This window comes from Sciurus carolinensis, chromosome 9, assembly GCF_902686445.1.
Source record: "Sciurus carolinensis chromosome 9, mSciCar1.2, whole genome shotgun sequence".
NCBI lineage: Eukaryota > Metazoa > Chordata > Mammalia > Rodentia > Sciuridae > Sciurus > Sciurus carolinensis.
Genome location: NC_062221.1, coordinates 139886362 through 140010942, shown reverse-complemented (window position 1 = coordinate 140010942; position 124581 = coordinate 139886362). Strand labels below are relative to the sequence as shown.

The following is a 124581-nucleotide window of genomic DNA, read 5'->3' as shown; positions in this document are numbered from 1 at the left end:
TGCTGCTCCACCCAACCCTGTCCAAAGGAGAGCTGCCCCCACCGTGGGTGTGGAGCCTCTGCCCTGCGGGGACTGGGGCCTCCCGTGGCAGGTTCAGTTCAGCCGTGCCCGTGAAGCATGCCAGCAGCACTGACCGCAGCCCCGGGCTGCCGCTTGCTGGGTTCCTTTGAAGGTGTGTGTGCGTGCGTGCTTTCGTGTGTGTGCCTTTAGCTCTCTGGCAGAGGACCTGACGTTGGAACCCATTCAGGTGGAAACGGGAGACGTGCAGGGCCGTCCTTTGCTGATGGGTCTCTGGAATCCTGGATAATGCACCAGGGAGTTGGAACCACATGAAACAGCTGCAGCCTGTGGGCAGAGCAGAATTGGGTGCTCACGGGTTTCCCTCCTGGACGGCTTCCTGCCCTTGGAGCAGCCAGGCAGGGTGGAGGCTGCAGCACATCCCACGTGCCTGACGTGGGCCCTTCCCGTCATGGCCCTCTGCATCGCACGTCACCGAGCACGTGAGGAGCGATTTCGGCATGTCCCGGGGACGTACTTAGCCTGCTCATCTGTGCACTTGCTGTCTCCACCTCATCTCCACATCTCTCCCCTCGCACACCTGGGCTTCTGGTGGGCTGTCTGCCTGCCCGTCCTGATGGCCGTGGAGGCGGAGTATCCAGTGTGACAGGAGCTGCAGCTACAAGGCCTATGAGGGCCTTGGCCTACAAGTATGGATGGTAGAGGCCTGGCCAGAGCAGAACTGGCAGGTGCCCCGGCAGGTGGCCCCAGTGTGGGACACGTCGCCATCTCTCGAGGGGGCTGCTGAGGTGGCTGTGGTAAGAACCGACCCCTGCAGCCAGACACGCAGCCTTGGCTGGCAGCGTGCGGTGGGCTGGGCGCCTGGCTGGGATAAAGGCCAGCGGGCAGTAGAGGCTGCTGCCAGCTCCCGCCCTTGGCCATCCTGCCTCCAGCTTGCAGCAACAGGTTGGGGGTGTCCTCACTCACAGGGTGTGAGCCACTTCCTGTGGAGATACTCTGCCTCTGCAGGCATGGCCGTCTCTGGTGGCCACAGGGAATGGGCCCCAGGACTGCCTGCAGAGCTCGTGTCCCTGACATACAGAGGTGCGTCCCCTGGACTTGGAATCACCTCCAGATGACTGACCACTGCACTAACAGCATAGATGCTGTGCAGGGGGACATTCTGTGTGGGTCAGGGTAATGGCAAGGAAGCAAGGCAGATGCAGATTTCTCGACCTTCTTGGTCCAGGGCGCGCCGGCTCCCAGAGGTGGGCCCACGCAGGGGAGGGCCAGCACACACGCACCCGCCGCTGCTGGCAGTCTGGAGGCGGCCCGTGACGCCCCCGGGAGGAACGCCTGTGGGAAGCCACCTCCGTCAGGGAGGGCCCTGGGGACCCGAGCACCATGCCCCCGGGTCTCCTGGGCCAGTCTCTTGGGGTCTGCTGCAGGGGTGGTGTCTGCAGAGTCCGCATGTCACTGGGTGGGCGCTTCCCCTCCCACTCCCCGTGCCAAGCGCCTCCCACACTCTGCGTGGAGGTCTGGCCGCTCTGGCCGTGAGTCCCACTTGCTTGATCCGGCCGCCAGCTCAAGGGCTGCTGCTTTGCCCTTAAACGTAGTCGTCTTTCAAGGAAATGAGAAACCCCACGGGTCGGGTCTGCCAGCCCCATGCCATTTCTGGCCCTTGTTGCTTCTTGCTGGTCCGGGTGTCCAGTGCTGCCATTATGGAAGGGACCCAGCAGTCCTGGAGAGCAGGAGGGCTCTCGGCACCCTGGCCTGGAAGTGCTGTTTCTTTGACCTGACCCCTCTGGGAGGTGGTGTCCCTTCAGCCCCTTGAAGACGTCCTGCACTGTCTTTGGCCTTCATTTCTGTGTTGGCCTCTATGGGCAGTGTCCCTGTTTCCTGCGGGGCAGGGTCGTTTTTTTGTTCTGAGGACTGACTTTCTTCACTTTCCCGTGGTGTGACTCCGTCCGGCCTCCCTGTGGCTTACCTTGTTTGCTTGGGGCTTGCCGAGCTTTTCGGATGTGAAATCTTTGGGTTTTCTTTCCGGTCTGGGGGATCTTCATGCGTCCTTCTCCAACTCTTCTGCTCGGTCTCATGCTCCTCTTCCGTGAGGACATCGGTCACTGTGGGTGGGCACAGCGACACTGCCCGTGTCTGTGTCCTGTCTCCCCTTCCTTCGGATGAGCCCATTTCCATGAGTTCGTTTTCAAGGTAGACCGTCCAGCAAGTCAGCTGTCCCGGACGTTCCTCGGCTGGGAAGCGGGGTCCGTGCTCCGTGGCCCGCACTTCTCTGATGGCTTGTCTGTGCTCACCTGGCTCCTCGCCCTCCTCTCGCCTGCCCACGCCTGCTGTGGGACCTAGCCTCTGCACGGGAGGCGGACGTGCTCCCTGTGCCGCTCGCTCTTCACCTGTCTGCTGGTTTCCTTGTGCCTGAACTTCGCTGCTGAGGAGCTGATCTTCCATCTGGTTGGCTCTGCAGAGTTGAGTCCTCCTGAATTGGCACACTTGGTTTCAAGCTGTGTCAGCTGCGTCTGAGAAATGCCATGGCACTTCCCCAGTGGGCCTCGCCGACAGCCACGTGGCTGTGGTCAGACCTGGCTCAGGCCTGCTAGGTACATCCATGTGAACTTCACCGCATGTCCCCCTCACCACTCTGAGGCCGTTCTGGATCCTTGGCCACTGCCTGCAGAGCCTGAGGAGCTGCAGACTGTCCATGCTGGTTCGGCCAGGTCTCGGGTGTCCCCAGCACTCTCCACCACTGGCGCCTGTCCCCAGGGAACCAGAGCAGCTTGTCTGTCAATCACTGTGTAGCGACATCAGGCAGAGACAGCTCCGGCTAAGGACGTGGCTCCACCTCCATCAGCTCCCTCTGCAGCGCCCCCCTGCACATCCAGAAACAGGGTGCCTGGCTCTAGCTCCCCGGCCCCGTGGCCCTGCCCTGCCTGCAGGCCAGCTGGGTGATCTCTCCTGCAAGGGAGCTGCCTCCCGAGCATCTCCCCGGAGGCTGCAGTCCTACCCTGGCCCCTGTAGATGGGTGCGTGTGTGTGTCCAGTCTCGAGTGTCCAGCACTAGCTACCTGTCATAGCAGCAGAGGTAGCGCCTGCCTTTGCTTTGTCACAAGCCCCTTGTGAGAGCCAACGTGATACTTTTATGATCCGGAAGGTAAAACAAAGATGAGAACGCTGGTCAGAGCTGTCCCTGCCTTCACAGGCACAAAGCCGACCTTGTTGGGGGTGTTGAGCCAGGGCCTTCACTCATCATGCTGGGCTCGGCGTGAGGCCTCACCCTGCCCAGGCCTGTGGTGACCGAGGGTCTCTAGGGAAGTGTAAATCCAGTTTTAAAGCCACTTCTGGGGCTCATTTCACAGCAGCTTGTCCTGCCACGGGCTTGGCTCAGGGCGTCCACGCAGACCTTGGTGTTCAGTCTCTCTGCAGAAGCAGGCAGGACCAGAGCCCTGTGCTGGGTGCCCAGGACTGGCCAGTGAGCTCTGCAAGTGCCTGGCAGTGGCAGGCCCTGGAGGACAGGGTGGTGATGGTGCTGGCTCCACGGCGCACCAGGGGCGAGGGATCCCTGCAAGCAGGGCTTCCGAGGAGGGCTGTGTGGCCAGCGTGCCCGGCTGGTGTGCCAGCTGTTCACAGCTGGGAGCCCTGGGGGAGACCCTCACTCCCGTGGCCCTCTGGAGCTGAACAGAGCCTCCTCCTCTGTCCGCCAACGTCATAACTGTGAGCTGGGCGGCTGGCATAGCAGGGAGGGGCTCTGGAGGGAGCGGTGGGTTCCCAGCAGGAGAGCAGCAGCTTCTTGAATCGGGGAGGCAGGGTCCTGGGAGCCCAGCCGTGGGGCAGAGGGCTGGGCCCCGCAGGCCAGGGTCCAGATCTGCCTCTGAGAGGTTCACGGGTGTCGTTGGGGGAGGGACGGCGGGTGGGAGATCCAGGAGGAAGAGGAGGGTTTCCCCAGGCCCAGGTCCACTTACCAAGGTGCCGCAAAGACACGTCACCGGGGTGGGCAGGGACGCGGGGCGGGTGGCGCACACGTGCGCATTACAGCTTACAGACCCGGAGAGCCGAGTCCGAGGCCCCTTGCAGCCAGGCCCCCGGCTGCTCACTGAAGACCCCTGTGGGCAGAGGCCTCCGGCCCCGGCCTCCCCGCTTGCCGCGCCTGCCTGGCTGGCATGTGGTCTATCAGATAGCGTTGTGCTTACCCAGCAGTGCGCCACATTTGCGGGCCAGCTTCAAGTATTTTCATGTACCCTCGAGACAATGATTAAAAAGTAATTAACCTAAATTTAGCATGAGTGTCATAAATAAATGAGCCACATGAATCACCTGTGATCTGCCAGCCTACACATGCTTGTCACCACAGGGGGGAGCGGGTCCCTGCAGCTCCCACCGAGAGGCCGGGGACAATGCCCACACAGGCCTGCTGCGGTCACGTCGAGGCGGAGGTGGGGTCTTGTGCCAGCTGCACCCTGGTGGCCCAGTGGCCGAGACTCCTTGTGCCCCCCGGCTGCTGCACACTGCCCGGGGGCAGAGCTGGCTGGGGGCCCCAGTGCCCAGCTGGGTGTATGGGTGAGCCCCACTGCAGGCTGCAGGACTGTGTTGGCCTCAGGAACGACTGGTGGGCTGCTGCTGGACGCACGTGCTGTGGTCAGTCTGCTGATCACAGGCGGCATTGTGGGGACCCAGGGGAGGCGGCCTCTGCTGTGTGAGCGGGGGTGGTCCACTTCCCTTCCAGGACTGCCCCAGCCTGACTCCCGGGCTCCGGGTCTCCTGAGCCCTGCCCTTGCTGGTCCTCGCCTGCCCACTGGGAGCCCTGCCGAGCTGCCTCCTCTGGTTCTGCCTGGGCGTCTCCTCAGCATCTTCTCCAGGGTGCTTCTTTCCCTGTCCCAGCCTCCTGGTTCTGGTTCTGCCTGGGCGTCTCCTCAGCATCTTCTCCAGGGTGCTTCTGTTCCCTGTCCCAGCCTCCTGGTTCTGGTTCTGCCTGGGCGTCTCTGCCATGCTTTCTCCTCAGCATCTTCTCCAGGGTGCTTCTTTCCCTGTCCCAGCCTCCTGGTTCTGGTTCTGCCTGGGCGTCTCTGCCATGCTTTCTCCTCAGCATCTTCTCCAGGGTGCTTCTTTCCCTGTCCCAGCCTCCTGGTGTTGGCCCAGCTGGTCCTGTCGCCTCATGCCGCACCCCAGGTGCTGCCCTCTGGGGGTTCCTGTCAGCCCTACGGCCCTCTCACTGCCCACCTTCCTGCCTGCTCTCCCACCTGCATCATGACAGGGGCCCCCGCTGGCAACAGACGACCCCTACTGAGCACTCTGCGGTCCCTGTGGAAGATTTAGGTAAGACGAGCCAGGAGCAGGCCTGGAGCAGACCTGTGGGGTCAGCGTGAGCCCTGGTCTCTGCCTGCGTTGGGGCTGGTGCGTGGCACAGTGCTCCCTGCCACTGCCCCGGGCACACATGGATGCCTGTGACCAGCCGTAGAGGGCCCCTGGCTGAGAGCTCCAGGTCCCCAGCCCGGGTGGGAGGGCTGCTCAGCATCTGCGCTGGACCACCACTCGTCTTGGTTCCCACTGGGAACAGGACTCTGTTCCCACAAGCACCGTGGCCACCACCCTCCTGTCGTGTACTTGTTGCTTCCACAGCTGGCTGGACGGCCATCAGGGGAGCAGGAGGCAGAGGCCCATCTAAGGCCAACTGGACAAGCCTCCTGAGGTGTGTCGGCTGGCGTGAGGCTGCCCAGTCTCCGCGGGGTCTGGGGCCCTGTAGGGCAGTCCTGGGTGCGCTGCCTCACTGGCCCTGGGCCCTGCCTCGTCCTGCAGGGCGACTCGGCACTGCAGGCTTTGGTTTCCCAGAACCTTCCAGAGTCTGTAGCAGTGCCCTCTCCTTTCTTCCTTGTCACTCTAATCCTGCCTGGTTTTCAACGAATTTTAAAATTCAAATTGCAGAGTGATTTGAAGTTTGGGGAGTCTCAAGGAAATGACAAAGACGGTATTCTGTTTGTTCCTTTCTTGCAGTGCAGGGGACTGGAACCCAGAGACTCCCACTGAGCTGTACCATTTTTATTTTTTATTTTAAGACAGGGTCTCACTAAGTTATCGGGGCTGGCCTTGAACTTGTGATCCTCCCTCAGCCACCTTAGTAGCTGGGGTGACAGGTGTGTGCCACTGTGCCTGGCATGGTGGTCTTCTTTTTTTTTTGCGGTCCTGGGGATAGAACCCAGGGCCTTGTGCACGCAAGGCAAGCACTCTACCAACTGCGCTATTTCCCCAGCCCGCTGGTCTTCTTAATGCATAAGAAAATCCTATAGAAGTGTCCCCCTGAGGGCTGCAGGATCTTGCTCAGGAGCCTTCACGCCCCAGGTTGTGCACTGGCTGCTCCCTTGCTGGCCGGCTCTCACCTGGTCCAGTGTCCCTCAAGGGTCAGCAGGTCTTCCCCAACTTCCACTTCTTTTCTTTTCCTTCAATGTTGAGCATGGAGTCCTTGGCCTCACATGCTGGGTGGGGGCTCCACACCGCCCCAGCCCGACACCCACTTCTACAGCGGCCCCTCCTCTGCTGGCCTCTCCCGTCTCCCTCCGCGGCACAGACAGTGTTGGCCTGGCACAGAGCAGAGGTCCCGTGAACTCTTGTGCGAGGGGCGGAGTGGGCAGAGTTCCCATCTGCCAGCAGCGGCTGAGTGAAGGGTGGCTGTGGACGGGCAGGGCCCCACTGTTGCCAGGCCTCCCACGGCTGCCCTGGGAAGCGCTGCCTTTCCTCTGTGACATCTGCTCCGTGCAGTCTCTAGCATGACTCTTGATTTGTCCAGCATGGTTTTTGCTGGACTTGAATCTGCAGATCAGTGCATTTGATCAGTTTTGGTAAATTCCCAGCTCAGAGTTTGTTTTCTCTGTTTTCTTTCCTTTTCTTTCTTTCTGGGACTCTGAGTAAAAGTCTGTCAGACCTTCCTACAGTGTCCTCTGTGGTCCTCACTCTTTCCTCCATGTTTTTTATTCTTTTATCTTTCCTTGCATCTTCCTGGGTATCCTTAGTTCTTGTTTCATTTTATTCTCTTTTGTGCTGTGACATATCTGTTCAATACTTGATCATGGTTACTGTGGTAAGCAGAATAATGGATGCCAAAGATGTCCACATCCTCAATTAGACATCTGTGTATACGTTACCTGATGTGCCAAAAGGGACTTTGCAGGTGTAGTTAAGAATCTAGAGAAGGGAAGATTTTCCTGTCATCCAGGTGAGCCCACCTGGATTGAGCGATCAGAAGAAGGGTCAGCGATGCAGCCAGGGAGAAGGAGTGGCAGCCTGTAGAAGCTGGAAAGGCAGGGCAACAGGCTTTCCTTGGAGACCCAGAAGGAAGCAGCCCAGAGGGCACCTCGACGTCAGTGCAGCTGGGCTCTCACCTCAGAGCTGTGATGGCGTGAACTGCATTGCTCTAAGCCTCTGTGTGTGTGGAACTCTGTCACAGCACAGCAGTAAACTGAGATCATGATACTTTCAGTTGGATAGTTTCTTTGTGGTGTTTGGAAACATGAGAATTTCACTTTTTTCCCTAATTTCCAACTTATAGGATCATCAAACTTTTCTAGACTTTTACGCCTGTATGTGGTCGTTCCACATCTGAAGTCTTTGGAGATCTGTTTTCTGGTATTTGGACTGGTTTTTGTTCATGTGGTTGTTTGCTTGTGCCTGGCTACTTTGTATCCTGCGTGCTTTGGTAGAAAATGCATTCCTGAAAAATAACCTGAGGCTGAAGATGTGTTTTCTCCCGGATGAGGTTTTATAAAAATTGCTTCTGCTAGGTGCCTGCAGCCCCTGGGATTTGGAGATTGCCTTGAAGTAGCTTCTGGGCTTGACGTTTTGGGGCCCTGAGCACCTGTTGGCCACGCTGCGGGCCATGTGGGGCTGGCCGGCCTCGCCACCCCTCTGCTGGAGCGCTGCCTCGCTGGGCGGCTGCCGCCTCCTGTTCTCTGGTCTGGGGAGATCAGCCTTTTCCCGGCCTCCTGCCATTGGTAGGTGCCCCCAGAGCAGCAGTCGCCCCAGCTCCTGTGGGTTTCTGTCCCCCTGGCTTGCACCGTTGGGTAGCACCCACGGGACTTCGAAGGTCTCCCAACTCTGTCAGAGGTCCCCTCCTGCGACAGCTGGACTTCTTCACACCACCTCCTGGTTTTCGTTCTAATTTCAGAGGCGATTCTCCCATCAGAGCCGGGTGTATACCCGGGGGAGTCCCCAAGAAGCCGGCCTGCTGGTTGTAAACAGACTTGGCTGCGAAGCTGTAGTGATCTAAAGTGGACTGAATCTGCCTCTGCATACTCTGGGCCTCTGAGCGCTTGAGCGTTGCGGGCAGATGGACTGGGTCTGACCTGCGTCTGGATCTGGGCTTTGTGACAGGGCAGCCGCGTGGCCTCAGCCTGGCCCAGTGCCATGCTGGTAGGCACGCCCATCCTCCTCGTGCGGTGCTGGGAATCCAACCCTCTGCTCTGCCACTGAGCTGCACCCAGCGCTTTTTGTTTGGGGAGAGGGTCTGGCTTAGTTGCTAGGCTGGCCTGAAACTTGCCGTGCCTTGCCTCTGCCTCCTGAGTGGCCTGGGTTAGAGGCGAGGATCACATGCCCAGCCTGCCCTCATTCCTACCAGCACGGCTACCAGCACCATTGTTACTTAAGACAGCGGGCAGAGCAGGCCCCTGGGAGTCCCTGCGGGGTGTTCCTTGGCCAGGGTCTGTTGAAGTCCCCTCCCAAGGTGACAATCCCCGCCACAGATGCCCAGGGCCTGGAGGGGACCGGGGCTGCTGGGAGCCACCGAGAGTGAGAGTGCGGCATCCTCTCAGGGGAGCCTTTCATCTTTTATGGTGTAGCACAGGTCGAGGCCCGTCGAGGGCTGCCTCATTAATGTGCTCCGCTGACGCTGCTCCGGGTCTCACTCGAAACCCCCGCAGTCACACTCGGAACCTGTCCAGCTTCCTCCCCTTCAGCCACCTGCAGATGCAATCAGTGGCCGATCTGGCTCCTATCTGGACCCATCTGCTCTGTTCAAAGCATGGGCTCCCCAGGTAATTACCTGTGGCGGAGGTGACTCAGCCTCAGGCTCTAACGAGGCTGCTGCGCTTGCTGGTTAAACAGCACACGCATGCCACACACACTCAGACACACACTTACACACTTGCACCTACACACACGCAGACACGCACACTCCCACCACACATGTAGACACATCCATACATGTGTACCTGCATAGAAGCACAGACACGCACACCCCTGCCACACACATGCAGCGCTCACACTGCACATGGTGCGCCTAGACATGCCAGGCATCCGCACACATGCCTACACACAAGCACACACACACACAGAACATACACATTGCACATTGCACCTACACATGTGCACACATGCCCTATACACACATGCATGGGTGTGCACACGCTGACATGCACACCACGCACACACAGCAGATGGCCACGTGGGAAGCAGGCCCATTGTGGGGACAGTGCCGCTGGGATGCCGCCTCCTCTGCCTGTCCTGAGCCATCAGCCGCAGGCTTAAACATGCCCCCATCATGCGTCCATTCATTTCCTTCTGTCCACTCAACACTCCCCAGGTGCCTGGGGACGAGGGTGGTGAGCAGCTGTGGCCACCGCCAGGTCCCTGGAGGGTCAGGAGACAGTGAACAAGGAGAAGGGGCGAGGGGGCGTCCGAGAAGCAGCCCCAGGGTGAGCAGGGGCCCTTGGATGGAGGGGGCCAAGCTGAGCAGGAGGGTGCAGGTCAGAGGTTGCTGAGCCGAGGACCCCCAGGAACAGCTGGAGTTGGGGCTGCAGGCAGCCTCTGGGGCGTGGGGCTGCTCTTGGCATCAGGACACCCTCAGAAGTTTGAAAGAAGCCACATGTTTGGACTCGCACTCTGTAAGTGTCCCTCTTACCGGTGAGTGGATTGGGGTGGCATGGGGGCCAGCAGCTGGAGGCTGGGGGCTGGCAGTGGGCCCTGGGGTTGTGGTGGAGGTGGCCACAGCAGGAGCCCTGGAGGTGGATTTCAGAGTGGAAGTGGCAGTGGAGGGGTCGCGGGGCACTGGTCTGTGGCTGGAGTGGCCGTGGGCTGGCTGGGGGCAAAGGAACACAGGGCTGGGACAGCTGGAGGGCCAGGAGTCTGCTCTGGACACAGGCCTGTGGAAGCCGTAGTGCTGGGCCTTCTTGCCTGGCCCCGACTCTGGTCCCCCAGCTTCCTTGAGGAATTGTCCTCTCCATGGTGTGCCTGTCATTGGAGAGGACATGGACTCAGCCACTGGGGCTCTTCCTGCTGGGAACTGAGCCCCAGGCTGAGGACCCCAGGGGCAGAGACACCCAGAAGTGCATTCTCCTGCCAGAGGGCCCGGGTGGGGTGAAAACAGGAGCCCTGGCAGTGTTGTCTTGGGGACCGAGGTGGGGGTCCTGAGGGCTCTCTGGCCTGGAGTCTTCCGAGTCCACTTCAAAATCAAGGGTAGATTTTACCCTCCGCAGTCTGAGAAGCTCGGCACTGGTGCCTCTGAACGGCCACCCCAAAAGTGCAGGGCACACATCCAGAGCCCAAAGGGCAGCTGTGCCACGGGGTGCAAGTCCCAGTGAGCAGAGCCACGTGAGACAGGTCGGGCAGCCGCCAGGGAGGCCTGGGCATAAACGGGGCATTCCTGGTTTTGATGCTCACCTGTAATTGGCACCTTAGGTTTCCGGTGAATTCCAAGGGAGGCTTCCTGCCAGGTTCTGCTCCCTTGGGGTGTGTTCTCCACAGCGTCTGGTGTGAGCCAGGAGGAACAGCCCAGCACGGGTTGGTGTGACTCCAGCAATTCGGTCATCCCCGCCGGCTGACAGTTGTCACGCTGCCCCCTCGCCCCACCTGCGCGCGGTGAGCTCAGCTCTCCTGTCCGCACACACCTGGCATTTAGGGCTCCCGTTTACAAAGCTCCACCCAGCTGCAGATCAGTGGCTTAGGTCGGCTGTCAGGGAGACACTGTGGTGTTGGGACAGGAAGCCAGAGAGAGCTGTGTGCCTCGCAGCCGCGGTGTCTGAGTACAGGGCAAGGGCAGAGCCCTGAAAGGGCCCTCGGCTGCAGCCCACTCTCGCTCTGGGGACACGTGGGAACGCTGGAGCCAGCGGTGAGAGCAGCAGGTGCTCAGCTAGGCTGTGTCCCAGGAGAGCCGCGGGATTGTACCGTCAGGAGTCTTGATTGCCTCCAGTCGCTCTGCCTGAGACCAGAGAGAAGAACTAGGTCGAAAGGAGGCACAGAAGGAGGACCGAACACAAAGGATCTTAACTCAAAGTTCCACATACTTTCCAGGCCTGTCGCCCCTAAGCCCATCTCTCTCCCAGGCCTGTTACTCTCGAACTCTTGAGAAATCTACCTGTGTAAATCTACCCGGGCTCTGTTAATTAACCCCAATAATTAGATTAAGCATAGAGAGATATCGTGAGGAACCTGTAATTTAGGGGACTTTCCGGCACTGTCTATTGATCAGATAATGAAGACCACATCCACCTGAGGATCCGGAGATTGACCAAGACCCCCAGACCTGTTTTGAGGTCAGCAGACGACACCATCCTCCACGCCTTCCATGCCCAGCCTGTCCAGGTTCCTGTGAAAGAAGAGCCGGGAGCCCCAACGTGTTTCTCTTGACTCGGCTGGCACGGTCCCTGATGCGTGGTCCTTGCTTTACCCCAAGATGTCCCAAGGGCCCGCATTCTGCCTTCAACATGTGTCTGCTTCCAAATAATCCCCGTCCAGCTCTGACTGGCGCCTGCTGGAATTCTTTTCTGTCACACATGCCAAGGACCCTGCTGGCCCTGTGTCGACGCTGCTTCTCCCTGGGAATCCCTGAAACCTCACTTCCTGGGACATGTCCACACAGAACCCATGTAGCTGGGCCCGTGTCCCAGACCCCAGCCAGGCTCCAGGGGGTGAAAGGACACGGCAAAGCAGCTGTGAGGCCTCCCAGGGCCTGGCAGCCCCTGCGGGCATCAGAGCCCTCAGCAGGGCCAGGGCTGGCATCTGCTCATTTGGCACAGGCCTGTGTTCCACTCGGCCAGGTGGGGCAGAGGGAGCAGCCCTGAGACAAGACAGATGCTTTGGGGATGATGTGGCCCAAGGCCTCTGGCCTCCTGGCCAGGCTGGGCTGTCTGCCTTGTCCCTGGATGCAGCCTCCAAGGGTCAGCTGCCAGCCCAAGGACGCCTCTGTCCCTGGGAAATGGGCTCATGGGGTGGGGTCTGAGAGCACGTGCTGTCAGGCAGTGAGGCTGGCAGGAGGGGTGGCAGCCACAGGCCGGGCCAGCACAGTGTGGCCAGAGCCCTTCTTATGCCTGGGAGTTTCCTGAGATCAGCCTGGGAAGAGGCGTGGGTCAGTGTCCAGTGCCTTTGTCTGGAGACCCTGGTGAGGGATCCCGGTCACCTTGGCCTTCCTCCCCAACTTCCTTGTCCCAAACCTGGGACAAGGCTGAGCCAGGCGAGGGCACAGGCATAGGGTGGTCTGGGAAGGAGCCTGGATGCCTCCAGGTCCAGGGCCCGGGCCTTCCCAAGCAGCCACAGGGCTCACAGTGAAGCCCCTCCAGGTCTGCGTCCACCCAGCTGCACGCAGCGGGGCAAGCCTCCGGCAAGCCTCCCAGTCCCTCCTTCCCACTGGTGGCCGTGGAGAGGACTCGGTGGGGGCTGCGTGGGAATGGCCATCCTGGAGCCTTTGTGAGAGTCGCACTCGGCCGTGTCTGCAGCAGTGGCTGGGCTTTCGCAGACCACGCTCGCGCCTCCTGCGGCCACGCCTACGAGTCGCCGGTGGTCCTAGAAGTAGCCGGGAGAGCTGACCGCAGGCCACTGCAGCCTGCTCAGCCTAGGACAGGTCCCTGTGCCGTGTTCCCTTTTCTTTCCCAGCCCCAGGCTGCACTCGAGGCCTCACTCTGGCCAGTGGCCTGGTGAAGGAAGAGCTCTGTGGACACAGAGTCCAGGGCTGTTGCCCAAAGCCACACTCCACCCCTGTAGCCACCAGCTGGTGGGAGCACCCAGCAGAGACTCCACAACCCGAGGCACTTCCCCCAGAGCTGGCAGCAGCCCTGGCAAGTGAGCCGTGGACAGTCCTGACCCCAGACCTTACAGCAGCCCGAGCAGAGGAGCTGGACGCCTGCCTCGCAAGCCCCAGGCCGGGTCTGCTGGTCGGAGTGCACAGCACGCCCACCCGTGGCAAGGGCGCTGAAGGCTCTCCAGGAGAGGCCTGCTTGGTGCCCTCGTGCAGGGCCGGTGCCTGTCTGTGCACGGGTCCGTCCATCCAGCTCACACACAGCTCTGCCCTATGCTGGGCACCGTGCTGAGAGTCACAGTGTTCTCCTCCAGGTTGCGTGGGAGCCTGGGAGGAGGCGCTGCCTTTGGCCCACTGACCACTCCTGAGCAAAACCTTCAGGGGTCATCCCAGCTCGGACCGGCTCCGTGTGCAGGGCCAGGCTCATGGCTCCGTGGAGCTTTCTTGCTGAGAGTGGACGGTGACCAGCTCTTCGGTGGTGTCCATTGTGAAGGACCTTACATGGCTCCTGAGTTAACTAACCGTGAGGTGCGGCACAGTGCCACCATTTTCTTAAACTGAGAACTCGCCCTGTGGAGGCTGGGGTTCCGTGGTAGTGAGCAGGTCGCGCTGTTGTGCCGCTTTACCTGTCTGTCCAGACTCTTTCCATTGCCCCAGAAGGAAGCCCTGCACCCCCGCCCTCTCCCTGCCCGGGGGCCACTCGTTCCTTTCTGCCTGGCTTTACCTGTCCTGGATGCACCTCATCTCGGGTGGCACCTGTGGCCTTTTGTGTCTGGCTTCTTGCACTTGAAGCAGACTGGATTTGGGGGCCGCTCTGAGGTTGACGGTGACTCTCATGCTGAGGGTGGAAGCTGGGGTGCCCACAGCCTGACCGAGGCAGGGCGAGAAGGGAGATGCCCGGCAGCCGGGCCGTCCTCCGCCTGAGTGCACGTGAGCTGCACACGCGTGCTCTGTGGGCCTGGCAGAGGAGCGTCCGGCTGCGCACCCCCCCGTCCCCGTTGGACCAAACCTCATGAAGCTCTGGTTCCATTTTCCATCTTTGTCTAGTTCTTATGTGGGTGGCGGCTGCATCCGCCGGCTGGGATCCGGGTGGGTCCTGGGCAGGCTGCAGCCCACACACTGAGCAGTGGTGCTGGCCCTTCACACAGCAGTCCCTTCAGTGCAGTGGCCACAGGGTCACGGACCGCTGGCCTCAGGTGGGGCTTCGGGAACCTTGACCTGGGAAGGGACTCTGCTCTGCCCTGTTCCTGGCCTTTTCCTCCTGTGCCCTGGCCCGGAAGACACTTCTGAGTGCTGGATATCCCACGCAGGTGGCCGTGCCTGCTGGTCCTCACCTGCCTGTGTCTGGGGTGGTGGTCACACTCAAGGCAGTGTGTGGACAGTGGGACTCGCGGCCTTTTTGCCACATTTCCTTGAGTCTCGCCCCAGCCCATCCTCCGCCATCGTCTGCCTCCCAGGACTCGGCACCCTGGACAGCAGACTGAGCTCCCTGTGACCCTAATGCTTCTGCCCATGTGGCACCAGAGGCTGGTTAGCGTGGCGTGGGGCTGGGCCTCCCTTCCTCTGCATCCCTAGAGGCTGGTTACTGTGGGGCTGGGCCTCCCTGCCTCTGCGTCCCAGGCAGGTGGGGCTGCAGCATCTGTGTCTCTAGTGAGTCCCAGGCAATGCCCTTGGGGCTGGTCCCTGGAGGCAGTTGGACCCCCAGGGCCCAGGGGAGAGGCTGCTCTGGCCAGCCTGGCTCAGTTGTGGCCAAGGAGAGCAGGACAGGAGACCCAGGGCCAGCATGTGGCAGAGACCTGGATCCGCTCCCTTGGAGCCTTGCCGGGTCAGACAGCTTCGTTCCACGGGATCTGGCGCCACACACCGCCCTGGGCCAGACGTGTGAGTTAGCAGGAGGGCCTAAAGCAGTCTGCCAACAGGCTTGTGCTGGGTGATTTCTTTCAGATTATTTTCTGGATTTTTCTTAATTGATATTAAGGTAAAATGTGTAAAACTGCACCGACATCATGGTTATGATACTATTTGGAAGTGCTTTGAAACACAGCAGGTAGTTTCTTGGAGAGTGCGCCCTTGGCCTCTTCTAGTAGCCATGTGCCACTCGTCGACAGACCCAGCGGCTCTGGGAAGGAAAAGCAAGACCACAGTCGCACGTCAGCCACTGTAGCTCTGCTCTGGGAGGGACAGTGATCTGCGTCAGCCAGGGCGCTGAGCACTGAGTGGGCCCCTGGATGCAAGGCAGCCCAGCAGCGAGGAGGCTGTGTCCAGGGGAAAGTGCCTCGATGCCCTTCTGCTGTGGCAACGTGGCCAGCCTACCTGCTAAAGACAGCCAGGGCCGTTTCCCAGCGGCCTGGGAGACCCTTAGCTGGATGCTCTGGCACAGGACCCTGGTGCTTGCTGGTGGATGCTGGCCTGGACCCGCCTCTGAGACTCGGCGGGCAGAGGTCACTCCCAGCAGTTTTCCTTCGGGAGCCAGTGGTCGGTTGGTACTTCCACGTGGCCTCTGCAGCAGGAGCCTCCGCAGAACTCTTTCACATGCAGCAGGCGCTGGAAGGCAGGTAAGCAGAGTCCTCATGGTGTCCTCCCCTCAGAGGCCCATTGCTGACCCTCCAGAAGGAAGTGTGACTCCCACCTGCCCCTGGCACATGGAGGCCGAAGAGGCTGAACGAGAGCTGGGTCTCATCTCATGGCCAAGAACAGAGGATGCAGAGGCGCATCCTCTGTGCCACCTGAGGACCCCGTGTTGCCGTGGAGACAGATGCACAGGTGGACTGATGTGCAGGGGTGCGTGCAGGAGTGGACAGAGCTGGCCCCCAGGTCTGAGTGGCCGCAGGGTCCCGCCCCACCTTTGCCTTCTTCCTGAAGGCATCTTCACAGCGGCACCCTGGCCTCTGAGGCTGGAGAAGGAGCAGAGGGTGGGACCTGGCCCTGCTCGCACCCCGCACCTCCCAGTAGCGCTCTTGGCAGCACGGCTCAGGGAAGGAGCTGTCTTCCGACCGAGGCTGTGCCTAGGACTGCCTCCCTGGGGTGGCACAGGTCCCTGGGGCCTTTGCTTTAGGGTCTCTGCTGCCATGCTCCCGTGGTCCCCTGGTCTGGCAAGGGGACTCTCGCTGTCTGGCCAGGACGGTCCCCACCTCCCTGGTGTGCTGCGTGGAGTGGGACGGGCCGGGTAGCGGGCCGCGCGGTCCCGAGGAGCCCACTCGGTGGGAGCCGGGCCAGGCCCTGCTTTCTGTGTGGCAGAGTGTAGCGCTGCACAGAGCTGGCTGGGCTCCTCCTGCCTCCCTGCCAGCTGCCAGGCTCCTGCGTCCCTGGTGTGCACCTTGGCCCAGCTCGCGAGGATCTCTGTGCAGTCCTCCCGGGTGCCGGGGCAGATCCACGCGCACTGCCTTTCTTCCCTGTGCTGAGAGCCGGACCCAGCTCAGCAGACAGGCGCCGTCCCCTGCCTGGTCCCCTGCCATGGTCTCCCTCCTCACAGGCCTCTGCGCACACGAGGAAGAGGGTCTGCACTGAGAGCCCTGGACGGGGTCCCCAGTCAGAGGGGCTGCCATTTCCAATCCTGAGGGACGGCCCCAAAACGGGGTGCAAAGGCCGGACTCCCTGAGCTTAGCACGAGCCACACGCTCGCCGAGTGACTCCTGGGTTCTGGCCTGCCCTCCCGTGGCTCACGGCGCGTTCCCCCCTTCCCGGGTCCTGGCCTGCCTTCCCGTGGCTCACGGCGCGTTCCCCCCTTCCCGGGTCCTGGCCTGCCTTCCCGTGGCTCACGGCGCGTTCCCCCCTTCCCGGGTCCTGGCCTGCCTTCCCGTGGCTCTCGGCTCGTTCCCCCCTTCCTGGCGAGTGGCAGCTCTCTCCACCCAGCACGCCCTGCTCCTGGCGCGTTCTTCTCTGCCTGGAGCTCTGTCCCTCCCTGGCTCCCGTCCTAGCCAGGGCACCCAGCACGGTGGGCCTTCTGCCTCTGCTCTTTGCTATCCTTTGACAGCAGCTGGCCAGGTGAGGCTTCCTGAAGCACCACACGGTCGCCCAGCTGCGGGCGGCCCTGGGCCTTTTCCTCCCTTGTCTCCCGTTCTTCTTTCCCCGCCTCGCCTCTGTTTCCTCTCGCATTCCTTCGTGTCCCTCTGCCACCAGGCTCTAGCGTCTTGCTCCATGCCCTGTTTTGGTGGCCATGGGCAGGTTGGGTGTGATGTCCAGCCTGACCTGCTTGATTGGAGAAGTCTCGCCACGCTGAAGTCTGTTTACTGCAAGTCTGGGTTTGTGGCTATTGCGAAGGACTGAGTATCTGTGCCCCAATTCACACCCTACCCTCAAGCGGTAGTACCAGGGGGCCTCTGAGAGGCGTGGTGGTCTGGGTCTGGGTCGTCTCCAAGGGCTGGGTCAAAGGCTGGCCCCAGAGTAGCAGAGTGCAGGGGGCGCGGGGGAGGTGCGGTCTCCAGGCTCCGGCCTCATCCGTGGACTGATCCCTGGGAGGGCTCATCATCTGGTGGCATCGTGGGGAGGCAGTGGAGATCTTGGGAGGTGGAGGCTCATGGGGGAGGTAGGTCCCTGGGGGTGCGTGGGAAGAGTGTCCCTTGTCCCCAGCCATCATCTTCCCGACCCCTGCTTTCTGGATGCCATGCACTGAGTGACTTCCTTCTGCTGCCCTTTCCACCATGATGTTCTGCCTTTCTTCGGGGCAAAAGCAACGGACCTGGCTGACCATCCACTGAAAATCTTTGAAACCTCAAACAAAAATAAATCTTTCCTCCTCTAAGTTGATTTTCTCAGGTATTCGCCATCAGAAAATGTGTCCCAGGGGTGGGGTCATTGCTGTGACTACCTGCTGTGAGGTTTAGATTTTGAAACTGGTTTTTGGGAGAAGTTTGGCAAGGTTTGCAAATGTAGCTAGAAAAACCCCAGAATGTCATCAGTGGAGCCTGGTGGGCAGTTCTGGTGGGAGCAGAAGAGCAGATGCCGTGGGGACATGGACAGTGAGTACTGTGCTCATGAGGCTCCAGGTGCAAGTGTGACTCTCCTGCAGAATGCCGTGGGGACATGGACAGTAAGTACTGTGCTCACGAGGCTTCAGGTGCAAGTGGTGACTCTCCTGCAGAATGCCGTGGGGATATGGACAGTGAGTACTGTGCTCGTGAGGCTTCAGGTGCAAGTGGTGACTCTCCTGGGAAAGGGAATGGAGGCCGTTTGTATCATTTTCTGGCAAAGAACTTGCCTGTATTTTGCCTGCACCCTGAGACTTTCTGTGAGACTGAGTTTAAAAGGGACGCACTGGTTAGTCTGGTGGAGGAGATCTCAAGGTAGCTCAGCATTCAGGCAGTGGTATAGAGATCACTGATGGCTTTTGGCCAGATTCACGGTAATAACTGGATGCAAGAAGAGCAGAACAATTTGAAAAAAAAGTGAATGCATGTAAAATTGGGGCCAAAAAAGATAGTTGTTGAAGAGATTAACACTATTAAAAAGAAACAAAGTAATTTGCACCAAGACCATAGGAAAGATGCCTCAAGGGCATCTCAGGAATCAGTAGGTGGGGTACTCATTTAAAGACTTGGCTTTGGGAAGAGAGTGCTAGGGCCACCTAGGAACCTCAGCAGCTGTTCCCCCTGTTCATGTCACCACGCCCAGCTGTCCAGGCACTCAGAGACCGTTGCAGCCATAGTCCAAGTGGCCAGGTACCGTTCCAGCTGGTGGCAGGCCTTGGTGTCTTCCACATGGCCTGGTATTGTAGGCATGCAGACTTGGAGGTGTCCACCCAGATTTCAGAGGAGGAACTGGACGGTCAGATGTTTCAGGCACTAAGAGGTGACCGCGGGAGGGCAGCTGAAGCTGCAGTGGGGGCTCTGGAAAGCTTGTGAGGCCAGGAAGGTGGAATGTCTGCTGAGAGAACTTGCAGGCAAGGGCAGAGCCGGCCCAAGAGTGGACATGTGGACTGGGAACAGCAAGCATGGGCAGGACTGCCCAAGCCCTCGGAGCCCACGTCCCACCATCATGTGCCCAGACGCTGGACATGGAGCTGTAGGATTTGCTGTTTGCCATGCTGGGCCTCGGTCTCGCTTTGGTCTGATCTTTGCTCAGCACGCTGTTCCTCCCTTTTGGGATGGTAAGGTTTACCTTGTGCCTGTCCCAACATTGTATGTTGGAAGTAACTTGCTTTTGATATTTACAGGGACTCACAGCTAAGAATGTGCCTGAGTCACAGAGGAGACGTAGGACTTGGGCTCCTGGGCTTTCTGGAACTGTTGAGCGTTGGGGGACTCTTGGAGATGGATTAAATACATTTGCATTATGAGAAGACATGAGCCTTGGACCCCAGGTAGAATGTTATGGCTTGGATCTGGGACGTTCCCCAAAGGTCCGCGTGCTGAAGGTTTGGTCCCTAGTGCAGCAAAGTTCAGAGGTGGGGCTTTAGGAAATGACTGAATCATGGGGGTCTGCACTTATCTGTGGGCTAATTCAATTAATCCTGTGATGGAGGTCAGTGGACTGGGCAGGGGCCAACAGGGCTGCAGGGACATGAGGGACTCGGGTTATGGACAGTGCCCTGTGGACATGCTGCCTGACTCCCTGGAATGCAGGAGACACCGGCACTCTGCTCCTCTGATCCCTGGGGTCAGGCCTCGTGACGCTGCCTCTTGCTGTGTCCAGCAAGCTCTGCCCTCCTGCTCACTGCCTCCGTGGGGGCCTCTGCTCCGGCCTGTGCAGCTGGGTCGGTCACATCTGCCTTCGAAGGGCGTGCTGAGGCATGACGTGGCTGCTCGAGCTGCGGCTGGGCTCAGGTGGTGGCGGGAGCGGGAGAGAGTCACCACCACCCCCTTCCCGGCCCCAGTCTGGGCTGGGTGCGTGGCCTCTCTCTGGCCTGTTGTCCCAGTGATCTGTGTGCTTTCTGAGGTGGGGAGGGAGGAAACCCTGGACTCCGCCCTCAGTGGGGAGCCGTCCTGGCGAGCTCACTCACACCGCTGAGCCACGTGGAGCGGGGTGGAGGGTGGAGCTGGGCATCCAGACTGGCTCCTGCCCTCCCCGTCTCTGTAGGAAAGGGGTGTGACAGGAGGTCCAGTCAAGAGCCATCTGCAGAGACGAGGTGCTCTCCGCTCACACCAGCTGTGTTGGCGGTTATCGGAAGAGCACGGGGAGGAAGAGATGACCGTGTTCTGGGCACAGACCGCATGTGCATTCGATGTGGTGTATATGCGCATGTGCAGACCCTGCCGCACGTAGAGACGCCGCCAAGCGTTTGTCTCTGACGGTGGGATCATGGTTGATTTTCATTTCCTTCTTTTTCTCGTCAGTTTGAGGTGAGGTTTCAACAATGAGCCTATTATTACTTGTGTAATAAGAAAAATAAAGTTGTTTTAGAAAGCAAGTGTGTGTCTGAGTGATGTGCTGTGCTTGCTGGGTACAGCAGAGGGGCTGCCACGGACTGCGCCGTCCTCCGTCTGTCGGCAGGGAGCAAGCTGCCAGCTCCCAGTGCGCTTCCTGTCCTTGTTGTTCTAACAGATCGCACAAGCACGACAGGGCACCTTCTCGTCCGCGTGTGGACGTGGCCCCTCGTGGCAGGGGACAACCCAGGCTCCAGTGCACTCTGATTTCAGAATGCCACCCGCCCGGGAAAACGCCGCTCTTGGGGCGGCAGTGCCACCGACGTGTCTGACTTGAGTCCCCTTCGTCAACGGGCACGGCCGTGTTTAAGGCCTGCAGTCCTCTGCCCTCCTCACCGTGCCACCTCCCCACCAGTCACCGGGGAGGTCACATGGTTCTTTTCTACGTTGCCAGTGCTTCCTGGTGCAGGGCTCTGGTTGGAGCTGGACTGTCCCCAAAGGTCCCTGTGTGGCGAGGCTGGTGGGCTCTTGGGCCAGGATGGTCACGTGGGCTCTGACCTCAGCGCTGTTAATCCAGGTAATGGATTAACCCATTGGTGGCTGGACTATGGGGGGTTGGGACCTAGTTGGAGGAAGTAGGTCACTGGGGGTGTCCTTAAAAGGGTTTGTCTTCTCGCTGGCCGCACCCACCCCCCCTCCACCGTGATGTTCTGCCATGATGTTTCTGCTTTGGAGTCAGCCAACCTTGGACTGAAATTCCTGAAACCATGAGCCAAAGCAAATCTTTCCTCCTTCAAGTTGTTTATGTTGGGTATTTTGGTCAGAGTGATGCAAATCTGACAAACACATTGAGAATTGGACAAATAGCAAAATATGCTGTAATATGAATATATTTACCCTGCGAACAGTGATAAAGTCACTTCTGTGATGATGGGTTTTTTTGAGGGGAGGGAGGTGCTGGGCCCTGAACTCAGGGGCACTTGACCCTGAGCCACACCCCCACCCCATTTTGATTTTATTTAGAGATAGGGTCTCACCAAGTTGCTTAGTGCCTCGCTTTTGCTGAGGCTGGCTTTGAACTCATGATCCTCCTGCCTCAGCCTCCCGGGTTGCTGGGATTACCAGGCATGTGCCACTGTGCCTGGCTGTGATAATGGTTTTTATGGGCTGAGTTATGTCCCCTAAATCCATATCTTAAGGTCCTGGCCCCAGTTCCTCAGAATATGACCATGTTGGGAGACGGGAGCTTTAGAGAGGTGACTGGTTGAGCTCTGATCCAACAATGCGGTGCATTTATAAGGAGAGATCCAGACATAGACCCAGGGCCAACGCTGTGAGATCGTGGGGAGGTGCGGTCCACAGCCAGGCGGAGGCCTCAGAAGGGACAAGCCCTGAGGCACCTCAGCCCAGGACCTCCAGTCCCCAGGACCAGGAAGTGAGTTTCCGCGCGGAAGCCGCTCACCCGGGCCCTTTGCCCTGCCCGGCCGGGCAAGCGAGCACACAGTGTAAATGGCTCAGGGTCGCAGCCTCTGCCCGGCGCCTGTGCCCAGCCAGGGGCCTGCTCTTGCTGTCCAGGCCGTCCCTGGGAGGTCCTGAGGGGGCTGGTGCCGTGGTTGACTCTCTGGATGGTGCCCTGGGGTGTGTTCCCTTCCCACTGTGTCTGGGGAGGTCCTCGGTCCCGCCTCCCCCAGCCTGTGTCCCCATGGCGTCCGGCCCTCCCCCGTTGCTCCCACGTCTCTGGATGCTGCTCTGCTCCTGCGTCTTTCTGGCCACCTTCTGGCCACTGCCGGCTCTCCCGGCCCCTCTGCAGCCCACGCCCCCTGCGCCCCTCTTTGCTCAGCCTGCCCCCAGCTGGAGCGAGTCCCCTGACTGCTGTCGGCCCCCTCCTCCTGAGCCTGATGGCCGTGCACCCCCATGGCCTCCCAGGGCCTCTCCCTGCCCCTCAGGCTCGCTAAGACCTTGCATTCTCCCTGGCTGAGGTTGGATGCTGTGCCCCACTGTCTGCAGGCACATGGGGGCTCCCGCCACCCCGGCCTGAGCACCAAAGGCCCCTCAGAGAAGCTGCCTGACTCGGCCGGGGCGCCCCACCTGGCCAGGTGTCCCCTCCCCAGTGCTGTTCCCTGAGACTGGAGGGCCTCTCTTGCCACCCATAGCCTTGGCTCCCCTCCTGGTGGTACAGCGGGGGCTCCATGGGGCCGTGAGGGAAGCTCAGCATGGTCTTTGTTGTCAGCTCTGAGGGAAGACACAGGAACTGTGGCCACCTGGAGCCCACCAGGGAGGTGACCGGTCTTCTCCAGAGGCCCCAAGGAGTCTCCTGGCAGGAAGGGCTCAGGCATCTGCACACTGCAAGCCATGAGTTGGAGTTCGACCCTTCCAGGGAGGGTCCAAGCATGGCCTCCCAGACCCTGGGCAGCTCCCTGAGGTCTGTAGTGAGAAGGACACAGCTCAGGATTGACTCAAGGGCATCAAGGAACCGCAGGTGGGAGGAGGCAGGGACGGTGAGAGGGAGAGTGGCCAGGCTGGCTCTGTAGATGGGGCGGGAGGAGGGCAGGTCCCGGTGGGCACAGGGCAGGAGGGCCCCCCTCCAGGAGCCAGAGGGGTCTCTTCTGGGTGGAGGGCGGAGCTGGGGTGCTTCTGAAGTAGTGGGCACTTCAGGTCCATGCTGAACCCTCCTCCAGGGGTTCCTGTGCACTGGACTTTGAAAACAACTGTCCTACAGTGGTCCTTTAGCAGACTGCCTTACAGGGAAGAGGTAGCAGCTGAGCAGGGAGTGGGCCCTCAGGAAGGGGGACTTTGGAAGGAGGGGCGTGCAGCCCAGATGGTTGTGGTGGCTTTGGTGGAAGGGACGTGCCTTCCGTGTAGCAACAAGCGGGAGGTGAGATGGGCAGGCACAGTAGGTGCTGGTCCTCCTGTGGAAGGGTCCACCCAGCAAGGGCCCAGGCACCTGCCACCACTGGGGTCCACGGTCTGTGGTCCTGAGCTGCAGTCCTAGCCTGCTGAGGGCCTGAGGGTGCAGGTGAGCCCAGGGGGTGGCGCACAATGGGAATGGGGTGGTGGTAGCAGCAGGGAGACCCGGTCACGAGCTGTGGGCTCTTGGCTGGGCGGAGACCCACATCCACCTGGCACTGAGCCCCCCACCCCAGAGGCTGTCCATTGGACCACTCACCACCTCAGGGACGCTGCCCCTGAGCCCACAAGGCAAGAAGATGGCCAAAGGAGAGCTTGATTCAGGACCAAGAAAACCCCCAGCGGCCCGAACTCTGTCGCTGCTGCAGCTGGAAATTCACGCACGAACTAAACGGCCTCACCGTTGCTGCCGCCACCAGGCAACCGAAGAGACCCGAGGGAGCCTCGGCGACGTTTGCAGAACCAGCCTCCTTTTTCTGAACTCTGCTCTGTGCTCAGTGGTGGGGTCGCTTGTCCCCTCCCTCGTCTCTACAGTGGCAGGAGGAACAGTAAGCAGAGCTGCCCAGGGACCCCTCTTCCAAATGGCCAGTCTCTGCATCTCACCTGGTGCCCTCAGACCACTGGGATGGCCTCTGAAAGCAAGGCATTGTTTGAGCTTTTTTTTTTTTTTTTATTAGCCTTTATTAGATTCAAAAAATACATTAGAAACCCACAAGGAAAACAATATCCCATAAACCCAAATAACCCCTTTGGTCTTTCTAGAAGGAAAGCCCTGTCGATGGAAGGCTGGCCTCTGGTACAGGGCAGGGCTTCAGAAGCGCTTCTCCAGCCCTCTGCCCCCAGGGCCCTGGCTTGGGATGTTCTAGGACATTCTGCAGCCAGCTCCCAGGCACACGGCCACACACCCCAGCCAAGCCGCAGCCTCACCCGCTCCCAGGGGTTCACAGCGCTGTCCTTGGAAAGTGTGTTTAAAAACATATTCAGATATCAGGCTGGGACACCAACACACAGAGGCCAGAGATTCTGCTTTGGTCATTTGGGGTCCCCTGTCCTCTGGTGGGGTCACCTTGAATCCTGTTCTCGGGTGGGGCCTTCTGGAAGCTTCCCCTAGCCAACAGCCTACCCAGGCTGGTTGCTTCCGCGGGCACGAGGGTAGGTCTCCCACTGGGCTCTTCCCGTGCACAGGTCCAGGGGCCCTGCACAGCCTGCTCTGTGCCTGGGACCAGCTGTGGGCAGCCCAGGCCCTGCCAGCCCCTGACAGGCCTCCTGCAGCCAGTGATGGGCAGTGCGGGCAGGGAGGGCAGCGGCTGGGCTGCGGCCCCGAGGGGTGCACTCCCTCTCTGTTCGGGTGATTCCAGCAGACAGCGGGCCCCTTTGTTTCCCTGTGCTCTGCTGCTGGGCGCTGGGGAGCACGCCCGTGGTCGCCCGGTGCCGCTAATTACAGCCTCCTCCCCGCGCCCGCGCCTTTGAAGTGGGTGCTGCTGCCCCGCTGGGCCTTGCACCCCGTAATTGCCGCTCCCCGCAGGGCCCGGGCAGGCTGCTGGCTGCTGAGCTTCCCTTGGTCTTTTCAGCAGGTTGTTGGGGGAAATTACAGTGCGGCTCGGAGCAGGAGGCAAAGCCGGGCTTTTGTTGGGCTAGATGCGTGCGGGTTCATCTGTGAGGAATTTTAAGAGCATGCTGTGTGTGGCGGAGGTGGGCTCTGCCTGGAGAGGAGCTGGTGCCTCTGCCACGCTGGGCCAAGCAGGGCAGGCCGCTGCCCAAGGCCTTGGGCAGTGACCCAGCAGGGTCATTTGTCCCTGTGCAGCCCACCTGCAGGAGGCCTGTGCTCTGTTCTCCCAGCAGGAAGCAGAGGGCCCTGCTCCGGCCTTTGGTAACCAGCAGGTAAAGCTGACTGGTGAGGACAAATGCAGATGCTGGTATAAACCAGTGACAGCCAGTCCCGGGGAGGGGGAGGCCCCCACCAGGGCCCCAGCGGCTGCCCCCATTCCAGAGGTGGAGCCCTGGGAGGGGAAGGCAGAAGGTCCAGGTGAGCAGGGCTACTGACGTGAGCTTCAGCAGGAGGGGCTTGAGCAGGACCCTGGAGCAGGGCTGGGTCAACGTCCCCACTTCAAGAGCCAGAGCCTCACGGCGGCCCGCCAAGCACCTCTGTGCGGCCATGTCTGCGTGTGGAAGTGGAGAGGAGGGACGTGTGTGTCCGACACCGTGAGGGTCAGCAGCAGGGGCCCAGCGGAGCTTTGGACCCAGGGGAAGCCGCACACCGACCACAGAGGGGCAGGGGAGCGGTGTGTACGGTCACACGATCGACACAGGTACGCGGGGAGGGCTGACTCAGAATAAGAAAAAACAGAAACGCAGGGGCTGGGATGTGGCTCAGTCCCCAGCGCGCAGAGGGAGAGGGAGCAGACTTCGGTGCGTGTTTAGGAGAAACTTAGATACCCCAAAACACCAGCCAACCCACAAACAGTGAATCAACGAGCTTTGGCAAACCTCAAGGGGGAAGGACAGAAGGCAGCCGCAGCCGCCCCGCGAGGGACCTGATGGGGCCAGGGGGCTTCGTCCAAGAAATCGCGTGGATTCTGTGATAGTGAATCTGCAAGAAGTGTGATTCCCAGAGGAAAGAGCCGTGGTGCAGGAGATGGAGGACCCAGGAGAAGTGGGAAGGCCGCCGGCCGCGCCGGGCTGATCTGGGCTGTGGCAGTTCTCCAGACCTGCCCATCGTGGGTGGAGAACCGAGTGACCTTATTTTTTGGAAGCACTGAAGAAATGTCTAAGGGTGAAGGTCCCCAGCAGTTTATGCCCAGGGACTGAACAAGGACAGACGGCACACCTGGCACAGCGAGCTGGGCCGGCCTTTCTCCTGGGTGGGCCACATCTGGGCCAGGCCTGAGAGGCTCCAAAGATGCCCCAAGGGGAAGCAAGGCTCAGATCTCGTCACAGGTGGGTCAGGCCATCTTCAGAGGAGAGAGTCTTAGGATGTCCAAGTGCTGCCCACCAGGAGAGCCCGGCCAGCACACCCACGGCCCCGAGGCAGCCACGTCCTGGGTGCTGCCCAGGCAGAGATAATGAGCTTGTAACTCTTAATCGCTTGATTGTCACAGGCCGGGCCCCAAGAGGCGTGGTCTGGCACCTGGGAGCTTCCAGTTTGGGGACAAGGAGGATGATGGTCACCTGAGCAAGGGATCAGAACCCATGAGGGAGAGGGAGGCTCCTACAGAGGCTAAGGAAGAGACCAAGTTAAGAACCAGGAAGGAGGATGCGGGCAGAGGACCGGGCTCAGGACAGCCTGGTGGGAGGAAGCTGTCCTGAGAGGGGTGGGGCAGGAGCAGGAGAGGCCAAAAGACCCTGGGGCTGTGTGGGCCACGTCCCCAAGGGGTCCTGAGCTGCCATGACCGGTGACGGTCTGGGGAGTGTGCCATGGTGCGCAGGTGACTCCTGGGACTTCCTGGGTGCCTGCAGCCCTGGAGGAGGGCCTCTGACCCCAGAGGGTGGTGAGCAAGGTGAGCGGCCTCCCCAGCTCGCGTGCACACCAAGCCTGGCAGAGCCTGTGATTCTGCCAGGACCTAAGGAGAGTTCAGCATGAGGAAGGAGACTTGCCACTAATTCTGTTGATAAATTAAGCTTGAAAACATGTCAGATCACATCCACTGATGTGCAGAAGCATTTGAGAGAATTCAGCAGCCTTTCCTACGCTGAGAGAAAAAGGAAGACTCCTCAACACGGCGAGGACTCCACCCCATGCCCACCTCACCACGGCTGCAAGGAAGAGGGCTGCTACTGTCTGCCTTCCAATTGTTTCCAAGGCCCCAAGTTCCTACTGTAAAACCAGAAAAAAGATAAACGGGTACTCACATTAAAACAGGAGTCCAACGTATTTTTATTTGCAGGTCATGTTTGTCTAGAAAAATAAGATTCTACACTAACTTTAAGGTTGCTAGATACAAGATAACTATATAAAATAAGTCAGTTTTCTTTGCAATAACCAGTTACAAATGAAAATGGGGATTTTCTTCCCAATAATGATAAAATTATAATTTATGGGATATTCACAGGGCCTACTTTATAGAAGAACCATTTTAAAAACTATAAAAAATTTATAGCCAAGACTATAAAAAAACTTTATTTTGGTGAACCCAATTCAAGACTTGAATAAGCAAAGAGAAATGCCGTGATCCCGAGTGGGGGCCCTTCCTACCGTGAGGGCACCGTTCCGGTCTGTGAATCCGTCGCCACTCCAACCGGTATTCCTGAATGGTTCTGCTTGCTTGTTTGAGTTTGCTTTGGGAGGTGGAGATGGCAGCCACAGACAGCAGCCCACACCTCTTGTCCAAGTGCGGGAAGCCTGCGTTCCTGGACGCCAGGCCCGCTGGCCTGATGCCAGTGAGCCCACCACTGCTCCTGAGCGGGGAGCTCCCACCAGGGCCTGGCTGACCACACTCCAGGCTTGCCAGGTACTCCTGGGCTGCTCTCCACTGGATCTGAGTGTCAGGTGTCCCTCTGCCTCAGTGGCCACCAGAAGAGGGCCCTTGTTGTCAGTTTTGTGTGTTGGCTTTTCATCGTTGTGACCAAAATACCCGACAAGGACAGCTGACAGGAGGGAGGGCTTGTCCTGGCTCACGTTTCCAGGAGCAGTCCGTGTGGTCAGCTGCACGGCTCTGGGCCTGAGAGGAGTTGGAGCGTCAGGGTGGGAGTGAGAGGGAGGAAGGCGGTCAGCGGGCGGCAGGGCAGCGGAGGCAGGGAGGAGCCAGGAGCCAGGAACAGCCCCCAGACCCCACAGGCAGCCCCACACCCCTGCCCTCCGTCACAGCCAGTGCCCACCAAGTAGATTGACCACCGACCGGGTCACAGCTCATCACCTGACCATGAGCTTCCAGGACACCTCAAACCCAGACCATGACATGGGGTTCAGTTGTCCTCGACCCTTGCAAATGTGAATATTTATCTTGATTCAAGAGAGCGAGCTCGTTCACGTGACTTTTCTTTCAGTATGTTGCTGAGCCAGGCCTGGATCTCTCACGGTGCCTAGCTTTGCAGAGCAAACGCATCATAGGTGCGAGTAGACAGGAAAGGCCATTCTGTGGTTTCAGGCGTCTGCTGGTCTTGGGACGCACCCCACATGACGGCAGTGTCCGACCGCGGTCTGCGCAGGGGCGTTTGGGTTTAAATCCCTGACGCCACAGGCCGTGGCCCACTGAGAGATGTGTTAGCTGGTGGCTAACTGGATATGGGGTCCTCTCCACGACCAGAATCACCACTTCCAAACGCTCGGAGAAGGTGCCGTTCCCTGCCTGGGATGAGGTGCTCGTCCTGGAGAAGAGTGACCTTGGAGCCCCCTCGGGGATCGCTCCCCAGTGTGCCTGTTCCCAGCTCCTGTCCTGTCGGACGGAGACCCTCCCTCCTTCGCTGGCCCACCGGAGTTCAGCAGGACGGTTGGGGAGTTCTCCGGAGGTTCTGTTTTCCGTTTGGAGGTGGAGCCAGCAGGCCTGGGACGGGCTGGGGTCCCTCCTGCGAGACCCCTGTTGACGCGGAGCTCAGCAGTCTGGACAGCTCTGGTGCAGGTCCCGCTCTTGGGACACCTCCGCAGCCTTTGGCGCGCACCGTGTGGGAAGCGACTTCGCCGCACACTGAGGGGGAGGAGGTGGGACCAAGAAGCGTGGTGAGCGGAGCCTGGGCGTCCCTCCCGCTGGGCGTTCAGAGCTGGCGCCCTGGGACCTGCTTGAAGAAGCAGCTGTGTGCCCGTGCCCCCGTCGCCTGCCCCACTCAGCGACTTCACGCAGGTCCCCGGAGGCACGGTGGCCGGTGAGGATGGTGCGAGGACGGCCGTGACGCATTCTGCAGCTCCGCGCGAGCCCTGCTCCCACCCTGGGCTCCTGACAGTCGCTGAGAGCGTTGCTGGAGTCACCGGATCAAATGTGATATGAGGGAAAATTTCCCTGAGGCAACATCGCTTGATTCTTCCAATCAGATCATTAAAAACGGACACGAGGGGCGGAGGAGTAGCTCAGTCGGTAGAGCGCTTGCCTTGTAAGCACAAGGCCCTGGGTTCGATCCCCAGCACACACACACACACACACACACAAACGGACACGATTTTACTTTATCAAGGGTTTGGGGTCACAGAGGTCAGGGGTGGCCAGGGGAGCTGGCAGAGCCATGCAAGGTAGCCTGGATCTGTGGTCAGCAGAGGTGCCACCCGCTGGTCCTGTGGGAGGGGTCACCGCCCCACCTCATGTGGGCGAGGTCCAGAGGCCTAGGAGGGCCCTGGCCCAGGACAGAGAGCTCACCAACCGCAGAGGAAGAGAAGCGAGGCTCACGTGCGCCTGTCCACCACGGGCAAATTCGGCCAGAGCAAGGCGTCTGCCTGCAGTCACTCCAGCTCAGGGGTCCCGGGGCGGGAGAGGCCACTCCAAGGCTCACCTGCCCAGGGCGTGGGAGCCCTGTGTGGTCGCAGCCTCTTCTGGCCTTTGTCCGAGTTACTGAAACCCTGTGGCCCTTAGAGCCAGGCGTGTCCTACCAATGGGTGTCTATGGAGCAGGGGAGAAAGCAGAGGCACAGAAGGTGACCGACTCCAGGCCCAGGGCTGCCCTGTGTCCTGGGCAGGGAGCCTCAGGGTCCCCCTACCCCTCAGTCGCCCTCTCTCTCCCCTCCGACTCTGGCTCTGACTCTCTGCCTCTCCTCTCCTCCTCCCTAAGCCCTGCTCACAGGGTCTTGCTCTTTGCAAACACCTGCAGATGCAGACTCAAAGCCTCTGGCCCGGGGCTTTCCTTCTGACACCCTGCGCCACCGACAGTGTGGTTTTAGGGACTTTGCGAGGGTCCTGCTGAGCCAGGGGAGCTGCCACCGTCCACCATGGACTGACTTGGGGCCTCTGCGGGAGCCAGTGGTGGGGTTCAGAGATGTGTTTTCTCGGTCGCACCGTGTGGACAGGGCAGGGCGGCAGGGCATTTTCTTTGGAAGAATGTCCTATTTAATAGCTGCCCCGCCTGGAGCAGCACTTCAGTCAGTTGCGGCTCCAAGAGGTCAGACTGGCTTTTGAGGTAATAATCAATGACCGCACTGTGTCTGCCCCGAGGCCTCTTGCCCCCTTTTCTCAGGAGCAGTTCCCTTTAAGGACCGACCTCCCTCCACAGGGAAATTCCTGAAACCGACAGTTGACAAACCCACACACCCTCCTGAGGGCTGGGCACCAGATAAAAGCCCTCCGCGGGAGCCGGCCCCTCCTGGGGACGCGGACCCAGTGGAGCGTCAGGGCCAGCGGCAGCATCTGGGACCCCAGCGGAGCACGGGGACCTGTCTGGGACCCCCAGCGGAGCACGGGGACCTGTCTGCATTGCTGGCAGCGTTTGGGACCTCCACGGCTGGACTCCTGCAGAGCCGGAGCCTGCGGGTCTCCCGCCGGGTCCTCCGGGCAGCCAGCAGGAGCTGCACCCGAGGAGAACTGGTTTTCTGTTTTTCTGGTTTGTGCTCAGCTCTCTGCGGAACGACCTGTTTCTGTCTTTCCTTTGGGAAAATGCGATTTGCCAATGACTAATCGCAAGCCTGCCGAGATGCTATCAGCTGTCACCTGCGGGGCTCGACCCAAACCCGTCAGGGACATGAAGCGATAGACCTGGGCTGCGTCCGACCTGCAGGGCCGCCTGCCTGCTGCCGCAGAGCGACTGCAAGCTTCCCGCTGCTGCCAGGGTGCCCGTGCTCCCTCTGGCCTGCTGGCATGTGGCCATCGCAGTGACCACCCCAAGGGGCCCAAGGCTGCCCAGAGCTGCTTCCCTGTCGGCTGGCCGGAGCCCCTGGATGGCGCGTGGGACCTGAGCCCTCATGTCTGCCCCGCGGATGCTGCGTGTGCTGCTCCTGCTCCTGGCGACCCCTGGGTGCTGCGCCCAGCGTTGGGAGCCTTGCTCAGGTAAGACCAAAGCATGGACGTGGGGGGCGCCTCTGTGGAGCTGGAGGGTGTCCAGTCGCCCATGCCACCTTCTAGCCCGAGACAGGTCTCCGGACGTCCAGGACGCTGACACCCGGGGAGCCGGGCTGGCGGGAGGGGCCCAGGGAAGATGAAAGGGAGCGGAGGCGCTTCTGCCGCTGCAGGGCGGGGCGGGTCTCGGAGCAGCGCCACGGGCCTCCCGCGTGTGCTTACCTGCTGGGCTCCGGGAAGGCTGTACACCTGCCTCAGGAATGAAGCGGCAGCAGCCCTGGCAGGCCGGGGAGAGACCACAGGCCGCACTCGGCAGAGCCCGGGCCGCCCCTGGGCTGCTTCTGTCCCCACCTGAACAGAAACGTGGGACGCGGGCAGAGTCCCAGACGCCCCGCCTGCGCCAAGAGCTCCCTCCTGGGGCTCAGCCTCCCGAGCGCCAAGCCAGCAGCGGCCCCTCGAGGCCTCCAGGACGCTGTCCCCTCCCTGTGGAAAAGCTGTCTGGGCTCCGATGACCACGGCATCCGCAGGCCATGGTCAGGCCCAGAGGTGAGGAACAAAGGCAGAATGCTGGGGCTGGTCGCGGGAACCCCGAGCCCCCTTAGGGGCCAGCATGTTGGCCACGTGGGCGCCAGGCTGTGGAGGAGCTGAGGGAGGCCAGGGGCTGGCCCGTGGAGGCTTCCCCTGTGGGCAGCTCGCCCTTAGTGGCCCCGAGAGTCTGGCTCCTCCTCACGCCAGGTGGGCCTCTGCTCCAGAGGGCACTTGCATCCCTGTGGCAGGACCTGCGACCCAAGCCTGGAGCGCCGGCCTGCGTGGGTGGTGGGCACAGGCCCAGCTCCGGGAACGGCTGGATGCCACCCGCTGCTGCCAGGTCCTGCGCTGGGCTGAGGCCCACGGGCACCAACAGAGCTGACCTGTGGGTGGCAGGGCCGGACGGAAGCCCATTCCAGGGCTCCAAGCTTCTGACTGCCCACGGCGGGTGCCTCCGAGGGACACTTCTGCCAACAGCACGCCGACCAGTCAGCGTTCCGTCTCGCCCCGTCCCCGGGCCGCGAGCCCTGGAAGACTGAGTGCCGGCCTCCCCCGCTCCCTCTTGCAGGGCCCGGGTGAGCCTCAGAAGGACCCTGTGCGGTGCCCAGCCTGGCCACAGTGCGGCCGTCCTCCCTGGTGGGGATGAGTCACAAACGTGCGTCTTCCTGTTCCTTCTGTGAGGAGCAGAACCAACCTGCACAATAATGACAAAGGGCATTTATAAGGCCCGCCCCTCCCCGGAGGTGTGTAAGACAGGAGCCGAGCCGCGACCCGCCAGCTCGCAGAGCTTCCGAGGGCCCGCGTCACGGCCGCTGGGGGTCACGAGATTCTCAGGCCCACTTGGTTATGCTGCATTTGGGAAGCAGAGCTTACCTGGGCTCCGGGCAGGCCGGGGTCTGTGACCGGCACGTGAAGCTGTCGCCACGCCCTGCCCTGGAGGCTGGGGAAGGGGCTGCGCAGTCCCCACTCCCTGTGCTCTTGGGGGCCTGCGGGCTGGGGACGCCTGCGTGTTGGGGTGAAGAGAGGGAGCGCCAGCTGTCCAGGAGGCCTGGCCCCGAGGACGCCTTGCCAGACGCGGGTGGGGTCCCTGGGAAGGAGCGCGGGCAGTCTCGGGACGAGCTCTGACTGCGATCTTGCAGGCACGCTGACTTAAGCTGCCCGCCATGGACTTGCCTGTCGATGTCCCGCGAGCTCAGGACTCCAGGGTCCCTGGGCAGTGGGGGCTTGGCCAGTGTGCCGGGGGGAGGTTGAGGTTGAGTGTCTGTCCGATGCTGGTGCCTGACTCGGCCTGAGGGGAGCCCGGGGTCCCTCTGCACAGGAGGCAGGGCTGATGGAGAGCCCCTGACGGCAGAGCTGAACACCCCTGCAGACTGTGACTCGGCCTCCTGTCCACGTGGAGTGAGGGGTTCTGAGGCCCTCGGGGGCCTGGACGGAGCTCCAGAGGCACAGCCCTCTCTCCTCGGCCAGCAGGTGACAGGTTGCAGAAGGTCTCTTTCCGCTGCATCTCCCTGGGGTCCTGCCGTGAATGTGTTACCTCAGGGACAGCCAGAGGCGTCCTGCCAGGACGCGGGCGCCAGCTCCTACCTCTGTGGCTTCCCTTCCTTTGTGACCCTTCCCTCTCATTCGCTCAGGGTCCACTCAAGGGAGGCGCTGGCCTGCCTGCAGGGGTCACATCACGGTGAAGCTGCAGCTCTGCCCGAGTGAGGGCCTGAGACCCCCTGCCCCGCAGCGGGGGGCTCCTGGAGGGCCTGAGGAGCCAAGGAGCAGGGAGGGGCAGGCAGGTCAAGGGCTGCTGTGGGGCCTCCGGTGGGCTGAGTGCAGGGGAGGCAGGTGGTGAGGCCAGACCTCCCCCCCGGGCAGGTGGTGCCCTGCGTTCAAAGAGCTGGAGCGAGTACCCAGGAAGCGCCACAGGACGCCTGGGCCTGGGGGCAGCTGGAGGAGCCGGGTGGCTCCAGCTCCTCTGCAGGTGGCAAGCGGGCCGCAGGCGCTCCCAGCACTTCCTGCACTGACCTGTCCTGCGACTGCCCTGCAGGAAGGAGGGTGCGTGAGGGAGAGAGTCCTGAGTCCAGTCCCTGGGGAGGCCCAGGCAAGGTCCCAGGCGGACGCTGAGCCAGGAGCAGCCTCTCTTGGCCATGCAGGTCAAAGGCTTTGTGGTTGAGCAGTCGGTCACTTGTCAGCCAGTCCCCTGTCCACACAGCAGGCTTGTGCAGGGACCCACAGCTCCCTCCACACTGGGGGCCGCAGCTTGGGCGTGCACACTCAGGACCACTCTCGCTGCCCCGAGGGAGAGTGTGGACAGTGCAGGAGGATCTGGTGCCCTCCAGCTGCGGAGGGCACAGAGGACTGAGGCTGGGGGCTGCTCCTCACATGATGGTCCCTCAGCGCTCTGGGACTCATGATTGGAGACAGGTGTCCAATCTACCCCTGCTTTTAAAATGTCCATCACTTTTGCAATTCTTAAATAAATGACCCCCACCCCACCCCTCGGAGGCTCAGAGACTCAGCCCCTGAGTCTGAGGAGACCGGGCTCGCCCTTCACCGGCACTCAGAAAATCCGCGCACCACCGCGCCCCTCCCAGGAGGCGCAGGCTCGGGTTCTGAGGACCCTCCCGCGGCGGTGCGCTGCGCTCTCTTCTCTCCGAATCCTGCTGAGTCTTAGGAACGACTGTGAACGTGGCCTTCCGCTGTGACCCTCCAGCCGGGGCCTCGCCCGGGAGTGGGGACTCCGGCCTGGCCCGCGGCCGGGGTCCCAGCCCGGTATCCCACGTGTCTTCTTCCCGCTCCACGGGAGAGTCAAGCGTCTGGTCCTTGAGGGGACTAGACGCACTGGCTGGTCTTTTGTCCCGCCCCTGGCTTTGGCCCCAGGCGGGCCTTAGTCGGGGCTCTGGCGAATCCGGCCTCAGGGCATCTCAGCTGTGTCTGGGGTTCCGCCACCGGAGGCGGACTAGGAGGAGGAGAAGCGTCAACCCCGCCTTCGCGACGGTTGTCAGTCCCAAGGCCTCCGCTCCCACCGGCACCCGGCGGGGGCCGCCCTGACCGCTGGCTCCTTCTCTGCCAAGTGGGTGGAGTCCGCGGGCTGCCCCAGGGTCGCTACGAAGCGCGGGGCGCGCCGGGTGCGTGCGCGGCGGGCTCGGCGGTCGGTGCCCGCCCGCGCGTGATGCGTGCGGACAGGCTGGTGCGCACGCCGGGCAGCCCGGCGCCGCCGCGGGGCAGCCGCTGCCTCGGGCTCTGCGCAGACCCGGCTTCTTTCCGAGCGGTGTGCGCCGCGGGCGTTGCGGGCAGCCGCGGACCGCCGACGCCTGGCTCCGCGCCTGCAGCCCAACCGCGGAAGCTCCCAGAACCTGGAGAACGGCGCGGCTGCGGGCTGCGTGCGGGTCCACTCGGGGCCCCGCAGGCTCGGCCCGGCGGAGATGGCCTTGGGGGGCCCGATCTCGGATGGGGACCACTGCACGTCTGTGGTCCTGACCTCTGTCCCCAAGGCCTCCGGAGACCTGACGTCAGCCTGGGCCCCTCCCTCCGCCACTCCGCGTACTTAATGGGTTAATGGAGACGCGACTGGCCGCACTCGTTTTCACAAGTATTTGGAAACTGTTTCTGCGCACTGCGACCTGCTTGTCCCCTTCTGTGCATTCGAACACCTGTTTCCTAGAGGGGGCGCGGGTTTCCTGGACTCCAGGCCAGCCGGGCCTGAATGGAGGCGCTGTGGCCTGAGGAGGAACATTCCAGACACGCAGGTGGGCGGAGTCCCACCCCCTCTTTGATAGGTGGGGTGCTGCAGGCGACTGGTAGGAGGGGCAACAAGGTTCATAGCCCACCTTTTCTTTGGCCCGGAACGTGGGAGGAGGGCCCTGGTTTGTCTGCACAGAGGCTGGTTTCGGGGGTCCTCCCTTTCGGGGCAGGCTTCCTGGGGACCCAGTTTTTGGGCCAGGCCGCTGGAAAGCTGCCCTCCCCCAGCTCCTCCAAGTCAGGCTGTTGCAGGTCGTGATCTCCTAACCTCCCACAAGATTTGGGGAACGTCTGCAGGGATGTCTTGACCTCCTGCCCTCTGGCACCCCTGGGCTGGACCTGGGCCATGCAGGGTGGATGCCCTTGCTCTCCATGGGCACAAACAGGTCAGGACACTCAGAGGCCTCAGAGGCTGTGTGGCAGGGGGAGGGGGAGGGGCCGAGGGCAGCACCGTGCGGCTTTGGCTGGACCCCAGAAGAGCTGCCGGCCTCCCTTGCCTTGAAGGGTCCTTGAAGTGACCATGTCTGTCTGGACCTGAGGTGGCACTAGCTCAAGGGCACCGGAGGAACGGCCGCACACCCTCGAGGGAGCTTCGGACCTCGGGGCCTGCATCCTGGCTCTGCAGGTGCTCCAGGCGGGGCTCCCAGGTGGCCGCCAGGGTCGGGTTTCGGGAGTGGACTGTCTCAAAGACGTGGAGAGGGACAGGGAGCTACCAAGGCCAAACCCCACAGGTGAGGGGCGGGGCAGGGCAGGGGAGGGCTGCCGCTGGGAGCGGCTTCACACTCCTCTGGGCCTCACAGGTGCGACTGGGTCAGCTGGCTGGGGTGGAGTCATGGGGCTCACGCTGAGCTGTGCACAAGACCTTGTGTGGGGTTGAGGCTTGAAGGAAGAGGACAGGCGGGGACATGGCTGGTCAGCCCAGGACTTCTGGCCCAAGGAGACACCACCGCAGGCCAGGCAGAGGCAGACAGGGCGGCAGAGCAGGGACACAATAATAGCCTGGGGCAGGCCTGCCAGAGTGCTGGGTCCCCAGCCCGCACTGCTTCCTGGCCTCCTGCCCAGACGGTCAGCCATCAACTAGAAATGACGGGAAGGAGGAGACAAAGCACAGGCGGCTCCCAGGAAGTAGAGTTTATTAGGTTTCCAAGGAGGTCCTGGCCCGAGGGTGCTCGACGGCCGAGAGGAACCCACTGAGGCCAGGATGGTGGGGGGCAGCCCTCACCCCCAGACCTGGCCTCAGGAGGCAGAGCCCCTCAGGCAGGGAAAAGGGGGAGGCTGGGTCTCCACCTCAAGGTGCGAATAGAGGTAGCAGAGAGGCCAACAGTGGAGAGGTGAACCCACTGGCCTGGGGACACAGCCGGTCAGCAGCAGGACTTCTGTCCCAAGGAGACACGGCAGCAGGCCGGGCGGGAGCAGGCGGGGCGGCAGAGCAGGGACACGCAGGAGGCCGCGCGGCAGCAGCTGGGCTGGCAGCAGGAGGCAGAGCAGGAGCTGGGCACGCAGCAGGCGGGCCTGCACACGGGGCGGCAGAGCAGGGACACGCAGGGGCAGGGCCTGTAGCAGCACACGGGCTTGCAGCACACGGGCACGCAGCAGGACGGCTGGCAGGGGGAGCAGCTGCAGCAGGAGGGCTCACAGCTAGACTGCTGGCAGGGGGAGCAGCTGCAGCCATCGGACTGGCAGCTAGACTGCTGGCAGCAGGAGGAGGAGGCTCCAGAGCAGACGGGCACACAGCACACGGGCTTGCAGCAGAGGGGCACACAGCAGGACGGCTGGCAGGGGGAGGATGAGCAGCAAGAGGGCTCACAGCTAGACTGCTGGCAGCAGGAGGAGGAAGGCCCAGAGCAGACGGGCACACAGCACACGGGCTTGCAGCACACGGGCTGGCAGCAGAGGGGCACGCAGCAGGACGGCTGGCAGGGGGAGCAGCTGCAGCAGTCAGGCTGGCAGCCAGACTGCTGGCAGCAGGGGCTGGAGGCACAGCTGAGTGGGGAGCAGACGAGGGTGAGGCAGGGGGCCGGGGCGCAGCAGCTGGGCTGGCAGCAGCTGGGGGCGCAGCAGGGGGGCTCGCAGCAGCTCTCTGGGCAGTCGTCCACCTGCCAGGAGGGGTCGGGGCCAGAATCGCAGGAACTGGGCTGGCAGACGCGGCTGCCGTAGCTCAGGTTGCTGGAGCAGACGGACATGGTGGAGGCGGCCATGGCGGTGCTGGCGAGAGGAGGTGTGGGCGAGTGTGAGTGTGAGTGTGTGTGGGTGTGAGTGGGCAGCTGGCAGTGGGGCTTTTATACCCTGAGTGGCGTGCTGTTCGTGGAGGCTCTGCATGTTGTTCTTCCTGGTTGGTGTTGGGCTGGTTCTTTCCTGGGCGATGCTTCCTCCTCCGCTTCCCGCTCAGGAGCGCTGTGTGGAGTCAGGTGGGGTCTGCTGCTCTGGACCCCCAGATTCCTAACTCAGTCTGCTGTCGGTGTGCAAAGGCTTCCATGGCTCCAGGGCAGTCAGGAGGAGGACTTCTCCCTGGGACCCCGATCCGGCCACTGTGCCCTTCTTCCCAAGTGTTCCGTGTGTGCCTGCCCTGTGTGCCTCTGCTCTGCTGCTCCGTCGCCTCACCCCCGTCTCACAGGGTTACTAGAGCCCTGCGGTTTAAGACGGTGCATCTGGCTCTTGTGCACGCTAGCCGTGTGGTGGCATGGCGCCCCCTGGCTCTCACCAAGCCCAGAAGAGTCTGGGGCACGTTCAGTGGGAGCCTTTCCTTGGTGACCTCGGGCCAGCGGGTCTGGCCCAGAACACTGTCTTGTGGGGCCGGGACAGGTCCCATGGGGGTTCTGGAGCCAGGGCAAAGGTCTGCTTCCTGGATTTCAAGCACATTCTGACAGGGCCGAGGCCTCAGCCCCAGGCCTCTGCTCCTGGGGCTCTAGGTGTTGTTCCCTCTCCTCTGTGCACCAAGAGCAGCCTCTTCTTTCCAGCCCTCAGAAGCCAAGGGTCTTTGGGGGTGGGGCTGGACCCAGCAAGGACTGTGCGCAGCTCCGCCTCGCCACGTGCTGCTGTAGGGCAGAGGAGGCTGGACACCCGGGAGGTTCAGGAAGCAGGTTTGTTTTGAGCCGAGGGGTCCAGAGGGCACACACTTAACATCCTCTGCCCCCGAGTCTGGACATTCTTTCAACTCTCCCCCGCGGGGTGGCTGCAGATCAGTGGTGGGTACTCACAGTGACTCTGTCCATATTCTTAGGCTAGGCAGAGGTGTCACGAGCTTCTATCAAGGACACAGAGATGGGGGCTGGGCCTCTCTCAGCCGGTAGAGTGCTTGCCTCGCGTGCAGGAGGCCCTGGGTTCAACCCCAGCATCGCACACGCACGCACGCACACACGCACGCACGCATGTGCACACACCACAAAAAGAGAACAGGTGGAACCTTGTGCAGGACAAGCTTGATCACAGGCTCTGACGGTCACACCTGTCTGCACACCTGGCATCTACAAGGCAGAGGAGCCCTCAGACCACGACGCCCCCTGCAGAAGCCCTGCCGACGCTCTGCCGACACTCCTTGTAAGGCCTTGGTGACGGGAGGCGTGACTGTGGGGAGGGTCTCCTGGTCTGCTTCAGGCCCCCTCTGATGGTGATCATTACTTAATTCTTTGAATTGGAGACCATCGTCATATCCCTGGCTTGGCGCCTCCTGTGATGTCCTGACTTTAGGGTCCCTGTAGCGGCCCAGGAGTTCTAATGTGAGGGGAGCCGCCGTGGGAGCCATGAACAGGTTAATTCAGGACCCCGCTACGCCAACTAAGCTTTTGAATTTACCAAGAGTGAAAAACCATAGGAGGTCAAAGGCTGCAGCCGTTTAGTCCTAAGTCCCAGTGCCGCTTGTAAGCGAATCATCTGGTTTTGTGTGTAAGCAGGAGCGCTACAGCCCCAGCGGCCGTCCGTGCCCAGGTAGCAGCACCATAAGGAGTGGCCAGTCATCTTCACCCCAAGTTTGTTGACCTCCTGGATGAATTTCATCCCCAGTGCGCCTCCCCGTCTTCCCCTTGGTCCTAGATCCTCATACAAGAGGATCCTTCGTCTTTCCAGTTATCGTCCGCGTTCATTGATCCGCCAGCCCCAGAGTCTGAGCAGGACTGTGGTTTCCTGGAACTGGACCGAGTACAGGCTAGTCAGCTTCCAGGGCGACTGGAGCAGGGCCCTTGTCCTCCTGGTCTTACGCTTCTCCACGTGTCCTTCCTCTGGATGCTCAGCCTTGGGGGTGGCAGGCCCGGGCTTGAGCCTGCTGCACCGAATCCGGGGACCTGTCTGCACTTTTACCGCAGTTGGGATGGAGAAAATGACAGTGCAAGGACCCTTCCAGAGAGGGTTCGAGAGCTGATTATTCCATTCTTTGGCCTGAACTGCATCTCCAGGCCTGAAGGAGTGGGCCTCTGTGGTCAGGCTTACTGCCAGATTTTTCCTGGCCCCTTGGTTGAGAGTCTGTAAAGTTTTTCCCTAAAACTCGAAGCCGTTGCCTTAGTGCTAATTCCCTGCTACCCTTAAAGCTTCCCTGCGATCCCGTGATAAATGGGGAGGCCTCCCATACCTTGTCTCCTAGGGAGAGCCTCGTCGTCCTGGAGGGGTGGGTCTGATCCTTAACAGTGCAGTCGGGAGGATCTTATCCCAACGCAGGGGAGTCTCCTGACAGTCTACCCGGTCCAGCCTTTGAGGTCCTATTCATCTTTTCTGCTTCGCCAGGACGCTGTGGCCTGTAGGCAGCTTGTAACTTCCATCTGACATTTAAGCTCTTGGCCAAGAATCGTGTCACCTCTGCCACAAGAGCCAGCCTACTTTCGGAGCCAATGGTTATTGGGAGGCCAAACCTGGGAATGGTTTCCTGGAGGAGCCTCCCGGCTGCCTCCCCAGCCTCCTCAGTGGAATAAGAGCAAACAAAACCCGAGAGACGCAGACAGCCCCGTGAGCGTGGCCGTCAGGGAGGCTGCTTCGAGGCCTCACAGGCACCCTTCGCTGGCTCGTGTCCCTGGTGGAGCCTGGCCCTGGCGTGGGTTCCACGTGGTTCGCAGAGGACCCAGGGGACGCTTGTGAGCCAGGGACGTGGAGATGCAGGGCTGGAGTCTCAGGGACTCGCGTGCTCGTCACCTCCACCATCGGCCTGGGAGATGCCTGCCCTTTTCAGTCTTGGACCAATGACTTTCTTTAAAAAAAGTCTTTTTTGTAGTTGTGTATGGACAGCATGCTTTTATTTAATCTGCTTATTTTTATATGGTGCTAAGGATCCAGCCCAGGGCCCCACACACGCTGGGCAAGTGCTCTGCCGCCGAGCCCCAGCCCAGCCCCCAACTGCTTTCTTGTTGGGAATATTTTGGTTCCCGTTCTGTTGCAGGGTCAGGCAGAAGAATAGCGTGTAAGTCTGGAGCTGAGTGCTTTGCCTGCTCTTTGCAAGCTGCAGGGTATGCTCTCTCTGTTCTTTAGTTGCCCTGCGTAGTGTCCCCTTTTTGGTGGCCCTGGCAATGCCTAACTGCTACCTTTGTGGATGCCCATTTGGCATCTAGAAGATTAAGGATTTCTTTTATGCCTTTTTCTCCTGAGTTAATTAGCCCCTTTTTTAAAAATGTAAGTCCCCGTGAACCTGGAGGGTGGCGAAGGCATATCTTTATGTCTGTAGATATCGACAGATTTCTGCTGCCGATTGGGCTGCTCAGATCAGTGATCTGCCTCGGGTGCTGCAATTCCCCGGTGACCCCTGTCTACCCAGCAAGACTACTCTTCTCTTAGGAACCTGCTTCCATCTGTGAGGACTCCCCAGCAGGGTCCTTGGGGGCTGGTGGGTCAGGCCTGCTCTGCTGGAGAACACTTGGCCCATGACCTCAATGCCCTTGAGGTCAGGCTGCCCAGCCCCGACGGGCAGCAGAATTGCTGGGTTCAGAGTCTGGACAACTCGAATGTGGACGTGTGGGTCTTCACATCACATCCTGGTGTCCGGCCATCCTCACCTTGGCCAGCCAGTGTTGTCCTCTGTGCTCCAGCAGTACCAGTATGAGCGTCAGCTCCTGCCCAGAGTCAGGCGCAGCACCAGGAGAGCCGCGGCGCCCAGGACCCGTAGCCAGCCTTGAACCATGGAGTCCAGCTGTTCAGGAAGATGGCCACTGGACAGTGCCTGTCCCCAGCACTTGAGCCGGGACTCCGAATGCTCTTCCAGGCCATGCGTGGACATACAGAGAGAAAGCTTTGTGAGGCCAGGGAGTGCCAGTGCGCGTGGCCTGGGGAGGGCTTGTTTACTGTCCTCAGAGGCCTTTGGCTGTGCTGGCCCCACGACAGAGTGTCCCGTTCTCTTCCCTTTGTGGGCTCACGGAGGGGCTCGGCCAGACTGAAAAGTTAGGGATTCAAATCTGGCAGACTCTGGCACACCCAGGAACTCTGAGCTCTGGCGGCAGGTTGAGGGACGGGAACTGGCAGACTGCCTGTTTCCTGGTGGGCCCGTTGCTGGTGTCCCTGAGTAGAGAGAAACTGAGGCACTTGGCTTTGACAGATTTGAGCTTTCTTCCTTGAGACCTGGTGGCCAGTGTCACCTCGGAGAGCGAGAGGCAGGTGCGTCTTCTCCATGCAGTCTTCTCGGTTGCTCCAGTCAGCCACAGTGTGCCCACATCGGAGGCCAGCGTCCACGTCATTTTGTAAGAACGGTTCTTAAATCAGAAGCCAGTGCCGTCCCGAAGGTGGTTGGTGAGTCCTTGAAGCCCTGTGACCGCCTGGTCTAGGTCAATTGGCCTTTAGTTGGGGACATTCGTTCTTCCAGTGGCCCTCTTGGTGGCAGTAGGCACATCGGTTTAGTCTCAGCCATGTCACCAGATAAGGTGGGCCTCCATGCAGACCTTCCTCGACCCTGCGTTTGGCCCCGATTTTGATGTCTATTTTGACTTTGTCCTGGGGGGCCACTTGGGTGACCCCTGGCTTGCGGCGGGGGCAGCGGCGAGGAGCTCCCTCCTCTCCATCCTTCCGTCTGGCTCTCCCTGAGCCTCTTGGTCTCACTTGAACCGTGAGGCCACTTCAGGCAGCTGCTGGCGTTCTCTCCAGAAGAGCCCTCTGGATTTGGAGTTTTCGGGGACTCTCTTCCTGGCTTGTCTCGCAAAGGCTTCTCTGATCGCTGGGTATCTGGAGCCCCAGGATCGAAGGGAGGGCAGGCCAGAGGCCTCCACGCTCTCTCACAGACTGGCTGGGGCCGGGCCTGCGCCAGGCTTCCGCGTACTTCTGACGTCCTGTCCGTGTCAGGGCTCCTTCCCCTTCTTGTCATCAGAGCCTGGTGTGTCCTTCTCTCTAGGCCATCCCCCTCTTTGTTGGGGTCCCGTCCTGGGTCTGTTGGGGAACTGGGCCTGGACATAGGCCTGAATGCTGCCCTGTGTCCAGAGCACGTTCCTCTAGCCACTTAGCTGCTTGGGTCCTCGTCTGCACTCCGTGTACCCAGGGGAGCTGGGGGGTCTGGACAGTGGTGGCATCAGGTCAGTCTTGGCCGGGCATCTCCGGGTGGGAGGGAGTGGATTCTTCCAGCTGAAGAAATCAGTGGTAGAAAGGCTGGTACACAAAAACGTGTTGTCCTCCAGCGTCCTGGGGAAGGCAGACCCCAGACAAGAGAGGCAGAAGAGCCATCTCACCCCACTGTCCCCGCTGGGTGGTCAAATGACGTAGGGCAGATGAGGCTGGACACCCGGGAGGTTCAGGAAGCAGGTTTGTTTTGAGCCGAGGGGTCCAGAGGGCACGCACTTAACATCCTCTGCCCCCGAGTCTGGACATTCTTTCAACTCTCCCCCGAGGGGTGGCTGCAGGTCAGCGGTGGGTACTCACAGTGACTCTGTCCATATTCTTAGGCTAGGCAGAGGTGTCACGAGCTTCTATCAAGGACACAGAGATGGGGGCTGGGCCTCTCTCAGCCGGTAGAGTGCTTGCCTCGCGTGCAGGAGGCCCTGGGTTCAATCCCAGCATCGCACACGCACGCACGCGCACGCACACACACACACGCACGCGCACACACCACAAAAAGAGAACAGGTGGAACCTTGTGCAGGACAAGCTTGATCACAGGCTCTGACGGTCACACCTGTCTGCACACCTGGCATCTACAAGGCAGAGGAGCCCTCAGACCACGACGCCCCCTGCAGAAGCCCTGCCGACGCTCTGCCGACACTCCTTGTAAGGCCTTGGTGACGGGAGGCGTGACCGTGGGGAGGGTCTTCGGGCGGGGGCTCCTGGTCTGCTTCATGCAGACGGTGCCCAGGAGGCCCTGCGTTCAGGGGGTGCTTCTTGGCTCAGGCCCCTTGTCCATCTCCAAGGCAAGGGAGCCCTGCCTGGAAGGCCACGTCCGTTTTGGGCTCACCGAGTTCTTACAGTCTTTCTCCATCTTTCTGACATTTTCTCTGGAAAAAGAATGTGCTTTTTTCCAAAACTAAATGATGCAGAAGAGCCTGCTTGGTCACAAGAGCCCTCGAGGCACAGGGCCTCTCCTGGGGTGCCCGGTCCCCTGAACTGGGCTTCGACAGCCGTGTGGGCCCCAGGCTCCTGTGTTATCACGCCTGCGTGCAGCCGCCCAGAGCTGTCTGCAAACCAGGGATGAGTCACCCTGACAGGTGGCCAGAGGCCAAGAGGGGCCTCCAGCAGGGAGGCCCATAGATTCAGGTGGACTGTGCTGTGTGGGTGGGAGGGGCGCTGAGTCCAGCAGGCACCGTTGTCCAGCCTCTGCCCAGGGAGAACAGGGCAGGTGTGTGGAGGAAGATGTCAGCTCAGTGTGTCGAGCGCCCCTGAGCCCAGCAGAGGCAGGGGGCTGCATGTAATGGGTGAGGGAAGCCAAGGACCGGGCCAGAGCAAGCTGGAACCTGACAGTCCCCAAGACACGTGGAGACGGACCAGGACAGCAGGAGGCCACAGCAGGAGGCCGAGAAGAGACGCAGCGTGGACCCCGAGGGGCTGGGAGGGCTGGTAGCTCAGCTCTGCAGGACAGGCCCAGAGGTGGACCAGGATTGGGCCCGACCTCAGGCAGAGGCAGTCTGGTCAGAGCGGTGGACAGTGCCAAGCTGGAGGAAGGTGGGGTGTGGAGGACGGGGGCCGAGAGCCGGGGCAGGTCCAGGGGTGTGCGGGCTCGGGCCTCGGGAGGGAGGCAGCAGTTGTTTATTTTCGGTTAGAAAAGCCACAAGCAGAGACCAAGAGGCAGGGGCCTTGGTCAACCTGAGTCGGCCCCTTTCCTGAGTGCTGAACCCGCCAGTGTGGGCAGGGCTAGGCCGTGGCTGGAGATAGCCCGGTCTCTGTGGGGCCGCGCTCCATGTGCTGCGAACCCACCTGAGGGGAGGCTTCCGCCCAGGGCCTCTGCAGGCAGCACCGCGGCACCACCCCAGGGTCTCCCCCTGGGGCGGCCCCAGGAGGGCGCCCACCTGCCAGGCTGGGCTGCCGACTTCCCTGGGGAGCCACGCTATGTGGGCATTAGCCTAGGGCAGGCCTGCCAGAGTGCTGGGTCCCCAGCCCGCACTGCTTCCTGGCCTCCTGCCCAGACTGGTCAGCCATCAACTAGAAATGACGGGAAGGAGGAGACAAAGCACAGGCGGCTCCCAGGAAGTAGAGTTTATTAGGTTTCCAAGGAGGTCCTGGCCCGAGGGTGCTCGACGGCCGAGAGGAACCCACTGAGGCCAGGATGGTGGGGGGCAGCCCTCACCCCCAGACCTGGCCTCAGGAGGCAGAGCCCCTCAGGCAGGGAAAAGGGGGAGGCTGGGTCTCCACCTCAAGGTGCAGATAGAGGCCGATGCAGCGGAGAGGCCAACGGGGAGAGGTCAGGGCAGGGCCTGAACCCACTGGCCTGGGGACACGGCCGGTCAGCAGCAGGACTTCTGTCCCAAGGAGACACGGCAGCAGGCCGGGCGGGAGCAGGCGGGGCGGCAGAGCAGGGACACGCAGGAGGCCGCGCGGCAGCAGCTGGGCTGGCAGCAGGAGGCAGAGCAGGAGCTGGGCATGCAGCAGGCGGGCCTGCACACGGGGCGGCAGAGCAGGGACACGCAGGGGCAGGGCCTGTAGCAGCACACGGGCTTGCAGCAGACGGGCACGCAGCAGGACGGCTGGCAGGGGGAGCAGCTGCAGCAGGAGGGCTCACAGCTAGACTGCTGGCAGGGGGAGCAGCTGCAGCCATCGGACTGGCAGCTAGACTGCTGGCAGCAGGAGGAGGAGGCTCCAGAGCAGACGGGCACACAGCACACGGGCTTGCAGCAGAGGGACACGCAGCAGGACGGCTGGCAGGGGGAGGATGAGCAGCAAGAGGGCTCACAGCTAGACTGCTGGCAGCAGGAGGAGGAAGGCCCAGAGCAGACGGGCACACAGCACACGGGCTTGCAGCACACGGGCTGGCAGCAGAGGGGCACGCAGCAGGACGGCTGGCAGGGGGAGCAGCTGCAGCAGTCAGGCTGGCAGCCAGACTGCTGGCAGCAGGGGCTGGAGGCACAGCTGAGTGGGGAGCAGACGAGGGTGAGGCAGGGGGCCGGGGCGCAGCAGCTGGGCTGGCAGCAGCTGGGGGCGCAGCAGGGGGGCTCGCAGCAGCTCTCTGGGCAGTCGTCCACCTGCCAGGAGGGGTCGGGGCCAGAATCGCAGGAACCGGGCTGGCAGACGCGGCTGCCGTAGCTCAGGTTGCTGGAGCAGACGGACATGGTGGAGGCGGCCATGGCGGTGCTGGCGGGAGGAGGTGTGGGAGGGTGTGAGTGTGAGTGTGTGTGAGTGGGTGTGAGTGTGAGTGTGGGTGTGAGTGGGTGTGGGTGTGAGTGGGCAGCTGGCAGCGGGGCTTTTATACCCTGAGTGGCGTGCCGTCCGTGGAGGCTCTGCATGTTGTTCTTCCTGGGTGGCGTTGGGCTGGTTCTTTCCTGGGTGATGCTTCCTCCTCCGCCTCCCGCTCAGGAGCGTCGTGTGGAGGGGCCTGGGAGGTGGCCGGGCTTCCTGGAAGAGACTTGGAGGTGCTCTGCAGCCCTCCTGGTGAAGGAGCTGGGCGGAGTGGCCTGGGGAGCTGCCCACCTCTGCCCCACGAGCTCCAGGCCGCCCGAGTCCTGCTGAGAGGGGCCCCGGGAGTGGCGCTCCCACGACTGGAGACGCAGCCTCACCGCGGCCAGCAATGGCCATGTTCTGGAGATAACCGTGGCCCCCTCACGCTGCACGCAGTGGCCGGCCTCCAGGGCCAGGCGCTGGGCAAGACAGGGACCTGGGCCGCCAAGGGAGCGTCCTGCGTCCTGCTGTCCTCTCTCCTGTCTGACCGCAGTGCCACCCTTCCTGCCCTTCAGGGAAAGCCAGAGAAGAGCCCTCTGGGGGCCGATCCTGGGCGCCTCTTCGGTGCCACAGGGGAGGCTGCGGAGGTACTTGCAGACCCGGGAGGTGGACACTGTCCAGTCCGGTGAATGCCTGGGACTTGGGGGTCGGTGGGCTTCCCACAGCCCAGAGGGGCCTGTGCCCTTTTCTGGGGTGATAGTGAGTCCAGAAGGGAGAGGAGTTGGGAGCACCTTCCAGATGCTCCCCAGTGGGGAGGAGGTCTCCACGCGCATTTGGAGGGGACACGTTCAAACTGACTCCTGGCCAATTCCAGGCCCAAGGGCGAGGGCCCTGCCGGTCCCTGTGGGGCTACTGCCCTGCGCTGAGAGGACAGAGGCAGGCTCTCCAACGGACCCACACCCTCAGGGTCGGAGGCACCATGCAGGCCATTAGCAGAGGACACAGCTGGACAGGGCGCGGAGTGGTCCTCCTCAGGCCGCAGCAGGTTGGCCTGCAGGGCTCGGCGGTCTCCCACGTGGAGGAGGGCGGGCCTGGGCCCAGGAGGTCAGGGAAGTGCCACGTCAGAGGAGGCGAGTGCTGGTCAGTATGAGGAGCCATGGGGTTGCCAGCCTGCGCTTATGGAGGTGAGGCCCCTGGCCTCCCATGGAGACCGTGCTAGGGGTCCCACCCTCCTGACTGTGGTGCCCCAAAGGGCAGGCCCAGGTCCCGGAGGAAGATGCTCCTGGGGGGAGACGTGGGGAGAGACAGGGAGGCTGGTCGCTGCGGGCCTGCCGAGGCCGGCTCTGCACGGGGCTCGGGCTGGCGGGTGAACGCGGAGGCAGCCGCCAGCCTTGCAGGCAGGACGCCCTCTAGGCGGCCAGTTCCGGGGACAGGGCCGTGGGGGTCTGCTCTGGCCTCCCCGTGCCTGGAGCAGGGACGCACTGGGTGCTCAGGCGTCCCTGTGGGGAGGGCGTGCGCGGGGTGGTCTTCCATGGAGGAGCCGCAGGTCAGGCCGCGAGGCCCCAGCCACCTCCGGGGGCTCCAGGCCACTTCATCCCCGGGCACCCCCACGGCGCCCCAGGAGGCTCCAGGCCAGCGAGGTCCCCCTCCCCTGCAGGCAGAGCCGCTGCCGGGATGGCACCGCGACTGTTTCACGCTCACAGCGCCAGAACGACACCCCCTCCGCCGTCTGCAGACGGTTCCCCTGTAGTAAGATGTGCACGACGCAGCAACTCGAGGAGGGCGGGGTGCAGGCAGGCGCAGCCGCTCAGCCGTGGAGCGCAGCACGGCCCCGGGGCCACTGGCACCCACAGGACACGGTGCAAGTGTCAACGGGAGGGGCACCTGGCCGTGGTCCAGGTGTGGTCCAGGGACACCATGTGTGTCCACATCAGTGGGACGCTGACTCCTCGCTGCCCTCGCCGCGCACCTGGGGCCTCCAGTCTGTTCCTCTGAGGTTGCTGTCCTCGCTCTTTTGTGCAGTGGAATCACAACACCTTTGTCCTTTGGCGACTGGCTTCCTTCCAGGTTTATGGCTGAATGATATTCCACCCTACGGCTGTACCTCACTGTGTCGATCCACTCATCTGCTGATGGACACGGTCATTTCTACCTTGTGGCAATTGTGAATGGTGCTGCAAAGGACACTGGCATCCGAATATCTGTTTGGGGCCCTTTAGAAAGTTTCTTTAAGGAACTCCTCACTTCCTGGGGGTAGAATTGCTGGTTTGTTTGGCAATGCCACCTGGTGCTTTCTTTCTTTTTTTTTTTTTCTGGTACTGGGGATGAACCTGGGGGTGCTTACCCTCTGAGCTGCATCCCCAGCCCTTTTTATTTTTTATTTTGACACAGGGTCTCACTAAGTTACTTAGGGCCTCAATGCATTGCTGGCCTCGAACTTTCCATCCTCCAGCCTCAGCCTCCTTAGCTGCTGGAATTGCAGGTGCGCACCTACTGTGCCTGGCCTGTCTTCTTTCTTAAAAAGGAGACTGTTGTCCTAGTGGGTGTGCAGTGGCATCTCACTGTGGTTTTGGTTTGCGTTCCCGATGAGGAGCGTGTCCCGTGTGCTCCTGGCCCTGGGTCTTTGTGGGCGACTGCCTGCTGGCCCTCTGCCTGTTCTGACCCGTGGCTGCCCTCTCCCTGAGCTGCAGGAGCTCCTTCTGTGCTCTGGAGAGTCAGCGTTTATTGGATGTGCAATTCTCGCTCTCTGGAGAGTGTCCTTGGGCCACAGAAAGTTTTAGTTCTGATGCCGTCCAGCTGATTTGTTCTGCTACTTGTGCTTCTTGTGTGAGACCTCACCTTGTCTAGGATGCCAGCGTTCCAGCTGTTACATCCAGGCATTGAATCGCTTCGGTAGTTTCTGCCCACGGGGAGGGTGAGCTTCTTTCCTTTGCTGGAAACCCATTTTTCCAGTTCCAGCTGTGGGACACCATTCTTTTCCTGCTGAATGGCCTTGGCGCCCTCGTCGGAGAGCGACCGACTGCAGACGCGCGGTCTGTGGCTGACTCCCGGTCTGACCCGGTGCCACATGCCTGCTCTCAAGCCAGGCCACAGTGTTCGATCACTGTGCTTTGGAGTAAGCGTCACACTGAGAGTCCTTCACTCTGGTTTTTATTTCTCGAGACCGTTTTGTCATTGCACGCCCCTATCAGTCCATAGGAATCGAGGATGATCAGCTCTTTCATTTCTGAAAAATAAAAGGTCGTTGAAATTCTGATGAGGATCCACTGACTGCGGATTGTTCTGGGTACCAGGTCACCTTCACAGTGCTGCCTTTCCTCCATGAACGTGGATGTCTCTGCATGCATCGGGTCTTCTTTCACTCCTTAGTTTTCTTGGGTATTTGTTCTAGTTGTAGATGGACACAATGCCTCTATTTAACTCATCTATTCACGAATTTAATGTGGCGCTGAGGATGGAGCCCCGTGCCCACACGCGTTAGGCCCGCGCTCTGCCACCGAGCCACCCCGGACCCCTCGTCAGTTCTCTCAGCAGCGTTTACAGCTGTCGACGTGCAGAGCCTTTTCCTCCTCCGTCGGGTTGTTCCTAGGTCTTCTGTCCTTTCAGTGCCATTGCGAGTGGAGCTCTCTTGCTTGACTTCCTTTTTGGATTGTTCTATGCTAGTTATAGAAATCTGATTTTTGAAAATTGATATCCTAAAACATGCTGAATTCTTTAATAAGGGATCTCGTAACTTTCTGGGGCTCCTTCAGGATTTTCTCTATGTTGGGTCATGTCACCTGCAAGTAGAGGTGATTTCCCTGCTTCCTCTCTATTTCTGTGCCTGGTTTTCCGTCTTGGGTGTGATGGCTCTGGCTGGCTCCCAGTGCCACACAGGATGGCAGCGAGGACGCAGCCTCTGGCTCCTGATCCCGGAGCGTTCCGTCTTCCTCCGCCGGTGCCATGCTGGCGGAGGGTTTTCCTGAGTGCCCTTTATCACGTTTGGGAAGCTCCTTTGCCCTCCTGGACTTCTCAGGGTTCTCTTTCTTTCTTCCCCAGTTACGTGTTAGATTTCATCAAAGCTTTCTTCTTGGACTGAGGAGGCCGTCTGCTGTTTTCCCCTCATTGTGGTAATTTGGTATCTTACGTGGGTTGATCTTTCTTGTGTTGAACTATCTGCATCCCTGGGATAGATCCTCCTTAGTCAGCGTGTGTATCTTTTAACCATGTTGTTGGCTTCAGTTTGCCGACATTTTGTTGGGGATCTATGTTCCTAAGGTACGTTGGCTGTGATTTTCTTTTCTTTCTATGTCCTGTGTGGCTTTGGCACCAGGAGAGTGCTGTCCTGGTGGACTGAGTTAGGAAGTGTTCCTTCTGTTTGGGAGAGTTTGACAAGTTTTCCTGGTAGTTCTTTAAATGTTTGGTTGAATTCACCAGTAATACATCTGGGTTTTTCTTGATATTTCCATCTCCTAAATACAGTTTTGTTGAGATTTTTGTTTCTTTTCTAGTCAGTTAGGCAATTTGTGTGTTTATGGGATTTTTTTCATTTCATCAAGGTTATCTTATTTGTTGGTGTAAATTATTCACAGCATTCTTTTAGAATCCTGTTTATTTCTCTAAGAAATGTCTCCACTTTCAGTTCTGATTTAATTATTTGCTCTCTCTGGCCAGCGGTTTGTCAATTTTGTTGATCTTCTCGGAGAACCAGCCTTTGGCTTCGTGAACGCTCCGTTGATCCTGCTTTCTATTTTGTTTATCTCCATGGTACTTTCTAGCAGGTCCTTCCTTTATCTAGCTTTGGTTCAGCTTCTGTTCTTTTTCTACTTCCTGGAGGTGAAGTGGGGCACAGATCTGAGATTTCCTTTTTCCTTTGTTTGGTGGGGGGGCAGGTACCAGGGATTGAACTCAGGGCACTCGACCACTGAGCCACACCCCCAGCCCTATTTTGTGATTTGTTTATAGACAGGGTCTCACTGAGTGGCTTAGCACCTCGCTGCTGCCGAGGCTGGCCTTGAACTCGTGATCCTCCTGCCTCCGCCTCCCTGGCCGCTGGGAGGACAGGCGTGGCCATGTGCCTGGCCGAGTTTCCCCTTTCCAACGTGGTGTTTCCAGTCCTCGTTTCCCCTGAGCGCTCACCGTGCTGCCTCTCAGGTCTGGCAGGTAACACCAAATTGACCTCTAAGGATTTCCTGGTTTCCCTCGAGATTTCTTTGATTTCGTTGTCCTAACGTGCAGTTTAATGTCCACACTCTCAGGAATTTTCCAGTTCTCTGCAGTGATTGGTGCCTAACTTCATCCCACCACAGTGGAAAAAGATCCTGTGCCTGGTTTTATCTCTTGGAGATCCACGGAGGTTGTTCTGTTCCCTGCGTTGTCTGCCCTGCGTCCCCGGCACTGAGCCGGTGCTTGCTCTGCGCTGGCGGGCGGAGCAGCCAACAGGAACCTGTTCTGACCCCTTGGCTGACCCCTTCTTGACCTTCTGTCCTGAGGTTCTGGCCATTACTGAAAATGGAGCTCTTGTGGAAGCGTCCCATTCTGGGCGGGTGCTCGCTACTCCGCGATCAGGACTCTCCCACCTGCTGGTCGAGTCCCCTGCTGACGCACGATGACCACAGTGCGAGTGGAGTCCAGCAGCATGGGCCAGCACGTCCTCTGTGTGACCTTCAGTTCTTACTTTCTGAAAAGAACATTTGTCACAGAGCGCGTCAGCTGTGAGTCGCGGCTGGCCCTCGTCCAGCGTTGACGATCCAAGACGTCAGAGCCAGGGTGGTCCCGTCCTGGGCCAGGGGCATCCGAGCTGCATCCACCACCTGCTGAGGCATAGAGAGAGAGACAGGGTTTAGAGCTGTCTCTGAGAAGACTGGCTGGACTCTCCTGGGCCTGCAGGTAGGGAGTGGACTGGGAGCGCCTGCCTGTGCTTCCTACCCGGCTCCAGGCCGAGGTCCAGGTGGAGGTCAAGGTGGAGGTCGAGGCCGAGGTTGAGGTGGAGGTTGAGGTGGTGGTCAAGGCTGAGGTTGAGGTCAAGGTCGAGGCCGAGGTCGAGGTGGAGGTCAAGGCTGAGGTCCAGGTGGAGGTCAAAGCTGAGGTCCAGGTGGAGGTCCTGCTGGAAGGAGTGCAGTCGAGCTCCAGGGCCTGCTGCTCCTTCAGGGCTGCCTCTGCGTGTCCTGCTGGCCTGGCGGCCTCCAGCGTGCTGCCTGCGGGCCTGGGCGGCCTGCGCTCTCTGCCGTGCTGGGCCGGCGCTTCTTGCCGTGCCGTCTGAGCCTGGCTGCCTGGGCGCCTGCCGTCTCTGCGAGGCCTGTCCAGGTCTTACCACGGGCTCTCCTGGCTCTCCCAGCGCTTCCTGCCTCGGGCGCCTCACCTTCGGACTGTGCTCCTCTGCCGCCCTGCCTCAGCCTCCCCTCCACCTGCTGCCCGCCTGCTCCAGGGACCCCATGATTCGGGGTGTGGCCTTGGACTGGTCGTTTATCTTTCTCTCAGAATGTGTTTCTGTTTTGTTTTTTGGTGCTGGGTATTGAGACCGGGGGATCTTTAACCACTGAGCCACAGTCCCAGCCTTTTTATATTTTATTTTGAGACAGGGTCTTGCCGACTTGCTTAGGGCCTGAAGATCCTCCTGCCTCGGCCTCCCTACCGGGTGGGATTGCAAGTGTGCGCCACCCGCCCGGCTGTGCTGTCTTTCTGATGCTTTGTTCTGCCTTGGAAGGATTTCTCAACCTCATCTTAGGCTCTCTATTTTAAAAGCCCACGTGTGACTAGACCACAACAAACCCACTTTCATATACGTACCATGTGCTCATTTAAAGAAGAGAAGGGAGACCAGGAGGACAGAGCAGGGGGATCTGGGACGCCGAGGGCTCTGGCACGGTCCTGGCCTCTGGGAGCTCGAGGCTCAGACCCTTTGACAGGCAGTCGGGACCACGCTGGCCACGGCCTCGTCCACGCAGTGGCCCACCAACTTTCCCGAGCTGCCTCTTAGGGGGTGCAGTGTGTCTCCCCTGGGTCCCCACCAGAGGCTTTAGGGAGAAAGGACCATGGTCGCAGCTGGAAGCCCTCCACAGTCACCCCCTCCCTCCTGACCAGGCCAGGGTCTCTGTGCTGTGCTCCGGTCCCTGCTCTGACAGCCTCTCTGAGCTCAGGACACTCACCACAGGGGACTCACTTGCCCAGCCTCCCGTCTCCCAGCCCCCTTCATCGGTGGGAGCCGCGTTGGCTCCTGGGCGTGTGGGGGCTGTTTTCTCAGAGGGAGGGAAATACAGGCCCTGGGTCCCTGGAGTCTCGCAGAAGTAACTCAGGAAACTGGTGGAGCAGGGCCAAGTCCACCAGGGCCAGTGAGGCCCTGGGGCAGTCCCAGGGTGCGGGAGCTGCAGGAAGGGCGATTAGTCACGGAGCCAAACGAGCAGCAACAGCTTCAGCAGCCAGCGAGTGTGCGACAGGCCAGAGGAAGCAAGCCAGGAAGACAGCCGAGCTTCCGTGTGGCTGGGGCTCCCGGCCGGCACATAAGGGCTGCCAGGGAGGCAGGCGCCAGACCTCACCACCTCCTCCCCAGCACCAGCCAGCCTCAGCCACCATGTGCCACACCAGCTGCTCCTCGGGCTGCCAGCCGGCCTGCTGCCTGCCCAGCCCCTGCCAGGCGGCCTGCTGCGTGCCCCTGAGCTGCAGGCCCGCCGTGTACGTGCCCGTGAGGTGCCAGGTGGCCTGCTGTGTGCCCGTGAGCTGCAGGCCCGTCGTGTGCGTGGCCCCCTCCTGCCAGCCCTCCGGCTGCTGCCAGCCCTCCTGCCCCACCCTCCTCTGCAGGCCCGTGTCCTGCAGCACCCCCGCCTGCTGCTGACCACACGACCACAGACCAGTGTGCCTGCCAGCACCTGGGGACGGTGGAGGGCACGGCCCTGGCCCCCTGCCTGGGGGTGAGAGTGCGGGAGAGTGGAGCTGACCCCTGCCCTGCCTGTCCCCCAGGGAAGGACTCCCTCCCGGGCTCCTTCTCTCAACCCACGTGTGCCAAATAAATCCATTCCCCTCACTGCAGCTCTGCTGTCTCCCTGTGTCCTCGAGTCCTCTCCTCAAAGGTGCAGAACGATACCCAGGAAGCCGTCGCCCCTCAGAGAGCCTTTGTCCCATTGGCTGAAGAGGAGGGGCCCTGGGGCCTGACGGTGTGTCCCACCCGCCTCCGGGGCCAGTGTGGGTGGGGGATGGTAGGAGAGGACACCCTCTCCTGAGGGGCGGCTCGCTCTCCTCCGGAGGGCAAGCACTGCCTCTGCTCCTGCCCACCACAAGCAAAAGCAGAGTCGGCCTCCCCCAGAGGAGGAGCAGGAGTCTGAGACGGGCTCGTGGCCCAAGCCCCAGGCAGAGCAGAGGCTGGACCTGCTCAGCCCCACCCAGCAGGGCAGCTCGGTCAGCAAGCCCGTCTCGGGGGAGCGTGAAGTTCACAGACTCCGCGTCTCTACACGGGGGCACCCAAACATGAGGGTGGGGCGGAACCACTGAGCTCCCCAGCCTCGCCCTAAGGGCACCACCAGCCGCCCGCTGCAGAGGAACTGAGTCCGCAGTGAAGGCAGCACAGGAACAGCAAGCCGGCAGCCAGGTCAGGTCCGTCCAGGCTGTCCCAACCCCCCACGAAGGAGCCGAGAGGAGACATTCAACAGGGGAGACGGGTGCCGTTGGTGACGCATGGCACTGGACAGGAGGGTGCGCCAGGTTCGTGGGGCGGGGCGATGTCGCGGGCCGGCGTCCATGCCGACTCCACCTGTGCCCTGTGCAGTCGCCCAGGCCAAGCCGCCCTGAGCCAGCTCTGGCTCGAGGCAATGGGCGTCTGGCCACCCAGACGCTGGGCGAGGGTCCCGCTCCTCAGCACAGACTCCCGGGCCGCGGCCTGCAGTGCCCAACGGCACCACATCTGCAAACAAGCCCCAGACAAACCCCCAGCCCCGGCCAGGGTGACCGGAGCGGCCCGGGGCCTCCCGGGAGCCCGCCTGACACAGGGCTCACCCAGCTCCCCAACTCTAGAGCCTGACGGAGGCTCTTCCAGGCCGGGCGGCGCGACCGTCCATCAGCGCTGCGAGGGGGTGCGCGCGATTCCAGGGAAGGCCGCGCGGGGCGGCCACTGGGTGCTGGCTTCCTTCCTCCTCTGACAACCCGCCCTTCCTCGCCCACACTTCACCTCTCGCCTAGAACCTGGGCTGCGAACAGGAGAGCCAAGAGGCCACGCGCCAGACACAAGGCTGATCTCTAACGGAAGCCACGGGACGCGCGGGCCGGCCGGGAGGACACAGTGGCCAGGCGCTGGAGCCACGCCACAGAAACGTCAGAACAGAGGAGGTTTCAGCAGGGAGGGGAGCCGAGCAGACGCAGTGGAGGTGGACACAGGGTCAAAGGCGGTGCCTGGGGCAGCCTCCTCGGCGCTCGGATCAGCCACGTGTGGCGTCGCTGGATCTGAAGGCAGGTGAACAAGAATCAAAATTAAAACAGAGAGAAAGATGTGCTGGGGAGAAACAGGAACAAAACACGGAGGAGCTCTGGGACGATTTGGAGTCACGGTGGCCGTGGGAGATCGCGGCCTAGGAAGAGGAGAGCGCTGGGCAGAAGGCACGCCGGAGAGCCGCTGGGGAAACGCTCTGAAAGCACGCGACGCGCAAAACCAGGGGTCCTGCCAGAGGAGGAGGAGACCCCAGCGGCCGACTGAAGGCGCAGTGGAGGTGGCAGGGTGCAGCTTGAAGAACAGGCCGCAGAGAACCAAGACCGGGTTCCGTCTGACCTCCAGAGGCATCTGTAGAGTGCTGAGCGGAAAATGCGCCAACTCCATTAGACTGGAAGCGAGGGAGACGCAGAGGGCCTGGGCGGCCATGGCAGGAGGGCGAGTGAGGGCTGCCAGGGTAGGCACAGAGGGCAGGGAGGGTCTTCTGCTGAGGTCACCTTCCTGCCTGACCAAGTGCTGGTGGACACAGGGGGGATCCAGTCAGACAGACACTTCCCGACTCGCTCCTAAGCGGGGACCCAACAGAAAAACTGAACAGATGTGTGGACAGAGGGGCCACTGGTCAATAAGGTGAGGAGCGCGAGGACAGGGGAGGGGAGAAGGAGAGGAGGAAACTCCAGGGAGCCTGAGAAGCTCAGGCTGAAACCCACCAGACTCCCGGCTCCCGGGCCCTTCTCTTTGGAGAAGTCCGTGCTGTTGCTCTCGTAAGGAACCCGCTGCTGCTCTCTCTGCGTCCTGTTCTTCCATTCCTTGCTGAGTGGAGAGGGACCAGCACCCTAGACAGTAACAAAACCATCTTTCAAAAGTGAAAATGAAATAAACACTCTTCAGAGAAAGACCCTCACAGCAGACGCGCCCTGGATCACACGAGGAAAAGAAGGCTCAGAGACGCTGTCCAGAGCAGGAGGATGATCAGCCACCAGGGCAGAGACCCTGACCGGGCCCGGCGGAATCTTAACTCACGTGAACCGCCTCGGTGACGCTCTGAGAGGAAGAGGAAGGGGCCCGTGTCGTCCCAGTGCCCCAGGTGGAGTGGCCGGACACAACCGGAGGAACACATGGCGCGTAAGCCCCATCCCAAACGGGGTCAACCAGCCCGACAGAGACGGAACGAGCGACTGGAGAAGCCTAGACCACAGAGAGGCGTGGGGGGAGAGAAAGGCACACGTGGAACGCGTCCCAAACAAGCAAGACGAAAGTCCACGTTTAAACACACCAACAATCACGTCCAAAGCAAAATACCTGAACACCAAGATCAAGAGACAGATTCCCAAGTGGGATAAAAAAAAATCAAAGTCCAACTATGTGCTCTCTACGGGAAACCCACTTCACAGTGGAAACCCAGGTGGAACGCACCCAGGTGGAAAACGCCAACCAGCGGCGACCAGCGGTACGGGGCTCGAGAGGACAGAGCGGACGGCAAAGGGTCGATTCAAGAAAACACACATCCAACACTGAAGCACCTCACAGCCGAGTTTCCAGACGCTTACAGTTCCGCTGATGGACAGAGAGCAGAAACCGCTTTTATCCCAACGGAGCAAATGGAAGATCAGCGCCGGCCGGGAAGACCTGAGCACTGCCCTCCACAAGCAGCCCGAGCCCGAGCACGCACCGTTCCCAGAAAGACCGTGACCACTCAGGGAAACCAGCCCTGCTCAGAGCCGGGGAGCAGGTGCCGCCTGTGCTCCCGAGGAGGCCGGCAGCAGGGGGTCCCTGCCCACCCGGACAGGCCCACGCACTCCTCCACAACACGCTGCTTTAGCCGGCTTTCCACTGCTGCGACTGAAGATCTGAGCAGAACAATGAGGAGGAAAGGCTTATGTGGAGGCTCGCAGCTTCAGAGGTCCGGGTCCACAGAAGGCCAGGTCCACCTGGGGCTGGAGGCCAGGCTGAGCACCATGGTGGAAGGGCGGGCGTTGGGAGGCGGCCCCGGCGGTGCTCAGACTCCGCCTTCCAGACTCCACACGAGGCACAGCCACGCCCCGCCTGCTCCCGCCCCCTCGCGCCTCCCTCCCAGGATCGACTCGCGGATCGGTTCAAGGCGCTCCGACCGCGTCAGTGACCCTCTGCAGCCTCCCCCTTGTCCACGTGAGCTTTCGGGGGACGCCTCATCTACACCTCATCAACACTCTGCGGTTCAAAGAAGAAATCATGGCGGAAACTGGAAAACATTTTGAGTTCATTCAAATGGAAAGATAGCATGTCAAAATACGGGGCACAGTGGAAGGGCTGTCCAGAGGGACAGGACGTCAGTAAGTGCTCACGCTTGCTGGGGACAGAGTCCTGAAGTCAATTATCTAGGCTTGCACCTTAAACTAGAAAAGCAAATCAAACCCAAAATAATAAAAAAAAAAAAATGGAAAAGACTAAAATACCAGCAAAAACCCCAACAAAGTAGAAAACAGAAGAATCAAGCCGTTTCTGGGTCACCCCAACCCCCGGGCCTCTCTGGCCACGGCCTGGCTGGTGGACCTCTGCTCCCGGGCTCAGTGGCAGCTCCAGGTTCCAGCTGTTCCTGACCTTCCTCAGCTCTCGGCTGGACGTGGGGCTCCGTGGGCTGGGTTCCTTATTTCCCCGTTAGCCAGCTTTCTCGCTCCTGTGACTAAACGACTGTAGAGGGAAGAAATTTGTCTGGGGCTCACGATTTCGGGGGTCTCCGTCCGCAGACGGCAGGCTCCATTCCTTGGGGCTGAGGTGGTGCTGCGCATCGTGGCCGCAGAGTGTGGTGGAGGGAAGCAGCTCCCAGATGGTCAGGAGCAGAGACTCCGATGGCCAGATCCAAACAGGCCCCACAGCCAGGCCCCCTGCCCCCTGCTCCAGCCACACCCGCCGCCTGGGCTACCCTCCCTCCACCCCTGTCCGGGGTTGACCGCTGCCTGGGTGGAGGCTCTCCTGACCAGTCGCGTCTGCTGGAACCTTCCTGCATCGTCTCACTCCTGACTCGTGGGGACCCCCACAGCCACGCCACAACGTTCCCCGAGTCACTGTCACCTGCGTCTTCTGTGGGGCCGCCAGCCGCACCGCGGTGCCAGCACAGGCCAGCAGTCCACGCCAGAGACGCCGTGTCTGGGGCTCCCCTAAACCCTGCGCGCACGGGGGAAGCCGCGAACCCGGCCTGCGGAGGAGCCGCAGCGCAGCCGCACAGCCCCCCGCGGAGGCCCAGCAGCTCCGCGGCGCCCACTGCTCCGGCTGCACTGTGTGCCCGCCACGCCCACGCAGCCTGCGGGGACTCGGGGAGGCCAGCAGATCCCCAGGCGCTGTGCGGGGCGTGCGGGCGTGGCCGGGGAGAGCGGCCCTCGGCCCCTCAGCCCCTCGTGGGGTTTCCAGTCCTCCCCGCACTCCGCCTGTGTGCCTGCACGTGTGCCAAGCACACGCGTGTCCCTGAAATGCCCAGGCGAGTGTGGAGAACAGGGCAGCAAGACCCCAAGCCCTGAAGCGCCCCTGGGCGTCCCCTAGAGCCTGGCCAGGGCCCAGGAGAACGTCCAGGCAGGTACCGTCTAGGGACGCCGGCTTTTTCCCGGCGGCAGGTTAGGGCCCTCTGCAGGCAGCTGCTCCCCGCAGCACCCACGGGCCTCACGGTGGACAAAGCAAGCAAGGCCGGCCACGTTGGCCTCTGCAGCCCTACCTGCAGGACCCCGCCCGCCGAGCGCGGTGTGAAGAGAGCTCCGTCGGGCGGTCCCCGTCCACGACACCAGACCCAGCGCGCGAGGACAGTGTCAGGCTTGCACGGGGCTTCGGTGGGCGTGGCGTGCGGGGCAGGAGTGTGTGTGCTCTCACTGCCCGTCCCGTTCTGACTCGGGGTCACCCACGCCCCGCTCAGGCAACACGGTAGGACCAGCCCACCTCGGCACTAACGCAGCCCAGCTCTCCAGCCGGCAGGGGTAAAAGGAAAGGCGGGCCCGGGGCAGCCAGCCCTGAAACTCCCCGAAGGACGGTCCCAGGCTGAGCCCTCTGCAGCCGTCGCCCGCGGGGGCTCCCTGGAAACGTGACCTCCACGGTCACAACAGACCCGCAGGCGGCAAGAGGAGGACGCTCACCAACACTGCAGAGGAAACGTTCTCAGAGGGTTCCACGTCCTCAAAGGCCACTAAATGCACACATCTCAGGCAGACAGAGCAGAGTCAACGCTAGGTCTTGAGGACAGAAAGCGAGATCAGGACTGACCTCGGCTGCCAGGGCTGGCAGCGGATGTCCCATGGTTCTGGTTCTGTGCTGGGAAGTGAGTGCACGTGGACCATCGGTCCCCAGTCCACCAGAAATGGACGTCTGTGGACCAGTGACAGGAGGGATGCGGAGCTAACCCAGTTCTGAGCACCGAGGCCTGGACAGACCAGAGCTGCCCACGGGAACATGTCTCAGCCCCAGGAACCAGGACCTCGCAGAGAAGGAAGAGCCAGGCCTCCGGGCTCCGAGATCCACCCGGGCAGCGCCTGGGGCGGGGGAAACGAACCCCGCTACCCGAGGGCTGCCAGGTCGGCGACAGCCCACGGCCTCCAGGGACCCCAGGACGTGGCATCTCAGGCCATTCCCCAGCATGACCCCGCCTCCCAGAGCCACGTGGGGAGAGAGCACCAGGCTACAGCCAGGCCAGTTCCTGAGGAAGGACAGCAGAGCTGCAGTGAGGGGAATGGATTTATTTGGCACACACGGGTTGAGAGAAGGACCCCGGGAGGGAGTCCTTCCCTGGGGGACGGGCAGGGCAGGGGTCAGCTCCACTCTCCCGCACTCTCACCCCCAGGCAGGGGGCCAGGGCCGTGCCCTCCACCGTCCCCAGGTGCTGGCAGGCACACTGGTCTGTGGTCGTGTGGTCAGCAGCAGGCGGGGGTGCTGCAGGACACGGGCCTGCAGAGGAGGGTGGGGCAGGAGGGCTGGCAGCAGCCGGAGGGCTGGCAGGAGGGGGCCACGCACACGACGGGCCTGCAGCTCACGGGCACACAGCAGGCCACCTGGCACCTCACGGGCACGTACACGGCGGGCCTGCAGCTCAGGGGCACGCAGCAGGCCACCTGGCAGGGGCTGGGCAGGCAGCAGGCCGGCTGGCAGCCCGAGGAGCAGCTGGTGTGGCACATGGTGGCTGAGGCTGGCTGGTGCTGGGGAGGAGGTGGTGAGGTCTGGCACCTGCCTCCCTGGCAGCCCTTATGTGCCGGCCGGGAGCCCCAGCCACACGGAAGCTCGGCTGTCTTCCTGGCTTGCTTCCTCTGGCCTGTCGCACACTCGCTGGCTACTGAAGCTGTTGCTGCTCGTTTGGCTCCGTGACTAATCGCCCTTCCTGCAGCTCCCGCACCCTGGGACTGCCCCAGGGCCTCACTGGCCCCGGTGGACTTGGCCCTGCTCCACCAGTTTCCTGAGTTACTTCTGTGAGACTCCAGGGACCCAGGCCTGTATTTCCCTCCCTCTGAGAAAACAGCCCCCACACGCCCAGGAGCCCTGACGAGACCCGTCCCTCTGCCTGTGAGACCCAGCCTCTCTGCTGGTGGCAGCAGGGGCCGCACCAGGAGCCCTGCTTCCTGCTGGCGCGGGCTTTCCTCCCTGGCGCCTGCAGGAAGACTGGGCCTTCCCCATGGGCCAGATTCCCACCCTTTTCTGCTTCTCCTGTTCTGAAATGGCTTCCCAACACCCACCCCGCGGGGAGAACCGGCAGCATGGCCGGGTGGGGGCTGGAGCCCCACACCCCACACTGGGCCGAGAGGGCGAAGCAGGGCCTCTGCCCGGGCTCCGGGCAGCGGTGGGGGTTCTCAGGAGCCCCCACCTCTCCCGCTCTGAGCCCCTCGGTTTCCCAGCAGCGAGGGAGCGTCTCCTCTGTCCACCTCACGGGCAGGGCTTTGGGCAGCTGCCCCGTGAGGACAGCTCTTCCGAGACCAGCTTCAGGTGACCAGCCCTAGTCGGACAGGCAGGACAGCTGATCTCCACCGTCAATTCAGGCAGAAGGAAGAGCCCTTCACTCCCAAACAAGGAGGCACCCCCGTGGGTCTGGGGCCTCGGACGCGCAGCCTCCTCAGCGACTCTAGGGCCGCATTCCCTCTTGAGGACAGGACGCGAGGCCTCGACTGGGCTCCGAGAGCCCCCCTGCAGCGACTCGGGTCAGAGCAAAGTTGCCTGTGCCCAGCTTGGAGTCTGAGTCACCTCTTCCTTTTGTCAAGCCCAACACACCAAGATCAAAATAGATCCAGGTCTACTTGGACCCGGACGCTGTTCTAGAGGATGGTCCCCATGCAAGACCGCACTTCAGCCATGCCGGGCTCCTGAGGCCACTGAGGACGCTGGCAGGGGTTCTCCCACTCAGTGGAAGCCTCGTCCACTCCCATGGCGGCCCCCGTGGTCCTCCTCCCCCGTCTTCCAACATTACTGCCCCTCCCTGGAGCAAACCTAACCTGCAACCCCCGTGACCTGGGTTCTGTGAGACTCCAGCGGCTGTCACCCAAGTGACCACGGCTCCTACAGGGCAGGACGGCAAGAGCGCCCATGGACAATGCAGCCCTGAAGGCTCCTTCCGCAGGGAGATGGAGTTCGTGGCGCAGGATCACGGTTGCTGCTTCGTCAGAAGAGGTGGCAAGGACGCCGAGAGCAGCTCAGCTCCGCAGACTCAGCGGGGGCTCGGCCGGGCTTGGCTGCAGCGGGAGACCACCAGGCGGCAGGCACGCTTCAGGGCCGCTCACGGTTTTGGAATGTCATCAAAGCAGCAAGGACTTCCCACCATCTGCCCATCTGCTGGGACAGCCAAGGAGGTGACCTTTGAGGCCACTCTGGGGCCAGACACCCTGGCCATGGTCTAAACCCGCACCTTCCGGAAGCCAGGGAGACACTTTGCTGCCGTCTCTGCTGAGCGTGCAGCCCGGGCCCCGTCCCCTCGTCCTGGCTCTTCTGGAAGCCGGGGCTCCGTGGCGCTGCTGCGGGTCCCCGAGGACGGCTCCCGCGCAGCCCGGGCAGCACCCGCGATCCCGCGGGCCGGGGCGGCGGGCCCCTCAGAGGGCCCCTCAGCTCCAGACCTCTCTCCAAAGCCCACGAGGCCTGAGCACTGGGGCCCGGCAGAAGGACCACCGGAAGCCCTGCCCGGGGGCTGCTTGGGTGTGTTCACGAGGCCACGCCTGGTGCCAACCCGACCCCGCCGGGCCTTGGCGCAGCGCACGGGACGGTCTCCTCTGCACCCGGGGCCTTCTGGAGTGCGGCCATCGACAGCACCAGCCACCCTTCCCGGGAGGCTAGGCTCCAGCAAGGGCTCGGTGTCCCCACTGGGCTGAAGCACTGCCCCAAGAGCCTGGCCTAGGCCGCGGGCGGGACCGGGAGGGGCGGTTCTGGGCGGCCGCAGCTGAGGACAGCAGTGCCCAGCACGTGCACGGCCTGGGCTCGTCCAGCACCAAAACAAACAAGACCCAACTCCCTGGGGAGCCCGCGTCCCCGCGGCAACGGGCGCACACCTTCTGGTCAAGCGGCGCAGTCCTTCTGCGAGGTGCGGGCCGGTCCTCACCCTGCTGGGCAGGTCCCCGAGTGAGGGGCAGGAGCCTGGGGAAGCACTAGGCGGGCCTGAGCCCGGGGCCAGCCCATGGCGCCGTCAGCCCTCGCGGCCGGGGACCCCACAGCGCCTGCTGGCCAGCGCTCCGTCCTCTCGGGAAGCACCCGCTCTGCCCGCCAGACGCCTGGGCACCTGGGAGAAGGCGCCTGTGACCCCGCTGACCTTACGGGACATCCTTAAGGAAGGCAGACCAAGCAGACTCCAGCTGGGGAGGCCGCCCTGGCCCGTGGGCCCCCAGGAGAGGACTGGGGAACGGGGTGGTCTCCAGCCTGAGACTCCACGTGCTGGAGGCCGCGTGCCAGCGGCCGGGCCTCGCTGCAGGGCACCCCGCAGGTGCCGCTGGCATCTTGGGCAGCCAGTCCAGGCACTGACTCCCACCCACACCCGAACCAGGGTGGACCCCACACTCAGGGGAGCGTCCAGTCCTTCACTCACAGCAGGCGAAACTTGGGTGGCCAGCTGTCCCAAGCCACCAGGTCAGGCCCGCGTCGCGCAGGCTCCCGGGCGGCCTGGGGCCCCGCAGGCCAGAGGCTCCTGGCCAGGGCGCCAAGGGGCCCTGCCCATTCGGCACTCGCCGCGGCCTGTCTGGTATCTTCCTGCCGCAGATCCACAGGGTGGGCATCACGTCCTGCCCCGAGACTCCAGCTCTGCCCGGGAGGGACAGTGCTCTGACCAGAGGGCTGCAGGCCACGCCTGACCCCACGGCCACTCAAGACCCGGACATGCCCTCGGTTGGCCCTGTCGCCAACATCAACCGTCCCTAAGGGGCCAGTCCATCCCTGACTACCTTGCAGTGACAGTCACTGGCCCAACAACGTCACCACTCTGTGCCTAATGACCCTGCCACCTCCTCCGAGGAGCAGCACGCTGGACCTGCTGGGCCCACCGCCTGTCTTACCGAGAGCCTCGCAGAGCCTGAGGTGTCCCCAAGGGCAGCATCATCTGCTGGTGCCAGGGAGGTGGCCTCACCAGCCTTGGCCTGCGGCTTCCGCCTCTGGTGGACAAGGAGGGAGATGGGACCCTTGGGCACCAACTCTGCCTCCCGGGCACAGTCCTGCCTGCAGCCCAGGCGCAGACCCACCACCGAAGGCTGGGCCAGCATCACGGAGATAGCCGCAGAGGGAGGCTCTGTCCCTTGGGACCCCACGCTCGTCCTGGATGCCCTTCTAACGTGGACCTTCATGATCAAAGCCATTCAAGGCACAAGGGGAAGGGGGGGCAGACGGCTGCAGAGGGCAGAGCACAGCTGACCCCTTATTCCAGGGCGGACGGCTGAGGACACAGCATGGTCACTGTGCTCCCTTGCCTTCATCAACTGAGACTAATGGACCACCCTCAATGACCAGCCAGTAAAAGAGGGAGGATTTGCTCACGTCACGCACTGCACCTGTGTAACACCTCAGGAGAGCAGTCTGTCCACCTGGGATCACCCACGAGGATAAATGGCTACAGGATGTGAGAAAGGAGGGCCTTGTGGCCATCCCGCTGGCTGCCCTCCATCAGCACTCTCCTGATCAAGACAGCAAATTTTCATCCTGATACTGTGCTCGGGTTGACTGTCTTTATTCTGTTCAATTGATTGTCCTTGTATTCTTGATCTGTTAAAAAAAAAAAAAAGCCCAAGACCACAGTGGCCCAAGGACTGGAAATGACCCCCAAACCCCAGCACCCCGCAACTCCAGGGGACCTGCAGAGCCTGGCTCCCCCTACACCTTCTCTGTGGCCTTCAATTGAGCCTCAGACCCTCAGATCTGCCTGACAGTGATTTTAAAAGGTTGGTCTCCAGACTTTCCTGCAGAAAGAATCTGATCAAAAGGGGGGACGGGAAACCAAAATCAAACAGATGGAGGGGCCCCGAAGGCCCCAGACCCCAGGCAAGAGGGCGCACAGGACCAGGCCACAGCCGTCGGCCTGAACAGGGCCCCTGTGTCCTCGTCCCCTACCGTAGCTGCTGAGAGCCGCGGTCTCCTTGGACAGAGCGGGCAGCCGATGGAGGGCCACTGGCCACTGCCCAGCCCCTTCCTCTCCCGGGAATCCCTGCTGCTTGCACACTGCCCTCGCCTCGGAGGACTGTCTTCTGTGCTTCTGTGAGTCCCTGGGTCCCTCCCTGCCGGCGGCTGGCTGCCCTGCCTGGGCCAATCTGAACTCTGGAGAAATCACAAGGCCATCCCTGCCCACTCTGGGTTTTGTTCAAAATCAGAGGCCCAGAGCTCAGGCCCAGCTCCTGAGCCTCATCTCCTAAGTCACAACTCCGACAGCCCAAGAAGTGCTCTGCCCCCACTTCTCCTAAGGTCCACAGGCTTCGCCTGACCCTTCATAGTCCAGACCAGAGCCAGGACCCTGGACATGAAGAGAGGACAGCAGTGCAGGGGAATGGATTTATTTGGCACACATGGGTTGAGAGAAGGACCCCGGGAGGGAGTCCTTCCCTGGGGGACGGGCAGGGCAGGGGTCAGCTCCACTCTCCCGCACTCTCACCCCCAGGCAGGGGGCCAGGGCCGTGCCCTCCACCGTCCCCAGGTGCTGGCAGGCACACTGGTCTGTGGTCGTGTGGTCAGCAGCAGGCGGGGGTGCTGCAGGACACGGGCCTGCAGAGGAGGGTGGGGCAGGAGGGCTGGCAGCAGCCAGAGGGCTGGCAGGAGGGGGCCACGCACACGACGGGCCTGCAGCTCACGGGCACACAGCAGGCCACCTGGCACCTCACGGGCACGTACACGGCGGGCCTGCAGCTCAGGGGCACGCAGCAGGCCACCTGGCAGGGGCTGGGCAGGCAGCAGGCCGGCTGGCAGCCCGAGGAGCAGCTGGTGTGGCACATGGTGGCTGAGGCTGGCTGGTGCTGGGGAGGAGGTGGTGAGGTCTGGCGCCTGCCTCCCTGGCAGCCCTTATGTGCCGGCCGGGAGCCCCAGCCACACGGAAGCTCGGCTGTCTTCCTGGCTTGCTTCCTCTGGCCTGTCGCACACTCGCTGGCTGCTGAAGCTGTTGCTGCTCGTTTGGCTCCGTGACTAATCGCCCTTCCTGCAGCCCCAGGGCTCAGGGAAGTTGTTGCTAAAGAGCAGATGGAGGTGGCCTTGTAGGTGTGGGGACAATGTGGCAGAAACAGGCCTGCTGGTGGGCGGTGGGGCTCTCCGGGTGCTGGGGGGTGGGCAGGTGGAGGATTCTGCCCGTGCAGACCAAGGACGAGGCACCCTGATCGCACGTTGGGAGACACTGATGGGAAGTCCCCAGCAGGTCACCGTCTCCAGGAGAGGGAGGGAGAGAACAGCGCGAGGAGCTCGGAGATGCTGCCCCTGTCGGCACACGGGCAGCCCACCTAGGGGGACAGGGCTGGCCGCCACGCCCAGCCGTGAGGAGATAATGGACGTCTTCCCACAGTGAGAACCCCAGATCGCAGACTCGCTGGAGAGTCTCCCAGCAGGTCAGGGAAGTCAGACCTGAGCACGTAGCAAAGCCAGAAGACCGGAGGCTGCGGGAGGCTCCGGACCAGGAGGCCAAGAACACAGGGCCCTGCAGAGAGGAGGGGCCAGGCACGGGCATCCTCAGTGCCCAGAGGCAGGAGCACCGGGGATGCCGAGGACCAAGGAAGACGTCCTCAGGACAACGGAGGCCGGGGCCTCCACGCAGACTATAGGCAGGACATGCAGAGGGACGCGCCCTGGGCTGACGGGAGCCGGGTGGGTGAGGGAGCCCCAAGGTGCCCGGCAGGCGGCTCAGCGGCGGGCGGAACAGACAGTCCCGTCCTCTCGAGTCGACCGCTAGACGGGACCTTCTACGCTTGGCACGGAGGTCGTGTCAGAGCTTGGTCACACGTGGTCACCCCGGCTTCTCCTGGTAGTGCATGGCCAGCAGCAGAAGAGCCGTGGAAGGGCAGCACATGTGGCCGTCTGGCTCCTCAGGCCTGCAGGGTCATTCCCGCTGTGTGGACGCTGGCTGTGAGTCCTGGCGGCAGCCAAGGCCCCCCAGGCCCAGGGTGGTCTTCAGCCCTGCAGGGTCTCATGGACACTGTCTGGCTGGTCCCATGCCTCCTGGGGGAACGTCCTCCATGTCCACTACTGGCTGCCCACAAGGACACACAGGAGCAGAGGTGCCCTGGTACAGCCCGGCAGGAGACCAGCACTGCCCGGAGGGGCAGCCCTGCCTGAGGACCCGGGGTGTGTCCAGCGCGCGTGGAGGAAGGGTCCCGGCGCCGCGAGGCAGGGCGTGTGCTCACCACGGCCGCCGTGGACCTGAGACTCGAGCCTGGAGCCAGGCCAGCACCTGGCTTTGCCCGGCCTCCTCTGAGGGGCGAGGCTGACAGCACCCTGGGTGGCGAGAGGGGTCTGGCCCTGGACTCCGGCCCCCGGGACGGCTCCTCCTGGGCTCCCCTCGGGGGCTGTCCAGGCTGCCTGGAGCCCCCTGGGCCTGGTGGTGGCCTTGAGGCCCGGGTGGTCACTCTGCGACTGGTCCCGGGGCCCGTCAGGCTAACGTTTTCTCCTGTCTGCCATTGCTCTGTCCGCGCCTGCTGACCTGGGACTTGGGGACTGTCCCTCTGAGCCCTTCAGCTCCCGTACCACAGGAGACGCAGGATGCGGGAGCTGGGCTGGGGGGAGTCCTGAGGCGCGGCGGCACCTGTGGTGGCACCCGCTCCCGCGTGCTCATCTGCGCGTGTGGGTCCCGCCAGCAGCGGCTCTGTGTGGCGCCTGCTCCCTGCGGGTGGGTCCTGGCGCCGGGGCCCCTTTGGCTTGTTCTCTGTCTGTGGGGCCATGCGGGCGCCGGAGCCTCTCGTCCTGGTGGGGCCTGGAGTGAGCAGCGTGCTGGGTGGTGGGGGCGCGAGACAGAATGCTACAGCGGGGACCTTGAAAACCCGTGGGGTGGTCTCCCCGCCTCCACAGTCGGCCTCCAGCTCACCAGCCTCCGAATGCAGCAAGCACGTGACCAGCTACGTCACAGGCCCTGTACTGCAAAAGGGCTTCCTGGACGAGGGAGCAGCAGGACAGCAGCAGAGTGGGCAGAGTGGGAGGCCAACAGCCCACCCGGAGGAAGGCACGGGGTGGCCCGTGGCAGGAGGCCCAGGCCCAGCTATCAAGGCTGCCCGGCTCCTGCCCTCCAGCCCTGCCTCCTTCCGCCCCACCCAGCCTCGGCGCAGACTGTGCCGCGCCCGCTGCTCCTCGGGCTGCCCTCCAGCCCGCCCTGCCTCCCTGTGCCGCCTCCCTGCCTCTTGCTGCCCGGCCCCGTGCGACTGCCTGCTGCCCTGTGTGGGGGGGGCCGTCTCTAGCCAGGTGGCCTGCCGCATGCCCGCCAGCTGCCCGCCCTCCTGCTGCTGAGCCTGTGACCTCTGAGGCCTCCCCTGGGTGAGGGTGGGAGGCAGCATCCCCTCCGACCTGCTGGCTGTCCACACGTGAGCCCCATGGACTGCCCAGGCCTGATGAGCCTCTGCCTCCTTTGCAGCAAGGCCACCACCTCACCCCCCGAGGCCAGGGACTCTGCCTGGTGTCCTCCAGCCCGGCTCGTCTACACAACTGTCCACACCGCCTGAGTCTCCAGGTTTTGGAACCTGTAGCGGCAAAGACCCAATAAATGTGAGAGGCGGATGCCGAGTTTGTGCGGTGCCTGTTTCTAATATTTCCCCAACTGCTTCTCAGGAGTAATTTCCTGGAGGGTGCTGGAAGGTTCTTCTCTGCAGACAGGGCCCTGGCCACTGGTGGCCACTAGCCCTATGACGGTCTCCTCAGGGCAGCTCTTGGGCCAGCGGCTGGTCTTTGCACTTGGGCTGATGTGACCCAGTGGCTTCCTCTTGTCCCCTTTGTCCCTTGATCATATGGGGTGGGTCCTCAGCCTGCTGTGGTGGCCCAGGTGGTCACTGGCCCTCTGGTGTGTCCCTCTAGGTGAGGGTCTCCTGCCCTTAGTGCTGGACTCTGCCGAGGCTGCAGCCCTGCAGCGGGTGGGGAGCTCTGCAGGTGACCGCCAGGTTCTGCTGTGCAGAGTCCCTGGCCCCAGCCCCAGAGCTGTGGCCAGCACCTCACGTGGCAGAAGGGACTCTGCAGACTGGAAGATGAGGAGGGAGGCTGTCCTGGTCGCAGGTGCCCCGGTGCCACCACCAGGTCCTGGTCACTGGACGGCAGGAGCAGCTTTGGCTGGAGAAGAGGCAGGGGGCCGGCAGGAGTGGGCTGCCCGTGGCCCTGCGGGGCAGGAGCTGGAGAGACTCGGCTCCCCGGAGCCTCTGGAGGAGCCCCTCCTGCGCACACCGTGCTCTCGGCTGGGGGGCCGGGCCCAGCTCCCGACCTCCATGGCTGGGCCCGCATCAGTGTGCAGTGGAAGCTGCTAGCCCGCTGTCCTTGTCCCCAGACGCTGCAGCACCTGGCTCCACCTGGAGTCCCTGGCCTCTGACCTCGGCTGGCCTGTCCTGGAGCAGCTGGGCAGGGGCCAGCCTGAGGCGGGCGGGCTCCCCAGCCGGCTCCGGGGGCCTCTCTCTGCCTCGGGCCTCTCCAGAGCCAGCGCCCGGGCCTCTTGCTCCAACTGCCCCGGGGGAGGCCCCGCCCAGCAGGTGCCGCCAGCAGCCTCTGTCTGCTGCCTTCTGTGCACCGCCTGGCCCCTCTCGCCAGGCAGGTCCACCCTGGCGCTCCCTTCCCAGGACCTGGACTCTCAGGCCAGGCCTGTCCTCCCCAGGAGCACCCAGTGCCAGCTCTGGCCTTAGCCTTCTGGGCACTTAGGCTGAGGCTGCAGCTGTCGCCCTGCAGGGCACCTGTCCTGCCCCAGGACCTCCTTGCTCTTGCCTTGGCCTGATCTGCCCCTCAGGAGAGGGGCCATGGCAGAGCCCACTCCACGTAACTCCCGGCCTCCCTTCTGTGGCCTCCTCCCTCTCCGGGTGAGTCGAGGGTGTGCTGTGTCCTGTGCTGCTGGCCACTGCTGGCTCCCTCGGCCTCCATGTGCTGGTGCTGTCCTGTGCGTCTGTCCAGAGCGCCCCTCCAGTGGGGACCGGTCCTGTGCATGCAGCCCACCTGACGGCCTCACGTGAACTCCGCCACCTTGGCAGACCCAGTGGTCACCCCTGCTCAGCTTGGGACGTGTGAGGACTGGAGCTCCAGCTGCCTTCAGAGGGTCCACGGGTCCAGGCCCAGCGGGAGTCGGCTCAGAGCCAGGAGGGGCCTCAGGGACTTGTCGCCCCGGGACAGCTCCCCGTGCCACCTGCGTGGCCTCCAGCGGGGTGTCTGAGCCTCCTGCTGGTGTGCCCCGCTGGGAGACACGCGGCCCACGCTGGGGGACCAGGCAGCCCGGCCCTGGGCTCCGGCCCCGGCCGCAGGGGGCTCTGCAGGTCCTGCTGTTTGACTGTGAAGGTGGGGGCTGTCCTGGGCCGCGATGAGGCCGGGCCATGTGCCTCCCTCGCTGGGTCCAGGAGTCGGGGCACTGAGACTGGCCTCCAGACACACGGCCCTGACCCGGCAAGCTCCAGGAAGCCTGTTTCCACTGCCAGGCGGGCCTGCTGGGGTGGCCATCTGGCTGGTCAGGGCTGCTGAACACGTGTCCATGTGTGAGAGGCTCACTGCCCACGGCGGTCACTGCTGTCCCATCAGGTGCCCCGGGTGACTCCAGAGGCTCTGTGCTGGGAGGTGGCGGCAGGGGCACATCTGTCCATCAGCTGGACGGTGCCCTGCCTCTGCAGGTTGCAGGCACTGGGGTCTGTGTGACCTGTGCAGAACAACAAGGGTCTCAAGGAAGGTGACAGGAGATCAAGAAAACACAGACAGGGACACACTGAGAATCTGGAGCAAGGCCAGGCCGGGAGGAGCAGTGCCCAGGTCGCTGGGCATGCGCACTCTGCAGGGCTCTGCTGCGGGGCTCGAGGGCAGCGGCGAGTCGCTCCTCCTGAGAGTTGCCAGGAGGCTCCTCTTGCACCGAGAAGTCGGGCGGCCTCCCGCAGAGCTCGGCCCCACTGCCCTGGCCACCGATGGCTGTGGTCACACACCTGCCTCTGGCCAGCAGTGTTTCCCGGGCACTGAGGGCTCAGCTGCTGACCGGCTCACTCCTCTCCAGGGCTGTCCCTGTGCAGAGGCCTGTTTCTTTGGTCCGCAGTCAGGTGACTGCTTCGCCCACTCTTCCGCGCTGCTTCCGGAAGAGCCCGGGTCTCGTGCGGGTGCTGGTGGACCCGCCATGTTTCCTGACATCTGCAGGAGCAATGGACCTGGACTGAGGAGACCAGCAGGCAGCCGTGCAGCCCTGACTTCGCCCCTAGGAGGCTGAGGACGCTTAGGCGTGCGGCCCCCTTCCTGGGCTGAGCTCCGCTGGGGTGCACTGGGCAGAGCCCCGTCCCAGGAGCCTCTGGTCCTGGCCCCATCACCCACTGTGCTCTTCCCTGGTTCCCAGGAACCCCGTCAGCATGGCCCAGGGCCAAGGAGGGTGCCCGCCTGGCTCTCCAGGAACCCAGTCAGCATGGCGCAGGGCCAAGGAGGGTGCCCACCTGGCTCTCCAGGGTTGCAGGTCCACTGAGACCGCAGCCCTGCCCAGGCCTCCACCCCCCCGCTGCCTCCCCAGGGTTGACTGTGCGCCTCCTGATGCAGGCCAAACCCTCAAGCAGGAAGAATGGCGTCAAGTGGCCCCTGTGTCCCTCTGAGCCTCCTGGGAACATGCTGGATTCAGAGCAGAAGGGGTCTTCACACCTCTGTGGGGGGCAGCCTCCAGGCGCCTCCCTCGCTGGCTGCTGTCCTGGTCACTTGGGAGGCCCCAGGGCACTGCAGAGCACTCTCAGGTCCCCAGCCTGCGGCTGCCTGCTTCTCCAGCTCACCCGGAACCTCACCAGGGGCCCCAGGAGAGCAGGGAGTGGGGAAGGAGTTTCCGCCTCCAAATCCTTGTGTCTAAAGTGCTTGGAATCAGAATCTGAGAACGCGTCTGGGGCCCGGCTCTTAGGGACAGTGGAGCCACTGCCCAGATGCGGAATGGGCGCCAGGCTCAGGAGGGGCAGAACACGCACAGCAGCCATGTTTCCTCGAGAGACGCTTTATTGGTTCAAGCTTGACCTTGGTCACAGTGGATGCCAGAGAGCAATGCTGAGAAGGGGACTGGGGCATCCACCCGTCAGGGACGTGAGGTCCTCTCCCCCAGAGAGGGAGGGGGATGAGCTCAGACTCCTGCAGGGAGCAGCTCTGTGGCCACCATCAGGAGAGGGGTGACTCTGAGGGTCAGCAGGCGACCCTCAGCGGTTCCTGCAAGTGAAGAGCCCTGCTCGGGAGCACAGGAGCAGGACATTGAGCCGGTCAGCAGCAGGACTTCTGTCCCAAGGAGACATGGCAGCAGGCCGGGCGGGAGCAGGCGGGGTGGCAGAGCAGGGACACACAGGAGGCCGCGCGGCAGCAGCTGGGCTGGCAGCAGGAGGCAGAGCAGGAGCTGGGCACGCAGCAGGCGGGCCTGCACACGGGGCGGCAGAGCAGGGACACGCAGGGGCAGGGCCTGTAGCAGCACACGGGCTTGCAGCAGACGGGCACGCAGCAGGACGGCTGGCAGGGGGAGCAGCTGCAGCAGGAGGGCTCACAGCTAGACTGCTGGCAGGGGGAGCAGCTGCAGCCATCGGACTGGCAGCTAGACTGCTGGCAGCAGGAGGAGGAGGCTCCAGAGCAGACGGGCACACAACACACGGGCTTGCAGCAGAGGGACACGCAGCAGGATGGCTGGCAGGGGGAGGATGAGCAGCAAGAGGGCTCACAGCTAGACTGCTGGCAGCAGGAGGAGGAAGGCCCAGAGCAGACGGGCACACAGCACACGGGCTTGCAGCACACGGGCTGGCAGCAGAGGGGCACGCAGCAGGACGGCTGGCAGGGGGAGCAGCTGCAGCAGTCAGGCTGGCAGCCAGACTGCTGGCAGCAGGGGCTGGAGGCACAGCTGAGTGGGGAGCAGACGAGGGTGAGGCAGGGGGCCGGGGCGCAGCAACTGGGCTGGCAGCAGCTGGGGGCGCAGCAGGGGGGCTCGCAGCAGCTCTCTGGGCAGTCGTCCACCTGCCAGGAGGGGTCGGGGCCAGAATCGCAGGAACCGGGCTGGCAGACGCGGCTGCCGTAGCTCAGGTTGCTGGAGCAGACGGACATGGTGGAGGTGGCCATGACGGTGCTGCAGGAGGAGGTGTGAGTTGTGTGAGTGTGAGTGTGAGTGTGAGTGTGAGTGAGGAGCTGGTGGCGGACCTTTTATGGCCCCGGCTGTTTTCCTGCTGAGCTGCAGGGCCGCCTGCGCAGGCCCCTCATTAGGGCGGCTGACGTGTGTTGGGGCCCGGGGCTGTTTCTCTGCCATCCTGGTTTTGGTCCCGGGTCCTGAGCAGCCCTGGGGCCGCCGGGCTCAGCTTGGAGGCGAGCGGTCTGGGGGCTCTGGGCCCGTCCATCCTGGGTGGGACGGACCCACGTTTAAATCACGGTGAGCACTTGAAAGCAGGCCTCTGAAGGAAAGCCTGCGGGTCTCACAGAAGGATCCCAGCGCAGGGGCTCAGCGCAGGCTGTGTCCCCGCCACGCCCGAGCCCGGGCAGCAGGGTGCCGGGTCCGGCTCTGTCCCCTCGCCCTGGTGCGCTCGGTCGGGCTCCCTGGCTCGGCCTTTCCTTCCCCTGACGCGCTCAGGGCCTCTGTGGGATCCAAGCTCTGCTCTGGATTTCTTCCCGTTGCCTGTGCCCGTGAGGCCAGTGGCCTTCCCGTGTGGCGGCGGGTCTCACATTACAGGTGCGTGTGCCAGCGTCCCAGCCTAGCGCGCTGCGTGACGCTCTGGCTGGGTACAGAACTCTGCTTCTGAAGAGCGTCTCCTCAGACACGAAGGCGCACCGCTGCCCGTGGTGTCCAGCGTTGCCGAGGACAGCCGGGGCCGGTGGCTTGTCACTTCCTTGTGGTGGCTTCTCAGCTTCTCAGGAGGGCTTGGCCTTCCTCCGCCTTCTGAAATGTCACGTGTTGGTCTCCAGCTCGTTTGCTTTCACTTTCTGAGGGTGGAACTCGCTGCACCTGTCAACACGTCCACTCCTCTCAGGAAAGATTCTTGCACTATTTTAAAGATCCTTTCCTCATTTTTAAATTTTTGGGTCGAGACGTTGAGCTCGGGGCGCTCGCCCACGGAACCGCACCCCCGCCCTGTTCTGTGCTTTATGAGACCGGGTCTCGCCAGTTGCTGGCGCCTCGCGGTGCCTAGGTCGGCTCTTCAGTTGACATCTCTTTGCAACTTTTTCATTTTCAGAAATTGATTCTGTTTCTTTGTCACAGTGGCTTGACTCTGTCCTGTGACATGAACACACGGTCCCCTGCCTCCCGTGGTGTCACCGAGATCGTACGAGGTCTGCCTATGTCTTCGGGCACTGGCTCCCCTGGACGCCGGTCGCTGCTCTTCCATTTCCTGAGTGGAAGACGCAGGTATCGGCCTCCTGTGCCCTGGGGCTGCTCGGCGGACCACCAGCTGTTTTCACCCTGAGACGCACCCAGGACCGGAACCCCCACGTCTGGTGTTCACCTGATTTTGACTCCATTTTCTCATAGCTCTTCGCACGTCCTTTGAGAGATGTCCTCGTGGGAAGGCCGAGAGCTCCATCCGCCCTCGGCCACCAGGAAGGAACTCTGTCCCCGGAGGAAGGGACGGAGAATCGTGACTGGCACTGTGGGATGTGGGCGGGGTCTTTCCCTTCAACGTGCCCAGCCGCCTGGTTGCTTTTCAGAGTCAACCCTGCCTCACGTGTGGCAGGGGAGCCCGTTTTCCAGATGCAAAAATGCCCAGAGAAGTTGGCTAATCTGCAAAACCCGCGACCCCACAAACGCAGGCTGGCTACTCTCAGGGCCAGGCTGGTCTGACGTCCCCCACCCGCTCCCTCAGGATGGGCTCCCGAGAGGCCCAGCTGTGTGAGCAGCGTTCGGGCTGGACGGGGTCCTGGGGCCGGTGGGGCCGGGGAGCCGCCCGGTTCTGGAGCAAGCTGTGGGGCGTGGTGACCAGTCGCCTTCCATCCTGATACCTGTGGTTTTACCCACAACCCTCTTGGTCAGGCAACCCGACCAAGTCTTGGTGGCCCTCTGTGGGGACGGGCTTCTGCCGGTCAGGGACCTTCGGCTGGGGCCCAGCAGGCAGGTTCTGTGAAATATCAACTGATCTCCAGAAGCAAGCCCGATGTGGCGTCTGGGTGAGGGCAGAGCCCCAGAGGCTGCCGTGTGGCTGGGCGGGGCAGGCAGGGCTGCCGGGTCCTCTGCGGGGGACGCCCACTCCTGCCGTCCTTCCCAGAGGTAGGCGGTGATCCTGGCTCGCCCTCAGTCCAGGCCGGTGCCGGCTTGCTGAGCGGCGTGGACTGAGCGTGGCAGCGCTGGCCTTGTGCACAGCTCCTTGCTGCCTCTGCCTTGCAGGAGTCCTTGGCTCGCAGGCGAAGGACAGCTGCGTGCTGCGCCCCGGGCTCCCTGGCTCCTCTTGCTGTTCCGGCTGGCTGCTCGCATCCCCTCTAACTTCCTCAGGATGCTCTCTGCTTGATGACCGCCCACTGTTCCTCTTCCCCCAGCTCTGCCCGAGCTTAGTTGGAAATGGACAGCCCAGCGGTGTGCAGCGTGCGGCTCCCTGCGTGTGGGCACTGGGTGAGGACGAGCAGGGGCACGCCACCACATGGCCACGGCTGGTGACCTGGGCGTGTGCCGAGACGTCCAGGCTCCGGTGAGCAGGTCGAGCCCGTGGCCGGCAGGATCCACAGCCGCCGCGCCAGGCCCAGGTCTCAGAACTCGGGGGCCCGCGGTGGGCCTCTGCCCATCACCACACCTGCCCTTCCCTGGCCGGCGCTGGAGCCCACACTCTGCTCCCCAGGGGAACCCAGATTCCACCAGGAAGAGATTCGCTGTGTGTGTCTCGGGTTCACTTCACTCGGACGCGCCCAGCGTCACAGGGTCAGGTCCCCCTCCCCCCTCTCTCCCTCCTCTCCCCTCCCCCTCCCCTCTGCCCCCTCATTCCCCTCCTCCCTCCACCCGTCCCTCCTCTCCTCCCCCTCCCTCCTCCCCCATCCCCTCCCCCTTCCCTCCCCTCCCCCCCCACCCCCGTTAGTGGCCCTGGTGCCCTTCCCAGAGTGCAGCTGTCCCTCACCAGCTGCAGGGTTCCCTTTACCAGCTCTGTCACCTTCAGAGACTGCAGTTTGAAAATATCAAATGGAACATTCCAGAAATGCCCACTTCATGGGTGTTCAATACTCCTCATGCACACTGTCCAGATGGCTCTACTTTATTATTTGCCGTGGTCTCTTCCTGCCCCTGATTGGCCAGTAGGACTTCACCCCAGGCGTGGGCAGGAGGAGCTGGGCAGGCTGCGTCCTCCACCGTGAACGGGGACCGGAGCCCCGGGTCTGGGTCTGTCACAGCCGCTGTGTCTGTGGTGTGTCCGTCACCCTTGGTCACGTTCTCCTCTTCCCTGCTGAGACTCGCGTGGAGACCCCGTGGTTCCTGCGTAGTGGGTCGGCCAGAGGTTGCCCTCGGGAGCTCTGCTGGCCTCGGGCCGCACAGCCGTGCCTGCCTTGGCGTCCCTCCCTCGCCCCTCCTGGGCCAGCACCTTCCTGTCTGTGGATCTGTCTGTCTGGACATTTCCTGGGAGTGGACTCGCGTGCCGCGGCCTTTGTGCCCAGCATGGGTCCTCCCGTGCGCCCTGCAGTGGCGTGAGTGGCCACGCATCAGTCCCCTCGAGTGGACACTGGGGGCCCCTTCCTGGTGGTGTAGTGGCCGTGCACGCAGCAGCAGGTTCTGTGGGGACCGCGTTTCCGTCTCCGTGGCCCAGGCCAAGGCGCGGGCCTGCAGGGCCGCCGTCCCTCGATGTCTCCCAGGTCAAGAGTGTGTCCTGCACAGTGGCCATGCCGGCCGTGCAGCTCTGACCAGGCAGGACACGCGTCTGCCGGGGCATCGGAGCTGAGATCCCCAGCAGGAGCTCTCGGGCCCCGGCAGGCAGGCCCGACTGTCCTGGACGTCAGGTGCAGGGAGTGCCGGACTCGGTCTGCCTCCTGCCTCCTGCCTCCACCCTGTGGCGTCGTGGGCACAGAGGAGACCTGGCCAGGTGTTCGGGCCCTGCTGCCCCCATGGCGTGGAGCCCGGGACAGAGGCTCGGCTCCCGTCGCCACCGGAGCCCCGGGTCTGGGTCTGTCACAGCCGCTGTGTCTGGTGTGTCCGTCACCCTTGGTCACGTTCTCCTTTCCCTGCTGAGACTCGGGTGGAGACCCCGTGGTTCCTGCGTAGTGGGTCAGCCAGAGGTTGCCCTCGGGTGCTCTGTTGGCCTCGGGCCGCACAGCTGTGCCTGCCTTGGCGTCCCTCCCTTGCCCCTCCTGGGCCAGCACCTTCCAGCACCGTCCAGTTGGCATATAGGAACGGGGTCAGGAGACAGCCAGAGCCCTGGCACCTCCAGGGCGGGCACAGAGGGAGGGGACCGGCTCCCAGACTGTGGGGACTGTGGACTCTGCCTCCTTGGTGCTGCCCAGGGTGCCCAGAGGCAGGCTCAGGAGAAGCCCTGGCCAGGACGAGGCATGGGCCCCACTTTTACTGTGGGCCCTGGATGGGAACCCAGGCTGCGTGGTGTGCCCTGCAGTCCGAGGCCCTGTCCCTGGGCACTAAGGTCACCTTGTCCCACCAGCTGCAGCTTCCCCAAGGCGAGCTGGGGTACCGCTGGGCTGAGGGTCCCCCAGGGACATGGGAGCCTCCCTGCGGGCTCACAGAGGTCAGCACCCTCGGGTCTCATGTCCTTCTTCATCCCAGCCCCTCCCATGTGTCTAGAGACAGGACAGAAGGTCAGTGAGAGACACGGACAGTTTATTAGGACTCAGGTGGTGTCACTGCCCAGGGTGTGACCAGAGCTGTGGGGGGCAGGGCTCATCTTGGGACGAGGGGACGCTGGGCAACAGCAGGAAAGGGCCTGGGAGCAGGCCAAGCCCTGAGAGGGCCTGCTGTGTCCCCTGGGGCTGTCAAGGGCAGCCGAGGCTGGTGGGCAATGGGCGCCACAGGGAAAGAAGCCTAGATGGGAACCAGGAGGTCAGCAGCAGGACTTCTGTCCCAAGGAGACACGGCAGCAGGCCGGGCGGGAGCAGGTGGGGCAGCAGAGCAGGGACACGCAGGAGGCCGCGCGGCAGCAGCTGGGCTGGCAGCAGGAGGCAGAGCAGGAGCTGGGCAAGCAGCAGGCGGGCCTGCACACGGGGCGGCAGAGCAGGGACACACAGGGGCAGGGCCTGTAGCAGCACACGGGCTTGCAGCAGACGGGCACGCAGCAGGACGGCTGGCAGGGGGAGCAGCTGCAGCAGGAGGGCTCACAGCTAGACTGCTGGCAGGGGGAGCAGCTGCAGTCATCGGACTGGCAGCTAGACTGCTGGCAGCAGGAGGAGGAGGCTCCAGAGCAGACGGGCACACAGCACACGGGCTTGCAGCACACGGGCTGGCAGCAGAGGGGCACGCAGCAGGACGGCTGGCAGGGGGAGGATGAGCAGCAAGAGGGCTCACAGCTAGACTGCTGGCAGCAGGAGGAGGAAGGCCCAGAGCAGACGGGCACACAGCACACGGGCTTGCAGCACACGGGCTGGCAGCAGAGGGGCACGCAGCAGGACGGCTGGCAGGGGGAGCAGCTGCAGCAGTCAGGCTGGCAGCCAGACTGCTGGCAGCAGGGGCTGGAGGCACAGCCGAGTGGGGAGCAGACGAGGGTGAGGCAGGGGGCCGGGGCGCAGCAGCTGGGCTGGCAGCAGCTGGGGGCACAGCAGGGGGGCTCGCAGCAGCTCTCTGGGCAGTCGTCCACCTGCCAGGAGGGGTCGGGGCAAGAGCTGGAGCAGACGGACATGGTGGAGGCGGCCATGGAAGTGCTGGCGGGAGGAGGTGTGGGCAGGTGTGAGTGTGATTGGTGTGAGTGGGTGTGAGTGGTGTGTGTGGCTGAGTGGGTGTGAGGAGCCCTGGCTCTGGCTTTTATCCCCAGTTGTTTGGCCCTGGGGAGGCCCAGCCGCGTCCTTCCCTGTCCTTGTGGACGTGCAGCCTGCGGCCCTCATTAGGGCTCAGCTCGTAAAACCCCTGGTGCTGGCAGAGCCTGGTCCCTGGGTCACCTGGAGGGAAGTGCCGCCCCCTGGGCTGACCCTGCACCTGCCCCTCGAGGCTCACCTGCTAGGGCTTCTGGCCTTGGCTCTTGGCCCCGGGGACACATTGTGAGTCCTTGGCCTGTGTGTGCACTGGACCTGCCTGGCCTCTGGCAGGAGAGACTGGACGGAGCTGCCCGTGTTGGGGAAGGGCCCAGGTGAGGTGGCCCTCCCTGCGGCTGGGTCTCTGTGATCCGAGGCTCTGCACAGGGCTCTACTCTCTCCTGTGAGGAAGCTCTGCTCGCGCACCGCGGCCTCCCCAGCCCGCCATGCACGCTCTGCCTTCCTCTCTGGAACTTCCTCACAGTGCTCTCTGCTGCTCCTCAAGTCCGCCCCTGCCAACAGGCTCCTGTCACCTGGGTTCGTGTGCTCAGTGTCCCCAAGCCATGGTGCTCTCCCCCTTCCCCCGTCTTGCTTTCTGCCCTCAGACTGGGAGGCTGCGGAGGCCAATCGTCCTTTCTTCTGTGGCCTGCTGAGCTCTGCTATCCCCTTAGGTGTCATTTTTTGGTACCAGGGATTGAACCCAGGGGCGCTTAACCACTGAGTCACATCCCAGCCCTTGTTATGTTTTATTCTGAGATAAGGTCTTACTAAGTTGTGGAGGCTGCCTCAAACTTGAGATCCTCCTGCCTTGGGCTCCTACATTGCTTGAATTCTAGGTGTATGAACCACGTCCAGCGGTTCATGAATTTTCATGTCACTTTTCACCCAATGACTGATGCTGGTCCCTTTTCATGGTGTCTCTCTCTCTCTCTCTCTATCCATAGTCTCTATTGGTTGATATAGTTTCTTCCTGGCTTATCTTAGTTCTTTGTCCAGGTTTTCTTTAGCACACTGAGCACCTTTAAGAGCCGACTGGAAGATGGTCAGTGGATCCAATCCTGGGCTTCTTCAGGGATGTTTTTCTAATGATGTTTTTTTCTTTCCTGTGAGTGGATAGTACTTTTTTTTTTTTTTCTTCCTGACATGATTAATTACTTTGTTGAACACTGTACCACGAATATTAAAATGGGGAATTTCGGGATACCAGCTTCTCCTTCTGTGCAGTTTGTCGTTGTTGATTTTTGTGACTTGTACTTGGTTAAGATCATTTTCTAAAGTAGTGCTGTAATAACTGCATTCTTCCTTACCTGTGGTCACCACTCCATTGAGTTAGTGTTCAGAGAGTGACCTGCGTTCCTCGCACACCTGGAGTCAAATGTGTTTCCCCAGAAAAATGTGTGGCTGGCTGTGTGTGTGTGTGCTGGGTGCCGCCTGGACCAGCCTGGGCGCTGTGCTCCGCCCTCTCCTTCACTTCCTGCTCACGCCTTCACTTCCTGCTCATGTCCTCACTTCCTGCTCACACCTTCAGTCCTGCTCACACCTTCACTTCCTGCTCACACCTTCACTTCCTGTCTACACCTTCAGAACTGCTCACACCTACACTTCCTGCTCACACCCTCACTTCCTGCTCACGCCTTCACTTCCTGCTCACACCTTCACTTCCTCCTCACACCTTCACTTCCTGCTCACACCTTCACTTCCTGCTCACGCCTTCACCTCCTGCTTGCTCGGAACTTGAAGGTCAGCCACAGGTGGGTGCCCAGAGCTGCCCAGGTCATCCTGAGCACGCGCCCCTCTGTGCGACGCCTGGGGCCTCCTACATGCCCAGGAACGTGGGGTCTTCAAAGCCCTTCATCCCTGCAGCGCCCCTGCCCCCGCTTTTCCTCCAGGTTTCTCGGGGTGCCCACTGTTTTCACAGGTGACCCCTCCGCCCAGATGGCAGCAGGTGGCTGATTCGCCTTTAGATGTTCTGACAACGCCCCCCACGTCGCTGCTTCTCCAGCGAGTTCTGAGTCTGCAGAAATCAAGCCTGGCCCTGTGCTGGTCCTCCAGGGAGCCCAGCCAGGTCAAAAGGGGGTGGCCACACCTCCTGGGAACCAGGCCCACTCTGGCCCTCCCACCCAGCGTGTCCATCAGCGCAGACAGAGTGTGGGCAACACAGGCTTTATTGATGCTCAGAGGACCACAGTCCTGGGGCAGCAGCAGGATCAGGAGGATCCAGCCCAGATGGGGAGGGACGTGGCCTAGAGAGGGAAGTGGTGTAGCGCCAGCTATCCAGGGTCCAGGCAGGAGAGCAGAGGAGAGCGCTCAGGCCCCAACCTGGGCTGGGCCTGGGGGTCGGGCAGGAGCTGGTCCTCTATGAGCTCCAGCAGGCTGGGAGTCGGGGCATCCAGGGGACAGGGGAAGGAGGGACCTGAGCCCACTGGTCTGGGGACACGGCCGGTCAGCAGCAGGACTTCTGTCCCAAGGAGACACGGCAGCAGGCCGGGCGGGAGCAGGCGGGGCGGCAGAGCAGGGACACGCAGGAGGCCGCGCGGCAGCAGCTGGGCTGGCAGCAGGAGGCAGAGCAGGAGCTGGGCAAGCAGCAGGCGGGCCTGCACACGGGGCGGCAGAGCAGGGACACGCAGGGGCAGGGCCTGTAGCAGCACACGGGCTTGCAGCAGACGGGCACGCAGCAGGACGGCTGGCAGGGGGAGCAGCTGCAGCAGGAGGGCTCACAACTAGACTGCTGGCAGGGGGAGCAGCTGCAGCCATCGGACTGGCAGCTAGACTGCTGGCAGCAGGAGGAGGAGGCTCCAGAGCAGACGGGCGCACAGCACACGGGCTTGCAGCAGAGGGGCACGCAGCAGGATGGCTGGCAGGGGGAGGATGAGCAGCAAGAGGGCTCACAGCTAGACTGCTGGCAGCAGGAGGAGGAAGGCCCAGAGCAGACGGGCACACAGCACACGGGCTTGCAGCACACGGGCTGGCAGCAGAGGGGCACGCAGCAGGACGGCTGGCAGGGGGAGCAGCTGCAGCAGTCAGGCTGGCAGCCAGACTGCTGGCAGCAGGGGCTGGAGGCACAGCCGAGTGGGGAGTAGACGAGGGTGAGGCAGGGGGCCGGGGCGCAGCAGCTGGGCTGGCAGGGGGAGGGTGAGCAGCAGGGGGCTCCCAGCTAGGCTTGCCCCGCTCCCCTGCTGACCTGCCCAGGAGGCCGTCTCTGTAGGTGCTCAGGTACAGTCCTGCCTTCAAGTGGTGACTGGCGTGTGCGCGGGGCTGTTCCCTCCTGGGCTGAGCGGCGTGGCATCGTGTGGCTCTGCCGATGCCCGTCCTTTAGGTGGGGGTGGCTGGGGGAGGAGGCTCCCTGGGCACTGGGGACCTGTTCTGTGCTCCCTCCCAACCTCCACAGCAACCTGTCCGTCTTCTTGGCTTCCGTGACCTGTGCATCAGGGCCCAGGAAGTCACCCATGCCCCTCTCTGCGGCTCCTGCTTTCAGTCTCAGGTCTTGTGTCGTTGCCTTGAATTCATCTGTTCCTGATTTTTTTTTTTTTTGGTGTGAGGTGGGGCCACTTTCGTCCTCTGACATGAGACCCGTTTTCCGGCATGTTTACGGATGACATGATCCTTCCCACTGTGCTTTGGTGCCTCTGTCGAGACCCCCCCACAAGACCTTGGGTTCATTTGTGGGATTTCCATTCTGTCTCCTGGGTTGGCGTGTGTTCAGATGCCTGGACTGTGTCACTTGGGTTATTGTAGCTTTACAATGTCTGTGTTTCAAAACAGGCACGCCGGCCAGGACATCAGGATAGTGAGGGATTTGGGGCTTCCACGTGAATTTTAGAACAGTGTTTTTGTTTTTCTTAAAAGTAAGATCAGTGCTCGGGATTGCCCTCGTTGTGGATGGTTTCGGGCCACGTGAGCATTCAGCACACTGACTCTTCAGTTCTACACATTCTTTATTTTCTGTCCACTTGTGTCTTCGATTTCCTTCACCAGTGGCTCGTGGTGTTCGGGGTACAGATCTTTCATTTCCTAGGGTAGCTCCATCCCTGGGTACTCTCAGCTGTCACCGGGACTGTCGGCTTGGCTTGGATGGTCTCTGGTGAGTGTGCGGAAGGGCCACAGGCTTGTGTGTTCGCCTGGGAGCCTGCGACCTCACTGGGTCTGTCCGTGGCTCTGGCGGGTGGGTGTGCTCGCGTGGGTGCCCTCTGTGGTGCTGGGGTGGAGCCCAGGCAAACAGTCTCCGGAGCGACACCCCGCTTCCCGAGATCTGGGTGGAGTCTTTATAAGGAAAGAACAACATTCCACTCTTCCTGACGATGTGGATGCAAAATTCCCCAACGCGACCCCAGCAAGCTGAACGTCACCACGCGCTAAGGAGGCGGCTCCTGAGCCCTGCGCGGATCGCTCCAGAAGGCGGCTGGGAGTGGAGATGGGGGAGGGACGCGGCCCGCAGGCAGACACACGGAAAGCACTTAAGCACAGCGTCCGCTCTGGCTAAAACTAACCGACCCACGCGGAAGGGATGCACCAGCTCAGTGCAGGCAGTGGTGACAGGCCCGGGGCTGGCCTCCTGACGGGCCAGCCGCTCTTCCTGTGGGGCCAGGAGCAGGCAGGCCACACACACCTGGTCCTGTGGCAGGACATGGACCCTCGGCCGCAGCAGCGAGGCCAGCAAAAGGACGGGCGCCCAGCTGGGAGGGCGGGTGGCATGCTTTGCCGTGGCCGCCGTGAGGCCGCGGTCGCCTACCTGGGCCTGGACAGCTGAGCCTTTGACATGGAGGCCTGCGGTCCCCGCGGCCAGCCTGGTGCACTTGAGGTGGAGGACCTGGGCCTTTCTTTCCTGCACAGAAGTCCAGGCCGCCATTGTCCTGCGGGGCGGCTGAGGGCCAGTCAAGAGTCAGTGCAGGTCTGGGCCCGCCGTGGGCGTCTTTGGGTTCTGCTGCCCGTCTGGGTGCTGTGCGGCGCCTGGCCAGCCCGCAGTGCCGCAGGCGTGTCCCCCCCGTCTTGGCTGTGACCGCGGCCTGCCCAGGACCCTGCTTCTCCTCGCAGACCTCTCAGGGAGCAGAGGTTCCCAGAAGTTTATCCTTTTCATCCGAAATTTCAGTGTGTTGGCTTAAAGATACAATGTTTTCTCATCGTTAAAAAGATTTATCTATTGACAGTGTGTGCTAGTTTGAAAATATTTTATTAAAATATTTCTATCAAATATTTTTTATTTATTTTAACATTTGATTTTATCTGACCTATTTCTCTTTAAGATTTTCCCTCATTCTAATTTTTATAGGTCTTTTAAAATCGAAAGTTCAGTCCTACTGACTATCGACTGCCCGATTTCCTTGTGGATTCCGACGCGCCCTGTGGACGTTCTGCGTCCGCTCCTGCTGTCTGCCTGGCGACGTCAGCGCTGACCGCTCTCAGCGCTGCTGTCCCAAGCCCCGCGTGCTGAGCGGCAGGCCCCCGTCCTTGCCCGCGTCTGTCCGTGCTGGTTTCGTTTCTCCGTCCGCCTGAGCGCGTCCTCCAACCCCCACAGGAAGCCGCCTCTCGGCTCCATGCGCAGACGCGCAGGGTGCAGTCCCCTCGCCTTCCCAGGTGCTGTGCCTGTGCTGCCGCTCAGCAGCAGGACGCACAGCAGTGGGATCCCAGCTCCGCCGCGGCCCCGCAACCGCCGCCACGCTCGCCCCCGCGCCACCCGTGGCTTTCTGGTGGTTGTGGCACAGAGGTTCCCGCTGCCGGCCAAGCATGGCCGTGGCGTGCTGCCTTTGAATGTGCTTCGCCTGCAGCTCGGTGGCTCTTGGCTGGCAGAGCCCTGGCTCCCTGCGCTCTCCTGCGCGCCGGCTCACTCCCTGTGCCTGGAGGCGCCATCCGAGCGGGTGGGGTCAGCCCGAGCCCAGACGGCAGACCCTCTCCAAACACTGAGGCGCACTCAGGAGGTTTCCCCAGGGCTGCAGTCTTTGGAGCGGGGGACCCACAGGGCTGCTTCCCGGATGGCAGCACTTGCCCCGAAAGCAGACCCCACACAGCAGGCCTGTGCCCCGGCGGCCGAGCTGACCTGGCGACCTCTGCAGGGCCCACCCTTGTTTTAGTTTGCATTTTCTATTGTTGGTGAGGCTGGCCATCACTCTGAGGCTGGCCGTCCCTCTGAGGCTGGCCCTCTTGCCATGGGTGTGGCTCTTGGGCATGGCTCTGCAAGTCCCTCGTTGCCACTTCTGTTATTGATCACCTTCATGTTTTCATCATGAATTCTGAACGTGGATCTTGGTCAGTTATGTGCTGACAGGAGCTGGCCTCTCGTGGCTCTAGGCCAGAGACCCTTCTTCCTGTCCAGTGTCAGAGGTCCCTCCACTGCCCGACACTCTGCACCAAGGCCCGAGGCTGGAGGTGGGCAGCGAGGCCCTGGCCATGGAGCAGGGCAGCAGGCACCCCATGGACTCTGCACGGCAGCAGCTCGCGGTGTGGCCCTGGGTAACGGCAGGAAGCCAGAGCCAGGTGGCCCCAGGGCCAGGAGGGAGGCCGTCTCCTGGAGGGAAAGGCGCGTGGGCCGGTGCCGGCAGGGCAGGCTTGGCTTCCATGCTCTCCGGCGGGTCTGCTGGGAGGTGAAGCTCCCAGCTGTGGGGCGTCGGGTCCGGTGAGCCTGTGGCAGACTCGCCACCTCCACCTGCCACGTGCCCAACCCCAGACTCGGTGGGGAGCAGGCGTCCGGCCAGGTTGTTTGTGGGGATGGTTAGGCCAGTGGGCAGAGGGGTGGGCAGGTGTCAGCTGTGCCCACAGCCGAGGACGGCTCTCCTGCCCCATGGACTTGTCAGGCATGGGCCTGGGGGACTGGCCTGCTGGAGCTGGGCGGGGTGATTTGGGGAATGACCCCTGGAGCGTGGCCCTCTCCAGGGCAGTCGCGCTCAGGTCATTGACCCCTGATGTCTGTCCCCCCGCATCCAGAGTCAGGATGGTGCCAGCTTCGTGGAGGGGGCCTTTGAAGGGGCAGGGTGGGGTGCGCTAGGCGGCGGCCCCGTGCGGACTCCAGGCGGGGTCGCTGAGAAGGACAGGGAGGCTGACTCGGAGGCTTCGCGGAGTTTATTGGGGGAGGGTGGGGCGGGTGGAGCTCCAGCCAGGGAAGCAGCCCTGCGCCCAGCCAGCACTGGCTCCTCTCAGGCCTGGGGCCCGAGCGGGGACAGCCAGCTGCGGTGCCTCTGCCCAGCTCCACCCACTCGGGCTCCAGGCCAGGGGCGCCGGCCTCCTTGCTGGGGCTGTCGCACACCCTGGCGGCGCAGGGCTGGCCCATGGATGGACTGGGGAAAGGCGATTCTAAGGGGTGGGGGTACCCAGAGAGGAGTGGGTGGCAAGTGACCACCACGGCCCCCAACGGGCCAGGAGAGGGGACATAGGCTGCTGTCGGGCCACTAGTACAGAAGCTGGGGTGCAGGAGGCAGCGAGTTCCCACACTCTGGGCGACCCAAGGAAGAGTGCTCAGCAGCAGGACTTCTGACCCAAGGAGACACGGCAGCAGGCGGGGCGGGAGCAGGCGGGGCGGCAGAGCAGGGACACACAGGAGGCCGCGCGGCAGCAGCTGGGCTGGCAGCAGGAGGCAGAGCAGGAGCTGGGCACACAGCAGGCAGGCCTGCACACGGGGCGGCAGAGCAGGGACACGCAGGGGCAGGGCCTGTAGCAGCACACGGGCTTGCAGCAGACGGGCACGCAGCAGGACGGCTGGCAGGGGGAGCAGCTGCAGCAGGAGGGCTCACAGCTAGACTGCTGGCAGGGGGAGCAGCTGCAGCCATCGGACTGGCAGCTAGACTGCTGGCAGCAGGAGGAGGAGACTCCAGAGCAGACGGGCACACAGCACACGGGCTTGCAGCAGAGGGGCACGCAGCAGGACGGCTGGCAGGGGGAGGATGAGCAGCAAGAGGGCTCACAGCTAGACTGCTGGCAGCAGGAGGAGGAAGGCCCAGAGCAGACGGGCACACAGCACACGGACTTGCAGCAGAGGGGCACGCAGCAGGACGGCTGGCAGGGGGAGCAGCTGCAGCAGTCAGGCTGGCAGCCAGACTGCTGGCAGCAGGGGCTGGAGGCACAGCTGAGTGGGGAGCAGACGAGGGTGAGGCAGGGGGTCGGGGTGCAGCAGCTGGGCTGGCAGCAGCTGGGGGTGCAGCAGGGGGGCTCGCAGCAGCTGTCTGGGCAGTCGTCCACCTGCCAGGAGGGGTCGGGGCAAGAATCGCAGGAACCGGGCTGGCAGACGCGGCTGCCGTAGCTCAGGTTGCTGGAGCAGACGGACATGGTGGAGGCGGCCATGGTGGTGCTGGCGGGAGGAGGTGTGGGCGAGTGTGAGTGTGAGTGGGTGTGAGTGGGTGTGAGTGGGCAGCTGGCCTGCGGGGACTTTATACCCGCTGTCCCTGCTGTCTCCAGCCCCTTCTTCCTGTTGCTGGCTGGCTCCTGGCCGTCATTAGGATGTTTGTTTGCCTGGGATGCTGCCCAGCTTGTTAATGTCCTGCCAGCGTCGGGTCCCCTGGAGCTGGAGTGGGTTCCGGGAGCAGCGAAGGCTGGGTGCCCTGTGTGGATGGAACCTTGGCCACCTGGCTGCTGGGGCACTGGCCAGTCACTGGGGACCTCAGTTCCCTCTGTGGGAAACCTGCCCTCGAGGTGCTACCTGCATTTCAGACCCCTCCTCTGGACTCTCCCCGGCTGCAGGATGGTCGGCACCTTGCTGACACCCAGTGTCCAGGGTTGGCTTATGCCCTGGCCAGGGCCACACAGCTGTGAGGGTTGACTGAGCCTGAGCCCTGTCCTGAGCCCTGGGCAGGACCTCTTCTCCTCCACCTCTCCCTCTCTCCTCCCTGTGTCCCTGTCCACCCTGTCCCTCTGCCAGAGGGCAGCTTGACTCTATCCTCAGGCCAGGATGGTGGGCTTGGTCCCCCACGCTGGGCACCAGGCAGCCTCCTGGGCTGCAGGTCCTGGTTCTGACCCTGCAGAGCCTCCGAGTGGGCTGGGCTGCCACTGGCTCCCCGCTCTCGCCCCTCTGCCCCTTCTCTGTCTGCTCTGCTCCCTCCCCAGGCTGCCCAGTGGCCTCCCCAGCCTCTTCCCACCTGGTCTCCTAAGCCTGCCTCCCAGCCCTGTGCTAGATGGCTTCCCAGTGTTGCTGACTTAAAAGTAAGTCCCCTGGCTCCATGGAGCTCCAGGCAGAAGACCTGAAGCCAGCCAGGAAGAGCATGCCCTCTGCCACCTATTGCCACCCCGGTCACGCTTCCCTCAGCTCACAGCTCAGAACCTGGAGAGTGGATGTCTGTTAAGACGCCTGTTGAGCCAGTGCTGCTGATGTCTTAGTGGCAGCCTGTTGCCAGCAGTACGGTGGCTGGGCTGGGCACACGTCTTCCCTGTGGACTCATGGAAGCCCTGGGTTGGGGGCATTGTCCGTGCTGCTGCTCATGGCTGGGCAATGCGAACAGCAAAGTCACACCAGGAAAACAAGCTCAGAAGAGACCATGCAGGAGGTGAGTGCAACCAGAAGGCAGATATGGCCTGTCCCATGCGGGGACATGTGCCTTGGGAGACTCACGTCCTCCCTCTGCAAAGCCCACGGATGACATGGAAGTACCACAGTACTGACCTGGCTTGCCAACAGAGGTTAGAGAGGGAAAGCTCCAGAACACAGAGCCCCTGGTGACACTGCCCATCTGTTCCAGTGCCATCTACTGTCCTCTGCAGATCCACCTCTGTCTGTTGTCAGTGTTTCCTCTATTATCTACCATCTGTTTACATGTTGTCCATCCAGTCAGTCATCCATCCATCCAGTCAACTGTCCAGTCAAACATCCATCCATCCATCCAGTCATCCATCCATCCAGCCAGCCATCCACCCATACATCCATCCTTCCATCCATCCTTCTAACCATCCATCCATCCACCATCCACCCATCCATCCATCCATCCATCCATTCATTCATCCAGTCATGCTTCCATCCTTCCATCCTTCCATCCATCCATCCATCCATCCATCCATTCATCCAGTCATGCTTCCATCCTTCCATCCTTCCATCCATCCATCCATCCTTCTATCCATCCATCCATCCATCCATCCATCCTTCCATTCATCCATCCTTCTATTCTTCCATCCATCCATCCATCCAGTCATCCATCCATCCATCCATCCAGCCATCCACCCATACATCCATCCATCCTTCCTTCCATCCATCCATCCTTCCATCCATTCATCCTTCCATCCATCCATCCGTACATACATACATACATCCAGTCATGCTTCCATCCATCCATCCTTCCATCCATCCATCCATCCATCCATCCATTCATCCATCCATCCGTACATACATACATACATCCAGTCATGCTTCCATCCATCCATCCTTCCATCCATCCATCTATCCTTCCATCCATCCATCCATCCATCCATCCATCCAGTCATCCATCCTTCCATCCATCCATCCTTCTATCCATCCATCCATCCATCCTTCCATCCATCCTTCCATCCATCCTTCCATCCATCCAGTCATCCATCCATCCAGTCATGCTTCCATCCGTCCATCCATCTATCCATCCATCCATCCATCCTTCCATCCATCCATCCATCCTTCCATCCATCCATCCAGTCATCCATTCTTCCATCCGTCCAGTCATCCTTCCATCCAGCCATTCATCCAGTCATCCTTCCGTCTATCCAACCATCTATCCATCCATCCAGTTGACATCAACCTGTTGCCACCAGTCATCTGTCATGCATTCATCATGTTTATCCACCTACCCTCTGTTGAGTATTTACCTGATGTCCATGATCTGTCACGTGCCTGTCTACCTGTCTCATGGACATCTAGCCATCCATTCATCCATCCTTCCCTTCATTCATCCATCCTTCCATCCATCCATCCACCCAGCCATCCAGCCATCCATCCATCCATCCAGCCAGCCATCCATCCATCCATCCATCCTTCCATCCATCCAGTCATCCACCCACCCAGCCATCCATCCATCCAGCCATCCAGCCATCCACCCATCCAGTCATCTAGCCATCCATTTATCCATCCTTCCCTTCATTCATCCATCCATCCACCCATCCATTCACTCAGCCAGCCAGCCATCCATCCACCCAGCCAGCCAGCCAGCCAGCCAGCCGTTCACATCAACCTGTTGCCACCAGCCATCTGTCACATATTCATGGTGTTTATCCACCTACCCCCTGTTGAGTATTTACCTGGTGTCCACCATCTGCCACGTGCCTGTGCACGTGTCTGCCTGCGCCCAGCAGTCATGCCTGTCATCTGTGTCCCTCCACCCTCTGTGATACAGAGGTGCGTATAAACACGCACGTAACATATACGTTACGTGTACACATATCTGTGGCCGTCCTAGATGTGGAACCCAGGGCTGGCAAGTGCCCGCCCCTGACTGCACCAGTCCTACATGTGCGTGTGTGTCCGCAAGCCCAGCCTGCTTGTCCTCGGCATGGCTGCAGGGCCCGCCTGCTGGTCCTGCGTAGACCCCCAGACTCTGCCCGAGTTGCCCTTTGCTGTGTGACTGGAGGAGCACGTTGTGGCCTCGCAGCGCAGGGCGGGGCCCAGCTCCTGCTCTCTGCAGAAGGCCCCACTGGGGAGGCCCTCTCCCCGCTCCTGTGGCTGTGGCGGAACTCGGTTCCTGGTGGCATGAGACTGTGGGGCTGGAGGCCGCCCTGCCCTCCTCTCCAGGTCTTCTCTGTGGGCAGTCGCAGTGTGCCGCTGGCTTCTGGTCACCACCAGCTGCCATCACCTCCTCTGGGCCTGTGAAGATGCTGTGCTGGCTCTGTGCTTCTGTGGGGAAGGTTCCTGCTTCCTGCAACTCTGACCTGGACCTTCGCCAGCGGCACCGTGAGGCGCCCAGGCACAGCGGCCTTGAGGGTCTTCATGTAGGGCGGCGGCACGTCTTCAGCTGCAGCTTGGAACTTCATTAGGAAGAGTCCCTGTCCTCTTCTCTCTCTTCCGGCCTCCCAGGACCCTGCCTCCACTCGGTCACATCCCCTCTCCAGGTCCATCTGGCCATTTCCTCACTCCCAGCTCACAGTCCCTCCCTGCCTGGCCAGCTGACCAGTAAGCTCACCCAGCTGTTCACCAATATGATCATTACATTTTTTAGTCACAGAGCTCTATTTGTTTCTTTTGCATGCACTTCAGTTTGATGACGGGAGTCCCTATCGTTACCTCTATTTTCTTGGACATGTGACTCTGAGCTCCCCTGGCTCAGCCTGGTGACCTGTGGTTCTGTTCTATTGTCTGTCTATCTCTTGATCCTATTTCTTGGTGTGACATTTCCAGAGGCTCCGGTGGCTTCCTGGTGGCCTTCTGCTTCTCAGTCTCTTCCCTGCACAACGTAAGAATTTGTACAAGCCGGGTTGGGACGGGCTCGGCCTCCAGATACCAGGCTGCTGTTGGAGCGTCCGCGCGGTCCTGACTGCTCTGACTCTCACAGGTCCCCAGGAGACTTCCGCCCAAGCCCTCAGTGTGCAGACTCCCTCCTGCCCCCTGGGCCTTTGCTGCCACCCCAGCCCAGTGTCCGCCCGCCCGTGCAGGGCTCCCCAGGGTACCAGGGAATGCTGGCCACATGCTGGGCTGCCCTTGCCCCAGGTTGGCCCTCCATCCTCAGTTCCTGTGGCTCCCAGGAACCTTGAGGTGGATGCTCCTAAAAAATGCGTGCGGCTTTTCAGGTTGTGCTGAGCAAGACTGTGACGCAGCTGCCATGGCAGGGGCCAGTGGCTCTCCCAGGGCAGCCTGACCCTCCGGAGGGGCCAGGCCAGCCTCAAACGCATCCCACTTCTGTCCTGTGAACTAGGGGGACAGACAGGTCGCCCACGTGAGAGGAGCTTCCTCCACCCAGGGATTCCTTCCCAGCTTCCCGGGCATCGAGCGGCCTGGGCCGGAGCCTCAGGGTTACGCTGAGGGCACAGAGGGGAGCGGCCTGCCCGGTGCCAGGCCCCGCGCTGCCTGCCGGCCTCGGTGCTGCACCTTGCGTGCTGGGGGCTTCCGCCCAGGGCTTCGTGCGTCTCCCCTCCTCAGCGCCTGCTTTCCAGCCCTGGGGTGAGCGGCATCTTGACTGAATGCACGTGAAAGGGTCCAGGTGAGAGTGAAGGATTCGAAGCACTTCTCAGTGACAAACACAAGGACCTGAGCCGGCGCTGTCCCTGGAGAGGCCAGGGGGCTCAGGGACTCAGGAGCGCAGGGGGCCATCCCGCCGCCAGCCACCTGCCACGGGGTGTGAGCACAGACTCGGGCACCGGGTGCCCACATCCCAGTCTCCCTCCCTGCAGCCCGGGCAGGGCGCACCACGTGCCTCAGCAGCCCACACGCCTGCTCGGGGCGTTTACAAGCTGAGCGGCACCTTGAAACCAAACAAGAGGGACGCTCACGAGGGCTAGGGTTCCCCTCACAAGGAAACAGGGCGCTGCGGGAACTCCACAGGCGGGTATAAGAGCCCCGCTGCCAGCTGCTCACACCCACTCACACACACTCACACCCACTCACACACACTCACACTCACACCCTCCCACACCTCCTCCCGCCAGAACCGCCATGGCCGCCTCCACCATGTCCGTCTGCTCCAGCAACCTGAGCTACGGCAGCTGCGTCTGCCAGCCCAGTTCCTGCGATTCTGGCCCCGACCCCTCCTGGCAGGTGGACGACTGCCCAGAGAGCTGCTGCGAGCCCCCCTGCTGCGCCCCCAGCTGCTGCCAGCCCAGCTGCTGCGCCCCGGCCCCCTGCCTCACCCTCGTCTGCTCCCCACTCAGCTGTGCCTCCAGCCCCTGCTGCCAGCAGTCTGGCTGCCAGCCTGACTGCTGCAGCTGCTCCCCCTGCCAGCCGTCCTGCTGCGTGCCCCTCTGCTGCCAGCCAGTGTGCTGCAAGCCCGTGTGCTGTGTGCCCGTCTGCTCTGGGCCTTCCTCCTCCTGCTGCCAGCAGTCTAGCTGTGAGCCCTCTTGCTGCTCATCCTCCCCCTGCCAGTCGTCCTGCTGCGTGTCCCTCTGCTGCAAGCCCGTGTGCTGTGTGCCCGTCTGCTCTGGAGCCTCCTCCTCCTGCTGCCAGCAGTCTAGCTGCCAGTCCGATGGCTGCAGCTGCTCCCCCTGCCAGCAGTCTAGCTGTGAGCCCTCCTGCTGCAGCTGCTCCCCCTGCCAGCCGTCCTGCTGCGTGCCCGTCTGCTGCAAGCCCGTGTGCTGCTACAGGCCCTGCCCCTGCGTGTCCCTGCTCTGCCGCCCCGTGTGCAGGCCCGCCTGCTGTGTGCCCAGCTCCTGCTCTGCCTCCTGCTGCCAGCCCAGCTGCTGCCGCGCGGCCTCCTGCGTGTCCCTGCTCTGCCGCCCCGCCTGCTCCCGCCCGGCCTGCTGCCGTGTCTCCTTGGGACAGAAGTCCTGCTGCTGACCGGCTGTGTCCCCAGGCCCGTGGGCTCAGGTCCACCCCTTCTGGGCCCCTCACAGCCCTCTGTCTGCTCTGAGCAGGTTAGAATGCTGGGTCCTCTCCCCAGATGGACCCCTCATGCGTCCACTGTGCTGACCTGACCTCCCAGGAGCCCCAACCCTCCGGGTCCCCTGAGCCTCTCTCCCGTTCCTCTGCTCTGGGTCACCTGCCTCATCTTCCACCTGCCAGCTCCTCTCGGGCTCAATAAACTCATCCTGATACCCGATTCTGCTTCCTCTCCTGCTTGTGGGGACGGGGTGGGAGCAGACCTTGGTCTCTCTAGCCAGGAGTATTCCTAGGAGGGGTGACTGGGCCTGGAGGTCACAAGGGACAGTGTCTGTCTGCTCTGAGGTGGTCGCCAGTGGGACTTGTGGCCACGCCAGGCAGGCTGAGTCCCTGCCCCCTCCCCAAGCCTGTGCTTCCTGAGGCTGCTCACCCCAAACTTGCCTGGTGTTCCTGTGTAGTCTCTGCCCACTGTCCCTCCTGGGCCAGCCTCCGTACAGTGCCCCTGGACAGCTGGTCCCCAGGGCCCTATCCGCTTAGCAGACATGTGCTGGGGGGCGACTGCCGTGTTCACGGGAGGTCATGACCTCACAGCAGTAGGGAGCTGTGGTGGTGACGGGGACGGGCACGGATGCACCAGCCTCCCTGCAACCTGGGTGCTTCCTGGTCCCCTGCTAGGAGCCTAGGGCTCTGTGGGAGTGTCAGGGCACAAGCTGGCTGCAGGCCCTGCAGGCCTCGCTGTGGACAGCAGCCCTGAAGCCAGACGACATTGGGTGAGCTGAGGGCACACGTGGACGGGCCCCTGGCCACACAGGGAGAAGGATGTCAAGGGCTGTGGCAGCCGCTGGGGCTGCCACCTTCAGTACAGCACCGTCCCCAGCATGTCCAAGACGACAGTGTCCCTGCCCCACTGGCTCCCGGCCCACTGTGGCCTGGACTGTGCCCTCCCTCTGGGAAACCTGGTGTCCCCAGGCGCTGTGTCCATACCCAAACCCGAAGGAGCCCCGCTGCCCACCAGCGGGGCAGATGCCCCTGCGCCCTGCCCGTCCTCCGCCGTCCTCAGGTTTTGAATGGGTGCTGCTCACATGGACCCTCGGGCAGACGGGGGTCTGAAGGAGGCCCCACCCGGAGCCTCCTCCTGAGTCTGGAGCTGGCGCTCTGGCCGCGCACTGCCTGGGAGGCTCTGCTGCCTGGCCCAGGCCCCTGCTGCCGCGCCTGGCTCTCCAGGTCTCGGGACGAGCAGAGAACCGAGGCCCGGCCGCGGGGCTGGGGGTGAGCCGACGTACCTCTTCCTGGGTCAGTACCAGGACCGGCGGGTCTGGCTTGCCCACACAGAGCTGGCCATGTTCCCTCCCCACCAGCCGCGGACGAGTCAGGCCTTACCCTGCGCCCTCGGCACCCGAGCGTGGCTGGTCTTCCCCGTGAGCACAGTGGCGCCCGTGTGCCCGGCGGCTGAGCGTGGGGTGTCCGCAGGTGCTGCCAGAGCGTGGCTTCTTCAGTGGGATGTGGATTCAGACCTCGTAGCCACCTTTCTTAAATCAGGTCACTTGTGTTCTTAGGAGCAAGGTGCGAGTGCTCTCTACGTATTTCGTGGGTGCTGGGTGTGTGTGTGCGTGCACATGTGCATGTGTGTGATGTGTGCATGCGTGTTCAGTTCATGCGTGTTGTGTTGTGCGGTATGCATTGGTGGCTGCGTGTGCCGGTGTGTTGTGCTGTGTGAGTACGTGTGCACGTGTGTGAGTGAGTGTGTTGTGCTGTGTGAGTACGTGTGCACGTGTGTGAGTGAGTGTGTTGTGCAGTGTGAGTACATGTGCACGTGTGTGAGTGAGTGTGTTGTGCTGTGTGAGTACGTGTGCACGTGTGTGAGTGAGTGTGTTGTGCTGTGTGAGTACGTGTGCACGTGTGTGAGTGCGTGTGCTCTGCAGACCTCCAGGGCCGGCTCTGACTTGTCTGTCCCCTCCGTGGTCCTGGGACCCGAGCTCAGCCCAGCACACAGTGCTGCCCATGCACCCGCCTGTTTGCTGGTGCCGCCCCCGGCCCGGCTCCGCAGCACTGCCAGGTCACTGTGCGTGTGCAGGGCCTCCGTCTGTGCGCCCGCCTGCCCTGCAGCGGCCTCAGGCCTCTGCCCCGCCCTGCTCACTGCGCACACCGGCTCCGTAAGGTGCTGTAAGTCTCGCCTCGAAGCGAAGTAATGACCGCCTCCAATGCTGTATCTGCCTCTTGAGGTTGGCTGGCCATTCCAGGCATCTTATTTCCCGAGAGGTCAGAGTCAACTCGCCGATTTTGACCCCCCCTGGATTTTGGTGAGTGTGCCTTAAACACATGGATAAATTTGCCGAGTTAGTTAACGCAATTGCGTCTTCACCCCGTGAACGTGGCCTTTCTCACCTGAGGTGTAGTTTTCAGCCTCTTTCAGCCGCATCTTGTCACTCTCACTCTGCAGAGCCTGCGCAGGTGCGAGTCTGTCACTTCCCTTCAAGGCTGTGTCCGTTTCCAGCGGCTGAGAGCCACGTCATGGAAACGGCTGGCTCTGTGGGCTGGCCTGGCTCCTGTGGCTGCTGGTCCCTCCTCGTTCGGGGGGTTCAGCGCATGCCGCGGGACCCTCTTACTGCACAACCGTGTGCACTGTGAATGAGGCTCGTTCCCTCCCTCTCCCCGCAGGCTCCTGCCTCTTCCCCGACCTGGGCTGCGAAGGGCCTGGGGCGTGAAGTGGCCAGAGCCGCGCTGCCGGGTGCTGGTCCTGGGGGAAAGCGTCCCGTCTCTCCTCGGGGTCTCTCCTCATGCTGGAGGCTCCCTCTCACTTCTGGTTTGCTGGGGGCTGGTTTCTTAAAAAAAAGAAATTCCGTACTGGGGAGAAAACAAGGTGGGATACGGTGCTCTGCTGGAGAAGCAGCGTCTGAGGAACCGGCCCTGCTAGTTTATCTGCGTGGGATCTCGCATGCTGTATAACGGGTGGCGGGCGGGGTGAGAGAAGAAGGGAGGAACTTTATGCAGAGAAATGAGAGGGAGGCGGGTATGAGAAGTGGTGGACAGACCGACCCCATGACCCCAGGGCATGTTCGATCACATGAATGGTGTGACTCACGTTGTGCAGCCACAGAAACGAAAAGATGCGCCCCACTTGTGTGCAGCGAGTCAAACGCAGTCTGCAAAAATAAAAATAAACATGAATGAATAACTAAATAAAAGAAGTCGGGGACCGTGCAGGCGTGTTCCGGTGCACCAGGCGGTCTCAGGGCTGGCGACCTTCTTGCAGCCTGCTGGCCGCTGCGCGGAGCTTCCTGCAGGAGCCCTGGTGCCACAGCGTAGTCCTCCTGTCAGGCTCTGAGCAGGGTGGGTGGGGTCGGACCCACGGCTCCTGCAGAGCTTCCCTGGCTGGGCATCGCCCTGCCCGCTGGGTGTCCTGTGCCCTGGCACAGAGCCATGCCAGGCAGCCCGCAGGCCACAGCCACAGAGCCATCGGAGCCCGACCTCGGTCGCCCCGCTGCACGGGTGCCAGGGGCCTTATTTCTTGCCCGGTGCTTGGAGTCTGCAGCAGCGCCGTTTGGGACTGGCATTTTCTGTGGGGTGAGTGTTTTAATTATGAATTCAGTCCCTCCACCCGACACAGAGGTATTTGGATTTTCCTTTTCTTCTTGCACTGGTTTTTACAATGTGTGTCTTCACCCATTTTACTTAGGGGCTGCGTACGGGGCCTGAGTGTGCTCGTGACTGTCCGTGGCTCTAATGTTGGTGGCCAGTCCTTCTTTTCGGGCATCGGGGCTGGAGCCCTGTCATCGGTGGGCCCTTCCAGAAGCCGGCGTCCCGCTCAGCAGGCCCCTCTGCTGGCGGATTCGCCCCTCCCTGATATTCGGGCTCGGCTTGGGCTCCTGACCCGGCTCCTCCGGGTGGGAGCCGCCGTCTCTGATGTCCTTCTCTGCACCCCGGGGTCCTGTGCAGCCAAGTCCCATAAAGTTCAACACGAGTAAATCTCATTGCAAATGATCCCATTTTCATTTTGTTCAAGATGTTTCCTCATTCCCATTGTGATTTCTTCATCGACTCAGGCATTATTTGTAAGTGTTTAAGCCTCCGAACACTTGGTGATTTTCCAGGTGTTTTCCTGTAACGACTTCTCTCTCCGCTGTGGTCAAAACCGCCTCTGTTTCCATCCTCCTGGAGGCAGCGAGGCCTGTTTCCAGGCTTGGCGTCCGGTCCACTGTGCTCTTGACAAACTGCCTTCCGAGGTGTGTGATGGAGTATCACAGACGTGCTGATTCGTGTTGGTTATAACGTTTTCAATTTTCCACATGGTTACTGATTCTATCAAATTTGGTAGCAGATACATGGCGGTTCTTACGCTTCTGCTCCTCCTTTCTTCTGGTTCTCCTCATGCGTCTCCCAGACACTACACGTGTGTCCAGCCATGAAGCCCTGGGAATGGTTTCCCCCCGGCCCTTGGTTTGGGTCCTGGCCTCTCCCTGGTCCTTTCCCGGGGCGTCTGCAGGTCTCCCTACAGCTTTGGCCTCACTCGGCCCCCTCAGCCCCGCCCTCCTCAAGCCTCCTGGGGACCCGCGGGGTCTGCAGTGGTCACCTGAGCTCTGGTCTGCTGACCCCACGACTGACATTTCTGGGCTCGCTTCCACGGCTCCATTAGGGTCTCCATTCTGGTCTTGGTGGAGGGCGACGCCTCTCCCTTACCTGCGGCCATGTGGGGTGCTTTCTCTCCCGGGCGTTGCTCCCTGTGGGCCGGCTCCCTCTGCCAGGCGTCCTGCTCCTCTCTGGGAGTCCCCTTTGCCTCGGTGGTGCAGCACAGCCCCGTCCCCGGTCTGCGCAGGCTTCTGGTGCTCGGTGTCTTCTTGTCCTGGCCATTTGGGACTCGGGTGTCCCCGAGCTAGCACAGGTCTGGGAACCCTTCCCGCGGTGCCTGGTTGCTCTCTGCCCAGCCTGCCGAGCTCTGAGCACCGCGTGCGAGCCATAGATCTGAGCACCTCGCTGGGCAGCTCCCTCCTCTTGGGTCTACCCAGCAGCCTCCAGCAGCCTCCAGCTGCCGGGCCTCCCTGAGCTCCGGAAAGCCCCACGCTCTCTGGGTTCCCGGTGGTGTTGCAGCCGGGAGACTCGGTGGGGCTCACTGCAAGTCTTGTCCTTCTTCCGGGACCGCAGTGTCCCACGGCCAGGCCTCCAGTGTGTGGAAACTGCCATTCCACGTGTTCTCCCTTTTTCCAGGTGTGGAGGTGAGGCCCGTGGGAAGCCGCGCCCTCGAGTCCGGCTCCCGCTCTTGCAGTCCTATCCGTTGCTTCCCTGATTCCTCAGACCTGTCCCTGACTTGGTGACCAGGTCTGCCTCCTCCCACGGGAAGCCCCCAGCCGAGTCCTCACCCACCGAGACACTCCTGCTGCCCAGGCCGGCCCATAGCCAGCGTCCCCCGGCAGGAAGCTGACCGCAGGTCTTGCAGAGGCAGGAGGCCGAAGCCTCCCTCCCTCAGGGCCCGAGCCTTCATGAGCAATGTCACCAGCCCACCCACCCACGTTCAGTGGCGTCCTGTTACCCAGACCCCATGTCAATATGTCAAGTCCAAGTTTAGGGGACCATTTGTGGGGGTGACTCAGACAAAATCCAGAGACTGAGCTCGGAAGGCCTCATGAGGGGTCAGGGAGGCGTGGCCAGCTGGACTCCAGGCACAGGGGCACGGGCTGGAGCGAGTGGCGGGGTGTTAGGACACACATGTCCGAAGCTCTCCTGCGGGTCACGCGGCAGGGGATTGGGACGGGCCTTAGGATTTCTCCAGGTCGGACGTATTGAAGCCTCACCGGCAGGAGTAACGGGATCGTGCAGGAGACCACAGGCATGTGTGGTGAAAGGCCCCATGGTGGATGCACAGGTCAGCGTCAGCCTGGGCCACAGGGCTGGCCAGGGGCAGAGGGGCCCTGGGCTTCACGTGGCCCCAGCCGGGGGAAGCAGGGTGTGGGAGAGGCCAAGGCGAGGGCACCTGGGCCTCTCTAGCCTGCCTGGGGCTGTGGCCAGCGGCACGGGCAGTGGGTGTGGCCTGGGGTCTCTTCCCACCAGCCTTTGTGGTGTCGCTAACTCAATTAGAAATTGCAGTAACGTCTTTCAGCAAACGGAACACCAACAAGAAGGTCGCAGCTGAGGCCACGGGGGACGTGGGCGGCAGCCCTGAGGCCTTGATGGGTCGAGTGTCCCCAGGCACCACCAGCAGACCCCTCCCTGGTCAGAGCTGGCTCTGGACCACCCCGAGGGCCTGGGCCAGCACTGGCCATCTCCTCACACACGCGGAGCAGGCTTGGTTCTGAAGGAGTCATCTACCCCACATACGGCCGTCCACGTGCTGGCACCCACGAGCGTGGGCACCTGTGACAGCCAGGCCCTGCATCCTGCCCCTCTGCCTCCCGGAGCTCACTGGAGCAGGGGGACAGGAGCCAGTGCCTCGCCCAGCGGCTCCAACACAGCATGGCTCCAGACATGATTCCAAAGATTTGTTAAAACATCCAGAGGGCACCTTGGTGTCTGTTAGGCCAACTGTCCCCAGCAACGTCCACTGGGGTTTCAGGGTGTGCCTCAGGCCCTGACCCTGGCCAGGTTCAGAGAGGTTGGGGTACAGGTCTGCTCACGGAGGTGGAGGGTGACCGCCAGGACAAGTCCTGCCACACAGCGACGCCAGATCCTGCTCCCAGGAGGGTAGGAGCCGAGTGAAGGGAGAGGAGGTGATGAGGGCAGAGCTACAAGAGGCTCTGAATCACGGCACAGGGTGGGGACGAACCCACGGGGACCCAGCCAGATGCCGAAGGGCTGCAAAGCCCAGCCTCACCCTCCCCGCCCGGGCCAGACCCCGGAACCACGTGCCCCGGGCGCAGCATCCCAAGGGCCAGCAGAGTGCTGTGTGCAGAGGAGAAACCCCACAGCAGGGCGCACAGCAGGGACAGGGAGCCCGTGCGGGTTCAGAGTCATGGCCTTTATTGGACAGTTTGCTCAAATGCATCCAGAGAAGGGACAGAGGAGCAGGAGTTGAGACCAGTGACACACCTGGGGACAGGGGCTTTCCAGGAGCCCTCCTGAAAGCTGAGTGTGGACCTTTAGTGTTTCCACATCGTCCAGCTCAGCAGCAGCTGGACCAGCAGACACCAGAAACAGCCTGACACGGAGCAACTCAGGACATGGTGTCAGCATCCAGGTGGGGCGTCCCGGGTCTCCCAGCCTGCAACGAGGGTGAGCCCACTGGCCTGGGGACACGGCCAGTCAGCAGCAGGACTTCTGTCCCAAGGAGACACGGCAGCAGACCGGGCGGGAGCAGGCGGGGCGGCAGAGCAGGGACACACAGGAGGCCGCACGGCAGCAGCTGGGCTGGCAGCAGGAGGCAGAGCAGGAGCTGGGCACACAGCAGGCAGGCCTGCACACGGGGCGGCAGAGCAGGGACACGCAGGGGCAGGGCCTGTAGCAGCACACGGGCTTGCAGCAGACGGGCACGCAGCAGGACGGCTGGCAGGGGGAGCAGCTGCAGCAGGAGGGCTCACAGCTAGACTGCTGGCAGGGGGAGCAGCTGCAGCCATCGGACTGGCAGCTAGACTGCTGGCAGCAGGAGGAGGCTCCAGAGCAGACGGGCACACAGCACACGGGCTTGCAGCAGAGGGGCACGCAGCAGGACGGCTGGCAGGGGGAGGATGAGCAGCAAGAGGGCTCACAGCTAGACTGCTGGCAGCAGGAGGAGGAAGGCCCAGAGCAGACGGGCACACAGCACACGGGCTTGCAGCACAGGGGCTGGCAGCAGAGGGGCACGCAGCAGGACGGCTGGCAGGGGGAGCAGCTGCAGCAGTCAGGCTGGCAGCCAGACTGCTGGCAGCAGGGGCTGGAGGCACAGCCGAGTGGGGAGCAGACGAGGGTGAGGCAGGGGGCCGGGGCGCAGCAACTGGGCTGGCAGCAGCTGGGGGCGCAGCAGGGGGGCTCGCAGCAGCTCTCTGGGCAGTCGTCCACCTGCCAGGAGGGGTCGGGGCCAGAATTGCAGGAACTGGGCTGGCAGACGCGGCTGCCGTAGCTCAGGTTGCTGGAGCAGACGGACATGGTGGAGGCGGCCATGGTGGTGCTGGCGGGAGGAGGTGTGGGCGAGTGTGAGTGGGTGTGAGTGTGAGTGGGTGTGGGTGTGAGTCCTGGGGCGCCCGGGTTTTATACCCTCCTGGACTGTCTCCCTCCAGCCCAGCACCGCCCCCTTCCTTGTTGTGGGGCCTGTTCCTGGAGGGCCGCGGGGCTGCGCTTCTGTTCCTGCGTCCCAGCTCAGCTGAGCCGGCACTGCTGCAGGGCCTGACTTGTTTTCAGTCTCAGAGAGACAAGTGGAAGGAGGGCCAGAGGGTGCGGGGCTCTAGTGAGCGTATTTGACTCTGGTCTATTGTGGGGTCTGGTTATCGACGCGTAGTGAGACCACCAGAGACTGAAGTAAGAGAAAGTTTATTTGGGGGAAAAGGAAAAACAAACGGGCTGAGGGTCGGGACGGCCCCTCCAAGCCCAGCAGGAGCCCAGTGCCAGCGACTTCAGCAGCTGGTTCTTCAAGTGGAGAGTCACACAGAAAAGTCCCGCAGGGCCCAACAGGGGTCTTCCTTTCTTCTTTTTCCCAAGGGATGCAAGCAGCCAGCTCCGGCTTATCTGTTTCCGACTGCACCTGGGGGGTCAGCAGGGCAGGCTGGCTGGCAGCTCTGGGCCTCTGGAGGGATCCGTTGCTTCACAGAAATGGACACAATGTCCTTAACTCATGGCCACATTTTATCTCCAATGTTTGGCCTTGATTCACCACCGGCAGCGCAGCTCAGGGTCCCCGCACACCCACTCTGGGCTTGTTCTGATGGGGCTCTCACCTGTACAACGCCCGTCTGTGGTGCGGCCACGCGGGCGCGCTGCCTCTGGCTGGCTGGGGCCCGGTCTCCCGCCCGGCGAGGACCCTGCTGTGGTTGGAAAGCCGAGGGCAGTTCACTTGGGTTCACCATGGAGGTGGCGTGGGCACGCTCTCTCTGCCCTTTGGCACCCGTCTCCTCGCGGCCCTGGCGGAGCAGGGCCCTGGGCACAGACTCCCCTCTGCTGGTGCTGCTGCCGGCGTGCTGTTCCCCGGCCCACGGGAGCCTGGTCTGCACGGCGCCCCCCGCCTGCTGTCTGTCCAGGTGCCCCCTTTCACAAGGGCACGGCGTGCTGGGCGGGTGCCCACCCTGCACACCTGGCCTTCTCTCCCTTGCCTGCCAACACCCTACTTCCAAGTACGGGCACGCGCGGACGCCCGGGTCGGGGTCCAGGCTGCCCGCTGAGGCGGCTCCGGGAGGGCTGGGACGGGGCTCTGTGCTCTGGAGCCGCGAGGTGGGGAGCAGCTGGGCCTGGCAGGGCAGTGTGCACGCTGTGGACGTGGCCGCCATTCACGGCCACTTTTAAATGCATTCTGCTGAGGCGTTGGTGCTTAAGAGTGGAGAGAGCTCCCTGTGCCCTTGGCCGCTCCCGGGTTGTCACGCGAGGACCGCGGCTCAGCCACCAAACCGCCTGCGCGCAGCGCTCACTCGAGGGCTGGCCTGGCCTTCGGGCGTGAGTGTGCCGTGTCCTGGACCACGCGGCTCCTGGCGAAGGCTCCTGGTCTCCGCCAGCCTGACCTGAGCCTGACCTCCGGGTGCTTGGCCCTGGCTCCTTGGCTCTTCTTGAGAAGAGTGCTGGATTTCCAGATGCCCCTCCATTTGCCCCCCGGGCAGCTCTGGGTAGCTGCAGCTGGGCATGACCAGGGCACATGGCGCTGTGCCCACCCCCGGTGCCCTCTCCTCCCCTCTGTCACCAGCCAATGTTTTGGGGAGATTCTCTGAGGCGCTCTGGACATGCTGGGTGGTCTGATGGTCGTCACAGCCCTTTGGAGACGGGCCTGTGATCAGTGCCTTGTGGGTCCCTCGGGCGGTCCACCTGTGCTTGCTCACGGGCGCCTTTGGTGTGAGGTGCTGATCCTCCGCTGCTCGCCTGCCTAACCCACCCTTCTGGCCTGGACAGCGGAGTCTGCACGCTATTGCTGAGTGACGGCCAGTGTCACCACAGTCACATGCGGGGCACCCTGGCGTTGGCCTTGGGAGCCCCTCTCCCTGGCCCCTGGACCTTTCTGGAGTGCCCCTCCTCCGGCCCCGAGGGTTTCCCGGTGCAGGCTCCTGTCCACCGTCCCTGCTTCATCCTGCTCTCGGTCACTTTTCAGGGGGTCCTGGTTCCCTCTACAGGGAGCTGGTGCTTAGCAGCCAGGGTCTGGAGCTGGTCATGCTCCTCCTGCTTCCTGGGGCACAAAGAGGCATCAGTGTGTGCTGCCCATAGAGGGGGCAGAGAGTTCCCTGCAGGAGCCAGCCTTCCCTTGCTGTGACAAAGTGCTTGATACAAGCAACTGAAAAAGAGAAGGGGTTCGTTTTGGCTCACAGTTTCAGAGGTTCCCGGCCATGGTCGGTTGGGCCTGTGGCCTTGGGCCTGTGGTGGGGCAGGATATCATGGTGGGAACACATGGGAGGGGCCTGTCCAGCTCAGGGCGACCAGGCAGTAAAGAGACAGGAGGGTTCGGAGCCCCCCTGACCTGCTCACGGCGTGCCCCCGAGGACCCAACCTCCTCCCGAGGCCTGCCTCCTGAGGTCCCACCACCTCCCAGGAGCCCTGCACTGGGGACCAGCCTTCCCCACCGGGAGGCCTGGGACCCTCCAGATCCCAAGCACAGAGCTTCCCCTGAACCTGGTCAGCAGGGCTCTCCTCGGCTGGCCTTCTCTGGTCCCCTTCTGTGGCCGAGTGGCCAGCTGTCTCATGGAAGGATGCTGGGTCTGTTTTCCTGTTGGGTTACCTGGGTCGATTTTCTACCTACAGATTTGCAGGGAGTCCTGGGGGCAGCAGAGGGAGGTCCTGTGACCCCATTATTCGGTTCTGAGACCGACCCGTCATGGCTTCCTCTCTGTGCTGGGGATGGGCTCCCTGAGGCCACTGAGGGCCAGCGTGGCTGAGGCAGCTGGACGCTGTGTTTTTCCTGTACTGTCCCCGGCTGGCCCCAGAGGACTCGTCTCTTGCCCAGGAGACTTGGCCAGGGTCTGCTCCTCTGCTCTCCGGAGGAGGCTGCATGGACTTGGCATTTCCCTCTTTAAGTGAGGGTAGAAATGTCCAGGAAACCAGAGTTCCTTTGTTGGGGGTTCTTCTGGGTCAGTGGGATCTTCAGGTCATCTCCTGGTGAGGCTGGGCTGCCACCTGGCTCCCTCAGCCTGTCAGTGCCACGCGCTGTTCACCCAGGAGCAGCTTCTGCCTGCAGGAGAGCGGGCAGCTGCCTGTGCCGAGGAGGAGCCTCCTGGAGGCTCTCGGCCGAGCCAGGCAGGAAGTCCACAGTGCTCGGGTGCGGCTGGCTGGTCATCGGCCGCAGAGGTGCCCAGCTGCCTTCCGTTCTGAGCAGGACTTGCCAGGTCCTTGTGCTGTGCCTGCTCCTGCCACACCAGCTTCCTGAAGCCGGACGTGGCGAGGCCAGGACGTGAGGAGGCCGCAGGTGTCGGGAGGGGAGGCCTGGAGGGACTCTGGACAGTGAGATGCTGCCTTCTCTTCCACCTCAGCAGTGCCACTGAGCTCGCTGGGCAGGAGGTGGGTTGGGTGCTTCTCCCTCAGGACGCTTCCATTTCTCTCCAGCTCGGCTGACTTCTGAGGGGGTCTCCATGTCCATTTGCGGGTGAGGGACTGAGGCCACGGGTGGGTGAGTGATCACGAGCCGCGGCTGGCCATCTCAGCTCTGTGGGCATGCTGTGCTCTCACGCCTGGGCCGAGCTGCAAGCTCCAGGGCTGCGTGCTGTCTCTGCCTGTCCACTCCAGGCAGCTGGTCTCCAACACTGGCACCCAAAGGGCAACGTCCACAGTTCCAGCAACGGCCAGCTTTGCAGAATAAAGAGCGGCCCTTCGCCACCCCCGGTGTCCTGCTTAGCAGAGGGTGCTGTTCTCTGGCTCCTCTCCGGTGGTCTCTCCAGAGGTGGCAGAGACTCGATGGCGCTAGGCTCGGTGCTGTTTTGTGCAGGGCGGGAGGCAGGGCGGGAGGCAGGGTGGGAGGCAGGGCGGGAGGCAGGGCGAGCTCTGCTCATCCATGGGCAGTCCCACGCCCAGGCCCGGGGCCCTTCTGGAGTTTCTGGCTTGGCTCTTCCCAGCAGGGGGCCAGTCAGTGGGAGGCGCATGTTCTGGACACGCGTCCTGGTTTCTCACGCCTGTCCCGTGTCCTGAGCCTGCCCTCCTGACCTGGCTTTGGTGGGATGCAGGTCGGTCTCTGCCCTTTCCTGGGCTCTCTGGCCCCCTGGGCTCCGTGTGAACCTGCCTCTCCTCCCAGTCTGGTTTTGGAGAGGCCATTCCCCTTCCTACCGTCCTTGGTCTGAAGGAGACGCGTGTGCGTGATCGTTCCTCCAGGTGCTTCCTTAGCCCTTCCCACTCACCCCAGGCACCGCCCACCAGGAGCCACTGCAGTGGCTGACCGTCCACGGCTCGTCCTGGAGTGAGTCCCCAGCTAGGGGCAGGCCTGGTACTCTGCAGGGCGCGGTCAGAGCGGGGAGCTCTGCCCTGGGCACACTTGCCCCTGCCCTGGGTCAGACCCCCATGGGGCTCCCCTTCTTTCTGTCCCCATGGCCGCTGCCCCCAGGGAGTGCTTCCCAGGGGCGCTCTGGTCCCCAACAGCCCTTTGGACAAGGGGAGCGGAGCTGGGGTGGGGACCCCTGTGCTTGCCACTGCCAACTGCGGCCACCTGGGAGGCACGTCTTGGAGGCTGACCAAGGAGCCTGGACGCTACTCGGGAGCAGTACTCCGGGCTGCAAGGCCCGTAATGAGAGTGGCGTTCACCCAGCTGGACGGCAGTCCCCAGGAGACATCCTTGTGGAGGGCGGGGGCCTCTGTGGGCCCTGGTCCTGCAGCGTCTGTGACGGCGACACCACCTCGTGACCACTGGTCTGGCCAGGGCTTTACCCGGGGACCCCATTCTGACCCTGACGCCTTCCACAGCATGCACTGCCTCACACTGGGGACAGGTCCTGCCCAGGGCCCCCGCGTGCCCCCTCACGGTCCCCACCTCAGGGTCTCAACCTCACCTCCTGCCATGTCTTCGACACAGATCTGCGGCCCCTGGACCTGCTGGCAGAGGCGATCCCTCCAGATGGCACCGCGGGTGCCGTGCGGACAGTGCAGGTGCACGGCGCTCGCGGCCTCCAGCTCCCGGCCGCCTCGGCCCGCGCCTGGAGCTTCCCCGCCTCGCGGCTCTTCTTCAGATGCGACCTCTTCCCCGCGGAGTTCTCCATCGTCGTGACCTTGAAAGTCCCCAGTCTGCCGCCCAAGGTCAGTGGGGGTTTTTGCACTTCTTGTCAGGAGAAGGGACCTTCCCTTTGGTGATTGCTGCACCAGCTTGTGCCGGGGCACCATGGATCCGGTGGGGGGCTGGTCAGGGCCTTCGAGGGCATCTTTGGGATTGAGTGGCCCGTGCTGCCGGGTAGTGAGGCCCCCACCACGTCCCGCGTGGATGAGGAAAGGGTTAACTGCCGGAGATGATGTTGGCTATAAATCAATTAATTAGCCACAAACTTATCTCATGGACAGACGAGAGCCAACAGTCTTTCCAAACGGGAGGGGGCGTGACAGGTCCGGCTGCACCAGGTCTGGCCTCTAACAAGATGGCACAGCCCACCTCTCCTTTATTTATGGTCACTCAGCAAAGGGCCCGACCAAGAGGGCCTTCTGTGATGGACAGGACGGGGAGCCAGGGGAGCCGTTGCTCAGGGGACCATCACAGAACCAGAGGGTGAGCCACTCCCACGCAGGGCCACCTCACCCCGGCCGTCGGGGCGGTCCTGCCTGGCTGCCCGTCCTGGGGTCAGGCCTCAGTGTCCCACGGCCCCCAGGTCTGAGTCTGCTAGATTTGGATGGCTCCCCTGGGCAGTACCTGGCGGTCTGTGGCCCCCGGCTGGGGAGGGCAGGTCACTCAGCGCTCTCATTCTGACGTCCTTTGGCACCTCAAGAGGTGCAGCGCGTGGCGGGCTGTCCTGTGGCGCACGGGCCCATCATTCCCAGTCTCGCGAGGCCCCCTTCCCGCCCGCCCCGCGCGGGCACACACGCAGGCACACTCAGACACGCACACACAGGCGTTCGGCAGTGCACGGCAGACAAAGGCGGGTTTCTATTTGCAACTCACAACTGCCAACTCAGCGAAGCCCTCTGCCTGGGTTGTCTGTCTCTGGGTTGTCTGCAGAGCCGGAGGCCGGCGGGGCCAGCAGTGACCCCTCTGGCTCTGGCCCTCTCTCCTCTCGGCCAGCAGTGACCCCTCTGGCTCTGGCCCTCTCTCCTCTCCCGGTCTCGCCTGCTGGGAACCCTGGGGTCTGCAGTGCCGGGCGCCCAGCGCTCCGACTTCCCTCCCCTCCCCCGTGTGAGTTGGCTACATCCTGCACCCTGCCGGCCACCTTGCCGAGCGTGGCTCTGTGGACACCCCCAGCGCATGGTGCCCGGTGCTTTCTGTGGTGCTCAGTAGCTTCTAACAGCTTCACTGAGATGTGATCCACGCACGGTCTGAGTCACCCAGGTCAGTGCCCAGTGCCGTGGTTTGTGGTGCTGTGGTTTTTGGTACCGTGGTTTTGTGGGGCCGTGGTTTTGTGGGCTGTGGTTTTTAGTGGGGCCAGGGACTGTGCAGTCTCGGGGTTTCTTCCCCCTGCACCTTCAGCCATTGTGACGCTGCACTAGCCCCTTGGGTGCAGGCTGCTCCTGTGCTGGCTGCTCCTGTGCTGGCTGCTCCTCTCTGGCTGCTCCTCTCTGGCTGCTCCTGTGCTGCTGCTCCTCTCTGGCTGCTCCTCTCTGGCTGCTCCTCTCTGGCTGCTCCTCTCTGGTTGCTCCTCTCTGGCTGCTCCTCTGGCTCCAGGTCAGTGGCGATGTCGCCGACCTTGGGGGCCCTCTCCTTGCCTCGTGCAGGTCTACCATGTGGCTGCAGGTGTCAGGACTTCGCCCCCTCCGTGGCCAGTGACACCCTTTGTGTGGACGTCCCTTGACCTTCTGCTCCTGGGCTGGGGTCTCTCGGCTGTTAGTTCGGCACTGCTGGGTGGTCACGGCCGTGCTTAGCGGGCATGGTCTTGTTTCCCTGGGGACAGGCTGGAAGTGGAATTCTTGGGTCTGGGCAACTCCAGGGGTAACTTTTGGGGGCCCTGCAGTGGCTGCCCCACCCTGTCCCACTAGGCCGTGGCCCTGGCCTGCCCTCGCCAACCTTGGGTACTGGGTGTTTGTTTGCTGGATCTGTTCTTCTGATCTGTGGTGACAGACTGGCTGCCTCCGTTTGGTCTTGGACTCGACCGTCACCATGTGTGGGAAGGCTGCTGCTTCTCTACAGCTGCTTCCTCCTGCAGCCTCATGCAGCCGAGGGTTCCCGGTGGCGCCCCGTGGTCTCTACTCGTGAGACCGTGTCACCCGCAGGAGGAGGACTTGTGAGACCGTGTCACCCGCAGGAGGAGGAATGCCCCTTCCTTTCTGTCTGGTGCTTATTCCGTGTGTGTCGCTGCCTGAGAAGTGCCGGGGCCGGCTCCGCGTGTAGACACGGTGGTGCTCCTCTGGGGAGCAGCGTGCCTCTCGCCCCGTGGGCACCCCGCGTGGGCTCAGAGAGGGGAGGCTTCTCCTGGCTCGCCGCGTGCCCGTCATGAACAGGCTCTGGGCTGTGCCGTGCCCTTCCTGCTTTCACCCGAGGGTCCCGCCATGTTTACTCAGTCCCACTGTTGGGACTCGTGGCCTGGACCGGCCCTCAGTGGAAACAGCCTTTCCCTCCAGCGGCGGGTCCACCTGGCCCTGCTAGTCTGCGCTGCGCTGCTGTCACTGAAGGCCCCAGGTGACCGGCGTACACAGAAGGACAGTGCACTAGGCCTTGGCACTGGGGCTTTGGTCCGGGGTTGCTGGGCCCTGCCGCCCTTGGGCAGGTGGTGGGACAGCAGAGGAGGATGCGACCCCGGGCCGAGCAGCCCTCACCTCACGGGGGCTGCAAAGCAAGAGGAGCAGGAGGGCGGGGCCCAGTGTCCCCAGAGGGGCACGTCCCCAGGGACACCCTGTCTGCAGCAGCCCCCTCCTGTGTTGCCCAGAGGAGCAGAGCAGGGGACCAGGTCTCCAGCATGGCCCCAACGATGGCACCCCTGGCGCAGGATCCCCCCAGACTGCCAGGCCCCCTCGCCAGTGTCTCGTGCGGATCTCGCACCCGCACCCGAGGACAGAGGTCCAGGTTTCCCCGTGTGAGCGTCGGTGCCCTCCCCATTTCTGGCTTCTGGAAGGGCTTGCGAGGCCTCTGTGCCAGTCCCTCCTGGAGCCCCGGGTCTTGCTTCCTCTTCCTGGTGCTCGGCTCAGGCCTGTTCGCTTTGCTTCCTCTGCTGTTCCAAAGTGGAAAACCGGGGCAGCGACTCCGCCTCGGAACTCGCAGCTGGAATTTCCCCGGGCAGGGCCTCTGCTGCACCACAGTCCCCGGACCTCAGCGTCTCAACACCTGGCCGTGGCCCTTCCCACTCTCCTTCCCTCCCTGCGGTACTGGAGGAGGCTGCTGCTCAATTTCCACGACTCGAGTTTCCCGGCTTTTTCTGTGATTGGTTGAATTTCATTCATGGTGCCAGAGCACACGCTTCGGACGCTTCTGCCCTGCACGGAGTCCCACCACGCTTCGGAAGCTGCGTGCTGCTGGGGGACACAGAAGGGACCTGTCAGACGCCCGGCTGTCGTGCCCTCGGGTCTCCTTCCCCGTGGGCGTCCTGCCTGGTCCATCCGCTGCGGAGACGGGGCCTTGAGCTCCCCACAGGGCTGGGCGGCCTGGCTCCCCTGCTGCTGCCAGGCTCTGCCTTGCGCCTGCCGTAGCTGTGTGCCGTGTGCACCGATTCGACATCCAAGGTCTTTCACCCGTGGAACGTTCCTCCTCGTCTCTAGTGTTTACCTGAGAGTCTTTCCTGTCGGACGCCACATGCTGCTCCAGATCCTGTGACTAGTTTGTATCACGCATGCACATATGTGCACACACACGGGTACACATGTGCACACAGCACCGTGCACAGGCACGCACGTGCACACGCACAGGCATACACATTCATATATGGACACGCACAGGCACAACGTGCACATTTGCAGGCACAGCTGGCCACACTTGTTCGAATCAGCCTCACCTCTGAGTCTGAAGTGTGCCTTGTCTAGAAAACATCTGGTTGAATCCTGATTTTTAAAAGCTGTTCTGATAGCCTCTGACTTTTGATTTGATTCTTCTTTCTGTGCATGTTTAATGCCATCATTTATGTACATGGGAAGCTCATTGTTTGTGAGTTTAATATTTGCATATTCGCCTACTTGCTAAATTGCTCTGTGGTGCCCCATCGATTAAGGGGTCTTTCCTGGTGGTCAAGGGACGAGTCTTGCACATGCATGTTCCCACCTGAGGCTGGTAGGTGGCGGCCGGCCCTCTGGTTAATTGAGAGTCTCTTTGTGGTGTTTGCCGTCATATTTTCCAATTTTCGTGCCCTTTGGGAGGTTTTTACTTATTTTTTGGCCTGCTTGTGGTTTTGCTGTTTAAACAGTCAGGGGCACAGTAATGAGGTCAGCGTTGATGAGCAAGCCAAGACAGCGCCCGGGCAGCCCTCAGTGTGGCCGCGCCTCAGGCCCCCGAGTCCTCCTGCGCGGTGAGTCTAGGCAGAGCAGTGAGCCCTGAGCAGGCCTCGCCGGCTGGACTGTGCCCACGAGCTGGCTCTGTCTCCTGGGCGCACGTGTGGCTTTTGATCTCCTTGCTGACTCCCTCACGACCTGTCCCTAGTGGCTGCTCCTCCGCCTGCCGTAGACTTATCTCCACTCAGCAGAGAAGCTTCAGATCGGCACTAGCCGGCCCGGGGACGTCACGCCACGGTCCTGGGTGACGCGTTCCCGCCTCCCGGAGCCTTCCTGTGGGTGGAAGGTCACAGGCCGGTACCTCTTCCTGTACAGGGAGGTCACAGGCCTGCAGGCACGTTGCGATGTTGTAACTTGTGCAGGACCTGAGGGCAGCGCCAGCGGACGTGCCGTGGCTCCTGTCTGCTTGGCCCTGGGACCCGGCTGGCTCCTGCCTCTTCCCTGGGAGCTGACCTGCCCCGGGACGGCTCCCTCGCACAGTGCAGCTTCGCCACGCCTCCTTTCCCGGTTCGGTCTGTTTGGGGCTCTGCTGTGGAACCGACTTGGAGCTGCTGAGCTCCGGGTGTTTTCCGCAGATCCAGCAGTAAAAAAGCTGTGCCAGGTTTGGAGGAGACGCTTCTCCCTTCCTACTGGCCTCCCGTCAGCCTCCGGCACCCGTAGAGTCCTGGCTCCTTCTGGAGCCTCTGTGGCCAGAGCATCACCAAGGGCTCTGCCTGATGCTTTGAGATTGGCAGAGTGTCCCGACCACAGGATGAGGAGACCCGTCCAGGCCCAGACTTGGGTACTGCCAGGCACAGGTGTGGTCCTGAGCAGCGGGATGTGGCGGGCCAGCCAGCAACCCAGTCCACAGGAGGAGGCTCACGCCACTGTGGGCTCCGTGTGTGTCCCGAGGTGACCAGAGCTGCCCTGCTTGGTATTATGGCAGGGAGGGTGTTCCCCAGGAGAGGAGCCAGGAGTCCTCTGCACAGGGAGCTGTGGGGAGGCCGAGACCTGCCGCAGGCGCAGGCGAGGCTGGCGGCCCCGAGGAGACGGGGAGGGGCGAGCCCTGCACACAGGCCGAGGGTTCCTGCCCGCACCCTGGTCACCCTGACTGTCCCAGGCCTGCATCTGCCCCCGACCTCCAGCCTCCCTTGGCTGCAGGAAGACACATGCCCTCAGGCCTGCCCCAGGGATCAGCCCGGGAGGAACACCCTAGGTTCCCATGACAACCAGCAGACCCCATCCTGACCCTGGGCCAGCAGCCCAGCACCCGCGGCCTGTCCGCAAAGCCCAGAACCTGGGCCACCCTTGCCCTCCCAGAGGTGGGGGTCAGTCCACAAAAACAAATGCTCCTGGGTGGGGAGGGGGCTGTCACTGCAGAAGCTGGCTGCCCACGGCCGTGCCTGCACCGCAGGGCACCTGGGTGCAAAGCGTTTCAGCTGGTTTGCTCCAGCGACAAACCCAGCCCAGGACAGCCCAGGACAGCCCAGGACAGCCCAGGACAGCCCAGGACAGCCAGATGCACCTGGGCACCAGAGAGCAGCACAGAGACGCTGGCCAGCCACCTGAGACAGCAGCACAGAGATGCTGGCCAGCCACCTGAGACAGCAGCACGTCACCAACCACAGCAGGACAGGAAGCTGCCCTCAAGCCTGACGGGGATGACAAACAGCAGCCCGTATAAGGAGGGAGGCCATGTCCCACACCAACACACACCCACTCACACCAATCACACTCACACACACTCACACACACTCACACTCGCCCACACCTCCTCCCGCCAGCACCGCCATGGCCGCCTCCACCATGTCCGTCTGCTCCAGCAACCTGAGCTACGGCAGCCGCGTCTGCCAGCCCGGTTCCTGCGATTCTGGCCCCGACCCCTCCTGGCAGGTGGACGACTGCCCAGAGAGCTGCTGCGAGCCCCCCTGCTGCGCCCCCAGCTGCTGCCAGCCCAGCTGCTGCGCCCCGACCCCCTGCCTCACCCTCGTCTGCTCCCCACTCAGCTGTGCCTCCAGCCCCTGCTGCCAGCAGTCTGGCTGCCAGCCTGACTGCTGCAGCTGCTCCCCCTGCCAGCCGTCCTGCTGCATGAGCCTCTGCTGCCAGCCTGTGTGCTGCAAGCCCGTGTGCTGCGTGCCCGTCTGCTCTGGGCCTTCCTCCTCCTGCTGCCAGCAGTCTAGCTGTGAGCCCTCCTGCTGCAGCTGCTCCCCCTGCCAGCCGTCCTGCTGCGTGCCCGTCTGCTGCAAGCCCGTGTGCTGCTACAGGCCCTGCCCCTGCGTGTCCCTGCTCTGCCGCCCCGTGTGCAGGCCCGCCTGCTGCGTGCCCAGCTCCTGCTCTGCCTCCTGCTGCCAGCCCAGCTGCTGCCGCGCGGCCTCCTGCGTGTCCCTGCTCTGCCGCCCCGCCTGCTCCCGCCCGGCCTGCTGCCGTGTCTCCTTGGGTCAGAAGTCCTGCTGCTGACCTCCTGGTTCCCATCTAGGCTTCTTTCCCTGTGGCGCCCATTGCCCACCAGCCTCGGCTGCCCTTGACAGCCCCAGGGGACACAGCAGGCCCTCTCAGGGCTTGGCCTGCTCCCAGGCCCTTTCCTGCTGTTGCCCAGCGTCCCCTCATCCCAAGATGAGCCCTGCCCCCCACAGCTCTGGTCACACCCTGGGCAGTGACACCACCTGAGTCCTAATAAACTGTCCGTGTCTCTCACTGACCTTCTGTCCTGTCTCTAGACACATGGGAGGGGCTGGGATGAAGAAGGACATGAGACCCGAGGGTGCTGGCCTCTGTGAGCCTGCAGGGAGGCTCCCATGTCCCTGGGGGACCCTCAGCCCAGCGGTACCCCAGCTCGCCGTGGGGAAGCTGCAGCTGGTGGGACAAGGTGACCTTAGTGCCCAGGGACAGGGCCTCGGACTGCAGGGCACACCACGCAGCCTGGGTTCCCGTCCAGGGCCCACAGTAAAAGCTGGGCCCACGCCTCGTCCTGGCCAGGGCTTCTCCTGGGCCTGCCTCTGGGCACCCTGGGCAGCACCAAGGAGGCAGAGTCCACAGTCCCCACAGTCCGGGAGCCGGTCCCCTCCCTCTGTGCCCGCCCTGGAGGTGCCAGGGCTCTGGCTGCCTCCTGACCCCGTTCCTATATGCCAACTGGAAGGTGCTGGAAGGTGCTGGCCCAGGAGGGGCAAGGGAGGGACGCCAAGGCAGGCGCGGCTGTGTGGCCCGAGGCCAGCAGAGCTCCTGAGGGCGACCCACTACGCAGGAACCACGGGGTCTCCACCCGAGTCTCAGCAGGGAAGAGGAGAACGTGACCAAGGGTGACGGACACACCACAGACACAGCGGCTGTGACAGACCCAGACCCGGGGCTCCGGTCCTCGTCCACGGTGGAGGACGCAGCCTGCCCAGCTCCTCCTGCCCACGCCTGGGGTGAAGTCCTACTGGCCAATCAGGGGCAGGAAGAGACCACGGCAAATAATAAAGTAGAGCCATCTGGACAGTGTGCATGAGGAGTATTGAACACCCATGAAGTGGGCATTTCTGGAATGTTCCATTTGATATTTTCAAACTGCAGTCCCTGAAGGTGACAGAGCTGGTAAAGGGAACCCTGCAGCTGGTGAGGGACAGCTGCACTCTGGGAGGGGCACCAGAGCCACTAACGGGGCCGGGGGGAGGGGAGGGAAGGGGGAGGGGATGGGGGAGGAGGGAGGGGGAGGAGAGGAGGGACGGGTGGAGGGAGGAGGGGAATGAGGGGGCAGAGGGGAGGGGGAGGGGAGAGGAGGGAGAGAGGGGGGAGGGGGACCTGACCCTGTGACGCTGGGCGCGTCCGAGTGAAGTGAACCCGAGACACACACAGCGAATCTCTTCCTGGTGGAATCTGGGTCCCCCTGGGGAGCAGAGTGTGGGCTCCAGCGCCGGCCAGGGAAGGGCAGGTGTGGTGATGGGCAGAGGCCCACCGCGGGCCCCCAAGTTCTGAGACCTGGGCCTGGCGCGGCGGCTGTGGATCCTGCCGGCCACGGGCTCGACCTGCTCACCGGAGCCTGGACGTCTCGGCACACGCCCAGGTCACCAGCCGTGGCCATGTGGTGGCGTGCCCCTGCTCGTCCTCACCCAGCGCCCACACGCAGGGAGCCGCACGCTGCACACCGCTGGGCTGTCCATTTCCAACTAAGCTCGGGCAGAGCTGGGGGAAGAGGAACAGTGGGCGGTCATCAAGCAGAGAGCATCCTGAGGAAGTTAGAGGGGATGCGAGCAGCCAGCCGGAACAGCAAGAGGAGCCAGGGAGCCCGGGGCGCAGCACGCAGCTGTCCTTCGCCTGCGAGCCAAGGACTCCTGCAAGGCAGAGGCAGCAAGGAGCTGTGCACAAGGCCAGCGCTGCCACGCTCAGTCCACGCCGCTCAGCAAGCCGGCACCGGCCTGGACTGAGGGCGAGCCAGGATCACCGCCTACCTCTGGGAAGGACGGCAGGAGTGGGCGTCCCCCGCAGAGGACCCGGCAGCCCTGCCTGCCCCGCCCAGCCACACGGCAGCCTCTGGGGCTCTGCCCTCACCCAGACGCCACATCGGGCTTGCTTCTGGAGATCAGTTGATATTTCACAGAACCTGCCTGCTGGGCCCCAGCCGAAGGTCCCTGACCGGCAGAAGCCCGTCCCCACAGAGGGCCACCAAGACTTGGTCGGGTTGCCTGACCAAGAGGGTTGTGGGTAAAACCACAGGTATCAGGATGGAAGGCGACTGGTCACCACGCCCCACAGCTTGCTCCAGAACCGGGCGGCTCCCCGGCCCCACCGGCCCCAGGACCCCGTCCAGCCCGAACGCTGCTCACACAGCTGGGCCTCTCGGGAGCCCATCCTGAGGGAGCGGGTGGGGGACGTCAGACCAGCCTGGCCCTGAGAGTAGCCAGCCTGCGTTTGTGGGGTCGCAGGTTTTGCAGATTAGCCAACTTCTCTGGGCATTTTTGCATCTGGAAAACCGGCTCCCCTGCCACACGTGAGGCAGGGTTGACTCTGAAAAGCAACCAGGCGGCTGGGCACGTTGAGGGGTAAGACCCCGCCCACATCCCACAGTGCCAGTCACGATTCTCCGTCCCTTCCTCCGGGGACAGAGTTCCTTCCTGGTGGCCGAGGGTGGATGGAGCTCTCGGCCTTCCCACGAGGACATCTCTCAAAGGACGTGCGAAGAGCTATGAGAAAATGGAGTCAAAATCAGGTGAACACCAGACGTGGGGGTTCCGGTCCTGGGTGCGTCTCAGGGTGAAAACAGCTGGTGGTCCGCCGAGCAGCCCCAGGGCACAGGAGGCCGATACCTGCGTCTTCCACTCAGGAAATGGAAGAGCAGCGACCGGCGTCCAGGGGAGCCAGTGCCCGAAGACATAGGCAGACCTCGTACGATCTCGGTGACACCACGGGAGTCAGGGCACTGTGTGTTCATGTCACAGGACAGAGTCAAGCCACTGTGACAAAGAAACAGAATCAATTTCTGAAAATGAAAAAGTTGCAAAGAGATGTCAACTGAAGAGCCGACCTAGGCACCGCGAGGCGCCAGCAACTGGCGAGACCCGGTCTCATAAAGCACAGAACAGGGCGGGGGTGCGGCTCCGTGGGCGAGCGCCCCGAGCTCAACGTCTCGACCCAAAAATTTAAAAATGAGGAAAGGATCTTTAAAATAGTGCAAGAATCTTTCCTGAGAGGAGTGGACGTGTTGACAGGTGCAGCGAGTTCCACCCTCAGAAAGTGAAAGCAAACGAGCTGGAGACCAACACGTGACATTCCAGAAGGCGGAGGAAGGCCAAGCCCTCCTGAGAAGCTGAGAAGCCACCACAAGGAAGTGACAAGCCACCGGCCCCGGCTGTCCTCGGCAACGCTGGACACCACGGGCAGCGGTGCGCCTTCGTGTCTGAGGAGACGCTCTTCAGAAGCAGAGTTCTGTACCCAGCCCGACCGAGCGCACCAGGGCGAGGGGACAGAGCCGGACCCGGCACCCTGCTGCCCGGGCTCGGGCGTGGCGGGGACACAGCCTGCGCTGAGCCCCTGCGCTGGGATCCTTCTGTGAGACCCGCAGGCTTTCCTTCAGAGGCCTGCTTTCAAGTGCTCACCGTGATTTAAACGTGGGTCCGTCCCACCCAGGATGGACGGGCCCAGAGCCCCCAGACCGCTCGCCTCCAAGCTGAGCCCGGCGGCCCCAGGGCTGCTCAGGACCCGGGACCAAAACCAGGATGGCAGAGAAACAGCCCCGGGCACCAACACACGTCAGCAGCAGCCGCACTAATGAGGGGCCTGCGCAGGCGGCCCTGCAACTCAGCAGGAAAACAGCCGGGGCCATAAAAGGTCCGCCACCAGCTCCTCACTCACACTCACACCCACTCACACTCACACTCACACTCACACCCTCCCACACCTCCTCCCGCCAGCACCGCCATGGCCGCCTCCACCATGTCCGTCTGCTCCAGCAACCTGAGCTACGGCAGCTGCGTCTGCCAGCCCGGTTCCTGCGATTCTGGCCCCGACCCCTCCTGGCAGGTGGACGACTGCCCAGAGAGCTGCTGCGAGCCCCCCCTGCTGCGCCCCCAGCTGCTGCGCCCCGGCCCCCTGCCTCACCCTCGTCTGCTCCCCACTCAGCTGTGCCTCCAGCCCCTGCTGCCAGCAGTCTGGCTGCCAGCCTGACTGCTGCAGCTGCTCCCCCTGCCAGCCGTCCTGCTGCGTGCCCCTCTGCTGCCAGCCCGTGTGCTGCAAGCCCGTGTGCTGTGTGCCCGTCTGCTCTGGGCCTTCCTCCTCCTGCTGCCAGCAGTCTAGCTGTGAGCCCTCCTGCTGCAGCTGCTCCCCCTGCCAGCCGTCCTGCTGCGTGTCCCTCTGCTGCAAGCCCGTGTGCTGCTACAGGCCCTGCCCCTGCGTGTCCCTGCTCTGCCGCCCCGTGTGCAGGCCCGCCTGCTGCGTGCCCAGCTCCTGCTCTGCCTCCTGCTGTCAGCCCAGCTGCTGCAGTGCGGCCTCCTGTGTGTCCCTGCTCTGCCGCCCCGCCTGCTCCCGCCCGGCCTGCTGCCGTGTCTCCTTGGGTCAGAAGTCCTGCTGCTGACCGGCCGTGTCCCCAGGCCAATGGGTTCAGGCCCCCTCCAGAGTTATCCTGGGCCAAAGCTGACTTCCAGGAGATGGTCAGCACCTGGCCCACCTGGGAATTTTTTCTCCCTGGAGCCCCTCACTCTTGGAAGCTGGGCTGAGCCCTGTGGCCGCTCCCCATGCAGGCCTGCAGTGCTGGCTGGCTGTCCCCTGCCCTCCCGCTCCTGGCCTACAGTTGCTGGTCTGCCCAAGCCCGGGGGAGTGGCTGTCAGCAGGGCTGTCAGCAGTGTCCCCTTGGAGACCTGCCTGCAGGACAAATGGGAGGAGCTGGGAGGGGCTTGGGCTTGGGGACCTTGACTGATCTATGTGCAGGGTGACCGCACCACAGCAGGGCGCTCTGCGCCTCCTTCCCTCTCCCTGGCCCAGGCTGGCGCCCCGTGTCCTCCTCCCGGACTCCCTTCTGCTGTCCCTCTGCCCCCACTCGCCAGCTCCCGCATGGCTTGTCTGTTCTGTACAATAAACGTTTCTGGTCCCTGGACTGCACTGCTAGCCGGCGTTCTGTCCTCCAAGGATCCGAGTCCGTCTGTTCTAGGCTCAGCGCTGAAGCCCTGGTCCTTTTCTGTTTCTGCCATTCCTCACTCCTGGTCTGTTTTCTCCTGTGCTTCGCTGCTCTGAGCTGAGAAATGGTCCGTGTGTCCAGAGGCCTCAGCAGGAGGTGACGGATGTGCTCAGGGAGCTGGGCCCGCCGACCACCGCAGCCTGGGCGTGTGAGCTGGAGGGGCAGCCTGTGCCTGGCAGTCTCAGTGCCAAGGCCACGTGGGCAGGGGTGATCGGCTGGCCCTTCCTGAACAGGAAACCCTTGCAGCCTTTAGCTTGAGGAGAGTCCCCAGGACCCTCCAGGAGGGTGGCTCTCAGCCTTGATTTCTGTCCCTTCCTCCAGCAAAGCTGTTCAAGGCCGAGTTAAGTTTGCCAGGTCAGCCAAGGCCCTCGAGGACCAAGTGACCTCTGGGCTCTGCCAGGGCTGCGGGTTTGAGGAAGAGGCCTCGCCGGGCCCTGGAACTTGGAGAACGGTTATGAGGTCTGTCTCGGGCTAATCCCTGCTGGAGTTCAGCCCTCCGGTCAACCGCGAGTGTGACCAGGAGCTGAGTGGTGCGCACAGGACCTGCAGACTCTGGTGGGCAGGCCGGGGTCGCCTCACGGTAGGATTGGGCCTGCCGAGAGAAGCACGGGCCGCCCGCTGAGTTGCTGTCCTGTGTTTCCGTGGCTGTTTGAAAGCATGGATCCTTGGTCAACCACTAGGTGCTTTAATTCCCTGAGAAACTTCCGCAGCCGGCGGGGAGTCGGCCCGCTTGACCCGGCTCTGACCCCGCGCTCTTCAGCCCCCCCCCCCCGCCCCCGGGGACGTTTCTACCCACATCCTCTGCAGGCTGACCAGACGTGTCCCAGCCCCTGGCTGTGGCCAGCAGAGACCCCTGGGCTCCCGGGCTCCTCTCTCTGCTGCGTCCAGTGTCACTCCTCCCCTGGTTTCAGTGATGTCCATGCAGGCCCGTGCAGGGCGCACAGGACAGGGGCCTGCCATGCTGCCCAAGTCCAGCACCAGGGCAGGGAGGGCGTGAGCAGCTGCCCGGCCTCTGTGCAGCATCTGCCCTGCACTTGGAGGCGCTTGCCCGTCCTTGGCTCAGTGTGACCAGCACCTTTAGGTCACCTGTCGCTACCTGCCCTGCTGGTCAGGCCACCATGCTGGCCACACAGGAGCCAGGAGGGGCTCTTCGTCCCCTTGGTCCCTAGCACCTGGCTGCCACATTGGCTCTCCCACTGCCCACGGCCAGCCTGCCCGCAGATGGCCTCCCTTCCTCTGGGTGGACTGCTGGAAATGGGAACAGGGTTCCCGGGCGGCCCACAGAGCGGGGCGAGGCCCTTGCTGGACAGGAGAGCGGCTGCTGCCCACGGTGCCCGCCCAGCTGCCCCTGCGAGTCATCACTGTGAGGGTCCTTAGATGTGCAGTGGTCACCTCTTGGGTTTTATCTCGAGCCATTTGAGAGATCTTTTCACGGATGAGAACCTGGTGGGTCTGCAGCTCCCGGCTCGCTCCTCGCTCTGCCCTTTGGGTCTGGACCCTGCGCCAGGTTCCCCGGGGCTGTTGCTTCTGTCGTTCTTCTGATTCTGATTTGGAGCTGGCCCTGTGCCTCCTGCTTCTGGCCGTCCTGGTCACTAGCTCCTCGGCCTTCGCGTTCATTTTACGTTTGTCAAAGTCTGTGAGGTGGGGTCGCGGGAAGGGCCTGCAAGGCTGTCTGCGCAGGAGCCAGTGACTTGGTGGAGCCCTGCAGCCCTGCCCGGGTGGCCCGAGGCCAGCTGACTGCACAGGGCCTCTGACCTCACCCCGGGTGGTCTGCGTGTGGCCTGCGTGGGTCACTGCAGTGCCGTGAGGGCGGCGGGGCCTGAGAGCCGGCCCTCCCCCGCGGCCTATCGCGCACGCTCCGCCACAGGGCCGCCTGCCGAGGCGTGACAGCAGCCGGACCCACGGCAGCGGGACTGCGCCAGCCTGGCGCCCTGCTGAGGCCTTCAGTCTCATGATGAGCCGCGCAGCCCTCTTTTCTCTGTAAGACCCGCCTGGGCGGCTGCAGGACGTGGGGAACAGCAGGCGAGCACCCTGATACCCGCACTGCTGTCACCTCAGGGGACAGGCTGGCTCCGCTCACGGGTGCCACAGAACAAGAGGCCCGGGCGCCCGCATCTCTCTGCAGTTCAAGTAGCAGGAGGCGGGCTGTGGGCCACGCTGGCGAGGGCGCCCTGCTGACGGTGGTGCACGCCTGCGGTCTGCGTCCTCTCCCAGGGCACTGCCCATCCAGCGACCCGCCTCCACCAGGGACGCGCCCCAGCGGCTCGGGGCCAGAACGCGAGCTTGGGGCCCCTCTGACGGTCCCGGTGACCACGGCGTTTCCGTGTCTCTGTGGGGTTGGCAGGAGGCCATCGCCTGGGTGGGCTCTACGTCCCCTGAGGAAGCTGCCACCATCTGAAGGGCAGGCGCGGCCCCGCCCGGCACTCGCTCCCCACTCCCTGGACGCTGTGTTTCTCTGGGCCGCCGGCCTGTGGCCAGCCTGGGCAGGTTCTCGCCTGGGAGGGCCGCGGTGTCTCCGACTGACGCTCCACAATACCGCGTAGCAGGCTCTGCAGACCCGCCTCCCTGGACTCCAAGCCCGTCCAACAGGGCGAGGTGCTGGCGCCCCCTGGCTGCCGACATGGGCCTCGCAGTGCCTCCTCTCCCTGGCCCAGGCCGGCGGGCAGGTCGTGGCCAGGCTTGCTGCTTTCTGTCCTTCCTGCCACCACACTGGGGCTGCTCTTCCTGCGTGGGCAGCCGTGTCCGGGCCGTGGGCTGGGTTTTTCTTTCTTCTGTTTACGTTTCGTTCTTCGCGCGTACAGTGGAGTGCATCCTGAGTACATGGAGTACGCCTTCCCAGTCTGTGGTCGTAGGCGATGTGGAGTTACACTGGTCACGCATCCACATGTGAGCAAAGGGAAGTGTCCAGTTCATTCCACTGTCTTTCCTATTCCCATCCTCCCTCCCTTCCTTTGTCCAATTCAATGAACTTTTATACTTCCCTTTCCACTCTTGTTATGTGTTAGCATCCACATACCAGAGAGAACATTCATCCTTTGGTTTTTTTAGGGATTAGCTTATTTCACTTAGCCTGATAGTCTCCAGTTCCTTCCATTTACCGGCAAATGTCATAAAGTCATTCTTTTTTATGGCTGAGTAATATTCCATTGTGTATATACACCACATTTACTTTATCCATTCATCTCTTGAAGGTCACCTATGTTGGCTTCATAGCTTGGTTATTGTGAATTGAGCTTCTTGATTTTACTTCTTGCACCTTATTGAATAATTTTCTTCCAAAGTCAATGTTAGGTATAAAACAACCTTTCTCTCCCGCTACACGAACCCAGCCTCCCAAACCACCTGTCAATCTGCCGTTATGCCCGCTTCTCCCGTTACAGGAATTTCCGGCTTACATCGCCATAACCTTCCTGCCTCCCACATTACGTTCCAATATGTCATTGGTCCATCAGTCAGTCTGTAATAATTCTCCTCCGCGATTGGTTCCTCCCAGCCCGCGAAATTCCAATATCTGACAAGAAACCCTGCGCCATCTTCTTTCCCTTTCCCCTTTTCCCCAAGCGGGCACGTTTTGTCCGCATAGAATAAAAGTTCCTCGTGTGGGACCTGTATCTGCGGAGCATTTTTTCTGGGAGTTATCGATGAACCAAAACTGCCCCAAACATCTAACTAACAGTCAACATGATAAAGATTATGACCTATGTTTTCTTCTAGTACTCACGGGGTCTCTGTTTAGTGCCTAAGTCCTTGATCCACTTAGAGTTGATTTTTGTGCAGGTTAGGAGATAGGGGTCTAATTTCCAGTTTTACCAGCACCATTTGTCGAAGAGGCTGTCTTTTTTTCCAATGTATGTTTTTGGCACCTTTGTCTAGTATAACTGTATTTCTCTGAATTTGTTTCTGTATCTTCCGTTGCATTGGTCTTCATTCCTGCTTTGGTGCCGATACCATGCTGGTTTTGTTACTGTGGCTCTGTAGTATAATTTAAGGTCTGGTATAGTGATGTGCCTCCTGCTCACTTTTCTCACTGAGGATTGCTTTGACTATTCTGGGCCTCTTATTTTTCCAAAAGAATTTCATGACTGCCTTTTATATTCCTCTGAAGAACATCATTGGAACCTTAATAGGAATTGCAGTAAGACTGCGTAACACTTTTGCTAGTATGGCCATTTTGATGACATTAATTCTGCTTTTCCAAGAGCAAGGGAGATCTTTCCATCTCCTAAGATCTTCTTTAATTTCTTTCCTTAGTGTTCTATTGATTTTATTGTAGAGGTCTTCGCCTCTTTTGTTAGATTGATTCCCAAGTATTTTCTGAGGCATTGTGAGTTGGGTAGTTTTCCTAATTTCTCTTTCAGCTAATTCATCACTGGTGTATAGGAACGCAATTGATTTATCATTGTTAATTTTATATCCTGTTACTTTGCTAATTTATTTATGAGTTCTAGATGTTTTCTGGTGAAGGGTTTTTGGGTTTTCTAAATATCAAATCATGTCATTGGCAAACAGGGATAGTTTGAGTTCTTTTTCTATTCATATCCCTTTAATTTCTTCTGTCTGATGCTCTGGCTAGAGTTTCAAGGACAATGTTGAATAGAAGTGGTAAAAGAGGGCATCCCTGTCTTGTTCCAGCTCTTAGAGGAAATGCTTTCAGTTTTTCTCCATTAGAATGAAGCTGGCCGTGGGCTTAGCATAGACAGCCTTTACAATGTTGAGGCATGTTCCTACTATCCCTACTTTTTCTAGTGTTTAGAACATGAATGGATTTATATTTTGTCAAATGCTTTTTCTGCATCTATTGATATGACCATGTGATTCATGTCTTTAAGTCTGTTGATGTGATGAATTACATTTATTGATTTCCGTATATTGAACCAACTTTGCATCCCTAGTGAACTCATTTGATCAAGGTGCATTATCTTTTTTTAAAAATATTTTTTATTTTTACAGACACATTTTGATTCATTGTACACAAATGGGTACAACTTTTCATTTCTATGGTTGTACATAATGTATATTCACACCATTCATGTAATCATACATATATAGGGTAATACTGTTTAATTCTACTGATTTTCCATCCCCACCCCCTCACACTCCCTTTTCCTCTATACCCTCCAAAGTTACTTCATTCTTTACTTCCCCCCACTACCCCACATTATTATACATTGTCATGCACTTATCAGAGAAAACATTCGACCTTTGGTTTTTTGGACTTGGCTTATTTCACTTAGCATGATATTTTCCAACTTCATCCATTTACCAGCAAATGTCATAATTTCATTCTTCTTTATGGCTGAGTAATATACCATTGTGTATATATACCACAGTTTCTTTATTCATTCATCAACTGAAGGGCATCTACTTTGGTTCCACAATCTAGCTATTGTGAATTGAGCTGCTATGAACATTGATGTGGCTGCATCACTGTAGTATGCTGATTTTAAGCCCTTTGGGTATAAACCAAGGAGTGGGATAACTGGTCAAATGGTGGGTCCATTCCAAGTTCTCTGAGGAATCTCCATACTGCTTCCAGAGTGACTGCACCAATTTGCAACTCCACCAGCAATGTATAAGTGTACCTTTTCCCCACATCCATGCTAACACTTATTATTGCTTGCGTTCTTCATAATAGCCATTCTAATTGGAGTTAGATGAAATCTGAGGGTGGTTTTAATTTGCATTTCTCTAATTACTAGGGATGATGAACATTTTTTCCTATATTTGTTGACCACCTGTATATCTTCTTCTGTGAAGTATCTACCCATTTCCTTAGCCCATTTATTGATTGGGTTCTTTGTATTTTGGGTGTAAAGTTTTTTAAGTTCTTTATAAACTTTGGAGATGAGTGCTCTGTCTGAAGTGTGTGCGGAAAAGATTTTCTCCCACTCTGTGGGCTCTCTTTTCACATTGCTGATTGTTTCCTGTGCTGAGAAAAAAACTTTTTAGTTTGAATCTATTCCATCTATTGATTCTTGCTTTTATTTCTTGTGCTATGGGGATCTCATTAAGGAAGTCTGGTCCTAAGCCAACATGTTGGAGATTCAGGCCTACTTTTTCTTCTATTTGGTGAAGGATTTCA

General features: G+C 62.0%; 8 protein-coding genes and 1 pseudogene across 12 annotated transcripts; 5 read left to right on the top strand and 4 right to left on the bottom strand.

Moving 5' to 3' along the window:
* Nucleotides 1-30576: 30576 nt before the first annotated feature.
* On the top strand, nucleotides 30577-109826 carry LOC124993773 (thrombospondin-type laminin G domain and EAR repeat-containing protein-like). Its single transcript, XM_047565545.1, has 3 exons — nucleotides 30577-31101; nucleotides 106341-106561; nucleotides 109620-109826. The coding sequence occupies exons 1-3, from the start codon at nucleotides 31017-31019 to the stop codon at nucleotides 109824-109826; spliced, it is 513 nt and encodes a 170-aa protein (XP_047421501.1). The 5' UTR covers nucleotides 30577-31016.
* On the bottom strand, nucleotides 36726-46024 carry LOC124992626 (keratin-associated protein 10-12-like). 2 transcript variants are annotated; one of them, XM_047563681.1, is made up of 3 exons: nucleotides 45395-46024; nucleotides 37042-37442; nucleotides 36726-36981 (listed from the first exon to the last, which is right to left on the bottom strand). In XM_047563681.1, exons 1-3 carry the CDS (start codon nucleotides 46022-46024, stop codon nucleotides 36726-36728), a joined length of 1287 nt encoding a protein of 428 aa, XP_047419637.1. The 2 variants fall into 2 exon arrangements, with proteins under 2 accessions (XP_047419637.1, XP_047419638.1); XM_047563682.1 differs by lacking the exons at nucleotides 36726-36981; nucleotides 37042-37442 and having other exon boundaries at nucleotides 45188-45443; nucleotides 45504-46024.
* LOC124992638 (keratin-associated protein 12-1-like) lies at nucleotides 53605-53865 on the top strand. Its single transcript, XM_047563695.1, has one exon. The coding sequence runs from the start codon at nucleotides 53605-53607 to the stop codon at nucleotides 53863-53865; it is 261 nt and encodes an 86-aa protein (XP_047419651.1).
* On the bottom strand, nucleotides 60315-65831 carry LOC124992637 (keratin-associated protein 12-1-like). Its single transcript, XM_047563693.1, has 2 exons — nucleotides 65716-65831; nucleotides 60315-60489 (listed from the first exon to the last, which is right to left on the bottom strand). The coding sequence occupies exons 1-2, from the start codon at nucleotides 65829-65831 to the stop codon at nucleotides 60315-60317; spliced, it is 291 nt and encodes a 96-aa protein (XP_047419649.1).
* On the bottom strand, nucleotides 72241-87129 carry LOC124992625 (keratin-associated protein 10-4-like). Of its 4 annotated transcripts, XM_047563677.1 has the most exons (6): nucleotides 86833-87114; nucleotides 86705-86760; nucleotides 81536-81875; nucleotides 78340-78485; nucleotides 72557-72862; nucleotides 72241-72496 (listed from the first exon to the last, which is right to left on the bottom strand). In XM_047563677.1, exons 1-6 carry the CDS (start codon nucleotides 87112-87114, stop codon nucleotides 72241-72243), a joined length of 1386 nt encoding a protein of 461 aa, XP_047419633.1. The 4 variants fall into 4 exon arrangements, with proteins under 4 accessions (XP_047419633.1, XP_047419636.1, XP_047419634.1 ...); XM_047563678.1 differs by lacking the exons at nucleotides 72241-72496; nucleotides 72557-72862; nucleotides 78340-78485 and having other exon boundaries at nucleotides 81308-81563; nucleotides 81624-81917; nucleotides 86546-87129; XM_047563680.1 differs by lacking the exons at nucleotides 72241-72496; nucleotides 72557-72862; nucleotides 81536-81875; nucleotides 86705-86760; nucleotides 86833-87114 and adding an exon at nucleotides 77964-78219 and having other exon boundaries at nucleotides 78280-78770.
* LOC124992629 (keratin-associated protein 10-12-like) lies at nucleotides 92381-93217 on the top strand. Its single transcript, XM_047563686.1, has 2 exons — nucleotides 92381-92901; nucleotides 92962-93217. Exons 1-2 carry the CDS (start codon nucleotides 92381-92383, stop codon nucleotides 93215-93217), a joined length of 777 nt encoding a protein of 258 aa, XP_047419642.1.
* Nucleotides 100490-101323, bottom strand: LOC124992632 (keratin-associated protein 10-12-like). Its single transcript, XM_047563690.1, has one exon. The coding sequence runs from the start codon at nucleotides 101321-101323 to the stop codon at nucleotides 100490-100492; it is 834 nt and encodes a 277-aa protein (XP_047419646.1).
* A 2819-nt stretch (nucleotides 109827-112645) lies between the features above and the next one.
* Nucleotides 112646-113311, top strand: LOC124992635 (keratin-associated protein 10-8-like). The gene has a single exon (XM_047563692.1). The coding sequence runs from the start codon at nucleotides 112646-112648 to the stop codon at nucleotides 113309-113311; it is 666 nt and encodes a 221-aa protein (XP_047419648.1).
* A 3936-nt stretch (nucleotides 113312-117247) lies between these two features.
* LOC124992636 (keratin-associated protein 10-12-like) lies at nucleotides 117248-117899 on the top strand (annotated as a pseudogene).
* The last annotated feature ends 6682 nt before the right edge of the window (nucleotides 117900-124581 follow it).

Bases quoted from the DNA above. Each gene is read 5' to 3' on its own strand.
- LOC124992626 (XM_047563681.1), bottom strand. From the start codon at position 46,024: ATGGCCGCCTCCACCATGTCCGTCTGCTCCAGCAACCTGAGCTACGGC. The intron at 37,443-45,394 runs GTGTGCTGCTAC...GACTGCCCAGAG, and splicing joins TGCCCGTCTGCTGCAAGCCC to AGCTGCTGCGAGCCCCCCTG. The intron at 36,982-37,041 runs GTCCGATGGCTG...CTCCTGCTGCAG, and splicing joins TGCCAGCAGTCTAGCTGCCA to CTGCTCCCCCTGCCAGCCGT.
- LOC124993773 (XM_047565545.1), top strand. From the start codon at position 31,017: ATGTCTGCCCCGCGGATGCTGCGTGTGCTGCTCCTGCTCCTGGCGACC. The intron at 31,102-106,340 runs GTAAGACCAAAG...TCTTCGACACAG, and splicing joins GCGTTGGGAGCCTTGCTCAG to ATCTGCGGCCCCTGGACCTG. The intron at 106,562-109,619 runs GTCAGTGGGGGT...GCTGTTCCAAAG, and splicing joins TCCCCAGTCTGCCGCCCAAG to TGGAAAACCGGGGCAGCGAC.
- LOC124992635 (XM_047563692.1), top strand. From the start codon at position 112,646: ATGGCCGCCTCCACCATGTCCGTCTGCTCCAGCAACCTGAGCTACGGC.
- LOC124992632 (XM_047563690.1), bottom strand. From the start codon at position 101,323: ATGGCCGCCTCCACCATGTCCGTCTGCTCCAGCAACCTGAGCTACGGC.
- LOC124992629 (XM_047563686.1), top strand. From the start codon at position 92,381: ATGGCCGCCTCCACCATGTCCGTCTGCTCCAGCAACCTGAGCTACGGC. The intron at 92,902-92,961 runs GTCCGATGGCTG...CTCCTGCTGCAG, and splicing joins TGCCAGCAGTCTAGCTGCCA to CTGCTCCCCCTGCCAGCCGT.
- LOC124992637 (XM_047563693.1), bottom strand. From the start codon at position 65,831: ATGTGCCACACCAGCTGCTCCTCGGGCTGCCAGCCGGCCTGCTGCCTG. The intron at 60,490-65,715 runs GTGCCAGGTGGC...CGTGCCCCTGAG, and splicing joins GCCGTGTACGTGCCCGTGAG to CTGCAGGCCCGCCGTGTACG.
- LOC124992625 (XM_047563677.1), bottom strand. From the start codon at position 87,114: ATGTCCGTCTGCTCCAGCAACCTGAGCTACGGCAGCCGCGTCTGCCAG. The intron at 86,761-86,832 runs GTGCCCCTCTGC...TGCTGCCAGCAG, and splicing joins CCTGCCAGCCGTCCTGCTGC to TCTAGCTGTGAGCCCTCTTG. The intron at 72,863-78,339 runs GTGCTGTGTGCC...CTCCCCACTCAG, and splicing joins CCCGTGTGCTGCAAGCCCGT to CTGTGCCTCCAGCCCCTGCT.
- LOC124992638 (XM_047563695.1), top strand. From the start codon at position 53,605: ATGTGCCACACCAGCTGCTCCTCGGGCTGCCAGCCGGCCTGCTGCCTG.